Source organism: Trachypithecus francoisi, unplaced genomic scaffold (genome assembly GCF_009764315.1).
Source record: "Trachypithecus francoisi isolate TF-2019V2 unplaced genomic scaffold, Tfra_2.0 Lachesis_group2, whole genome shotgun sequence".
NCBI classification, from domain to species: Eukaryota; Metazoa; Chordata; class Mammalia; order Primates; family Cercopithecidae; genus Trachypithecus; species Trachypithecus francoisi.
The window spans coordinates 31,542,997-31,687,175 of record NW_022681465.1 but is presented as its reverse complement, the minus strand read 5'-3'; the positions used below and the strand labels follow the sequence as shown (position 1 = coordinate 31,687,175).

The window sequence follows — 144,179 nt, the reverse complement described above, 5'->3', positions numbered from 1 at the left end:
GGTCTTGGTGTGGATGTCCTTTCTGTTTGTTAGTTTTCCTTGTAACAGTCAGGACCCTCAGCTGCAAGTCTGTTGGAGTTTGCTCAAGGTCCACTCCAGACCCTGTTTGCCTGGGTATCAGCAGTGGAGACTGTAGAAGAATGAATATTGCTGAACAGCAAATGTTGCTGCCTGATAATTCCTCTGGAAAATTAGTCTCAGAGGGGTACCCAGCCGTCTGAGGTGTCTGTCCGCCCCTACTTGGGGGTGCCTCCCAGTTAGGCTACTCGGGGGTCAGGGACCCACTTGAGGAGGGAGTCTGTCCGTTCTGAGATCTCAAACTCCATGTTGGGAGAAGCACTACTCTCTTCAAAGCTGTCAGACAGGGACATTTAAATCTGCAGAGGTTTCTGCTGCCTTTTGTTTGGCTATGCACTGTCCCCAGAGGTGGAGACTACAGAGGCAGGCAGGGCTCCTTCAGCTGTAGTGGGCTCCACCCAGTTCCAGCTTCCCTGCTGCTTTGTTTACCTACTTAAGCCTCAGCAATGGTGGGCACCCCTATCCCAGCCTCGCTGCCGCCTTGCAGTTAGATCTCAGACTGCTGTGCTAGCAATTAGGGAGGCCCCATGGGCGTGCAACCCTCTGAGCCAGGCATGGGATATAATCTCCTCATGTGCCGTTTGCTAAGACCCTTGGAAAAGCACAGTATTAGGGTGGTAGTGACCCGATTTTCCAGGTGCTGTGTGCCATGGTTTCCCTTGGCTAGGAAAGGGAATTGCCTTACCACTTGTGCTTCCCAGGTAAGGTGATGCTTCGCCCTGCTTTGGCTCTCACTCACTGTTCTGCACCCACTGTCCGATGTACCCCAGTGAGATGAACCCAGTTCTTCAGTTGAAAATGCATAAATCACCCATCTTCTGTGTCACTCATGCTGGGAGCTGTAGCCTGGAGCTGTTCCTGTTTGCCCATCTTGGAACCCTTATTTTCTATTAAAACCTCGGTGTATGAGATTTCCAATTTCTGTTCATTTTGCCAACACTTGCCTTTATCTGTATTTTTAGTTATATCCATCCTAGTGGGTATAAAGTGATATCTCATCCTGATTTTAATTTCTATTTATCAGATGGCTAATGATATTGAGCATTTTATATCACTTTTTTTTCTTTTGCTGCTTATGTTTTGGTATCATATCTAGGAATCATTTCTCAAACCCAAGGTCATGAAGGTCTTCCCCTAAGAGTTTATCCTCTTAAGAGTTTTATAGTTGTAAGTCCCACATTTAGGTCTTTGATCCACTTTGAGTAAATTTTTGTTTGTGGATATCTGCTTGTCTTAGTAGAATTCACTAGGGGCATTTATACTGTCCTCAATTAATTATCTGATATCTTTGTCAAACATAAATTGGTTATAAATATGAACATTTATTTCTATTCAATTGATCTACACACCTGTTCTTGAGGTTGTACCAAATATTTAGTTATTGGAGATTTATAATAAGTCTTGAAATTGGGAAGTGTAAGTCCTTTAGTTTTGCTGTTTTTCAAGATTATTTTGGATATTTTTGTGTCCTTAAATTTTCATATAAATGTAAGGATCAGTTTGTTAATTTCTCAAAAAAAAATGAGCTAGAATTTTGGTAGAAATTACATTAAATCTGAAGATCAACTTGGTAATATTGGCATTTTAGCAAATAAAGTCTTCTGTAAAGATGAATTGTTTTTCTATATATTTACATTTTAAATTTCTTTCAACAATATTTTATAAAATTTAAGTAGAAGATTTGTACTTCTTTTGTTAAAATATTATTCATATTTTATTTTATGCTATTAAAAAGGAAATTGCCTTCTAATCTTCATTTTTCAGATTGCTCTTTACAAGTTTAGAGAAATGCAATTGATTTTTGTGTATTGATCTTGAATCATGCAACCTTGATGAACTCACTTACTAGTTCTAATAGTTTTTCAGTGAAACTCTTAAGATTTTCTGTATACAAAATCCTGTCATCTACAAATAGACCTCTTTTCTACTCTGAATGCATATTATGTCATTTTATGCTTAATTGTCCAGTTTAGAATCTCCAATACAATGCTATATAGAAGTCATGAGAGCACACATCTTGTTTCTGACTTTAAAGGAAAAGCACTCAGTCTTTCACCATTAGTATGATGTTAGTTGTAGGTTTTTCATGAATACCCTTGATTAGGTTATAGGTGTTGTGGGATTCAGGTTAAAAGTATTTTTTGTGTGTGTGAAATTGTTTGCTTCTATATTCATAATAGATAATGTTTTGCTGATTTATTTGTATGACTTTGTCTTTTCTGGTATTAATTTAACATTGGCTTAACTAAATGATATCAGAGGTGTTATTTTCTCTTCCATTTTTGGAATAGTATATGACAAATTGTTTTAAATCCACTTAAAAAGTTTGAAAATTCACCAGGTAAGTCATATATGCTTGGGCTTTTTATTGTGGAAATTTTATTTTATTAAAAATTCAATCATTTCACATCTTAAAGGTGTATTCAGATGATCTATTTTTTTCTTGAGTCCATTTCAGTAGTTTTGTCTTTCTAGGAATCTGTATATTCATGTTAGTTATCTTATATTTTGGTCTACATTTATTCAAGATATTTCTTTTACCTCTATTAGGTCAGTAGAAATGACCCCTATTTTATTTTTTTTTTTTATTTTATTTTTTTTTATTATACTTTAAGTTCTAGGGTACATGTGCATGACGTTTATATCATGTATAACTCCCCAATGCAATCCCTCCCTCCTCCCCCCTCCCCATGATAGGCCCCAGTGTGTGATGTTCCCCTTCCCGAGTCCAAGTGATCTCATTGTTCAGTTCCCACCTAGGAGTGAGAACATGCGGTGTTTGGTTTTCTCTTCTTGTGATAGTTTGCTAAGAATGATGGTTTCCAGCTGCATCCATGTCCCTACAAAGGACGCAAACTCATCCTTTTTGATGGCTGCATAGTATTCCATGGTGTATATGTGCCACATTTTCTTAATCCAGTCTGTCACAGATGGACATTTGGGTTGATTCCAAGTCTTTGCTATTGTGAATAGTGCCGCAATAAACAAACGTGTGCATGTGTCTTTGTAGTAGAGTAATTTATAATCCTTTGGGTATATACCCAGTAGTGGGATGGCTGGGAAATGACCCCTATTTTAATCCCTCTTTATACTTTGATTCTCTTCTTTATTTTGTTTCCTTAGTGCAGCTAAAGATGTGTCAATTTCATTGATCCCCATTTTAATTTCACTATTGATATATTTAATTCTGTCGTTTTACTTTTATATTGATTGCTCTTGGATTTACAATATACATCTTTACTTCTGAGAAATTATTTCAAATTTATATTCAGTTCCAGTGCAATAAAGAAAGTATCTCTATTCCAATTTCCCTTTACACACACATTACATTGGCAATAATAAATTGACATAACTATTGCTTTCTATAATTTTATGTCTATTAAAGAAGATGAAAGAAAAAAGGAGAGTAAGTGTATTTTTATAAAGTTTGCTATATAATTGTCCTTTGGTATCATTGGGGAATTATAAAAATGAAATTCTTTTCCAAGTTTAGAGGTTGAGGCATTTTTCAATGTAGTAAGATAATTATATTTAAAGCTAAAAAGGACTTTGCAACTAGATGAGATAAAAAAGAAACAAGTACATTAACCTTATAGCAAATAGCAGTGTTGCCAAATACCAATGGATTACATAAACTCAATTAAAATGAATTATTATTAATAGTTTTTCATGTTAAGAAAAATATGGATACATTTAAATATGATTAAAATAATTATGTTTCTGGAAGCTATTCTAAAATCTCATTTATCTAATCAATGCCTTCTATGTCTGTAGTGGAGTAAAGATGCACTTTACTTTCCAATTAATAAAGAAGATAAAAGAGATAAACTTTAGAGATAGGGCAGATGTAAGTAATAAAAAAAAAAAAATCAAGCAAATCATAGCCACATGTGGATTAGCTTATGTACCTGAAAAGAAAAACGTGTGCTATGATGAGATTCAATAATAGCTCAATTGCAATAGATCTTATGGAGGGCCAGTTAAGGGCTTGAAACAAATATATCAAGTTCAAAAATAGTTTCTGAGAGTCAATTGAAGGCACTGACAAGCAATTATATATCTACATAGAAATCCAAAATCAAATAAAGTTGGCTTAGTTATCCATATAGCAGCTAATTGACCAGATGTATTCCAAAATAAGACAATCTCATATTTGCATCACAGAAGTAGATGAAATTGTTAAACCGATTTCTTCTAAATAAAGAGAGAGAATAAAATGAAATTTGCAAACATTAAGATAAAATTCAATAGCTGACATGAAGCATTTGTGAAAATGTGAAGAGCCCATAGAAAACTAAGGAAAATACATTGCCTTAAATGTCCTTCAGAAAAATCTTTAAAAAGTGTCTAATATTGACTAAGAGTAACATGATAGTAAACAATAATAAAGATTTATAGCCATCTACTATGAAAGTACTAAATGCCTTTTAATTATCACCTTTCTCTAGTGTATTTTTCTGATTGTTTATTCTGATGATGTTAAAGTTGAACAGAAAGTAAAATTCTTATTTATGTTGTATAGTGTTTAAAGATGCAATTTTCAAAAACTAATGGGGGCCAGGCACAGTCACTCACTCCTGTAATCTCAGCCCTTTGGGAGGCTAAGGTGGGAGGATAGCTTGGGCCCAGGAGTTTGAGATAAGCCTGGACCACATAATAAGACCCTATCTCTATAAAAATAAATGAAATGAGCTGCGCATGGTGGCATGTGCCTGTAGTCCCAACTACTTAGGAAGTTGAGTCAGGAGGATTGTTTAAGCCCAAAAATTTGAGGCTGTGATGAAAAATGATGGGGCCACTGCACTGCAGCTTGGGCAACAGAGAGAGATCCTGTCTCCAAAATATCAACAACAAAAACTAATGGGTATGCCATGTATCCCTGTTTTATTGGTTATATGATCCAAAGAAAAACTCTCACTATATTAAATTTTATTGCTTTCTTGTCCTTTGCCACAAAAAAAGATAAAAATTAAAAACACTTTGTAACAATAGTCTTTCTATAAGCAAACATCCACAACAAAAAGTGAAGTCTCCATGGTCTGGGTATTTAGGAGAGAGCTGTCAGAGTGGCACGTACAATACGAAGGAGGAAACAAGTTTCATTGCTTTCTAATCCAAAAGGCAAACTGTCAGCTAGATGTCTGGTTGTTTTAAAGTAAAATATTCTAAAGTTGTTTGTGAAATATGCTTTGAGATTTTTCAAGACAGTGCATTTCTTATCAATAACATTTTGGGGAGTGGGCAGATGGCAGGTGAAAATGAAAATGAAGGCTATACAAGAAATATGAAACAACACAAGGAAAATAGTAGGTATAAAAAGGTTCAAAGTATCTGTTGATAAATGATTTTATGATAGCTTCCCCATGAGTGAACAAGAATAAGAGGCACTAGTCACTTAAATTTAGCCTAAAATCAGATCTGTTTAAAAGAAAGATGGATAGACCATACTTACACAGGTAAAAGTATAGAGGAGTAAATTATTTGACAGCTAAAACCATTCCAGCACACTTGTACAAAATATCCCAGATTTCTCAAGTCTTCACCACCTCATGGGTAGATGAGAATTGTGCATCATTCTCCAGTACTGTGACAGGATTGACATAGTTGGACCTGGATTCCAGCTCTAAGTCAGGAAGGTCAAATTCAATTTCAAGAATTCAGAATAAAACTAATGTTCACCCTGTGATTAATAAATTAAGTTTATTGCTTTTCTTTATGCATTTTAGTATTATTCTGGCAATTAAGAAGCTACTTTCAGGCAATTTCCCTTTCCTCTAAGATCTGGAACAAGACAAAGATGTGCACTTTTAGCACTTTCATTTAACATAGCACTGGAAGTCTAAGCCAGAGCAATTAGGCAAGAGAAAGAAATAAAGTGCATTCAAATTGGAAAGGAAGAAGTCAAATTACCCTTGCTCACAGATGACCAGATCCTATATTTAGGAAAACCCAATGACTCCACCAAAAAGTTGTTAATACTGATAAACAAATGTGTATAATTACTGCACAGCAATAAAAAAAACTATGCAAATATATAATTAAAAGAATATGTGTTGTGACCTTGCTTTTTCTTAAAAAAGGAAATATGCTTTCATCAATTGTGTGTTGGTGTGTGTATTATGATCTCAACATAATGATAAACTGTTGAGTAATTGAAATAAAATTATACATAAATATTAGTTGATATGGAAACAATTCCATACATTATTGAATACAACTAGTTTTAAAATAACTGTTCATGGAAATATAATATTTTCACTAACCTTTTCACCTATGTTACTTCCCTATCCAACAAACAGAATTTAAAAGTTTTAATGTGTTATTTTATTTTATTGTTCTCATATAGAATAGAGAGAGTTGCTCTTGTTACAAACATGCTGTTAACGTACATAATTCTTATTGTTCCTTCACCCCACTGATTGAATAAGCAATGTGTTCCTTTTAATATAAATCTGTTTCTCTATATAAATATGAACTTTACTTTTCCCTAAATATTGGTTAGTTACTCTATTTAATAAATTTATCTTGAAACAAATATTCTGTTCTTGTGCGTGAATCCCCAGCCAATCCTCAATGAGCATGTGGCATGATTAAACCTCAGTTGCATAAACTTCTGGCTTTGATTATTTTTTGCCTCAAATTGTAATGTAATCAATAGACTAATATATGTAATTTGAAATCAAGGTACACTAACATCATAAAATGAGCTGAGTAGCTTACACCTTTTTTATTTTCTCAAAGAATGTTGCAATACATAAATCATGACTTAAATATTTGGTCTGTTCTGGCTGTCCATATATTACAACTTGTTTTATTTATTATTTTTATTTTTTTTGAAGTGCACTGGCACAATTATAGCTCACTGCAGCTTCGACATCTTGGGCTTAAGTGATCCTCCCTTCTAAGCCACCAACAAAGTGCTGGGATTACAGGTGTGAGCCACTGTGACTACTCTTGTTTTATTTTTTATTAAATTTATTTGATACTTACTAATCAATTAAGTTCATTCTGTCTTTTCCTCTGATTTGGGGCCCTATTTTTCCATGTTGAATATATTTATTTTATTAAACAACAAAATTTATCATACAATAAATTATAAAAGGAATCTGATTCTTTTCATCCTCATTTTTGCACTAGTCAGAACAGATAGACTTACATAGTCACTCGCTCCATAATTTTGAAGTGAAATCATTTTTATCTTTCAATATCTTATCAAAGTAGAAAACATCCTCTGTATGGTAGTTGAAGAAAACTAATACCATAAAATTTTGAGGAAAAGCAAGACAACAATAAAATGTTTATAGAGTACTTGTATTACATCAAGCAATATTCTGAGTGTTCCGTGTTTAAGACCACGGATTCTGGAATGTGATTTTTGTGAGATTTTTTGAACCCTAATTATTTTACTTCCCATTTGTATTATTTGGAGTAAATTATTGATTCTCTATGGGCTTCTGGTGCATAATTTATGAGATTAAAATAATAACAATATGTATCTCACTAGACCACATAAAGACAAAATACGTTATTTCGGTGGCTTTGTCTTTTTCCCACCAAACTCTTTTATAAATACAAACAGAGAACCTTTATATGTGAGAGACAAAAACAGAGAGGCAAAAGCAAAACTATTCTTTTTGAAATGGGTAAGAGGGCTCCTTGCCTTATTCTCCCTTGTATGTGTTCTACCCCTTCCCTCAAAGCAGGTAGCTGAAGAAAGTACCTCTACAAAAATGTAGGAAATAAAGGAACAGAAATAAAAAAGATAGAGATGTCTAGTATTTTTTTTTTATCAGAAATGAATCATCAAGCTACATGGTTAATTCTGCCTTAAATAGAATTTTGCTGTCTTCTGAGTGGCATAGATAAGTAGGAAGGAATGATATATATTTTCTTTCTTTACATCATCACCACAAACATTCAACTTACTATAAGCAAGTCACTATGCCAGGTTTTGGGTATGCAAGTAATAAATAATTGGGCATAGGCAGCATGAGGCTGATGTCTCTCTGTTTTAGAGGTAGGGAAGACACACTTATCCTTAATGATAGTCAAATCTTGGCATGAGATGTTGGCCTCACCACTTACTAGCTGAAAACTGTATGAAAGTTAGATAACCTCTCTGAGACTGAGTTTGTTTTAAATTTTATAATATGGCACAACTTGAAAGATTATTTTAAAGAATTCTAATGATATAACTTCACAAGTTGATTGATTCTGATATGCCTCTTAGGGCTTTCCATATAGTGTTAGTAATTTACTATTTCTCTAAAGGATGTTTAAACAATTACCTCTGTCTGGAACTACACAGGGTGCTTACAGCAGTCTCTGACTTTATCAGTGTGAATCAATAAATCCAATCTAATATTTTATTCTGGAAAGACCCAGCTTTGACTCCAACTTGTTTTGACCACTACCAATATGTAGACTTTCTTTTGCCCATTACTGACCCTAATCCTTATCTACATGAATATATCTTAGCCTAATCCACTAAGAATAATTGTTCATGTATGATACATGGATCAAACAATTTGGCACTCTTAACTTTTAAAGGAAACAGAACAGTCCTTGAAAGCTCAAGTTTTTAAATTATTAAAATTATATTACCATACTCTAAGATTATAAGTGCTGAGGTAACCTTCCTAGATGGCGATTGCTTCATCTTAAATCATGTACATAGATAAATCAAGAAAAAACTCATTATGAAAATGTACTTGATTTACATGTGCTAAATGCTTACAACATTCTGCTATAGAAAAATATACACTTTTTGAGGGAATTAGGGGAGAAAATGATGGATAGGAGACAGAATTAACTTGAAGCTCCTACTTGGACAGACAGAGCAGCATGTGGTGGAGACTCCCATGGTGACCTTTCGGTCCATGAACTACTGCAGGAACATTGCAGGAAAACTGAGAGAATCCATGGACACTTCGAAGGAAGTGAATTGCTGCTGCAGACTCAAGGAGACAGCCAAAAAACGGTGAGTGCCCAAAGTGTGAAGGTGTGAAAGGGTGATCATCCGCTGCCCCCAAACACACATCCTCACTGGGGAAGCTAAAGGTTCAGATCACAGCAGACGGATTTGACCTCACCTGGAGCTGAGATGAATTTATAGAGTCCAGCAAAACACAGATGTAGAGGAAGCAGCAGCAAGAGCCCTGTGGGCACTCTCAGTGCCCAGGGAAATCATTTGTGACTTTGTCTCATAGACATCCTTGGGGAGGGTTACCAGGGGAATTAGGGACAGAACATAGAGAGAAGGAAACTTCCAGGAGACCTTAGTAACAACTTCAACCAAGGAGAAGTTTCCTGGACAAAACCCGGAGAAGGGGGCAAACCAGGAGAGCAGAAAGGAGCACAGAAGTCATGGCAGGCAGGGAGGTGCAAAACCTGAAAGTCCTGCTTGCTTTCTCAGCAGGAAGATTTATAGCCTGGGACGAGTTCTCAACCCTGCTCACCCACTACCTGATAATAAACTCGGTGTTGTGGGGGTCACAGTGGGAGTGAGACCAGCCTTGTAGGCTGTGTGGGAGCTGGGTGAGACCTGTAACTGCCAGTTGTCCCCCACTTCCTTGGCTACCTGTATGATGCAGCATAGGCAGCCATAATCCCCCTAGGAATATAGTTCCATTGGCCTGAGAACCACACCCCCATCTTCAATAGCAGCCACAGCAAGCACTGCCAGAGGAGAGTCTGAGCTTAGACATAATCCAACACTTCTCCCACCTGATGGTCTTTCTTTACCCACCCTGGTAGTCAAAGACAAATGACATAATCTCTTGGGAGCTCTATGGCCCCACCCACTGCCTGAGAAACCAAGCACTTATCCAGCTGACTCTAGGGCAAGCTCACATCATCCCTATACCATCATAGGTGATGCTTTCTTGAAAGTGCCACTTCCTGGCTGGAAGCCAACCAACACAAAACTAGAGCAATAAACAAAAATATCAAGGAACCTCATAGAGTTCACTCCACTCCCCTGATATCTCCACTGGAGCAGGGGCTGGTATGTATGGCTAAGAGACCTGAAGATGGATCAGGACATCACGAGTCTTTGTAGATACTCCCCAGTACCAGACCAACACCTCTAGTAGCTCTGTTGGATGACTAGATCCAGAATAGAAATAACAATCACTGCAGTTTGGCTCTCAGGAAGCTACAACTCTAGGGGGAAGGAGGGAGAGCACCACAGTAAGGGAGCATCCTGTGGGACAAAATAATCTGAACAGCAGCACTTGAGTCCCAAATCTTCCCTCTACATAGTCTACCCAAATGAGAAGGAACCAAAAAACATTTCTGGTAATATGACAAAACATGGTTATTTAACATCACCAAAAGATCACATCAGTTCACCAGCAATGGACCCAAACCAAGTAGAAATCTCTGGATTGTCAGAAAAAGAATTCAGAAGGTTAATTATTAAGATACTCAAGGAGGCACCAGAGAAAGATGAATACCATCTTAAATAAATTTTTAAAATGTTACAGTATATGGAAGAAAAAATCTCCAGGGAAATATTGCCATAAATAAGAAACAATCTCAACTTCTGGTAATGAAGAACACACATAGAGAAATGCAAATACACTGGAAAGTCTTAGCATTAGAACTGAACAAATAGATGAAAAAAACTTCAGAGCTTGGAGAAAAGGCTTTTGAATTAATCCAGTACAACAAAGACAAAGAAAAAATTTTAAAAAATGAATAAAACCTTCAAGAAATTTGGAATTATGTTAAATGACCAAACCTAAGAATAGGAAGAAGATAAATCCAAACATTTGGAAAACATATTTGAAGGAATAATCGAGGAATAATCAAAAACTTTCCCAGCTTTGCTAGAGATCTAGATATCCAAAAACAAGAAGCTCAAAGGACACCTGGGAAACTAATTGCAAAAAGATCATTGCCTAGGCGCATAGTCATCAGGTTATCTAAAGTTAAGAAAAAGGGAAGAATCTTAAGAGTTTCAAAGAAAAAGCCTTAGGTAATCTATACAAGAGAATCTATTAGATTAACAGCAGATTTCTCAGCAGATCCCTACAAGCTAAAAGGGAATGGGGTCCTATCTTTAACCTCCTAAACAAAATAATTATCAGTCAAGAATTTTGGATCCAGCAAAACTAAGTTTCATAAATGAAGGAAAGACACAGTCTTTTTTAAACAAACAAATTCTGAGAGAATTTGCCACTATCAAGCCAGCATTACAAGAACTGCTAAAAGGACCACTAGATCTTGAAATAAATCCTTGAAGTACACCAAAAAAGAAGCTCCTTTTTTGGTGTACTTAATGCATAAATCTCCCAGGACCAAAAAACAACCACACAATTAAAAAAAAAAAAAAGGTATTCGTGCAACAAATAGCATAATTAATAGAATGGTACCTCGTATCTCAATATTAATGTTAAATGTACATGGCCTAAATGCTCCACTTAAAAGATACAGAATGACAGAATGGATAACAATTCACCAATCAAATATATGCTGTATTCAAGAGACTCACCTGACACATAAGGACTCACAGAAACTTAAGGTAAATGTATGGAAAAAGACATTCCATACAAATATACACAAAAACTAAGCAGGAGTAGTTATCAGACAAAATAAAGTTTAAAGCAATAGCAGTAAAAAAAAGGCAAAGAGAGCTATTATGTGATGAAAAGACTTGTCCAACAGGAAACTATCATAATCCTAAATATACATGCACCTAACACTGGAATTCTCAAATGTATAAAACATTTACTGCTAGATCTAAGAAATGACATAGACAGCAGCACAATAATAGTGGGGGGCTTCAGTACTCCATGGAGATTACTAGACAGGTAATCAAGACAGAAAGTCAACAAAGAAACAAGGAACTTAAACTATATCCTCAAACAAATGGGGTTAACAGATATGTATGGAACATTCTACCCTATAACTGCAGAGTATTCATTCTATTCATCAGCACATGGAACACTCTCCAAAACAGACCATATTATAAGCCACAAAACAAATCTCAATCAATATAAGAAAATCAAAATTATATCAAGTACTCTCTCAGACCACAAGAATAAAATTGAAAATTGATATCTTTTGACCGTGTCCTCACCCAAATCTCATCTTGAATTCCTACATGTGAGAGGCACCCATTGTGAGGTAATTGAATAATAGAGGCCTGTCTTTCCCATGCTGTTCTCATGATAGCAACTAAGTCTCATGAGATCTGATGGTATTATAAGGGGAAGTTTCCCTATACAAGATGCTCTCCTCTTTGCCTGCTGCCATCCATGTAAAATGTGACTTGCTCTCCCTTGCCTTCCACCACGATTGTGAAGTTTCCCCAGCTACATGAAACTATAGGTCCAATTAAACCTCTTTCTTTTGTAAATTGCCCAGTCTCAGTATGAAAATAAACTAATACAGTGAATTGGTACCAGTACAGTGGGGTGCTGCTGAAAAAAATACCCAAAAATTTGGAAGTGGCTATGGAACTGATTAATAGGCAGAGGTTAGAACAGTTTGGAGGGATCAGAAGAAGACAGGAAAATGTGGGAAAGTTTAGAATTCCCGAGAGATTTGTTCAATGGCTTTGACCAAAATGTTGATAATGATATGGACAATGAAATTGAGACTGAGGTGGTCTCAGATGGAGATGAGGAACTTCTTGGGAACTGGAGCAAAGGCGACTCTTGTTATGTATGAGTGAAGAGACTGGTGGTATTTTGCCTCTGCCCTAGAGATTTGTGGAACTTTGAAATTGAGAAAGATAATTTAGGGTATCTGGTGGAAGAAATTTCTAAGCAGCAAAGCATTCAAGAGGTGACTTGGGTGCTGTTAAAAGCATTCAGTTTTGGGCTGCACATGGTGGCTCATGCCTGTAATGTCAGCACTTTGGGAGGCCGAGACAGGTGGATAACCTGAGGTCAGGAGTCTGAGACTAGCCTGGCCAACATGAAGAAACCTCACCTGTACTAAAAATACAAAAATTAGCTGGGCATGGTGATGGGTGCCTGTAATCCCAACTACTCAGGAGACTGAGGCAGAAGAATTGCCTGAAAGAGGGAGGCAGAGGTTGCAGTGAGCAGAGATCATGTCATTGCACTCCAGCCTGTGCAACAATAGTAAAATTCTATCTTTAAAAAAATAATAATAATAAAATAAAGCATTTAGTTTTAAAAGGGGAACAGAACAAAAAGTTTGGATAATTTGCAGACTGACAATGTGATAGAAAAGAAAATCCCATTTTGTGAGGAGAAAAACCATGCCTGCTGCAGAAATTTGCATACATAATGAGAAGTCAAATGTTAATCACCAAGACAATTGGGAAAATGTCTCCAGGGCATGTCAGAGGTCTTCATGGCAGCCCATCCCATCACAAGCCTGGAAGGCTATGAGAAAATGGATTTGTGGGCCAGGATCAGGGTCCCCATGCTGTGTGTAGTCTAGGGACTAGGTACTCTGCCTCTCAGCTACTCCTGCCATGACTAAAAGGAGCCGAGGTACAACTCATGCTATTGCTTCAGAAGGTGGAAGCTCCAAGCCTTGGCAGCTTCCACAAGGTGTTGATCCTGTTGGTGCACAGAAGCCAAGAACTGAGGTTTGGGAACTTCCACCTGGATTTCAGAAGGTGTATAGAAATGCCTGGATGTGGGGGGGTGGAGCAAGATGGCGGAATATGAAAAGCTCCAGTCTCCAACTCCCAGTGCGAGCAACACAGAAGACCGGTGATTTCTGCATTTTCAACTGAGGTACTGGGGTCATCTCACGGGGGAGTGCCAGACAATCGGTGCTGGTCAGCTGCTGCAGCCCGACCAGCGAGAGCTGAAGCAGGGCGAGGCATTGCCTGACCTGGGAAGCGCAAGGGGGAAGGGAATCCCTTTTCCTAGCCAGGGGAACTGAGACACATAACACCTGGAAAATTGGGTAATTCCCACCCCAATACTGCACTTTAAGCAAACAGGCACACCAGGAGATTATATCCCACACCTGGCCAGGAGGGTCCCACGGCCACGGAGCCTCCCTCATTGCTAGCACAGCAGTCTGCGATCTAACTGAAAGGGCAGCAGCGAGGCTGGGGGAGGGGCGCCCGCCATTACTGAGGCTTAAGAAGGTAAACAAAGCCGCTGGGAAGCTCGAACTGAGTGGAGATCACAGCAGCTCAAGGAAACTTGCCTGTCTCTGTAGACTCCACCTCTGGGGACAGGGCACAGCTAAACAACAAAAGGGGAAGGAGCAGAGGCCTGTGCAGACATGAATGACTCTGTCTGACAGCTTTGAAGAGAGCAGTGGATCTCCCAACATGGAGGCTGAGATCTGAGAACAGACAGACTGCCTGCTCAAGTGGGTCCCTGACCCCTGAGTAGCCTAACTGGGAGACATCCCCCACTAGGGGCAGTCTGACACCGCACACCTCACAGGATGGAGTACACCCCTGAGAGGAAGCTTCCAAAGTAAGAATCAGACAGGTACACTCGCTGTTCAGCAATATTCTATCTTCTGCAACCTCTGCTGCAGATACCCAGGCAAACAGGGACTGGAGTGGACCTCAAGCAATCTCCAACAGACCTACAGCTGAGGGTCCTGACTATTAGAAGGAAAACTATCAAACAGGAAGAACACCTATACCAAAACCCCATCAGTACGTCATCATCATCAAAGACCAGAGGCAGATAAAACCAAAAAGATGGGGAAAAAGCAGGGCAGAAAAGCTGGAAATTCAAGAAATAAGAGCGCATCTCCCTGTGCAAAGGAGGGCAGCTCATCTTCAGCAACGGATCAAAGCTGGTCAGAGAATGAATTTGATGAGATGAGAGAAGAAGTCTTCAGTCCATCAAACTTCTCAGAGCTAAAGGAGGAATTACGTACCCAGCGCAAAGAAACTAAAAATCTTGAAAAAAGAGTGGAAGAATTGAGAGCTAGAATAATTAATGCAGAGAAGATCATAAATGAAATGACAGATATGAAAACCATGACACGAGAAATACGTGACAAATGCACAAGCTTCAGTAACCGACTCGATCAACTGGAAGAAAGAGTATCAGCGATTGAGGATCAAATGAATGAAATGAAGCAAGAAGAGAAACCAAAAGAAAAAAGAAGAAAAAGAAATGAACAAAGCCTACAAGAAGTATGGGATTATGTAAAAAGACCAAATCTACATCTGATTGGGGTGCCTGAAAGTGAGGGGGAAAATGGAACCAAGTTGGAAAACACTCTTCAGGTTATCATCCAGGAGAACTTCCCCAACCTAGTAGGGTGGGCCAACATTCAAATTCAGGAAATACAAAGAACACCACAAAGATACTCCTTGAGAAGAGCAACTCCAAGACACATAATTGCCAGATTCACCAAAGTTGAAATGAAGGAAAAAATCTTAAGGGCAACCAGAGAGAAAGGTCGGGTTACCCACAAAGGGAAGCCCATCAGACTAACAGCAGACCTCTCGGCAGAAACTCTACAAGCCAGAAGAGAGTAGGGGCCAATATTCAACGTTCTTAAACAAAAGAATTTTAAAACCAGAATTTCATATCCAGCCAAACTAAGCTTCATCAGTGAAGGAGAAATAAAATCCTTTACAGATAAGCAAATGCTTAGAGATTTTGTCACCACCAGGCCTGCCTTACAAGAGACCCTGAAGGAAGCCCTAAACATGGAAAGGAACAACCGGTACCAGCCTTTGAAAAAACATGCCAAAATGTAAAGATCATCGAGGCTAGGAAGAAACTGCATCAACTAATGAGCAAAATAACCAGTTAATATCATAATGGCAGGATCAAGTTCACACATAACAATATTAACCCTAAATGTTAATGGACTAAATGCTCCAATTAAAAGACACAGACTGGCAAACTGGATAAAGAGTCAAGACCCGTCAGTCTGCTGTATTCAGGAGACCCATCTCACATGCAGAGACATACATAGGCTCAAAATAAAGGGATGGAGGAAGATCTACCAAGCAAATGGAGGACAAAAAAAAAGCATGGGTTGCAATACTAGTCTCTGATAAAACAGACTTTAAACCATCAAAGATCAAAAGAGACAAAAAAGGCCATTACATAATGGTAAGGGGATCAATTCAACAGGAAGAGCTAACTCTCCTAAATATATATGCACCCAATACAGGAGCACCCAGATTCATCAAGCAAGTCCTTAGAGACTTACAAAGAGACTTAGACTCCCATACAATAATAATGGGAGACTTCAACACTCCACTGTCAACATTAGACAGATCAACGAGACAGAAAGTTAACAAGCATATCCAGGAATTGAACTCATCTCTGCATCAAGCGGACCTAATAGACATCTATAGAACTCTCCACCCCAAATCAACAGAATATACATTCTTCTCAGCACCACATCGCACTTATTCCAAAATTGACCACATAATTAGAAGTAAAGCACTCCTCAGCAAATGTAAAAGAACAGAAATTATAACAAACTGTCTCTCAGACCACAGTGCAATCAAACTAGAACTCAGGACTAAGAAACTCAATCCAAACCGCTCAACTACATGGAAACTGAACAACCTGCTCCTGAATGACTACTGGGTACACAACGAAATGAAGGCAGAAATAAAGATGTTCTTTGAAACCAATGAGAACAAAGATACAACATACCAGAATCTCTGGGACACATTTAAAGCAGTGTGTAGAGGGAAATATATACCACTAAATGCCCACAAGAGAAAGCTGGAAAGATCTAAAATTGACACTCTACCATCACAATTAAAAGAACTAGAGAGGCAAGAGCAAACACATTCAAAAGCTAGCAGAAGGCAAGAAAAAGCTAAGATCAGAGCAGAACTGAAGGAGATAGAGACACAAAAAACCCTCCAAAAAATCAATGAATCCAGGAGTTGGTTTTTAGAAAAGATCAACAAAATTGACAGACCGCTAGCAAGACTAATAAAGAAGAAAAGAGAGAAGAATCAAATAGATGCAATAAAAAATGATAAAGGGGATATCACCACCGACCCCACAGAAATACAAACTACCATCAGAGAATAATATAAACACCTCTACACAAATCAACTAGAAAATCTAGAAGAAATGGATAATTTCCTGGACACTTACACTCTTCCAAGACCTAGCCAGGAAGAAGTTGAATCCCTGAATAGAAAAATAGCAGGCTCTGAAATTGAGGCAATAATTAATAGCCTACCAACCAAAACAAGTCCAGGACCAGATGGATTCACAGCTGAATTCTACCAGAGGTACAAGGAGGAGCTGGTACCATTCCTTCTGAAACTATTCCAATCAACAGAAAAAGAGGGAATCCTCCCTAACTCATTTGATGAGGCCAACATCATCCTGATACCAAAGCCTGACAGAGACACAACAAAAAAAGAAAATTTTAGACCAATATCCCTGATGAACATCGATGCAAAAATCCTCAATAAAATACTGGCAAACCGGATTCAGCAGCACATCAAGAAGTTTATCCACCATGATCAAGTGGGCTTCATCCCTGGGATGCAAGACTGGTTCAACATTCGCAAATCAATAAACGTAATCCAGCATATAAACAGAACCAAAGACAAGAACCACATGATTATCTCAATAGATGCAGAAAAGGCTTTTGACAAAATTCAACAGCCCTTCAGGCTAAAAACGCTCAATAAATTCAGTATTGATGGAATGTACCTCAAAATAATAAGAGCTATTTAGGACAAACCCACAGCCAATATCATACTGAATGGGCAAAAACTGGAAAAATTCCCTTTGAAAACTGGCACAAGACAGGGATGCCCTCTCTCACCACTCCTATTCCACATAGTGTTGGAAGTTCTGGCTAGGGCAATCAGGCAAGAGAAAGAAATCAAGGGTATCCAGTTAGGAAAAGAAGAAGTCAAATTGTCCCTGTTTGCAGATGACATGATTGTATATTTAGAAAACCCCATGTCTCAGCCCAAAATCTCCTTAAGCTGATAAGCAACTTCAGTAAAGTCTCAGGATACAAAATTAATGTGCAAAAATCACAAGCATTCTTATACACCAGTAACAGACAAACAGAGAGCCAAATCAGGAATGAACTTCCATTCACAATTGCTTCAAAGAGAGTAAAATACCTAGGAATCCAACTTACAAGGGATGTCAAGGACCTCTTCAAGGAGAACTACAAACCACTGCTCAGTGAAATCAAAGAGGACACAAACAAATGGAAGAACATACCATGCTCATGGATAGGAAGAATCAATATTGTGAAAATGGCCATACTGACCAAGGTTATTTATAGATTCAATGCCATCCCCATCAAGCTACCAATGACTTTCTTCACAGAATTGGAAAAAACTGCTTTAAAGTTCATATGGAACTAAAAAAGAGCCCGCATTGCCAAGGCAATCCTATGTCATAAGAACAAAGCTGGAGGCATCATGCTACCTGACTTCAAACTATACTACAAGGCTACAGTAACCAAAACAGCATGGTACTGGTACCAAAACAGAGATATAGACCAATGGAACAGAACAGAGTCCTCAGAAATAATACCACACATCTACAGCCATTTGATCTTTGACAAACCTGAGAGAAACAAGAAATGGAGAAAGGATTCCCTATTTAATAAATGGTGCTGGGAAAATTGGCTAGCCATAAGTAGAAAGCTGAAACTGGATCCTTTCCTTACTCCTTATACGAAAATTAATTCAAGATGGATTGGAGACTTAAATGTTAGACCTAATACCATAAAAACCCTAGAAGAAAACCTAGGTAATACCATTCAGGACATAGGCATGGGCAAGGACTTCATGTCTAAAACACCAAAAGCAATGGCAGCAAAAGCCAAAATTGACAAATGGGATCTAATTAAACTAAAGAGCTTCTGCACAGCAAAAGAAACTACCATCAGAGTGAACAGGCAACCTACAGAATGGGAGAAAATTTTTGCAATCTACTCATCTGACAAAGGGCTAATATCCAGAATCTACAAAGAACTCAAACAAATATACAAGAAAAAAACAAACAACCCCATCAAAACGTGGGCAAAGGATATGAACAGACATTTCTCAAAAGAAGACATTCATACAGCCATAAGACACATGAAAAAATGCTCATCATCACTGGCCATCAGAGAAATGCAAATCAAAACCACAATGAGATACCATCTCACACCAGTTAGAATGGCAATCATTAAAAAATCAGGAAACAACAGGTGTTGGAGAGGATGTGGAGAAATAGGAACACTTTTACACTGTTGGTGGGATTGTAAACTAGTTCAACCATTATGGAAAACAGTATGGCGATTCCTCAAGGATCTAGAACTAGATGTACCATATGACCCAGCCATCCCACTACTGGGTATATACCCAAAGGACTATAAGTCATGCTGCTCTAAAGACACATGCACACGTATGTTTATTGCGGCACTATTCACAATAGCAAAGACTTGGAATCAACCCAAATGTCCATCTGTGACAAACTGGATGAAGAAAATGTGGCACATATACACCATGGAGTATTATGCAGCCATAAAAAAGGATGAGTTTGAGTCCTTTGTAGGTACGTGGATGCAGCTGGAAACCATCATTCTTAGCAAACTATCACAAGAACAGAAAATCAAACACCGCATGTTCTCACTCATAGGTGGGAACTGAACAATGACATCGCTTGGACTCGGGAAGGGGAACATCACACATCAGGGCCTATCATGGGGAGGAGGGAGGGGGGAAGGATTGCATTGGGAGTTATACCTGATATAAATGACGAATTGATGGGTGCTGACGAGTTGATTGGTGCAGCACACCAACGTGGCACAAGTATACATATGTAACAAACCTGCACGTTATGCACATGTACCCTAGAACTTAAAGTATAAAAAAAAAAAAAAAAAAAAAAAAAATGCCTGGATGCCCAGGCAGAAGTTTACTGCAGGAGGAGGGCCCTCATGAAGAACCTCTGCTAAGGAAGTGAGGAAGAAAAATGTAGAGTCAGAGCCCCCATGCAGAGTCCCTACTGGGGCAATGCCTGTTAGAGCTGTGAGAAGAAAGCCACCACCCTCCAGACCTTAGAATTGTAGATCCACTGACAGTTTGCACCATGCACCTGGAAAAGCCCCAGACACTCAATGCCAGGCCATGAAGGTAGCCAGGAGGGGGCTATATCCTACAAAGCCACAGGGGTGGAGCTTCCCAAGACCATGGGAACCCACCTCTTGCATCATTGTGACCTTGATGTGAGACATAAAGTCCAAGGAGATAATTTTGGGGCTTAAGGTTTGACTGTCCTGCTGGATTTTGGACTTGCACAGGGCTTGTAGCCCTTTGTTTAGGTCAATTTCCCCTATTTGGAATGACTGTATTTACCCCATGTCTGTACCCCCATTGTATCTAGGAAGTAAATAATTTGCTTTTAATTGTACAGACTCATAGGCAGAAGGGACTTGCCTTGTCTCAGATGAGACATTGGACTGTGGACTTTCGAGTTAATGCTGACATTTTTTAAGATTTTGGGGGACTGTTGTGAAGCCATGATTGGTTTTGAAATGCGAGGACATGAGATTTAGGAGGGGCCAGGAGTAGAATGATATAATTTGGCTGTGTCCCCAACCAAATCTCATCTTGAATTCCCACGTGTTGTGGGACGGACCTGGTGGGAGATAACTGAATAATGGAGGCAGGTCTTTCCCATGCTGTTCTCATGATAGCAAATAAGTCTCATGAGATCTGATGGCATTATAAGGATGAGTTTCCTTACAAGGGCTCCTGTCTCTTTGCCTGCCATCATCATTGTAAGATGTGACTCGCTATTCCTTGCCTTCCATCATAAGTGCGAGGCTTCCCCAGCTATGTGGAACTGTAAGTCCAATTAAACCTCTTTCTTTTGTAAATTGTCCTGTCTCAGTTATGTCTTTATCAGCAGCATGAAAATGGACTAATTCAGAAATCAACTCCAAAAGGAACTCTCAAAACTATGCAAGTACATGAAAATTAAATAACCTGCTCCTAATTGATCATTGGGTCAACAATGAAATCAAGATGGAAATTTTAAAAGTCTTTTAACTGATAATAATGACAAAACCTATCAAAACCTCTGGGAAACAGCAAGGGTGATGCAAAGAGGGACGTTCATAGCATTAAATGCCTATATCAGAAAGTCTGAGAGAGCACAAATAGACGATCTAAGGTCACACGTCAGGAACTAGAGAAACAAGAACAAATCAAATCCAAATGAAACTGAAGAAAAAAAATAACAAACATCAGAGCAGAACTAAATGAAATTGAAAAAAAAAGATAAATGCAACAAAAAACTGGTTATTTGAAAAGATAAATAAAATTGATAGACCATTAGCAAGATTAACCAAGAATAGAGAAGATCCAGCTGAGCTCAATTAAAAACAAAATGGTAGATGTTACAACTGATAGAACAGAAATACAGAAGTTCATTCAAGACTACTATGAGCACATTTACATACATAAGCTAGAAAACCTGGAGGAGATGGATAAATTCTTGGAAATATAAAACCCTCCTAGACTAAACCAGGAAGAAATAGAAACATTGAACAAACCAATAGCAAGCAGTGAGATTGAAATGGTACTAAAATAAAATTGTCAACAAAAATGTCCAGGACCAGACAGATTCACAGCTGAGTTTTATTAGACATTCGAAGAAGAATTGGTACCAATTCTATTGATACTATTCCATAAGCTAGAGAAAGAAGGAATCCTCCCTAAATCGTTGTATAAAGCCAGTATCTCCCTAATACCCAAACCAGGAAAGGATATAACAAAAAAAGAAAACTACACACCAATATCCCTAATGAATATAGATGCAAAAATCCTCAACAAAATACTAGCTAACAGTCTCCAAAAACATATCCAAAAGATAATCCACCATGATCAAATGTATTTAATACCTGAAAGGTAGCGATGTTTTAACATATGTACATCAATAAATGTGATACACCACATAAACAGAATTAAAAACAAAAATCACACGATCATCTCAACAGATGCAGAAAAAGCATTTGACAAAATCCAGTGTCCCTTTATGATTAAAACCCTCAGCAAAATCGGCACAAAAGGGAAATTCTTTAATGTAATAAAAGCCATGTATGACAAACACACAACCAACATTGTACTGAACAGGGAAATGTTGAAAGAATTCCCCCTGAGAACTGAAACAGGACAAGGATGCCCACTTTCACCACTTTCAGGAGTTTTCAGCATAGTACTGGAACTCCTAGCCAGAGCAATCAGACAAGAAAAATAAATAAAGGGCATCCAAATCAGTAAAGAGGAGACAAACTGTCATTGTTTCTTGATAATATAACTGAATTCCTAGAAAACCCTAAAGGCTCATCTAAAAATCTCTTAGAACAGATAAAAGAACTCAGCAAAGTTTCAGGATGCAAAATTCATGTACATGTATCAGTAGCTCTGCTATACACAAACAGTGACCAACTTGAAAATCAAATCAAGGACTGAACCCCTTTTATAATAGCTAAGTAATATAAAATACTAAGGAATATACTTAACCAAGGAGGTGAAAGACTGCTACAAGTAAAACTACAAAAGACTTATGAAAGAAATCATAAATGACACAAACAAATGGAAACCCATCTCATGCTCATGTGTGGGTAGAATCAATATTGTGAAAATGAGCATACTGCCAAAAGCAATCTACAAATCCAATGCAATTCCCATCAAAATACCAACATCATTCTTCACAGAACTATAAAGAGCAATCCTAAAATTCATATGAAACCAAAAACAAACCCACATAGCCAGAGCAAGACTAAGCAAAAAGAAAAAGTCTGTAGGTATCACACTATATGACTTCAAACAAAAACATAAAGGGGAGAGAGGACACACTATTCAACAAATGGCGCTGGGGAAATTGGCAAGCCACATGTAGAAGAATGAAATTGGATCCTCACCTCTCACCTCATAAAAAAATCAACTCAAAATGGATCAACGACTTAAATCTAAGACCTGCAGCATAAAAATTCTAGAAGATAACACTGGGAAAATGTTTCTAGATATTGGCTTAGGCAAAGACTTCATGACCAAGAGCCCAAAAGCAAATGCAACAAAAACAAAGATAAATAGATGGGACTTAGTTAAACCAAAAAGTTTCTGCACAGCAAAAGAAGCAATCAGCACAGTAACACAGAGAACCCACAGAGTGGAAGAAAATCTTCACAATTTATACATCTGACAAATGACTAATAACCAGAATCTACATGGAACTCAAACAAATCAGGAAGAAAAAAGACAAACAGTTCCATCAAAAAGTGGGCTAAGGACATGAACAGAATTCTCAAAAGAAGATATATAAATGGGCAACAAACATGAAAAATGCTCAACATCACTAATAATCATGGAAATGCAAATCAAAACCACAATACAATACCACCTTACTCCTACAAGAATGGCCATAATTAAAAAATAAAAAATAATAGATGTTGGCATGGATGTGGTGAAGAAGGAGCACTTTTAGACTGCCGGTGAGAATGTAAACTAGTACAACCACTATGAAAAACAGTGTGGGCCGGGCGCGGTGGCTCAAGCCTGTAATCCCAGCACTTTGGGAGGCCGAGACGGGCGGATCACGAGGTCAGGAGTTTGAGACCATCCTGGCTAACACGGTGAAACCCCGTCTCTACTTAAAAAATACAAAAAGCTAGCCGGGCGAGGTGGCTGGTGCCTGTAGTCCCAGCTACTCGGGAGGCTGAGGCAGGAGAATGGCGTAAACCCAGGAGGCGGAGCTTGCAGTGAGCTGAGATCTGGCCACTGCACTCCAGCCTGGGTGACAGAGCGAGACTCCTCTCAAAAAAAAAAAAAAAAAAAAACAGTGTGGAGATTCCTTAAAAAACTAAAAGTAGATCTGCCATTTGATCCAGCAATCTGACTACTGGCTATCTACCCAGAGGAAAAGAAGTCATCATGAGAAAAAAATACTTGCACTCACATGTTTATAGTAGCACAATTTGCAATTGCAAAAATGTGGAACTGGCCGAAATGCCCATCAATCAATGAGTAGATAAAGGAAGTGTGATGTATAAAAGAAAATTTTGTGAGTGTGTGTGTGTGTGTGTGTGTGTATGTGTGATATGCACTTGCAATTTTAGGAAAATTCTACATTTTTAATTCACATATGTCTTTTATGTGTGTCTAAGAATCTCACTATAAATGACATATATATATGTATGTACATATATACACACACATGCACACACCCACACACACACCATGGAACACTACTCAGCCCTAAAAAGAAATTAAATAATGGCATTCACAGCAAGCTGGATAGAAATGGAGACCATTATTCTAAGTGAAGTAACTCAAGAATGGAAAACCAAACATCGTATGTTCTCACTCAGAAATGGGAGCTAAGCTTTCAGGATGCAAAGACATAAGAATGATAAAATGGACTGAGGGGACTTTGGGGAAAGGGTAAGAAGGGGTGAAGCATAAAAGGGTATACATTGAGTAGAGTATACACCGCTTGGGTGATGGGAGCACCAAAATCTCAGAAGTCACCACTAAGTAAATTATTCATGTAACCAAACATCGCCTGTTCCCCAAAAACCTATTGAAATAAAAACAGTTTTTTAAATAAAAAAAAAGATGCTGTTGTCATTGTATAAGGAATTCACTAATGTGGTTAGCATTCTTGATATGATAAAATCCTATCAGCTATGCTTATCTAAAAAAAGAAAAATATATATACTTTTTGTGATAAATATGATTAACAAATATGTAATATTTTAGTCACATTTCTACATCTAGTTTCCCAAGGTTTATAAGTATAAATAAAATACATTAGGAATAACTAAAGAAGTATATACATATTTATATTAGATTTTAATTGTATATATATTTTATATACATGTAGAGAGCATATATGCATATGTTTGTATGTGTGATATGCACTTGCAATTTTAGGAAAATTCTTCTACATTTTTCATTCACACATGTCTTTTACATGTGTCTAAGAATCTTGTTACAAATGAATTCAGAATAAAAGTAAATTGATTTCTACCTTTGAATAAGGTGGTACTTTTAGTTTTTGACAACCCAGTAAGATCCTGTTTGATATTATTGTTATCTCTTCTGTGAAGTCTAACCATGTGTATGTTAAAGACAAAATGAAATAAAACAAATGACTCTGATAGAGTCACAACTAAGAGAATCCTCGAATAAAATTGTGTGCTGAGTAACTAGACCTTCTTTGTCATCTAGAAGGTCGGCTTCTACAGAGTGGCATTAGGAATCAGATGTCTATCTCACTGTTCAGCATGAATACTTTTGTTTCAGGAATATTTCAAAGTAAAGCTAACTGAAAGAAGTTTTTGAATCTGAGAAGAGTGCTCCTTGGGACCTTACCTTATAAATTAAGAGAGTTTTTTCTTATTCTTATTGTAGTAACTGGGAGGAAGGAAACATGATAACTATGATAGATTAATGCTATCATCAAAATTTTATTTTCTCCCTCTTTTTACATGAATAGCAGGATTGCGTTTTCTTGCCACCTTTAAATGTGATTATGTGACTGGCTCTAGTCAGGGAAATGTGAGAAGTGAAGCATGCCAGTTTGGAGCAAGAAGTTTTAAGTGCCAGCACACTGACAATGTGCACTGTTCTTTACTTTTGCAATGGTGATTTCTGTGTTCTAGACAGTGGCCGTTGTGTCATCATCAGGGGGTCCAGAGAAAGAACATGATGACACAGAGCAGAGTTCTGCAGCTTACCCGAAATGGACATGTACAATGTCTGAAAAATAAATCATTTTTAACCCTTTGAGCTTTTTGCATGTATTTATTATGGTAACATAACTTAGCATGTCCTGACTGAAGCAATAAAGTATTAAACTAGTGGTTTTAGAAATATACTATATTATAGCATAATCATGACAAGACTGTTAACATTGTGCATAGCAGGTCTTTTCATTTTGAAATTCTTATATTTTCCCACATATATTAAATTATTAAATCTATCACTTTACTGAATCCTTACAATGACTTTAAGAAATAAATTAATACTTCTCTCCTACTCTTACATTAAACAGGGGTTTATAGAAATTAAGAAAATTCCCTAATGTCACACAGCAAGTAAGTAGAGGCAGATCTCAAATAGATTTATTTTAAATGGCAAATCTCATACCCTTAAACATTATGTTACATTATCACTCTTATACAATGCCAAAAATCAACAAATAAAATGCACTAACCAAACATCGAATAGTCAGCAACTAAGTTACTGTTTTATCCATGTGTATCTAGGAACTATATAAGTGGGAGGTGAGGAAGTGGTAGCTGAAGGACCATACCAAAATGAATACGATAATAAGTCTCATAATGAGCAAGCTGGAGACCGGGACAATGTGGAGAGGAAATTGAATTGAGAGTCAGGGGTATGCACCAGCAGGAAACAGGAAGGAACAAAATACTGGAGCATGACGTGTTGAACCTGAAGTGGCCCATCTCAGAGAAGACTGGTCACGCTGAAGTGATGAAAACCGTAGTTACATAGTGGGAGAACTTAGGGACATCAAGGGTTCCAGAATAAAAATGGCCAACAAATGAAAGTATGAGTGCACAAATAGGATAAACTTTATAATCATTGCTGTCAAGAATCCAATATTAGGACAGTGTGTATATCTAATGATCTCTGGAATGGATTTGCACTATGGAAACTGTGATAAACTGGTGAAGGTAATTTGTATTTCTTTTGCACATCTAAACTTCTGCAATGAGATTTAAGAATTCATTTTAGTTATTTACTATCTGTTTTATTTTCTATTTATTTATTTTTTTGAGATGGACTCTTGCTCCATCACCCAGGCTGGAGTGTAGTGGCGCGACCTCGGCTCACTACAACCTCTGCCTCCCGGGTTCAAGGAATTCTCCTACCTCAGCCTCCCAAGTAACTCGGATTACAGACGTCCGCCAGCATGCCCAGCTAATTTTTTTTTTTAATTATTTTTAGTGGAGATGGGATTTCACCATGTTGGTCAGGCTGGTTTCGAACTCCTGACTTCAGGTGATCCACCTGCCTCAGTCTCCCAAAGTGCTAACGTTCAGCTGTTATCTGTTTTATGTATATTATTTACATAGATTATGAAGAAAGTTTGTGGTTATTTTTAGTATAATAAGATGAGTAAATATCTTACATTTAAACTTAGTAGAAAATTTCTAAAAATAAATGGGATATTTTAGATAAATGACACTGAACATGTAGATATTTTACATAATGATTTGGAAGCAAAGTATATTTCTTAAGACATACTTCCAAACATCAAAATCTTAAAAACTGGGAGAATCAAAACCCTATATATGTTTGGGTTCTCTGAGACCCACAAATAAAGATATAATTGGATATGCAATTTCGTCCATAATATTTCAGAATTACATATTAACCAGTTCTAAGGTGCAGTGAAGTTTTCTTTTTTAATACATTGAATTTTAAGAAGTATCACTTTGAAATGATCTATAGGTCACCTAGTATAGTTAGAGAGCAAATAGACAATTTTAGAATTCTTTTTCAAAGCACAGAATTGTAATAAACAATGAATCAAATTATCAAATATTTTTCCAAACATTTTTGCTCAATATATTTAGCAATTAGAGATTTATCATGTGTAAGTTTTATTCCAAATAAAACAAGGATTAGGGAAATACACAATTAAATAGTCAAATGTTTATTTAAAGATGATTTTCTCGAATCTCCTTTAAATAGGGAACAATTATACTTAAATTGTTATTCTTCTTTTCTTTTCATAAACCTTCTCATTTTGTATTTGAATCCATAATGATGTGGGGTACTATTATATTAAGGGAAACATTGTGGAACGTTGCACAAAGCTTTAGAGTTAAAAAACAAAGCTGAACAACTTTTCCTTTTTGGCTAAAGATTTTGTTGTCATGATTTATAGTAACATTCACACAGTCTCATCAGTCTTAGGTGATTGAAGATTTATTGCTTCGTAGTTTTAATTTTTGTTATTTTTTTTCATATTATAGGTGGATGTGAAGACCATGACATCATCGAGAAAGACCACCAGCTGCCCAAGCCAAACTTCTGAACAGTCTACATTTAAGCTTATGTTGCTTTTTCCATGAACCCCAAAGTACATCTTCAAACTCATCATAGGTGGCTGGATTCTAGCATCTATTACAAGGATCTAATACAAGGATCACTAGTCCAGTCAATAGTGACTGGGGAGGTTAGGGTGAAGACACAAAGCATGAAGCTACAGGTGCAAGTTTATGTTCATGACTACTCTGGCAAACTGACTCTTGGAACAATATCATTTAGACATTCATGAACTAGGTACACAAAAGCAATACAAAGCAACAATTGTTATCTCATGGTATTAAAAAAAGTTGTTTTTTCTACTGAACTTCTCATGAATTTTTATCTAAAATAAAATGTTGTCACGGATTCCTTGCTTACTTTATCCCTAATACTATTTCTGGCTCATTTGGAATTTCCCAAATCTGCCCTTAAATCACAATTTATACTCCACAGCTCAACTCCTTGAGCTATCTGGATCTACCCATATAAACTACAAACCTAATTCTAAGTTTTTTGAAGATGACACAATTCTAACATATGATATCATATCATAAGTCCTACTAAGACAGCCTAAATTATTTTATAGTTGCTGAGAAATGAAGGTACTAAGTTTAAATTCTGTAGGTCTATGAACAGCTAATTTTCTGAACCAGTACCTAATTTTGTCAAACATAAAAAAAGTTGCCTGGTTTCTTTCAAGACGATTTAGATTTTCTAATTTCTGTAAGATCTACATCCAAAACTTCCAAATGGATTCTTTGAATTCGGCTGTCCATTAAAGTGCTGTCCAATGCCTGCTTTTGCTCTCAATTTGTTATACTTAAACACTGTGTGAAGAATTAAATTAGAATAAGCATAACTCACTTTGATCTCAGTTATGACATTCCTTCCTTTCTGTGTAATACACAACCTGTCTTATGAGTTGCAAACTATATTAACCTTGAATATATCAACATTTTAGCCTAATGTGCCCTTCCAATATTTTCTGATCTGATATGTGCCACCAATCAATACATTTCAGACACTTGTTCATACTCCAAAAGCTGTTAACATGCTAATCTATTCAGTCTATTCTTGTCCTTCACATCTCCTGACATTTTTAACTACTTAAAATAGAGGCGTTTTCATCTTAAAGTCTTTATACAGGATTTTATTTCCAATACATCTCTTATACCTTGCCAACATTCTTAAGTATTCACAAATGAGTTTTTTCTTTCTCATTTATGAGCATGCCAGAGCATACCTGGTGATGGGGCAGGTGGGGCGGGGATATACTCTAAAACTATGTAGGTCTTCACGTTCTGTAATATTTATTCCTTCTTTAAAAATTTTCTCTACAGGCTTCTCCATGAAATTTCACAGAGTATGAAAATATTTATTTTTACATTCAGTTGGGAAGGGGTCCCCAAGTCATATTATATGAATTTGTCAATATTGTAATCAAAATCTATTCATTACTTTAGACTCTGTACAGTGATTTCAAATAAATCATTCATTTCACTAGGCATCTGTACCATTCCTCATTTTAAGGGGTGGTGACAAGGAGTGTAATGCCTTGCCTCAAATTAGGTAGCTAGAAAGCGTGAAAAGATTCCAACTCAGGAACTCTACTTTCAAATAGCCTGAACTTCCTGTCAGACTATTTGATCCTAACTTCTCACTTCTGGCCTTAACAATATGTCCTAATTTAAAAGATAGTAAGAATTATACCATGATGTAATGATGCTCTAAATTACTTAAAGATTTTGCATTGATACATGAAAAGGGACAGAGGGAGAATGAAAGCCGTGACCTCACTTTCAGAATGATATAGTGAAAATTATATTTATATTATCTGTTTAATTATGCAGTAGTTGACGAGAGCCAAGTTACCTAAATACTGAAGCTGGAACAAGTTATATTCATTCTAATTATTTCTTGTTTATCCCATCCCAAACAGGAAAACACAAATACAACCATTTAACCCTTCCCATGCCTCCAGCTTTCACCTGATTATTTTGATCTCATGTACATGCCTGTTAACTCATTTTTTTCTTTTCTATTACAATATGAACTCAGCTGTGATATAATATAGGGCAGATAGAAGTAGCTCAATAGACTGGGCGCCGTGGCTCACGCCTGTAATCCCAGCACTTTGGGAGGCCCAGGCGGGCAGATCACCTAAGATCAGGAGTTTGGGATCAGACTGGCCAACATGGTGAAACCCCACCTCTACTAAAAATACATATGGCAATCATTAAAAAAATCAGGAAACAACAGTAGTTGGAGAGGATGTGGAGAAATAGGAACACTTTTACACTGTTGGTGGGATTGTAAACTAGTTCAACCATTATGGAAAACAGTATGGCAATTCCTCAAGGATCTAGAACTAGATGTACCATAGGACCCAGCCATCCCAATACTGGGTATATACCCAAAGGATTATAAATTATTCTACTACAAAGACACATGCACACGTATGTTTATTGCAGCACTATTCACAATAGCAAAGACTTGGAATCAACCCAAATGTCCATCTGTGACAGACTGGATTAAGAAAATGTGGCACATATACACCATGGAATACTATGCAGCCATAAAAAAGGATGAGTTTGCGTCCTTTGTAGGGACATGGATGCAGCTGGAAACCATCATTCTTAACAAACTATCACAAGAACAGAAAACCAAACACCGCATGTTCTCACTCATAGGTGGGAACTGAACAATGAGATCACTTGGACTCGGGAAGGGGAACATCACACACTGGGGCCTATCATGGTGAGGGGGGAGAGGGGAGGGACTGCATTGGGGAGTTATACATGATATAAATGATGAATTGATGGGTGCTGACGAGTTGATGGGTGCAGCACACCAACATGGCACAAATATACATATGTAACAAACCTGCACGTTATGCACATGTACCCTAGAACTTAAAGTATAATAAAAAAATAAAAAATAAAATAAATAAATAAATACAAAAATTAGCTGAGCATGGTAGTGGGCACCTGTAATCCCAGCTACTCAGGAGGCTGAGGCAGGAGAATTGCTTGAACCCTGGAGGCGGAGATTGCAGTGAGCTGAAATCGTGCCACTGAACTCCAGCTTGGGAGACAGAGTGAGACTCCATCTCGAAAATAAAAGATGTTTGTGCTTGACAAACATTGCTAGAGGAATAAATTGTTTGTGCTTGAAAAACAATTGTTAAAACAATAAATTGTTATTTAAATTGTTAAATAACAATAAATTGTTATTTAAATTGTTATTTAAATTGTTAAATAACAATAAATTGTTATTTAAATTGTTAAATAACAATAAATTGTTATTTAAATTGTTAAATAACAATTAATTGTTATTTAAATTGTTAAATAACAATTAATTGTTATTTAAATTGTTAAATAACAATTAATTGTTATTTAAATTGTTAAATAACAATTAATTGTTATTTAAATTGTTTGTGCTTGAAAAACAATTTAAGTATGTCTTATTCCTCTAGCAATGTTTGTACTTGACAGCTATTAGTTAAAACTTGAGATTCAGATAAACAAACTGGAAAAAATAAAAGGGAGCATATTTAGACAAATTTAAAAACAAAGATTTTAAATAACTTCATAGGTTTCCATTGATATGCAGGAAACTACTGATGCTAATTACAAATATTTATATAATTAATACTTAATGATTTATAGCTATTTACAGAGTAAGTAAAAGTGAACAATTATAATTTACATGAAAGCAATAGTATGATTCTATTTTCTATTTTTATGGAATCAGGTTTCCGAAAGTTAAATAAAATGTGTATGTATTTTTCTGATATTGAAACTATTAATGGTAAAAAGCAATTCTAAATTTGAAATATTAAAATATGTGGATAACACATAATATCACATCAAGTCAAATTTAACATCTTAACAGAGCTAATTAGGATGTAAATATGCTGGATTTAAATATGGGCTCTTTATTCTTCTACCTTTAGTATATTCTAATTAGAAAAGAAATAGTCTAAGACTTACCTTGGAATCCCAGCTCACTTTGAAGGACCTTCTTTATTTGCACTGACAGAATATTTATAGCATCAGTGAAAATTTGCCTCTTTTTGCCTAAAGTCCTAACTGCAAGGCAACTTTGAATGACTCCTAAGTGAGTGCTCTGTCATAGCGATCAACTGTCAAGGAGCTTCCACTACTCTAGTTGGCTTTACAAGATCCTCAACAAACAAAATCCAAACAGGAATTAGTCAAATCTTCTGGTTGAAAATTAACATACCAGGCTTATCTGCAAAGCCGCCTAAATTTATATGAGAAAAAGTAGTTGAGGCCAGTTGTAACGAACAGTTTTGGGGTTAGGATGGGTGAATATTATTATCTAGATTTGAATAATTTTTCTTACATTCATGGATGGAATTTTCAGCCCTTAATTTTTATGACTCCTGGAGGCATTGGCCTTCGTGTAGATTCTACTCTATCACTATTCTTTGCGATTTCCTCTCTCTTATGTATCTTCCCTCTTCATGCTTCACTTTGTAAAAATCTTAATAGATAAAAAGATGATTATGATGCCACATGCCTTACAGAAGTTGAGGACAAAATGAAGGTACTTTCAATTAATATTTTTATCCACAGTACAATGTCATCTTTTATTCTGTGATCCCTTGTGTTCTCATTTTTTCTTTCTGTAGTTCAGCCAGGGGTACCACTCCATTAGATAGCCAGTACTGCAGTCCAAGAGCTCTGTCTGCATGAAGACTGAAAGTTCAGTCATCTTCCATGTGTTTCACACATCTCCAGGGAGTATTTTCCTTTTTTTATTCTATCCTCGTCTGACTTTGCACCTTTACTCTAAGCTACACTAACTTCAAATAACATGCTATCCCTGTAGCTAAACTACTCATCCCCATTGTAAACAGAGCTCCTTGTTTGTTTTTCTAAATACCAAAGTATGGTATTAAATAAAACTTGACCTAAAGAGGTGGGAAGAAAATAAAAGGTAAAATGATAGCCTATCATTGCTTTATAGTGAGGAATGCTGGCTTTCCACAAAAGTGTCCTTATTAGTTATTTTTCTCCTTACCTGATTTCTTACACAGAAGTTGTCCCCACATGTGGAAACACCATCAGAGAAGAAAAAGAAGAAAATTCATTTAGCATTATAATTTTTGCCTAGGAAGTTGAAAAACTTTTACATATTATGCAGACTCATTCCTCTAATTTGGCCCAAACTCTCCTTTTCAGAAAGGAAAGTAAGATTGTACCTTTGTATAACCACAGTGTCTAATAAAGCATGTTCCCTAAACAAGAGAATTCTCAAGAGAATACTGCTTTTGTTGAAACACTGTTTTGCTCCTTTACACTAGAATCTGTTAGTAAAGATTCATTCAAATTTTTAAAAGATTAAATAACAATATTACCAGAAACTGAACGTTAAAAGGCCTGTGTAATTAAAACAAATAAAAATATTATCATAAATTCTCATCAGAGTATCTACCTTAAATAAAGGTAATTAGAAGTATATAGTTGACTTCTCATTTTCCTTCAGAAAAATGTTTACCAAATGGACATATTGACCTAAAATGCATTTTCTGCGTCTGCTTCAAGTTCGTTTCTGCAGCCAGTTCTTTCTCAACATGAAGTAAAACTATGTTCAAGCCCAATCCAAAAAAAAAAAAAAAAACTTCAGAGCCAAAAATAGTTGTGGACTTTTTCATGAGTTAAATTTAAATCAAATAAATATATAAGTAGAGCAGTGTTACTATGAGGAAATAGGCCTATTTTCCAAAATTGTTTTCAAGAGAAATGTGATGGATAGGAAGAAAAGTAATCGTGTGTCTTGCTTTGGTCTTTCTAAGGTAAACCCTTCTTCTAACTCTATTTTTTGTCAACTATGCTAAGTGGATTTATTCTATGGAGTTGAACACAGAGAGACTACTGAAATAAAAGGTTTTACAAAACAGCTACTGCTATCTACCTTCTGGTTCTGAGCAGAAAGACTATTGAATATATATACAGAAGTATTAGTTTTCAGTCTACTTGAGGTAGAGTAATCTAATGATTCATTTTCAAATTATGTGGTTATTAAAGAGAAATGGACAGGGTTCTTAACTGTTCACAGATGAAAGCAATTACCACACCAGTGAAAGCACAAGAATTTTAGTGCATGGAAATTATAAGAAAGAACAGCAAGGACTGAAGATACTTTTTACTTTTAATTCAATGTATAAAATATTTAGAGTAATGGAATCAGATTCATTAAACACTTTTCAATTTGTATTAAATTGTAAAAAAATTATTGCAAAATCAATCTTCTATCTAATTAAAAAATCTTAATTCTAGTCTCTATATAGTGCTACTAATTGAACACACCTGAATAATTCATTTACTATAATTCACCTTGGTCATCATATAACAAAACTGGCCCTGACTAGAAACACCTAATTGTCCTCTCAGCAAATAATTTCTGGAAATCTGCTTTTGGCTATGCACAATGCTAGGTATAGGCACCTCAGCTTAATGAAACCTTAATATATAAATAAGAATAACGTGTACTTTAAGTTACTTATATACTATTGTATTAATCCATTATCACGTTGCTATAAATAACTACCTGAGACTGGGTCATTTATAAATAAAAGAGGTTTAATTGACTCACTGTTTCCCAGGCTGTACAGGTAACATGGCTGGGGAGGCCTGAGGAAACTTACAATCATGGCAGAAGGCAAAAAAGAGGCTGACACTTCTTACATGGCTGGAATATGAGGAAGAAAGTGAAAACAGAGGTACTACACAGTTTTCAACAACCAGATATCATGAGAACTCATTCACTATCACAAGAACAACAAGGGGGAAATCCACCCCCATGATCCTATCACCCCCCCGAAAACCCTCTCCTCCAATGCTGGGGATTACAATTCAACAAAAGATTTGGACGGGGAAACAAATCCAAACCATATCAAGTGTATACCTTGTGAAGTACATAGGGCAGGGTGGTGAAGCTAAATGCACAAAAATGGCTTTATTCAAGAATACTGCAATATGGGAGAGAGGCTAGAAGTCCATTGCAGCTCAACCACTCTGAAAACAAGAGCTGGAGAGTTATGAGCTGGGGTGTCGTGAGTTATATAAGCCACCTGTGTTTGCTACTTGGCATTACCCAAATAAAACTGGCAAGAAAGCTTTAAAATGATTTACATTTCAAAGGGAAAATAAATACAAGTTTTCTAAAGTAAAATCTCTAAGAAAAGGAAAGTCAAGCCAGGCTTGGTGGCTTATGCCTGTAATCCCAGTACTCTGGGAGGCCAAGGCAGGTGGATCTCCTGAGGTCAGGAGTTCAAGACCAGACTGGTCAACATGGTGAAACCCCATCTCTACTAAAAATACAAAAAGTTAGCTGGGCATGGTGGCAGGTGTCTGAAGTCCCAGCTACCAGGGAGGCTGAGACATAAGAATCACTTGAACCTGAGAGGTGGAGGTTGCAGTGAGCTGAGATTGTGCCATTGAACTCCAGTCTGGGTAACAGAGTGAGACTCCATCTCAAAAAAAAAAAAAAAAAAAAGAAAAGTAAAGAAAAGAAAAGAAAAGAAAAGAAAAGAAAAAAGGGAAGGCAGGAATAGAGTGAGAAAGTAAACGATCTAAAATATAATCAAACTGAGGGGAACATTAAGGCCATCTTGGTCAGTGAAGAGAAAATAAAAATTGACTCTAAGCAATTTAAATGAGTGATGCAAATTACATGGATAAACTTAACTGAAGCATATATGGTACAATCATGTTTTTGTTCATTTTTATTTCCTTTTGAGTATCTATTCATGTCTGCAAGCAGTGGAAATCAAAAAATGGCAGTTTCACTTGTCACAAGAGTGGATATCAAAATGAACGATATTTACACTGCATGGATTACAGTAAAAATTTAAAGGTGCTATGAAATTTATTTGGGCATATTATAGTGCTTCAGTTTACTATAGCTTTTCTAGACTGGGACTACACAGAAGACATTGAAAACTCTTTCTCATTATCTTCTACTTTTTAAAATCTACCCTTGAGGTTTTTGATGAAAGAAAGGTAGAAATGCATTTACTGTGGCCCTGTTGATGTTTAGCGTCACTGTAGACAACATTCTATATAAGAATCTTCTTTATATTTTGTAGGTATAGAAAACCTTAGAGAACACTAACACAGATTTTTTCTATACACATGCAGTTTTTTGGAGGAAGAAAAGGTATCTCACATTATAAGACATATTGCAAAAATAAAGTACAAAATGGCCAGATATTGTAGGAAAAAAAATAAGTATTTAAGACGATCTTAGTAAAAGTGCATTGTGAGAAGGCTCTATGATCAGTGAAATAGTCTGAAGAATGAAAATGATGTTGTTTTTCATAACTGTCCTAATATCAGACTGACTCTCATTGTTTCTCAGAATAAAATAATTGAAGCAATTTGTCCTCAAGACAGGTACTATATAACTCTATCTATTATTGCTGTTGTGAGTGTAGTCAAAAGTGTTAAAGTACAGTTTGAATGAAATTTTCCAGATGTATAAAGATTGTTGCTTCTTTTAGTAGTTGTGGAAACCTTGCTTGCCAAATTACAATGACAAATGGCAAACTATGTACTAGTCTGAGAGCTTCTTGTGAATTGCTGATGTCGTATTTCACATTGTGCACATATTAGGTCCCATTAAACATTTAAACACTTCTTAAACACATAAATAAGGGAATGTTCTTTGTATTTGGATCTTGGCAGAGTTTCTGTTCAGAAAAGGGAAATTAATCAATAGAGGTTTAATTCCCAGGAAAAGAGGAAATTTATAAACTAAAGCTATTTGAAAGTGTTTTGTTTTTCTCATAATTGTAGAGTTACCATGTAATTTATTGTTCATATTAGAAAACGTTTGTCCAGGACAAATATTAAACTGGACAGGACTCCCAATCATATGTTGAAGTTTCTATTACTCTACCCATTCTACAGATGATGAAACTGAAATTTATTTAGGGATCAGACTTGACTCTATATAAAGTATCTGATTATCAGATAAGAAATAGGCAAAAATCATTAGAGAAAATGTGTTTCCTGTTTCCATTTTGAAAAGCTTTGTGGAATGCGAAATTTTCAATTTCTCTTGCTCCCCCCAGCAAGTCCATTTGGGGACCACACAGGATGTTGCAGTCCTGATGGGAACTTCATTTGTCATCACTGGAAGCTTCTTTCATTTAGGGCTTTGTAAAGTTACAAGTGAATTAATTGAAAATAACCTGGTATATTTAAAATAGTTATAATTATATGAAATTTATAAGCCAGTATGTTTAAGCAAAAATATGTATTTTAGGGATTATAAATATGGTGTTATAGGGTCCAACTGTTAAATTTTCATTGTTCCCCTTGTAACCTTTCTATTCCCCAGGAATAGGGAAAATTGTAGCTAGGTGATTATTTTTAAGAAAATTGTTACGTTTCTTGTTCCGTCAAAATTTCTCCTCTTGTCTAGGTTTAGCCTACCATTTTCTGTGTAGCATGATGTTTGAGTTTTGCTGTTGTTTATCAGGAGTAGACATTTTGTTTTGAAGAGAATCATTTCACATGGGAAAATGTTCATGCTCCAAGTAAGAAAATATTATTTATATTATCTAGTTCTATTTTTAATTTCCCAGAAATTATACAGATCCTCTCTCTCAAATATAGTTAACAATATCTGCTACAGAATTGTGCTGTGTTTTATAGCACCAGGAAGGTATTATTTTGTCCCCCTGTTCACCTTCCTTTCCTTGTAATGATGATGAAAATCATGGGGAAAGTACATTTTAAAAGAAGTCTGAGCCAAAAATGAATCATCCATCAGGAAAAAACTATAGCTGTCTTCTTACTTAGTGTGTTGTACCGGTAAACACACTTCTTGGCTACAGAACACCAGAGTTTTAATATTGAAACATTTTATGTCATAAATTATACAGTTACACATTCAAAACTCCCTAGTTGGAAAATATTTGTGTTTTTTCCCCAAAGATGACAGATTAGCAGCTTTTAGGATGCCTAAGACATTTAGAAATAGCAAGATAGTGCATAAAGATCAACTCTGTGAGCTTTAATTCAAGAAGGGAAATGGGACTCCACCAGATTCATGAAGGACATCCCAAATCCTGGGGAAGAGAATGTGGGCAAACAGCCCCTGTGAAGGCATCTGCTTGATAAAAGTGAGTGAAGTCTTATTATGTGAGAGGGTTAGAGAGCCTCCCTCATGATTCACCTTTCCACTGGGGGTCTGAGCAACCCAGGACAAAGGAGAACACTGTGTTCCTCCTAAGCCATGGAGCTAACTTGGGAGGAGGCTTGGAGACCCTGAGACAGAAAGACACCAGGAAGAGCTGCAGGCATTTTCCCTAACCCAGGACCAAGAGTTTTCCCTAACCCAGGACCAAGAGCAGGATGGCATTTTTAATCCAGGCACATATGTAGCCAGGTGGAAATCCAAGCACAAAGCCATTCTTTGGTGAGCCAGCAGTGTGCCCAAATCAGCATTGTAATCTCAAGCCACAGATGGAGCACTTGCTCTGGAGTTGGGTAGGAGCCTCTACAACCAGAATTGTGGAAAGTGTCTGAGCACTAGGAACTAGAACTGTGCTGTCCTCGATAGCAGGCCTGGGGTGGAAGGAGAGCTACTACAGCTCCGGTTTCTCCTAGATTATAAGACATGCAGCCAGGGCCAGCTTGATAACCAGTAACCAGTCTGGGTGTGCCCTTGCTGGGTACCCCATTTGCTCCCCAGATATCCTTGTGCAGCAGAGCCCTCTCCACTCATCTCCCAAGCAGAATTTCAGGCATTTGGAGTACCACCTTGCCTAGATCAGCAGCCTGAGACACCCACTATTTCTGTGCATAGATTATGGTGCATTGCAGCCCTCTCTGCTCCACACCCAGGCAGATTTCTAGGCCTTCAGAGCACCTGCTTGCCTGGACCTGCAGCCTGAGCTCCTATCCTTCCTGGGCATAGGCCATGCTGAAGTAGAGCCCTCCCTGTTCCACATCCACACAGAACTACAGACATTCAAAGTGCTCCCTTGCCTGAATTAGCAGCCTGAGACACCCACCATTTCTGTGCACAGATCATGGTGCAGAGGGGCCCTCTCTGTTCCACATCCAGGCACATCTCCAGGCATTTGGAGCATTCACTCACATGAACTAGCAGCCTGAGTCACCCTACCCCTCCTGTGCAGAGATCCTGGTACAGAGGGTCCCTCTCAACTTTAAAGCCAGGCAAATCTCCAGGCACTTGGAGCACCTGCTCAACTGGCTCTGCAGCCTAAACCACCTCACCCTCCCCATGTGGAGACTGTGGTGCACTGACGTTTTATCCACTTCACACTTAGGCAGATCTCCAGCCAGGCAGAGCACCCACTCACTCAGATCAGCAGCCTGAATCACCCAAATTTTCCTATACAGAGACCATGATGAAGTGGGGCCCTTTCTACTCCATGCCCAAGCAGACCTCCAGACATTAGAAGTTTAGGCTGCACCCACTCCTCCTCACTGCCCCCGTGCAGAGAACTTGAGGTAGGGTTGGGGGAGACAGAGAGGAAAAGAGAGAGAGAAAAAAAAACAGAGAAGAGAGAGAGAGAAAGAGAGAGAGAGAGAGAGAGAGACTATACTACAGAACGTTGAGCATAAATAGCGTTTATATGAATGTGGTTACCTTCTTCTTCCTTCCCGTTTATTGAAGAATGTGGCTTTAGCCTTAACTTGTGTTTCTGAGTATAGACCAATGTGTACTTTAAACCTGAGGTGTCTGAAACTAATTACACCGTCCAGGATCTTCAATGTGCTGCTTGAGTTGAAACACACCTGCTAGGAGAAAGAAAAACTCTGGTATTATCTTTTCTGGGCAAGTTATAGAGCAGTACGTTGCTAAGTGCCACCTGAGTAAAAGGATTTATTGGCATGGAAACTACAATGATTCATTCACATTTTATTATAAGTTCAGCATATTTTTATAGTTTCCTTATACTTTCAGATAAAAAAATCTCTTTTTGAAGTTACTGTAAAACACATGGAAGAACATTGAGTTTGACAGGTGATCTGTAATAACAACAAAAAAGGAAAAAAACAAACAATAACACCACTTTTAGAATATGTAAAAGATAAAATGCAAAAGTATTTCATAAAATTTTGTGGAGAAAGACATTCACTAAAAGACACATACATTTGGCTCTAAAAATTCACAACATGAGACAAAGGACAAAGCCAGGGAGTCTATTTAATGTTTCCTGTCTCTATAGAAACTGCATGATTGATACACACCCCTTTTCTATTTCTGTGGTTACAGAACACAGAAGACCCTTAGAAAGCAAAAGGATAAAGAGATACACCTCTTAAGTGTCCATGGTGGTGAGTGGAGTCTGATGATGATAAGAAAAACGGATGCTCACTACTTCTTGACATTTCTTAGAGTTATGGAAAAAATGTTTAAGTCAGGGCTTGAGCTCAGAAGACAAAGGTGCTTTGTTCACAGGTGAGGACACCATTAAGCTAAACTGAATTCATAAAATCAATTTACTCAGACTCCACATTGAGTCATTTTACATGCATACCTTATTAGGTTTTGACAATTGAAGTAGAATAAAAAGTTTTAAAAGTTTAATAAAAAATAACTAATGTGTTCTTTTTTATATTTATACACTGGTGTCTCATTTTCTTCATTACATTTGTACATAGAAGAAAATAACATAATGTTTGGTACTTGGAGGAAATAAGATGGAATCAAACACATACATAGAGACTACTTTAGATGTTCAGGTGTTCTTTGCTTCTAGCTTCTCCAGGTAAATTTATTCTTGATGTTTTTTTCTCCAAAACACCAAAAGTTTAGAAGGTAAAAAGAGAAGAGAAGAAAAGGAGTCAGACAATTTCAATACTTTAGTAGTGAGAGAACAAAATTATTCACAGTCGTATAGGTTCTTAGCTTTTCTTCCCCATTGACATACACCAAACATAATACTGACAAAGAAATGAAGGACAAAGACATTTTGTGCCATCTCCTGAACTATTTCCTATAATTTCTTTAAAGTTAAAATTACTTAACATTACAGGGGAAAATGAATCAGGAAGTCACATGATGAATTAAATAGTATAGAGTACACTTACTGACGTACTCTGCTACTGAAAGTATCAGCTCAATTGGAAGTGAGCAGTCACCTAAGGTCTATGTGCTCTATTCTGTGTAGCTGATAGAAATCTCATGAAAATAATACAATTGGATTATTCTCCTTTAAACAGAAGTGCTTTGTCCTGTATGTGTGTATGTGTGTGTGTGTGTGTGTGTGTGTGTGTGTGTGTGATTTTTTCATGTGAACCTTCTTTGTGAAGGATTATTGATTTATGACTTTATTTATAACACCTTTGCCTTAACATTTCCTCCATGAATTAACTCCTAGTTTTGAAGGAATAAAAGCAACTCTTGTGGAAGATTTGTCATCCTACCTTCTTTTCCACTTATGCATATTTCAGTGGAACAGTTTTCCTGGGAGGAAACAGTGAGATTTCACACTCTCAGATCTGAGGAAATGAGGTAGCTGTGGCAATGATAGGAACAGGTGTAGAAGGTAAATAAAGTGCTTTTTCAAGTTGGTGTTATGGGGAATGACAAAGCCCTCTTGAAATGCGAAAATGGTGTCTAACCGGTGTCTGCAGAAAGTTTAACTCAATAAAACATTTTTAGAGTCAGGATATGATCATTTGTATCAGTCATTGATGGAAAACGTAATATTAAAAATAAGTCCAGTTAAGAAAGCAAGAACAAATATACCAGCCTTTTTCTTCCTTGTATGAGACACTAATACAAGAAAATTAATCAAATCATATTAATATCTCCTTACTCAATGCAAATTCTTTCTTATTCTTATTTTTTGCAGTTTTAGAGTTGAGTGAGATAAGATTGTATCTGTGCAATAATATTTGCTTCATTATTTGAGGACAAAACCAGTCAATTTTTACAGAAAAAAAATTATCGGTAAAACTAGCCATTTGATATAAGTCTTCAATTCAGACAAAAAGTATGTTAGTAGTTTCTCCAAAAATAGTTTCATATATGTCTATGCCTGCATTTAAATTTTTGTGATAGCTTTAAAGCTCTTTAGATATTTTAAATTATAATTAAAATTGTGCATTCATTGTATGTAGATCATTAATGAGGAAATTTTAAATTGGTTAATTCATACAATCAATGTTGCTAACATAATCATCCACATGTTTTGTATTACACCAAAATTACAAATTTATTTATAATCTTAAAATCTGAAAAATGAGGAAGAAGAATGATACCTGAATTTTTACATGTGAATTCCAGGACTTCTTCAAAAAGGTATTCCAATAAAAACATTTGGTTTTGCCTTCCTCTTCCAATATTTTTATCTAGATTTTATTTAGAAATTCATCATGAGTCAATATGACTGTTGATATGATATTTGTGGTGTGCATGTCATTGCTTATTCAACAAATAACTTATCATTCTAGCCATTTAGCCCATTATTTGTCTTTATGGTTGGCTTTCTATAAGGCAATAAAAAAAATTCGTGTGTTGTGAAATAAAAAATTCAGTGTTCAAGTAATGGTTTTACTCTTCATTAGATTATAAAAATCTTTCTTTCCTCTAAACCACTTATCAATTTGTTAATTTTCAAAATTGTTAAACACGCTGCCAAACTAAGGATAGTATGGGATGATGAAATGGAAAAGAGTGGACTTGAGTGGGGCAGTCCTGCTTTTGAATATGGCTTTTCCGATTCCTTACTGAGAGATTTTGGACTCATTAGTTATGTTGCCAATTTTTGATTTGCTCATCAAACTAGAATAAACATCTGTTTAGATTTTGTGGTAATGAGAAACAACATCTACAAAAACATAACCAATAATCCAGAGTATGATACATGTTCAATAACTGTTAGTACAAATATCATATACTTTTAATTTAATTAGATAAAGTTTTCCATGAATTCCCTCTCCATATTGTAAAGGAGAAGAAAGGAAAGAAACCTAATATATATTGACCATTTACTGCACTCCAGCCACTGTGCTAAAGTTAGAACTTTGATTTCTAATTCGGGGCACTTGGGATAATTTGGACACTCAGGTTAAATAAAACACTACAGTGTTTCTGCTGAACCTCCTCCCCAGTATAACTAATTTCATGGTGTTAACAAATAGGCCATATATCCCATGTCTTTCTCTAGACATAAAATTTCCAGAACTTCAGTTGCTACCACAACAAAAATGAACACAACTGTATTTTTCTGGATGTGTCAATCCCTTCCTGTTAACTGGACCAAGGCTATCATTTCATGGCCATTCGAAGATTGGGGAGAGTGGAGAGTAGGACACAACTGTGTATATGTCCCCAGCCTCCACAAAATTTATTCTCTAAGATTCTCTGTGTTCAAATCATTCTCTTTTTAATAATAATCTCTCTCTCTATACTATAATACAGATTATTGCATAATCGATATATAACAATTAAATATGTATATGTGTATCTCCAATATATAGAATTATAAAGTATCTATTATACATATTATATATTATTATATAATTATATGTTAAATAACATATAATTAATATGTTATATAATTATGTTATATATTATATATTTTATATATTTTACATATAACACATATCAAGTTTATACTATATATTATTATATAATATATAACATATTGATATATTATTATACATAAATTACCTATTATATTATATATATAATATATAGTATATTATAATAATTATAAATTAATACATGTATTTTATATAATTACATAATTACAATTATACATTATGTATTACAATGTATAATATATAATATGTACTATATATAATTACATATATGTATACATATATCATATATATATACATATCCCCCAACCCTAGGTATTTTTATGTGTGTTATCACCTTTAATAATTTTTAATACCTCAGACTGCCTCCTAAATTGCTCTTTTAAGAAAGAAAAGAAAATATTATTATTAACCACAAGGCCAGTTCTGTACAATTAATCTGCCAGATCTTACAAGACTGGAATAACTGAAGCGTTTGAATTAAGGATAATCTTCTAAAATGAGAAAATAGGATGTAACTGTTTCTGGTGGCTATTACATGTCATTGAGATCGAGTTTTGTTTACCAGTGCTAATAAATAGGAAGTAATAAGTATGGAATGAATAATCTTAGGCTATAACCCACAAAAAGCTAATAACTAAGAGTTATTCTTTGGATTTAAAACACTCAATTTTTGTGGGTATGTTAATGTACCTCACTTTCATCCAATATTCTGTAAGGCCACATTGCTATTTTATTACTTCTCTGATATATTATCTTCTACCTGACATTAAAACCTGTTCTTTTCTGGGTTCATACAGATTACTAATTAAGAAAAGGTACTGACTGGATGTATAGAAATTTCTTCTCTATTTTAATCAATGTTGAAGATAATTTGTCAGAGAAGTAATAAAATAGCAATGTGGTCTTATGAAAGTCATGAATTCAGATTATGACCACTTTTTGATCTTAGTAGATAAATATTTTTGTTGTATTATTTAAAAATACATAGCTTTTCCTGAACTCACCATTGCTGCATCTCTCAGAATTTTCCTTAAGGACTTTGTATGCCTTGTGTCACTTAATGCTTACACATTGCCAGATTTAGCAAATAAAAGTAGTGGATGCCTAGTAACATTTGATTTTCAGATGAACAGCTTTTTAATTAATTTACTTATTTATTTTTGACACTGGGTCTCACTCTCTCATCTAGGCTGGAGTACAGTGGCACAATCATGGCTTACTGCAGCCTCGACCTCCTAAGCTCAAGTGATTCGTCAGCCTCAGCCTCATGCATAGCTGGGATTACAGGGGTGGCTAATTTTTGTATTTTTCATAGAGACAAGATTTCCCCATGTTGCCCCAGGGTCGTCTTGGACTTCTGGGTTCAAGCAATCCACCTACCTTGGCCTCCCAAAGTTCTGGGATTACTGGAGTGAGCTACCATGTGCAGCAACATTTTTTTTTTTTTTAATTACAGATATGTCCCCTGCCATTTTGGACATGTATACATCAAAAAATACTACTTGTTTTTCTGAAATTCAAATGTAACTTGGTATCCTATATTTTATTTTGCAACCCTAAAACTACTTCAATGGTCAGCTACTGTTACTGATGATCCCCATTTTAAATAAAAGAAATTGAAGTACACAGAGATTGTCACTTGCTCAATGTTACATGGATATTTAGTATGTATTAAAATCCTACTAGTTTTATAGTCTGATTTCCTGGTTTCACCACTTCACCACTTTCTCTCTCAGTATTTCACCACTTTCTCTCTCAGTATCTACTCCTATGAGTTCAAAGACTGCCTGATATTATTACTGTGGTTCCTCTCAAATCCAACCCTCCATGACCTAATTCTATTTATTAAGGTAAAAAGGGGCTTATCCTTTAAAAGCTTATTCTACCTCATTGCTCCAAAATGAATGCCATTATTTTGGCAGCATCAGTAAAATATCACCAATATAAATAAGACCTACATTTCTCTTGAGAAACTTTCAGAGGTCAATGTGCCATAACTAGACACTGTTATGTGTCTAGTTGTATCATTGTATCAGAAGAATTGATTTCTGTAATGTATTCAGTGAACCTTGTAGCATCTCTCCAAAGTTTACCTGCTAATTACTACCTATTTACTTATGAAAATGCTAATCAAATATATGTGGATTTAAAAACACAGGGAAATTCCTCTTCAATTACCACAGTGGTTCATTCTTTTCACTGTAGAAAGGATGCAGTCTATGACAGTCAGAGTAGTCTGTGGAATTGAAAATTAAAAGGAAAAAGGAACTCCCTTCTATGTAAAAAGTAGTTTTATTGAGTGGAGTGCTGGGTAAGGGTGATAACATGTGTTCCACGTTGTCTGGGTACAGTAAAAGATTTTTATTTATCTTGTCTAGGATCACTTTAGACAGCTCCAAGTGACATCTTTCACATTATTAATTCATTGATATGGGTCCAAGATCCACTTTTTATCCGTAATGGAGGCAGGATAGAGGGTGATGCATACTCTTCACCTGGAGTGGTCAATTGGGGAACTGACCAAGGTCTGAGGTCCAGAAATATTAGCTGCTGATAGTGGAGACAATTGTCCCATGCTAAAGACAAAACAAGAAAAAATTATAAATATTCTGGTCACAGGCTATATAAGATGTTCAAGAGAAATCCGTAGATGCAGACTGGACAGTCTGTGGGTCTAAGTGACTGCCAGTTATCTCTGAGATACTAGTGTTATATGGTACTTTCTGTGCCAGTGGCAAGAGCCAAGGACTTGACAGCTCTGTTCACTGCCCTGGAAAACTGTCTACTCTTGCTGCCTTGGATGAGAAAGAAGACCTCACAATAGGGTACAACGAAGCTTAGAGGACAAGAAACCATATTTAGTAATGAAATCATTGTTCTCATCTGATGTGCCATTTTACACCTTCACTATTCTACTGGGGTGGTTTTTATATTTTTCTCTTTCCTACAGTAATATTTCAATCATATACATATGAGACACATTGTCTAGGATCCCAAATAATAAATGTTGTTTTGATAAAATACACTGCTGGTCATGCACAACACCTTCATAACTATAATCTCTTTTTCTCCTACATTAGAAAGTATGTCTGAGTGCCTGAGTGAGAAACACTTGTGGTAATTGAAGAGGAATTTCCCTGTGTTTTTAAATCCACATATATTTGTCTGAGTGCCTGAGTGAGAAACACTTAAAGTAATAGTCTTATAGAATTACAATGCTTGGCCGGGCGCGGTGGCTCAAGCCTGTAATCCCAGCACTTTGGGAAGCCGAGACGGGCGGATCACAAGGTCAGGAGATGGAGACCACCCTGGCTAAGACGGTGAAACCCCATCTCTACTAAAAAATACAAAAAACTAGCCGGGCAAGATGGCGGGCGCCTGTAGTCCCAGCTACTCGGGAGGCTGAGGCTGGAGAATGGCGTAAACCCGGGAGGCGGAGCTTGTAGTGAGCTGAGATCCGGCCACTGCACTCCAGCCTGGGCGACAGAGCGAGACTCCGTCTCAAAAAAAAGAATTACAATGCTTGCATTGTTTGTTGATTAATCTTTGATATTGCATAATGAAATCTGCTGTGATGGGATTAAAATGTAGTTCTCATTATATCTCCAACATGATGTATGTGATTTAGAAGTTGTTTAATGAATGTTTGTTAAAATAGCAACTAAATGGCAAACAATTATATACTAATCTCAGACTATCACCAATAAATACCACTTATAAGCAAGTGGTATTTATTATTTCACCATTAATACTTATTATTTCACCGTTAATAGGGGCTAAAAATTATTTTGAGGGTCAACAAATTAGTTAATGATGTGATTGGGGTGAAATATGGAAATAGTATAGTTTAAAGAGAAAAGCATGGTCTCTGAACTAGACAATTAGATTTTCATATGAATTTCTCCACTTTTGTTTGTGAAGTCAATGAGTAATTATTTAATATCTTTGAGGTTCATTCTTGTTGTCTTAAGGAGGAGGAGGAGAAATAGTGGTGAACTCAGTTGCTGGTACATAGTAGGTGATCATTAAATATGAATCCGCTTTCCCTTTCCTGAGTTCTTGTGAGCTAAATGCGTAAACAGAATGACCCATGATGATGGAACATACCAGGTTAAAGCTGTCTAGAATAGGGAAGTAAAAGGAAAATACAGAATATGTAGAAATTAAGTTATTTGATTATGAGGATAATAAGATAAAATATGCCAAAATATATTTAAACCATTTTAAATGCTTACTTTTGTATTCTAATGTTGCCTTTTCCTAAATCCAATTTTATAATATTCTAGTTTCAGGTGCAAAATAGAAATACTAAAATTCTCTTGGCATATTGGCAATGTTTCTTCTATTATCACACCCAGTATAATTCTTTATCTCAGTGATTCCACGTAGAAGCCAGCCTCTTTCTAGTTTCTTCTTTTGGAAACTATGTCAGCCTCTCTGAATCTCTCTGACTATCACATTCATCTTGAGCTTTCTGGTATGTTATGTAAAACAATACTAGCACCTTCTGTTTGATGTAGATAAAAATGACAGTATGAAAAGCTGACTATGAGACAAACTCCTGGCTCATTTGCAAAATAATAAAACACTTTCAGCTGCCTCATAGATAAACATTTTGAAACAAAGCATAGTTTGGGTCCATTATATATATATTTTTTTCTTTAGTATTTAGAGGTCTGAAAAGAACTCATGATAAAAGTGACATTTTTGGTAGTAATCCACTACCTACTTCATTAACTTCTACTTGATTGGAAAAGAATATCTAGACCGGAAAACTTTCTTTTCATTAAGAGACTAGGAATTTGGGTTAAATATTAAGAAATAATTTATGATTCTGGCTGGTCATGGTGGCTTACATCTGTAATCCCAGCAGTTTTGGAGGCTGAGGTGGGCAGATCACTTGAGGTCAGGAGTTCAAGACCAGACTGGCCAGCCCAATCTCTCCTAAAAATACAAAACTTAGCCAGGTATGGTGGAGGGTGCCTGTAATACCAGCTACTCGGGAGGCTGAGGCAGGATAATAGCTTAAACCTGGGAGGCAGTGAGCCTCCCAGGTTGCAGTGAGCCGAGATTGCACTATTGCACTCCAGTCTGGGCAACAGAGCAAGACTGTGTAAAAAAATAGAAAGAAATAATTTATGATTCTGAAGGATTAAAAGATAAAACGATCTCAGGTTTAACCAAATAAGTGTATCTTAACTTATGGGAATTAGGAAACCCAGTAGCTGTTCTCTTGAGGATAACCAGAAAGGCTGTTCCACATTTACCTCTACTTACCGTACAAGGCTAAAACCTTGAATTTTCTAGAAGTTCCTAGAATATGGTTCTCTATAAACAAAGAATGTCAATAACATTATAATATCAAATATCTTTGGAAGTTTATTTTTAGCATGCTGTGCATTTATATTCCAGGAGAGGACTCTAAGGAGCATCTGTAGAGGAATATCATAAAACTTACTGTGCGGCCTAACATTTATTGAAACTTCAGTTACGGAACGAGAAGGCATACACATATTTTCCCCTAATTGTAACTGCTATGTACAACTAAAAACGCTGGAAATAGGGCAGAGGGAAACAAAGGAACTCCAAAGGGTGATAGGCAGAATGCAAACTGATTTGGGATCCAAGCATTACAGAAAATGATCACCTGGGTCTGAGGTTTTCCAACACTCAAACTAGGAGCAGAAGGCATTCCAGGTAGGCCCATTTCTCTCTCTCAGACAAAATGGGAACTGTACATAAAACACCATGTTAGCCCTGGTAGATTTAGCAAGGGAAATTGATTGGGAGCTCCACTAACAATAAGTAGTCAGAGTGAATACTCTCTTTCCTTGCTAGTCCTGTGAATTCCCTACTGGGAATAGAGATGCTAGAGAAGCTGATGAGATCACAGAGGAGGAGAGAGAAACCTGCAGGAAGATGTAATGAATTATTATAGTTTTACGTTGCCTCAGGATCCATTTTGAGTATAGGTTTAATTTTCTTATACCAAAAGCAGGGTTTAGTCACCCTTGACAGTTTCCAGGTCTCTGCTTTCTCCCAGTTCCTCAATATTGACAATCCAGATATCTACCTTATACAACCACATCCTGGTGATCAGTTTCCTATGAGACAGCTAGATCAAACCACTTGTCTCACTCACCTACATATCATGTGTGGAATGTGCAGATGTGCCTCAGGGATCACCTCTCAGTCACAGTGTGTCTCCAAGGATCTCATACCTACTTGCTCAAAACCCAATTAAAATTCCCTGAGGAAAACCTGCTTGAGTAACACTTGGAACCCCATTCAAGGCTTCGTTCCACAGACCCCTCTCTCTTTAACTTGCTCCCCACCTGCTTGTTGAGAGTGAATGTCCCAGAAATCAGCCCCTCTTCCTGTTGGACCTGCAAGGTATACCACCCAACTTCTCTCTGGGAACTGTCAGTAATAAACCTGCTTCTGTTGTTTAATGTGTCGTGTTGTGTTGCTTCCTCTGTATTTTATCTGACAAACACACCTGAACCTAAATTCTTTCCAAGTTAGGGCTCAGTAAGAGAGTGATTATATGGGTAGATATAAACTGGACACAGGTCAGGCAAAAGCCATGAAAGGGTCTTCTAGAATAAACAAGTTTTATTTGAGAGGGACACCTAGTCACAGGTTGACACTTACGTATTAGACTGCTCTCCAGGATAAAGAGACTGTTCTCCAGGATAAAGAGACTGCTCTCCAGGATAAAGAGGTATCCCTTGAAGGGCACACTCTAAACATACACAACAGCCTCCCCTGAAGCCCTGTCAGGGTTATACTTTATACCCACTCTCAGGAGAGAAACCTCAAAATCAAATTAGAAATAAAAAATACAGCAGAGGCCGGTTGCGGTTGCTCACGCCTGTAATCCCGGCACTTTGGGAGGCCGAGGCAGGCGGATCATGAGGTCAAGAGATCGAGACCATCCTGGCTAACATGGTGAAAAACCATCTCTACTAAAATTACAAAAAATTAGCCAGGCATGATGGTATGCGCCTGTAGTCCCAGCTACTTGGGAGGCTGAGGCAGAAGAATCGCTTGAACCTGGAAGTGGAGGTTGCAGGGAGTCAAAATTGCGCCACTGCATTCCAGCTTGGGTGACAGAGTGAGATTCTGCCTCAAAAAAAGAAAAAGAAAATACAGCAGAAGATCACATCACAACAAGCAATTGGGGAGCCACTATCCATCCCCAACAGACAGACATTGAATTGTCACAGCAAGCATCTAACAGGGAAGATGTGTTATACCACAGTCTGAGGACTCGACTCCTCTCCTTCAGAATACACCAGGTGGCCACACTGGGGTCACCTTTCTGCCTCTCTAGACAGCATTAGCAAAGACCAGGGGGAGCACCAGTGGTACCACAAGTACCAGACAAATCGAAACAATATAGTGAAGTCTTTGAAAATTAAACTGTTATTGGAATCATAGCCCACATAAGTAGGCCATAACTTGTTTAGTAATTCTGAGCATCTTATCCTTAATTCTGGTGTTCAACTCAGTCCATCGTGCATTATATTTAGCCAATTCCTAGATTTAGAAAAGCTTACAGATATTATACATCAAAGAAATGGTTTGGAAATCAACAGAAAGCAGGTCAATGAAAAGGCTCATTTTGAATCTATGGAGAAAATGAAGAGAATGCCAAATGGGTAAGGTACTGAGTGTACAAAGAGTCTATTTGCCTGGAAATTGAAGCAAATAGCACTTCAGAGTTTGGGTCAGTGATATAGGCAGTTTTGTATGGCAAAGAAACAGGTTTTTGGTCTCAATTGTGTAACCGCTTTATAGGATCTTAGAGTTTTATACTTTTATGTGCTTTTAGGACAGGAAGTATCATCCTTTTATTTCCATGTTTAGAACTCCTTCAAGCATTTCTTGTAGAACCAGGCCAGTGGAGATGAATTCCCTCAGCATGTGCCTGTCTGAGAAATACTTTATTTCTACATTTATAAAGCTTGGTTTGGCAAGCTACAAAAGTATTGATGGGCAGATTTTTCTCTTTTTTTTTTTCTTCTTAGAGGACAAAATAGGATCCTGGCTTGTAAGCTTTCTGCTATGAAGTGCACTGTTAATTTGATAAGATTTCATTTGTAAGTTATTAGATGCTTCTCTTTCACTGCTTTTAGAGCTTTTTCCTTCATATTGACTTTAGATAGTCTGATGACTATATTCCTGGATGAGGTTCATCTTGCAAAGTATCTCCCAGGTGTTCCTTGAGCTTCTTGTATCTGAATATGTAACTCTGTAGCAAAACCAGGGAAGTACTTCAGAATCAGTCCCTCAAATAGGTTTTCTAAGCTTGTTACTGTTTAATTTTTCCTTTGCCCTCAGGAATACCTATAACTAGTAGGTTTCGTTGCTTTACATGATTCCATATTTTTTAGAAGCTTTGTTCATTCCTTAGAATTCTTTTTTAGCTATTTCCGACTGGGTTAGTTCAAAAGGCCTGTCTAAGCTCTGACACTCTTCTGTTTAGTCTGGTCTGCCTATTGTTAAAACTTTTGACTATATTTTGTAATTCCTTCAATAAATTTTTCATTACTAGTTCTTTTTTTTTTAATTCTATCTGTCTCTTTAGTAAATTTTTCATTCATATCCTGATTTTTTTTTTCTTTGTGTTGGTTTTCAACTTTCTCTTGGATCTCAATGAGCTTCCTTACAATTCATATTTTACATTCTTTATCTGTCATTTCACAATTTCCATTTTGCTTAGAATCTATTGCTAGAGAGCTAGTGTGACCTTTTTGATATGTCTGCCACTGTGCCCCACTTCCTGCCTCACCCTTCATGCAAGTCCTGGCTGGTGGGCACACTGCCAGTGGGGGTGCAGCCACCCCCCTGCATAACCTTGGACACGTTTTCCTAGGTGCATCCATCCCAGCCCCCATTGGGAACAACTATGGCCATATCTGCAGCAGTGGGTGGGGGTAGGTAGAAGTTCTTCTATCCATATCTACTCCTGGGCACTGGTGCCACCTTTCTGTTGGTGTAGAATCATACTCTTTTCCTGTAGAGCCCAGAACTGTACCCTTGTCTCTGCTGGGAGGGATGCATTTACCTTCTTCTCACAAGTGGGGAGATCTCTGGCAGAAGAGATGCACAATCTGGTTTCCTTTGTCCCAGAGGGTGCTTTGGTTTGCTGTATCCTTCCCCTAGAGGCAGCCTACCATGAGGGCTGAACTCTAGGAACCTGCCGCACCCCAGGGGCCCACCAGACCTTGGCAGTTGTCACAGTCTGAAGTAATTCTGGGAAATATTTGTGGATGATCTAGGGATGCAGAGACATAAGGGCTGAGAATTCCTGGGCAGGATAGAGGCACACAATGGATGCACAACCAGTGTGGTGCCCTCTACCTCAGCTCAGGTGTTGGGGGCAGCTCAGTGAGTGAACTTATGCCAGCTGGCCACCCAGCATTCTGCCTTCAAGAAGTTCCCAAATTGCTGCCCACAACAATACTTGGGCTAACAAAGAAAGAGGTGCTCTCAGATAATTTGGCAGTCAGCAGCCGGCTGCAGGAGTTAGGAGAGCAAAATACACCCCCACCTGCCCTTTCTAAGGGCTCTGAGTTCAAAGGGGTCAATCTCTGCTAAACTCTTGCTTCCTTCTTTTTCTGCACCCCAGATTCTTCCCATGTATTCTTGGATGGGTTCTGGCACTGTTCCTTCAGTATTTCACTCAGACCATGATTATTCACCTGTAACTTTGGTTCTTCTTTCTGTAGACAACTGGCATCCAATGTCTCTAGTTAGACATCTTGGATTAAAACAACAATGACAACAACAAAAATAACAGAAACAGCTTTTGATAAAAGATGGGCTTTCCCACATCAGGTCATATCAAAGGATCCAATAGTGGTTCTACTGATAAATTCAATAAAGTTGGAATAATTGCCTTATAGTAATTGTAATGTTTGTTTACATCACCCTTGAGAAGCTGATTGTCTTTGAATATCCCTATGGGCTCCACATAAACCTGAGAAGACAAAAGAATAATCAGAGAGCATCAAACTCAATTGTCACATTGAATCCTCAGAATGTGTTCAGCATCAGAGGTGACAGTGAAGCAGTTCTCCCCTTCTCAAGTTCTGTCAGCCTGTAAGCACCACGTCATATACCAAAGTGTTTTCTGTCAAATTGAGGTGATCGTCCAGCAAGATTTCAGTGAACATAAATAAAGAACACTGTTGGAGAACAACAGTTTTTTTATTATTTTTCCTTGTCCTCCTTAATAAGAAAGGTAGCTGAAAGAATCTGTACTTCAAGGAGATTTTTATAATCTTGCTGAAAAGACAAGGGAATCAGATTAAATATATGTCTATATAAGACAGATGTTCAACAAAAATTAGGTGAGTGACTAAAGGCTCTTTTCTCTGAGTATTTATTCAGAGAACTGATGTGTCAGTTCTCACCAGTCGAACAGGGTTTAAAGCATAGAAGTCCCTTTCAGCTGTGTTTCTTCCTTCTAGTCCCTCCCTTTCTTCCCAGTTTTCCAGTCTCTGAATTACTCTGATCAGAGGCCTACTAGCAGCTTTTAGGGATTCCTTGTAGAGATAGACTGTACTAGTCTATTATACTATATAGGCATATGTTCATATTTATCACATTTTGTTATTTTCATACAAATGGTCTTATAGCAAATTTTATGTTCTTTTCTTATTTTCACTTAACAAAATAGCTTAAAGTTTGTCCAATATCAGTTTGTAGTGAGTGGTCCCTTTTTTCCCCAGTGGGAAGAAGATAGTATTCTCTTTTATGAATTACTACAATTTATTCAACCTACATTCTCCTAATGACATTTGGGATTTTCTCAAATTGTGCTCTAATAAAAATCCCGGGATGAATTTTTTTTGTTTGCTGGTTTGTTTGTTTGTATGTTTTGTGACAGGGTTTCTCTCTGTTGCCAGACTGACTGGAGTGCTGTGGTGTGATCATGTTTCACTGCAACCTCCACCTCCTGGGTTCAAGTGATTCTCCTGCTTCAGCCTCCTGAGTAACTGGGACTATGGCATGTGCCACCATGCCCAACTAATTTTTGTATTTTCAGTAGAGATGGGTTTTCACCATGTTGGCCAGGATGATCTTGATCTCTCATGATCCTCCTGCCTCAGCCTCCCAAAGTGCCGGGATTACGGTTGTGAGCCACCACACCCAGCTGCAATGCATGTTTTTAAGCTTATTTCTTCATGAATTTGTGTGGTTTCACCTACAGTGTATGTTCTAAGAAGTATATTTTCTGAGTCAAGGAATCTGTCCATTGAAATGATGATAGGTTGTTGCGGGAAGTCAGGGACCCTGAACAGAGGGACCAGTTGAAGCTATGGCAGATTAGCATAAATTGTGAAGATTTCATGGACATTTATTAGTTCCCCAAATTAATACTTTTATAATTTCTTGTGCCTGTCTTTATTGCAATCTCTGAATATAAATTGTGAAGATTTCATGGACACTTATCACTTCCCCAGTCAATACCCTTGTGAATTCTTATGCCTGTCTTTGCTTTAATCTCTTAATCCCATCATCTCCATAAACTGAGGAGGATGTATGTCACCTCAGGACCTTGTGATGATTGCATTAACTGCACAAATTGTTTGTAGAGCACGTATGTTTGAACAATATGAAATCTGGGCACCTTGAAAAAAGAACAAGATAATGGCAATGTTCAGGGAACAAGAGAGATAACCTTAAACTCTGACTGCCAGTGAGCCAGGTAGACCAGAGCCGTATTTCTCTTCCTTCAAAAGCAAATGGGAGAAATATCGCTGAATTCTTTTTCTCAGCAAGGAACATCCCTGAGAAAGAGAATGCGACCCTGAGGGTAGGCCACTAAAGGGCCCCTTTCTGGGAGGCTGTCTTCTATGACCAAAGGAATGAAATAAGCCCTGGTCTCCTGTAGCATTCCTGGGCTTATTAGGATGAGGAATTGCCGCCTAATAAATTTTGGTCAGACAAGTTGCTCTCAAACCCTGTCTCCTGATAAGATGTTATCAATGACAATGTGTGCCTGAACTTCATTAGCAGTTTTAATTTCACCCCATCCTGTGGTCCTGTGATCTCGCCCTGCCTCCATTTGCTTTGTGATATTCTATTATCTTGTGAAGCATGTGATCTCTGTGACCCACACCCTATTTGTGCACTCTCCCCTTTTGAAAATTGCTAATAAAAACTTGCTGGTTTTATGGCTCAGGGAGCATCACAGAACCTGCTGACATGTGATGTCTCTCCTGGACACACAACCTTAAAATTTCTCTCTTTTGTACTTTTTCCCTTTATTTCTCAGATCAGCTGACGCTTAGGGAAATAGAAAAGAACCCACGTTAACAATCGGGGGTGGGTTCCCCCAATAATAGGTGAATGTGAGAGTGCTTTACAAGGAAGTAGAGCTAGTTACACTCCTGCAAACATGTATGAGAGTTTCACTTGTCTCATTGTTTTGAAATATTCAAAACTCTCATCTCTAATCTTATCCTTCCTGCTAAATCCTCTGTTGGATACAATAAAGCTATTGAATTTAAAAAATGGAATGAGTCAGGAAACAGCTTCATATAAATCTCCATTAACAATATTTTCGGGAGAAAGATGGTCAAAGAGGAACAGCTCCAGTCTCCAACTCCCAGCGCGAGCAACACAGAAGACCGGTGATTTCTTCATTTTCAACTGAGGTACTGGGGTCATCTCACTAGGGAGTGCCGGACAATTGGTGCTGGTCAGCTGCTGCAGCCAGACCAGCGAGAGTTGAAGAAGGGCGAGGCATCGCCTCACCTGGGAAGTGCAAGGGGGAAGGGAATCCTTTTTCCTAGCCAGGGGAACTGAGACACACAACACCTGGAAAACCGGGTAACCCCCACCCCAATACTGCACTTTAAGCAAACGGGCACATGAGGAGAATATATCCCACACCTGGCCGGGAGGGTCCCACGGGCACGGAGCCTTCCTCATTGCTAGCACAGCAGTCTGTGATCTAACCCCAAGGCAGCAGCGAGGCTGGGGGAGGGTCGCCCACCATTGCTGAGGCTTAAGTAGGTAAACAAAGCCCCTGGGAAGCTCGAACTGGGTGGAGCTCGAAGCAGCTCAAGGAAACTTGCCTGTCTCTGAAGACTCCACCCTGGGGACAGGGCACAGCTAAACAACAACAACAAAAAAAGCAGCAGGAACCTCTGCAGACGCAAACGACTCTGTCTGACAGCTTTGAAGAGAGCGGTGGATCTCCCAACACAGAGGTTGAGATCTGAGAAGGGACAGACTGTCTGCTCAAGTGGGTCCCTGACCCCTGAGTAGCCTAACTGGGAGACATCTCCCACTAGGGGCAGTCTGACACCCCACACCGCACAGGGTGGAGTACACCCTGAGAGGAACTTCCCCTGAGAGGAAGTTTCCCAAGTAAGAATCAGACAGGTACACTCGCTGTTCAGCAATATTCTATCTTCTGCAACTTCTGCTGCTGATACCCAGGCAAACAGGGTCTGGAGTAGACCTCAAGCAATCTCCAACAGACCTACAGCTGAGGGTCCTGACTGTCAGAAGGAAAACTATCAAACAGGAAGGACACCTATACCAAAACCCCATCAGTACGTCACCATCATCAAAGACCAGAGGCAGATAAAACCAAAAAGATGGGGAAAAAGCAGGGCAGAAAAGCTGGAAATTCAAAAAATAAGAGCGCATCTCCCCCTGCAAAGGAGCGCAACCCATCGCCAGCAATGGATCAAAGCTGGTCAGAGAATGACTTTGACGAGATGAGAGAAGAAGGCTTCAGTGCATCAAACTTCTCAGAGCCAAAGGAGGAATTATGTACCCAGCGCAAAGAAACTAAAAGTCTTGAAAAAAGAGTGGAAGAATTGACAGCTAGACTAATTAACGCAGAGAAGGTCATAAACGCACTGACAGAGATGAAAACCATGACACGAGAAATACGTGACAAATCCACAAGCTTCAGTAACCGACTCGATCAACTGGAAGAAAGAGTATCAGCGATTGAGGATCAAATGAATGAAATGAAGCGAGAAGAGAAACCAAAAGAAAAAAGAAGAAAAAGAAACGAACAAAGCCTGCAAGAAGTATGGGATTATGTAAAAAGACCAAATCTACGTCTGATTGGGGTGCCTGAAAGTGAGTGGGAAAATGGAACCAAGTTGGAAAACACTCTTCAGTATATCATCCAGGAGAACTTCCCCAACCTAGTAGGGCAGGCCAACATTCAAATTCAGGAAATACAGAGAATGCCACAAAGATATTCCTTGAGAAGAGCAACTCCAAGACACATAATTGCCAGATTCACCAAAGTTGAAATGAAGGAAAAAATCTTAAGGGCAGCCAGAGAGAAAGGTTGAGTTACCCACAAAGGGAAGCCCATCAACTAACAGCAGACCTTTTGGCAGAAACTCTACAAGCCAGAAGAGAGTGGGGGCCAATATTCAACATTCTTAAAGAAAAGAATTTTAAACCCAGAATTTCATATCCAGCCAAACTAAGTTTCATCAGTGAAGGAGAAATAAAATCCTTTACAGATAAGCAAATGCTTAGAGATTTTGTCACCACCAGGCCTGCCTTACAAGAGACCCTAAAGGAAGCCCTAAACATGGAAAGGAACAACCGGTACCAGCCTTTGAAAAAACATGCCAAAATGTAAAGAACATCGAGGCTAGGAAGAAACTGCATCAACTAACGAGCAAAATAACCAGTTAATATTATAATGGCAGGATCAAGTTCACACATAACAATATTAACCTTAAATGTTAATGGACTAAATGGTCCCATTAAAAGACACAGACTGGCAAACTGAATAAAGAGTCAAGACACATCAGTCTGCTGTATTCAGGAGACCCATCTCACATGCAGAGACATACATAGGCTCAAAATAAAGGGATGGAGGAAGATCTACCAAGTAAATGGAGAACAAAAAAAGCAAGGGTTGCAATCCTAGTCTCTGATAAAACAGACTTTAAACCATCAAAGATCAGAAGGGACAAAGAAGGCCATTACATAATGGTAAAGGGATCAATTCAACAGGAAGAGCTAACTATCCTAAATATATATGCACCCAATACAGGAGCACCAAGATTCATAAAGCAAGTCATTAGAGACTTACAAAGAGACTTAGACTCCCATACAATAATAATGGGAGATTTCAACACTCCACTGTCAACATTAGACAGATCAACGAGACAGAAAGTTAACAAGGATATCCAGGAATTGAACTCAGCTCTGTACCAAGTGGACCTAATAGACATCTATAGAACTCTCCACCCCAAATCAACAGAATATACATTCTTCTCAGCACCACATCGCACTTACTCCAAAACTGACCACATAATTAGAAGTAAAGCACTCCTCAGCAAATGTAAAAGAACAGAAATTATAACAAACTGTCTCTCAGACCACAGTGCAATCAAACTAGAACTCAGGACTAAGAAACTCAGTCAAAACCGCTCAACTACATGGAACTGAACAACCTGCTCCTGAATGACTACTGGGTACACAACGAAATGAAGGCAGAAATAAAGATGTTCTTTGAAACCAATGAGAACAAAGATACAACATACCAGAATCTCTGGGATACATTTAAAGCAGTGTGTAGAGGGAAATATATAGCACTAAATGCCCACAAGAGAAAGCTGGAAAGATCTAAAATTGACACTCTACCATCACAATTAAAAGAACTAGAGAGGCAAGAGCAAACACATTCAAAAGCTAGCAGAAGGCAAGAAAAAGCTAAGATCAGAGCAGAACTGAAGGAGATAGAGACACAAAAAACCCTCCAAAAAATCAATGAATCCAGAAATTGGTTTTTAGAAAAGATCAACAAAATTGACAGACCGCTAGCAAGACTAATAAAGAAGAAAAGAGAGAGGAATCAAATAGATGCAATAAAAAATGATAAAGAGGATATCACCACTGACCCCACAGAAATACAAATTATCATCAGAGAATACTATAAACACCTCTATGCAAATCAACTAGAAAATCTAGAAGAAATGGATAATTTCCTGGACACTTACACTCTTCCAAGACTAAACCAGGAAGAAGTTGAATGCCTGAATAGACCAATAGCAGGCTCTGAAATTGAGGCAATAATTAATAGCCTACCAACCAAAACAAGTCCAGGACCAGATGGATTCACAGCTGAATTCTACCAGAGGTACAAGGAGGAGCTGGTACCATTCCTTCTGAAACTATTCCAATCAATAGAAAAAGAGGGAATCCTCCCTAACTCATTTGATGAGGCCAACATCATCCTGATACCAAAGCCTGGCAGAGACACAACAAAAAAAGAGAATTTTAGACCAATATCCCTGATGAACATCGATGCAAAAATCCTCAATAAAATACTGGCAAACCGGATTCAGCAGCACATCAAAAAGCTTATCCACCATGATCAAGTGGGCTTCATCCCTGGGATGCAAGGCTGGTTCAACATTCGCAAATCAATAAACGTAATCCAGCATATAAACAGAACCAAAGACAAGAACCACATGATTATCTCAATAGATGCAGAAAAGGCTTTTGACAAAATTCAACAGCCCTTGATGTTAAAAATGCTCAAAAAATTCGGTATTGATGGAACGTATCTCAAAATAATAAGAGCTATTTAGGACAAACCCACAGCCAATATCATACTGAATGGGCAAAAACTGGAAAAATTCCCCTGAAAACTGGCACAAGACAGGGATGCCCTCTCTCATCACTTCTATTCAACATAGTGTTGGAAGTTCTGGCTAGGGCAATCAGGCAAGAGAAAGAAATCAAGGGTATTCAGTTAGGAAAAGAAGAAGTCAAATTGTCCCTGTTTGCAGATGATGTGACTGCATGTTTAGAAAACCCCATTGTCTCAGCCCAAAATCTCCTTAAGCTGATAAGAAACTTCAGCAAAGTCTCAGGATACAAAATTAATGTGCAAAAATCACAAGCATTCTTATACACCAGTAACAGACAAACAGAGAGCCAAATCAGGAATGAACTTCCATTCACAATTGCTTCAAAGAGAATAAAATACCTAGGAATCCAACTTACAAGGGATGTCAAGGACCTCTTCAAGGAGAACTACAAACCACTGCTCAGTGAAATCAAAGAGGACACAAACACATGGAAGAACATACCATGCTCATGGATAGGAAGAATCAATATCGTGAAAATGGCCATACTGCCCAAGGTTGTTTATAGATTCAATGCCATCCCCATCAAGTTACCAATGAGTTTCTTCACAGAATTGGAAAAAACTGCTTTAAAGTTCATATGGAACCAAAACAGAGCCCGCATTGCCAAGACAATCCCAAGTCAAAAGGACAAAGCTGGAGGCGTCACGCTACCTGACTTCAAACTATACTACAAGGCTACAGTAACCAAAACAGCATGGTACTGGTACCAAAACAGAGCTATAGACCAATGGAACAGAACAGAGCCCTCAGAAATAATACCACACATCTACAGCCATCTGATCTTTGACAAACCTGAGAGAAACAAGAAATGGGGAAAGGATTCCCTATTTAATAAATGGTGCTGGGAAAATTGGCTAGCCATAAGTAGAAAGCTGAAACTGGATCCTTTCCTTACTCCTTATACGAAGATTAATTCAAGATGGATTAGAGCAAAAGAAACTACCATCAGAGTGAACAGGCAACCTACAGAATGGGAGAAAATTTTTGCAATCTACTCATCTGACAAAGGGCTAATATCCAGAATCTACAAAGAACTCAAACAAATATACAAGAAAAAAACAAACAACCCCATCAAAAAGTGGGCAAAGGATATGAACAGACATTTCTCAAAAGAAGACATTCATACAGCCAACAGACACATGAAAAAATGCTCATCATCACTGGCCATCAGAGAAATGCAAATCAAAACCACAATGAGATACCATCTCACACCTGTTAGAATGGCAATCATTAAAATGTCAGGAAACAACAGGTGTTGGAGAGGATGTGGAGAAATAGGAACACTTTTACACTGCTGGTGGGAATGTAAACTAGTTCAACCATTATTGAAAACGGTATAGCGATTCTTCAACGGTCTAGAACTAGATGTACCATATGACCCAGCCATCCCAATACTGGGTATATACCCAAAGGATTATAAATCATGCTGCTATAAAGACACATGCACACGTATGTTTATTGCGGCACTATTCACAACAGCAAAGACTTGGAATCAACCCAAATGTCCATCTGTGACAGACTGGATTAAGAAAATGTGGCACATATACACCATAGAATACTATGCAGCCATAAAAAAGGATGAGTTTGCGTCCTTTGTAGGGACATGGATGCAGCTGGAAACCATCATTCTTAGCAAACTATCACAAGAAGAGAAAACCAAACACCGCATGTTCTCACTCATAGGTGGGAACTGAACAATGACATCACTTGGACTCGGGAAGGGGAACATCACACACCTGGGCCTATCATGGGGAGGGGGGAGGGGGGAGGGATTGCATTGGGAGTTATACCTGATATAAATGATGAATTGATGGGTGCTGACGAGTTGAATCGTGCAGCATGCCAACATGGCACAAGTATACATATGTAACAAACCTGCACGTTATGCACATGTACCCTAGAACTGAAAGTATAATAAAGAAAAAAAAAACAATATTTTCAATATGTGTTTTTGATATGAATTGTAACAGTAGCATTTTCATTGGTGTCAGTTTCCTGCTCAAATCTAAGTGCTTGGACATTATGGCCATACCAGCTGAGTTATACTATCCAAAAAATAAATGGATTGATTTTTTTCTCAGTGGCCTGCTCCTGACTCCAATGTTCAATACTTTTCTTGCCAAAATACATGAGAAGTTAGGTGTGTTTTCTCATTCATGGCCAGACACGGCCCCACAAAATAACAGAAAACAGAAAATGTTATTCATCATTACCAAAGTATGCTTTTATAGAGAAATAACTAAAAATGTGTACTGATTTATAAGCATCCTATAAAGTCTACAGTTATTGCTATATCCTTCTTGATAAAGATTTGTATCTGAGGAAGTTAAAAGTATATACAGTACAGTTTTAAAATAATCTCTTATAGCACCCAAATCAGTATTTTCCACACCACACCCAAGAAATCAAGCTAGTATTAGCGCCAAAACACATTGTTAAGGAGCATTGTCCACTCCTTTAATAACTTGAAAATTGATGTCTGGAGAAATGTTGAAAATAAATTGCTTTAAAGGACTATCTGGAAAACCCAAAAGGCAAACTTAGAAGTTGGTTTTGTATCCTTGTATATTGAACAATGTGTTTTTTAGTTTCATTTTTAAATGTCCAGATCCTATCAAATGAACAAACTCATGCAAAATGTCAGATCTAGTCATTTAAAAATTGAACAGACCGAATCTATGAGGAGTAATCATGAAACTCACTATCCTTTTAAATATCATGAAGCTCAACTTCTGGTTAAATTTACTAATTAAAACTGTTTTTCCCCATTTTGTGAATTGTAATTGTGCAGTTTCAAACTTTTCTGATCATTCCAGAGTAAAACAAAGTGTAAATCCAAAAATTAAAATTTCTAAACATGAGTGACAGTTAAATCTTCAAACATATTTGAAATTGAGGACACACCTTTTTCCCATATGCAAGAAGACTGAAGGTTGAGAAATGGAGTATAATTGGCTTCTTCTCTCATCTTGGTCTGTTGTTAGGAAGATTCTATACCAGCTTTCTTTCTCAGTGTGTTGTCAGGAAACATATTAATTATTTGGCCAAACCGTGGGGAAAGGCTGATTGAAATGCTCTGTTAAAGTAGCTAGGCTGCCTATGACATGCCCATTAAAATTTCCAAGAAGTTTGGTTCTCATATGCAGTTGCATTCTCAAAATGCAGGGGCCATAAAACTTGAAGAAAAAAAAAACCAAACTGATTATTTGAATGAGGAATTAACTTTAGAGCTCACTGATTAATTAAACAACTTAACAGAAATATGCACTCCATTTTCAGTTACAGAGTTTAGAGTCATTTTCTTTTAAGTCATCATTGAATTATTAAACACCCTCTTCCTTTCTTATCTACCATGGTAAATATTAAGTGGATGCATGTATTTCTCCCATTCCCATCTTTAGGAATTAACTTAAAATGTGTGTTGAAAAGGGATAAGTTCTTTTAATATTCTCATAATGCTACTTGGAAAGATAATTTCCTGGTGTCCAAAACTGTCTCAGATGTTAATAAAAAAGAGGAACCATTTTGATTGCCAATTAAATTATAGTTTATCTTTATTAAGTAGAAAACAAACTAGATGTGCTATAATAATAAATTGAGGTTTTTGTGTCAACTGAAGGCTTAAAATTATCCTAAAGAATAAATTTTCCCAAATCCTATACAAATGAGTATAATGTTGGTTAAAAAACCTGACTATAACTTTACCAAAAAAATCATAGGGCACTTTTATCTTTGGTATAGGAAAATTTATAATGTAAAATTAATACATAGCTTATTAAAATGATAGCCTTCATAATTAGATAAGTTTTTTTAGGAACTTAAAAATGTTTTAATATCAGTATCAATATTAATATAATCTAAAATATTAGTATTTATAAAAATACATGATTGCTATAGAAACTAAAAATTCAGCAAAATTTTGGATAAAAAATAAAAAAATGAGTATATATATAATCTTTTACTTTTTAAAATGGATTATTCTCAGGCCCAAACCCATCATCGTGTTTTATGGGAAAATATTAAAGACATTTCTATTAATGTAAAAAATGAACGACAAATGCCTACTCTCATTGCTGTTATTAAATATAGTATTTAATACTAGTCAACTCAATTAAAAGAAAAAAACTTTGTAGAAAAAAAGGAAGCTGATTTACATGTGAATATGACACAACTGTATGCCTGGAAGTCCCAAGAGAATCAGTTAAAACATTAATCCAAAAATAAAATGATGTTATAAGTCTTTTTTATGTAAAATTACTGTATGTAAATTAATAATTTCCACATACAATATACTGCAAGGAATTTCCAACTTTTATTAAAATATTAATAACATATTTAGGAATGTGTACAACATGAAGAAGTCTCACTAAAACAAAAGAAGTCTTGAAAAAAAGCAAGACATAACATATTCTCGAATAGAAAGACATATTAAAATAGATCTTTTTTTTGGGTAATTCATAAATTTAATATGATACCCATGAAAATACCAAACACTAGCTGGCTGTTTATTTATTTTACTAAACAAACTAATTCTAAATTTTAGGTGAAAAAACAGCTAAGAAAATTAGAGACATTTTTGAAAAATAATGTATACATCCTAATCGTTTCATGCAATAAAACATTATAAATTTCTAATAATTAGATAAGTATGGTGTTGAGACATAAGCTTTCAGGGAGGACAATAGAAGAAAATAAAAATCATAAATAGACCCAATCACATATGAGGATGTAGTAAGTTATTCACATGGCATCTCAGCTCAGTAGGAAAATATAAGTTATTTATCATATCATACTCTGATGAATGAGCAGACATCGGAGCAAAAAAATAGGATTAATATAAATCTGACATTGTACAATGAGGTAAATTAAAAATGAGTCAAAGATTTAATCTAACCAGGTAATCCTTTCTAATGATTTTTGTAAGTCCAGCAGCATATATATATTTGTGCTTGTGTGTATATATATACAGAGAGAGAAACAGTACATTTTTAAAAAGTTTGCATTAAGAAAAATGTATAGACAGATTCAAAGCATAATGATAAACTGAGGACAAGAAAATACTCCCAATTTCTGTCAAATACAAAGTGCTATTCTCTCTAATACGTAAGAATTGCAAACGTATAACTAGATGGTTAGTAACAATGAAAAATAAGTTTTAATTTTGACTCGGAAGTTCACAGTGAAAGAGAGAAAAATGGTTCTTAAACATACGACAAGCTAGTTAACCTCAATTCTAATAGAAATAGGCCTATTAAAACAGTGCCTAAATATCCTTTTTTAGAAACAACATGATTTGAAAATCCTAATATGTGTCAATTATGTACCTGTGGAGAAACAGGATACTCTCATATATTATCACTACAACCTCTATAGATTATGTTTAACCCAGATATCCTACTTCTAGAACTTTTTCTAGATATAGCCATGCAAGTATCTAATGATGAACTGTACAATGGTCTTTATGGTCAATCATATGCATTAGCAAAAAATTGGAGGTAACGTAAATGCTCAGTACATGCATGCTAGCAAAAGTTACATACGTATCTGTATAAAACAACAAGGAAGCTCTCTATGTATTAGTAGGGGACAATCTATCAGACATTGCCAAAAAAAGCTAAAGTTACAGTTATTATGTAGTTCAAAAGTTATAGTTTAGTGAAAAAAGTAAGAGTGCAGAACATTTTAATCACTAGCCACTATTTGTGTATGAGTGGTAAAACAAAATATATATTTATATTTGCTTTTATAGAAAGGTACTCTAGGAAAATACCTAAGACATTAGCAACAATAGTATCTGTGGTTGAGCATGGAAGGGAATCTAGGTAACTAAGCAAATTGTTTAGGGTAGAAGACAGATTTTTATTGTTTTTTTGTTTTGTTTTGTTTTGGTTTTTGCTTTTTTGAGACAGAGTCTCACTCTGTTGCCCAGGCTGGAGTCCAGTGGCACCATCTCAGCTCACCACAACCTCCAACTCCCAGGTTCAAACAATTCTCCTGCCTCAGCCTCCCAAATAGCTGCAATAACAGGTGCCCACCACCACACCCAGCTAATTTTTGTATTTTTAGTAGAGACAGGGTTTCACCACATTTGCCAGGCTGATCTCAAACTGCTGACCTTGTGATCTGCCTGCTTTGGCCTCCCAAAGTGCTGGGATTACAGGCATGAACCACCACACGAGGCCTATTGTTAAGTGTTTTTGTATTTATTCCATGGGAACATCTTACCTATTAAAATAATCTATATGGTATATATATATATATATATATATATATATATATATATAGTGAATGGTTACTTCAAATGAGAGTCATGAATTGGCATATCTTTATATTTCCTTAAAGAATCTGGTATAACAAAAATTCTACAGGTCACTCTTTGGAAAATGCTAGCATAGGAACAAGAAGGCTCTAGTTTTAGAAGTATTGTGCCAATTAATTCAAAAAGTCATTTTACCTTCAGGACGTCAGTTTTCTTCTCTATACCTAAAAGGGTAATAGAAGAGGAGTTTCCAAAAATTTATCCAGGTTTTAAATCCTGTAAGTACAGCAGAGTATGAATAATTGAATCTCTACTCTTTCTAAGCATCAGCTTTCACAACATGGAATCTCCTTAGTAACAAAAATGCAAGAGATAGAGAGTGACCTCTAATTCCAGGGCATCCCACCAAATTTTTTGTATAAAATTCCATGATATCAATCGATATTGATGTAATTTTTCACTTAAAAAACTGTCAAAAATATTTAATATTAAAATATTTTTTTTTTTACTCTTTTAATCAAAGTGTATCACTCTGCTGAGAATATGTAAAGTAGTGATGAGAGAAAAATGAATTTACTTGTCAGGACCCTGTGTATTGATAAAATTCGGTATTTTTTATTTATGTGTGATTTTTAATAATTTATGTTGATCTCTTTATTCTATCAGCTACTTTTGTTTTTTTCTCTATTTTGTTTCTTTGGCCTAATGAAATAGGTAATATTGTGAGCTGATGATAACTCATTGATTGCTCATCTACCCTTGGGTGTGTTCAACATGCAGTAACATTCATTATACCCCATAATGAGTTTTAAAAGGGAGTGATTCTGGAATAATTTCATTTACATCCTGTAAATACAACCAAGAGTATGCAACGATAAGAGTTCTAATAAGATGAAAAGTTTAGTGTGCTGTTCACATTTGCCCCCCTTTGCTACTTAAATCCAGAATTCTTCAGACCAGTGAATCAGAACAAGGAAACAAACTGAGAAGTAAACAGATGCCTGTCAGAACTGTCATGTTGTTTTCATGAGTTTGACCTTGTTAGAAAGTTTGAATGAAATACACGCAAAAAAAATGATAAATCTGACAAATCGGTCAATTCACAAATTCAAGAATGTATGTGTTGATTTTATAGCCACTTTTGCAGTTTTAATATATCTCAAGATTTTAGAAATCATGTTTTTTAAACAGAAAAAAAATCCCCAATGGTTACTTATAAACAGGCTTTTAGTAACATATATTTAAGCACTGCTATTCCTTTGGGCCAATGCAGGGCTATAGTAAAAATCTGAGATTTGAATGTTGCTGATACTTGTTTTTATTTTTTATATCAATCTACCATTTAGTAACCAAATATTTGATATTGGGGATTTTAACATTTTTTCTGGTTCTTAATTTTAATTTTTGGTACAAAATAGATAATAGTACTATATACCAAATAATAATATACAAATTATTAAATAATATAATACAATTTAAATAATATATCATGTTCTTGGCACATTATATACTGCATAAAAGGTAGTTACTACTATTTTTTATATTTTATTAAGTTGTAACTGAATCAGCCTCCATCCTGAAAAAATTATACATAAAGGGCCTAAAGTACTTATACATAATATGTAGCCAATGTTATTTCTTCTCTCTTTAAGAATGAGAAAAGGTACCAACTGCTATTTCCGGCCCACCTATATTTTTTTCTTCACATTATAAAAATGTATTGATAAACTGGGCCGGGCGCGGTGGCTCAAGCCTGTAATCCCAGCACTTTGGGAGGCCGAGACGGGCGGATCACGAGGTCAGGAGATCGAGACCATCCTGGCTAACACGGTGAAACCCCGTCTCTACTAAAAATACAAAAAAAAAAAACTAGCCGGCGAGATGGCGGGCGCCTGTAGTCCCAGCTACTGGGGAGGCTGAGGCAGGAGAATGGCGTAAAACCGGGAGGCGGAGCTTGCAGTGAGCTGAGATCCGGCCACTGCACTCCAGCCTGGGCGACAGAGTGAGACTCCGCCTCAAAAAAAAAAAAAATAAAATAAAATAAATAAAAAAGATAAACTGTGTGATTAAATTTTTTATTCTACAAAAGTTGAAATAAGACAGTCTACTCTAGTTAGAAAACTACTGCAGGGCCATCGTTGTGGTGGATTGCATTTGCTGCTGTGTCAATCATAGGTGGCAGGCACCACATGATTCCTTAGTCATCTGACAGAATGAATGAATCCATTCAATTGCTTCACTTACTACCCAGTGGTGTTGTAAACTCCATGGAAATAATTCAATTGAGTGGTACCCCTCAGAGTTTCGATAACATGTCTTAAAGTCAGGGTTTTCAAAGTGTGATTCATGAGTCACCTGAGTCGGAATAACCAATTGGTTTTTAGAATTTGTTTTAGAAATCACATTCACAATTTAATTTTATCTTTAAAATAAATCCTCATTATGGAAACTTAGTAATCATGAAAGTGTTAATATTCTTTCTAATAAAATATGAGTGGATAGTTTCTGTATAATTACTATGCTCCAGGAATTGTACCAAACCATTTACACAATTATTTATTCCTCAAAAAGAGAAAAAAAACTATAAAGTAGACATCTATTCTATCTATTGGTTAAACAAACTTAGACCTGAGAGAAACATGATTTCCTCTAGGTTACATAGATAATTGATTAACTGAGCAAGACTAGAAAATTTCATTGCTTACAACGTCACATTTACTGAACTGCTTTTGTGTGCCAAGGCTTGTATTTGGCTCCAGGAAAAGGAAACAAAATAAGATAAAGCCTTCAATCCACAAGTTATTGTTCTCCTATCTTCTTTGACAGAACAGGGCAGGGTCAGGCCAAAGGAGCAATGAAATCCACAACAACATGGATACAGTACAATTTTTGGAAGGTATGTGGGTTGCTCTGACTACATTTGTGGTATTGAGTAATTTGTACATTAAATATATAATCAATTTATATTTGTAACAGCAATAATAATCAGTTGTAACCCCACAACTAGAACTGCATCTGACTAATGATAGATGGTTGATAAAGAGTTGCTGAATGATAGAATGAATGAGTAGTCTGCTCTACATTGAGCCCATGCTAAGATTTCTGAAACCTTATGAGTCAAACTCTTTTAAGTTTTGCCTTAGGTTGCAGAGTAACCTAATGCCATTTCTTCAATGATACAATCACTTTACTAGATCCTTGGCCTTGCCTCTTGCACGTGTGTCTTCCTGATGACTGTTCTAAATGGTTTCCTCTGCAAACTTGAAGAGTTTTCCCAGAAAGTTTTTTTTGTTTTTTTTTTAGTCTATTCCTCTGCTTTGCATGAAATGTATACTATCATTTCTATAATGATTGAACCTCTACTTTGTTTAAGGCTCATGGTGGGTTCTGGTAAGCAAAATAGTCATGGACTCAAAACTTGACTGGTCTCATATTCTAATGAGAAAATTAGGTGTGTGTTGGGAAAGGAAATATGCAGGCTTGTCATATGGTAAAATATAATAAACCAAATGACAATGATCAGAAAATCTAGAAAGTGTCCTTTAAGTGATAATAAAACAAATTATTCCACAAACATTAATCCAATTATATTGTTATTCATTATTCTATATTTGAGTTGTTTTTCAAAATACAACAGATTTTACTGTGCTAATGAAAGTTATGTATAGTAAGTTAATCAGGGGAAAGGTACACCTACTTCTGACTACTTCTGCTGCCAAATGCTAAAAGATCCTTATTCTTAAAGAAAGTTGAAAAACTCTGGCATTTATATCTATAAACTTCCATTCATAAATAATTCCAAGGACAAAATGAAGCTGAAAAATGATGATAATAACAATATGCTGGTTATTTGTTAAATATTCACTCAGGATATACCTATGGAAAATGTACTGTGTGCCAGCTATGGAACTCTAAAGCTGACTTTCTTTCAGTCCTCATAGATTTAACAGTCTACAGAGCACAGAGCTATTGACAAATAATAATTAATCTGGAGATTGAGCGAGGGCATCTCTGAGGAAGAAGTAGCATTAAACAGAATGCAAGATGAGGAGTCCAGCTAAAAAATATGTCCTGCAGAGAAAAGAATGTGTGTGAATTGTCTAGCTGGAAGAAAATAGGTGAGGCTGCACAATAGGAAAAGGGGCTAGGGATATCCCTAAGTCCTAATAGCAGTAATATTGCCACAAGTAATTTAGATTAAGCCTTTATTCATTTCTGTTTCACATGGTAGTATTGATATCCAATTCTCTAAAGACTTTGAAGGCTTATTTAGTTGTTCTGCAAATTTTTCTTAAAGTAATGATTCTCATGTAGTGTTACTCTGACTATTGATGCTTCACAAGATTACACTGAAATTCATTTGTGAAAAGTTTTTTTTTAATATCTCAATTTAATGAGTCTGAAAGCTGAGGTTCTATAACTTATTTCAGTGTCATTACAACTTGAAGAAAATACTGATACTCTTACAGATACGAACTTTGAACTTCAAAATAGATATTATTTAAATGTCTAATAAAAAGATATAATTTCTTACAGTACTCTATATTAATTTAAGTAATGTCTATGTTCTCAGAATGCTTTTCTACAAAATCAGTGTTTCTGTAGTTCTACACTCAGATTGTATATGACAACTTTATTAGACTATCAAGCCTTCAACCAGAACAGCATTGAAAAAAATCTGCAGAACACAAAATGGAGAAAAAACAGTTTTTTGTGACAGCTAAATCATAGAGTTTTCACAAGAACATTTTTGGTATTGATTCTTGAAAGCAAAAATTATTTCCAAAATGAGGAGCTCCTATTGGCTGTAGCTTTTAACATCTTCCTTTTCTTCTCATTGCCAGAGTTTATCAGAATAGTTTAATATGAGGAGAAAAGCCCTCAAAAAAAAAAAGAAAGAAAGCTGAAATTGCTTGATCTAGTTAAATATGATTTTTTTCTAAATGATGTTCAATATTGCTAGAGGTTTCTTTTTTTTCTTCTCATTTAATCTCAAATTACTACATAAGACAGCACTTGACATTTGCACACCAGCCTTCCCTCAAAGAGATATTTTAAGTTCTTAAAGAAAAAGGCAAGTGCATATGAGTATGCTAAGAACAGAGGCTTTTTAACATCACCGACACTGTTATAAAACTATAGTACAAAAACACGCAGTGGTAGTTAGGAGTGGAGCTGACTTCAGGGAAAGATCTTTGGCAGACTGAGTGAGACGATTTTAAGGAGATACTGAACTGGAGGAGAGATGATTCTGGGTAGAAAAAAAAAAGATATGATTAAGGAAGAAAGAAGATGATGATACCAAAGAATTCAAGACTTCTTTCTACATCAAAATCTGAGAAAAATTTTTCATATTACTATTGGATTTTGAAAAGTAACTAAAAACATTTAAAAGTTGGCAGCAATGTAGGCCTATAGAATTCTGTGGGACCAAGAGAGAAACTGAGGGCAGCGTGAGCATTGATAAGCCAGTCTACCTGGTGAAAAGTGGGCTCTCTATCTCCACATAACAAAAGCAAAATGGCAACAGTAAGGAGTTGGGGACATGATACCATGATATGAGGGAAAACAGAATTACCTACAATACTTTCCAATTTCAAAGGTGATCATAAAACCTCTCAATTTACTCATATCCAATACCAACCAGTTGATGGGGTGAAAAACTATATATTTCCTTCCTTTTATATTCCACTTCATTACCACTGCCTCATTTAGAATCTCATCTCTTTATCCTTAGACTACAGCAAGTTGTAATCTCCAGGCTTCCCAGTTATCTCTGGAAACAATTTTGTAATTATATCCATCATGAGTATATGCAAAATCAATCTCATTTCATTCTCAGTTCATTAAGCTACAATGACTTCCTCAATGAGTTAAGCCACTCTGTTCAGCTTGCAAGGCCTTAAGTGTGTTTTGTACATTTTCATCCATTGTTACTTCTAATTGTTACTTTGCATGAATCTCAGTCAACTCTTTCTTTGTTATCCATATTTTTTCTTTTTTATGTATCCTATAATTTCACATTTTCAAAATTTTTACGGCTCAATTCAAGTTCTAGTTCTTTCATGACACCAAATTAAAGTACATTAGGTCTAGCTTTTCTCCAACTTTGATCTCATGATACATTTATATCCAGAAACATACATATTAATTCCCCATTTGAAAAAGATTGGTTTTATTTGTCCCCACGAATAGATGTTAAGTTCCCACAGGCAGGGACTTTTTATATTACTTTTGTAACCACTGGGGGGCCCAACAGTGTTCTCGGTATTTGATCAATAAATACTTAGAGACTGGTTTCAGATAGCTTTCTTAATATCAAAACTGGACTGCCCTTGAAAGATTATTCAGCAGAAGATACTGATTAAAACAGTCATTTACAACAAGAGGTTTCCAGTTGATAGATTTTATTGCCTGTTTTTTTTAGATAATGCAAACACTGTAACAGGAAGCATCTTGTAAACAAAATTTGCCTTGACTGTTGGGCATAGCCAGCTTTAACTGCTACTTTAATCTCCACTAAAGGCTCAGAGAAGAACTGAAATGTGAAGTGTTTAGCAGGGAGTCTGTCCAAAAATCAAGTTAGTGCAGAAAATAACCTGAGTGAAAAAATAGAAAAACACAGAAACTATGCCAGCTATAGGAGTTCAGCCTGCACTGTGTCCCTTCACATTTTCCATTCATTCATAATTCTGGGCCACAAATGTTATATCCTCACTCTTTTCAATACTCACAACTTTAAGTGTAGTTTATCACAATTCCTATCTTGAAAGAGGTGTTTACATTTTAGTCTTCCATTGACTTCTCTATTCTTAGCTCTTATCGTTTGAATAGTCTGAGCCTGTTCAACTGTTTCCTTTGTCCAACCAACAAATTTAATCACAAGTTTTGGGGTTGAGATTAAGAAAAAAAATAAGCATAGTTTTATATTAAGTTACTCAACATTATAAGAAAAAAGCAACAAGAAATGGGCAGGTGTAGCATAGCTAGATGACTTGGAGATGTTTTCTTTAACACCTGTGAAAATAAAGGTATATGAGGAATCTACCTTGTGGAACATCTTGAATTTTAGAATAATAGAATTTCAGATTTAGAGTGGACTGTAGACATAATCTTGCTGAAATTTTTGAACAACATTGTGTATATTACTGAAATTAAGACTTAGTTTCTACATCTATAAAACATGGGTAACAAAATAAAGTTAAACATAGAATTTATTTTGCTGTGCAGAAGCTCTTTGGTTTAATTACATCCCATTTGTCAATTTTGGCTTTTGCTGCCATTGCTTTTGGTGTTTTAGACATGAAGTCCTTGCCCATGCCTATGTCCTGAATGGTATTACCTAGGTTTTCTTCTAGGGTTGTTATGGTATTAGGTCTAACATTTAAGTCTCTAATCCATCTTGAATTAATCTTCGTATAAGGAGTAAGGAAAGGATCCAGTTTCAGCTTTCTACTTATGGCTAGCCAATTTTCCCAGCACCATTTATTAATAGGGATTCCTTTCCCCATTTCTTGTTTCTCTCAGGTTTGTCAAAGATCAGATGGCTGTAGATGTGTGGTATTATTTCTGAGGACTCTGTTCTGTTCCATTGGTCTATAGCTCTGTTTTGGTACCAGTACCATGCTGTTTTGGTTACTGTAGCCTTGTAGTATAGTTTGAAGTCAGGTAGCGTGACGCCTCCAGCTTTGTCCTTTTAACTTAGGATTGTCTTGGCAATGCGGGATCCTTTTTGGTTCCATTTGAACTTTAAAGCAGTTTTTTCCAATTCTGTGAAAAAACTCATTGGTAGCTTGATGGGGATGGCATTGAATCTATAAATCACCTTGGGCAGTATGGCCATTTTCACGATATTGATTCTTCCTATCCATGAGCATGGTATGTTCTTCCATGTGTTTGTGTCCTCTTTGATTTCACTGAGCAGTGGTTTGTAGTTCTCCTTGAAGAGGTCCTTGACATCCCTTGTAAGTTGGATTCCTAGGTATTTTATTCTCTTTGAAGCAATTGTGAATGGAAGCTCAGTCCTGATTTGGCTCTCTGTTTGTCTGTTACTGGTGTATAAGAATGCTTGTGATTTTTGCACATTAATTTTGTGTCCTGAGACTTTGCTGAAGTTGACCATCAGAGTGAACAGGCAACCTACAGAATGGGAGAAAATTTTTGCAATCTACTCATCTGACAAAGGGCTAATATCCAGAATCTACAAAGAACTCAAACAAATATACAAGAAAAAAACAAACAACCCCATCAAAAAGTGGGCAAAGGATATGAACAGACATTTCTCAAAAGAAGACATTCATACATCCAACAGACACATGAAAAAATGCTCATCATCACTTGCCATCGGAGAAATGCAAATCAAAACCACAATGAGATACCATCTCACACCTGTTAGAATGGCAATCATTAAAATGTCAGGAAACAACAGGTGTTGGAGAGGATGTGGAGAAATAGGAACACTTTTACACTGTTGGTGGGATTGTAAACTAGTTCAACCATTATGGAAAACAGTATGGCAATTCCTCAAGGATCTAGAACTAGATGTACCATATGACCCAGCCATCCCACTACTGGGTATATACCCAAAGGATTATAAATCATGCTGCTATAAAGACACATGCACACGCATGTTTATTGCGGCACTATTCACAATAGCAAAGACTTGGAATCAACCCTAATGTCCATCTGTGATAGACTGGATTAAGAAAATGTGGCACATATACATCATGGAATACTATGCAGCCATAAAAAAGGATGAGTTTGCGTCCTTTGTAGGGACATGGATGCAGCTGGAAACCATCATTCTTAGCAAACTATCACAAGAACAGAAAACCAAACACCACATGTTCTCACTCATAGGTGGGAACTGAACAATGAGATCACTTGGACTCGGGAAGGGGAACATCACACACTGGGGCCTATCATGGGGAGGGGGGAGGGGGGAGGGATTGCATTGGGAGTTATACCTGATATAAATGATGAATTGATGGGTGCTGACGAGTTAATGGGTGCAGCACACCAACATGACACAAGTATACATATGTAACAAACCTGCACGTTATGCACATGTACCCTAGAACTTAAAGTATAATAAAAAAGAAAGAAAGAAAGAAGAAAGAAAGAAAGAAAGAAAGAAAGAAAGAAAGAAAGAAAGAAAGAAACATAGAATTTCAATATGACCTACCAATTTCAATTCTAGGTATGTAGGACTCAAAATAATTGAAAATAGGTATCCAAGCAATTATTTGCCCACAAATGTTCATGGCAGCACTATCCACAATAGCCAAACGCTGGAAGTAATCCAAATATCCACTGATAGATGAATGGATAAACAAAATGTGGTATAGTCACAAAATAGAATATAATTCAGCTATAAAAAAGAATGAGTTACTAATATATATATTACATTGTGGATGTGAATGAACCATCAAAGCATTGTGCTATGTGAAAGAAGACAGATACAAAACATTAAATATAGCATAATATTTTTATGATATATCCAAAATAGGTAAATCTATAGAAACAGAAAGTAGATTAGTAGTTGCAAGGCACTGATGACAGAGAAGTAGGATATTGTGCTTTAAAGTATATGGAGTCTCCTTTGTGGGTGATAAAATTGTTTGGAAGCTGGAAAGAAGCGATGGGTGCACAACATTTTATATGAATTAAATGCCATTGAATGTATACTTTAAAGGGGTCAGCTTTACATTACGTGAATTTCATCTCAATTAAAAAAAGGAAAGAAATACTAGAGGTTGAAATATTTCTGTCTGTTACACGTCATGTTGCAACTGATAGCATTATCCAATTTAAATGCTCTAACACCATTTACTCTTTATGGTCCATATAAATTTGACTAACATAATTGTTAATTCATACATATCTATCTGACATGAATATCTACTTTTACTTTAAAGTATTGCCATGTTAATTAGTTTAAATAAGAAGTGGTATACATACATTTAGAACAGATTATAACTCTCCTGTGGTTTTCATTTGGATGCAGTTCATGGTGAATTTGCACATCCTTTGAGGAAAAACCTTCATGCTTTAGTTTGTGTTCAGCTATACAATATCCACTATTTTAAATTGTTGGCAGGAAATAGCTATTTAGCATTAGTCATCTTGTAGAATTTATAACATAATGATTGTAATCCAACCCCAACAACAGAATAGTAGTATATTGCCAAGAATGGAATCGGGCTCACATTTATCTTTAATGGAGAAATATGTTCTCTTTTGAAGAGCCAAGAAAAAAATAAACAGTCATGGAGGGTTAAAGTTGGCAGAATCTAGCCTAGGTATTACTTTTCAACTTTTCAAGCAGCTAGTGAATCACCTATGACAAGTCTAATTAAAATGATTTCAACTCTGTAACTGGGATACTAAGCAGATGGTAGAAATAAAGATGTGCTGAACAGGCCATAAATAATTGAGGCATAAAAAATACAAAGAGAAGTGCAAGCTAGTCCTTACAGTTTATGTGAGTATGCATAGTTTTCTCTGATATCTTAGCATATGCTTTTAGCATTGTACCTTTATAAATATACATTGTAAGACACATGACATTATTCTTGGAAGTTGGGCCTTGTAGATGTTATAAACATAATCCACAAAATGTAGCTAAGGATTATGACATAATAATCTGTTGGGGAATGATATAAAAGGAAAGGCATATAAACCAAATAGACAATTGGAAGGTGACATAAGAGTTTATAGTCCCCATGAGCTGTGAACTGATAGTAGTAATTGGATTATACCATTTCTCATCATAAAGCCAATACTCATTGTCACAGTGAAATCTGTTTTTCTTCCTGGGCTGAGCCTTCCAATTCAATGGAATTTCACTGTAAAGGGGATTTAAAATATTAAAGAAACAAAATGAGCCTTTACAATTTTTCTGTCTAAACTGTACAATAGTCAGGAACTCTGCACAACGCAAGAACATGATACTGTGTTCACAGAACACAGATTCCCAGAGCAAGTTCCTTGGCTGACACTATTAGCAATGACACTCAATCAAGTATAGCCCTTCAAGGATTCCTTGGGGAGAAATGTGTGAAATTGATTTTGGATCTCCTGTAGGGGGCAGCGGGCAAGTTATCAGACGGCTAGGAAATCAATAAACAATGCAGACAACCTAATTATCAGTGAAGCAGGCATAACATGGAGGTATTATACATAACTTGGAGATATTTATTTCAGTGTTTTGGTTAATATTATAGTAAATTGAGTCATACAAAATGTTTCATTTCTCAGTGCATACAAAAGGTATGATTATACTATATTATAGACTATTAAACATACAGTAGCATTATGTCTAAAATACCAATGTATATACCTTAAGTTAAAGTATTTTATTGCTAAAAGGCATTAACAATCATCAGAACCTTCAATGAGCTGTGATCTTTCTGCTATTTGAAGGTCTTGCCTTGATGTTGATGACTGCTGAATGAGTAGGGAGGTTGTTGTTGAAGGCTGGGTGACTGTGGCATTTTTTTTTTTTTTTTTTTTTTTGTCGCCCAAGCTGGAGTGCGGCGGCGGGATCTCAGCTCACTGCAAGTTCCACCTCCCTGGTTCACGCCATTCTCCTGGAGTGTGGCATTTTTAAAAAATGAAACAACAATGAAGTTTGCTGCATGGATTGGCTCTTCTTTCACATGAGATTTCTCTGAAGCATGCAATACAACAGTTTTTGTTTGTTTGTTTGTTTGTTTGTTTTGGGACGGAGTCTTGCTCTGTCACCCAGGCTGGAGTGCAGCGACGCGATCTCGTCTCACTGCAAGATCTGCCTCCCGGGTTGACGCTTTTCTCCTGCCTCAGCTTCCCGAGTAGTTGGGACTACAGGCGCCCACCACTGTGCCCGGCTAATTTTTTGTATTTTTAGTAGAGACGGGGTTTCACCGTGTTAGCCAGGATGGTCTCGATCTCCTGACCTCGTTATCCGCCCGCCTTGGCCTCCCAAAGTACTGTATTTGATACTATTTTACCCACCGTAGAACTTCTTTTAAAATTGCAGTCTATCATCTCAAACACTGCCACTTCCTTCTCAACTAAGTGTATATAATGTTCTAAATCCTGTGTGGTCGTTTCAACATTGTTCATAATGTCTTCACCTAGAGTAGATTTCTTCTCAAGAAACTACTCTCGTTGCTCATCCATAAGATGCAACTCCTCGTTTGTTCAAGTTTAGTCCCAAGATTGTAGCAACAGAGTCATATCTTCAGGCTCCACTTCTAGTGTTTGTACTCTTTCTTTTCTTTTCTTTTCTTTTTTTTTTTTTTGAGAAAGAGTTTCACGCTGTCTCCCAGGCTGGAGTGCAGGGGCACGATCTCAGCTTACTGCAATCGCCTTCTGGGTTCAGGAGATTGTCCTGCCTCAGCTTCCAGAATAATTGGGACTGCAGGCAAGCGCCACCATGTCCAGCTGATTTTTGTATTTTTAGTGGAGACGGAGTTTCACCATGTTGGCCAGGATGGTCTCCCTCTCTTGACCTCATGATCCCCCCTCCTCAGCCTCTGAAAGTGCTGGGTTTATAGGTGTGAGCCACCGCACCCAGCTGTACTCTTAGTATTTCTATCACATCACACTTACTTCCTCCACTATAGTCTTGGAACCTTCAAAGTCATTCCTGAGGGATAGACTCAACATCTTTCAAACTCCTGTTATTGTTGGTATTTTGACCTCCTTTCATGAATCACGAATGTTCTTAATGGCATTTAGAATAGTGAATCTTTTCCAGAGGGTTTAAATGTATTTTGCCCAGATCCACCAGGGTAATCCGTATTCATGGCGACCATAGCCTTACAAAACATATTTCTTCAATACTACTAGAAAGGCAAAATTGCTCCTCTAACTGTGGGCTACAGAATGGGTGTTAACAGGCATGAAAACAAGATTAATCTCCTTGTATATCCCCATCGGAGCAATTGGATGACCAGGTGCATTGTCAATGAGCAGTAATATTTTGAAAAAGGAACTTGTTTTTTGTTTTTTGTTTTTCTGAGCAGTAGATGTCAATAGTGGGCTTAAAATATTCAGGAAACCATGCTGTAAATGGATGTGCTGTCATCCAGGCTTTCTTATTCTATTTATGGAGCACAGACAGAATTGATCTAGCATAATTCTTAAGGGTCCCAAGATTTGTGGAATAGTCAATGAGCTTTGGTTTGAACTTGAAGTCACCAACCGCGTTAGCCCCAACACGTTCGATATGTCTTTTGAAGCTTTGAAGCAAGCCATTGACTTCTCTATAGATATGAAAGTCTGAGATGGCATCTTTTTCCAATACTTCAAATATAAGGCTGTTTCATCTTCACTGAAAATCTATTTAGTGTGGCCACTTTCATCAATTGTCTCAGATTTTCTGGATGACTTGCTGAGCTTCTACATCAGCACTTGCTGCTTCACCTTGGAGTTATAAGCCCTCATAAGCCAGTCTCTGTTAGCTTCAAACTTTTCTTCTGTAGCTTTCTCACCAGGATTTGCTTTGGATTAGGCTACAGTTTAAGGGAATTTTGTGGCTGGTTTGATCTTCTCTCCAGACCACTCAACCTTTCTCCCTATCAGCAATAAGGCTATTTATTTTTCTTATCACTTATGGGTTCACTGGGGTAGCATTTTAAATTTTCTTCAATAACTTTCCCTTTGCATTCACAACTTGGCTAAATGGTGCAAGAGGCCGTGCTTTCAAACTGTCTTGGCTTTCAACATGTCCTTCTCACTAAGCTTAATCATTACTGGATTTTTATTTAAGATGAGATATATGTGACTCTTTCACTTGAAAACTTAAAGGACATTATAGGTTATTAATTGGGCTAATTTCAATATTGTTCTCTCAGGAAATAGGGAAGCCTAAGAAGAGAAAGAGAGATCAGTGAACATCCTGTAGCGGGAGTAGTCAGAATATAAATAATTATTGACTAAATTTGCTGTCTTGTGTGGATGTGGTTTGTGGTGCCTCAAAACAAATACTGTAATAATATCAAAAACCACTGATCACAAATCATAACAAATATAATAATAATATAAAAACTTGAAATGATGCAGAAATTAACAAAATGTCATACACAGACACAAAGCAAGCACATGCTATTGGAAAAATGGCACTGATAGACTTGCTGTTCACAGGGTTGCCACAAAGCTTCAATTTGTAAAAGCAAACAAACAAACAAACTGTATCTGTGAGGTGAACTAAAGCAAAGCACAGCAAAACTAAATATGACTGTTTTCTTCTGTTTTTTCAACATACATCAGAAATAGCAGTGAAGTTTGAATATCTAGCTGAATAAGATATTTAATCTGTGCATGGACCTCTCTGCAATGGCTGAGCTAAAGCTAGTGCTGGCTTGGGTGATAGGCTGTGAAAACAACAATGAGAAGTCATGGAATTGCAGAGGAATATTATTCAGTGATTTCTTTTTCTCTCTCAAAGTGCTTCTGGGATGAAAAGATACACTAGAAAAGGCAGATGTAATTAAAGGTAATGAGAGATCAAACTTTAATTGAACTATAAAAAAGCACCACCTCTTCTACTTGATAATTGCACTACCACCACCAGGATCAGCTCCACCACGTTTATTTCCCTTGAACCTTTATTATCACATTATTGGCATATATATCTTATAATTAAAACATCTTGAATTTATAAAAACTTTAGTTATCAAAGAAATGAAGAAGAAATAACATGCAGTGATGTGCCATGGTATAACATCAGCCCATGAACTTGTTGCCCCAAATGGTAATGCTCTAAAATAATGTGAGGTTCTTTAATATATGCTAATTAATGAAGGGAATTCAGTTTAAAAAATCATATACATACACTCTCCACTCTTCTCTACTGTGAAATATTTTTCTGCTCTCATTAGTGCATTGAAATTGCACTAGTTCGTTTCCACTTAAAGAATATTTGATAGTTTATATACATATTAATTTGATTACTTGCAGGTTCATTAGTGAGCACTTTTGGGGAAGGTATGTTGATTCCAATTTTGATTAAAAATAAACAGATAACATCTGAAGTTTGATTTGGGCAAATGAACCAATGTCTGATGTAGTAAGTGGAGGAATGGTTCTTAGCTAAAGACACTTAAGAGTTATCACAGAAGACTGGGAATAAAAGGTACGTAAAAGTTTGAAGTACCATATAATACTTCATGAAATCATCACTCTTCAGGAAATAAACAACGATGACAAAATAAAACAATGATTTTAGAATAATTAAAGAAAAATTTCAATTCATTTTAAAATTCTTACTGCTGAATAACTCTTATTACCTACTAACAACTTTTTAGAAACTGATTTCTGGCTTTTTTTCTCAATTTTTTGAGTCCTCTTGGGATTTTGATGCTATTTTTGAGGGAAAATGATCTCAATTTTACTCAGCTGGGTGTGCTTCTAGCATGTGTTTCACTGATTGCAGAATTATTTATTAGCCTTCTTAAGATAATATAAGTTTAAAAATGCTGTAAGTCTCCATTTTTTTCCTCTAATGAACTCAGGTCTATGAAAACTGTCTGGTTAGTTTAAGAGAACCTTAAATTTGGTAGAGGGATGAACAGTGGAATGATTGGAAGTAATAAAGAGTTTCTAAAAGTGGAAACAGGAAACAAATCAATGATGAAATATAATTTTGCTTTCATGAAGACCTAAAGAATAATGGGCTTTAAAAGGAATGATAAAATTAAATTTTAGAAGCCAGGAATGCAGAGGTCTATAGAGGAAGACTTATTCTTTCTGTTAAGACTAAAAATGATAGCTCTACTTAAATCTCTTTTGGCACTAGAAAAATCTTGTGAAATTGAGTTTCATATTCCATTGACATGTCAAGATATCTTATTCACCCGAGAAACAGTTTCACTTAAATATATGACTTGTTCTGCACCATCACAGGACTTAATTTAAGCATAGCACTTCTACTATCACTTCTGATATCATGCTTGTATCAGCTCCATCAGGGTTACAAGGCAAGTGGAGAATTGAGGTCATCAATTTTAAGGCCATAGAGTTGAAAAGTCTAGTCTTTAGTAAGTGACTTAAAACATCTTGTATGGGCTGTATTTATTGGTTTGGTGCCACAGCATAATGAAATTTATGAAACAATTATTTGAAGTCTGAATTCATGACTAAATTGCTAAACTTAACTTGTCATCCATTTGCAGAAAGAACTCACATGAGAGTTCAGTTTTAGAAAAGACATAGGTCATTTAAAAATGCAACTAAAGGTCACTGTTTCTAAGATCTCTTCTATAATAGGGGTGAGGACAGTCCATGTTTAAAGTAGCAACAGTAGTAAACTGAATATATAGATGAATTTTTAAAATACAGAGAAGGAAAAAGGATGTCTCATGGACAATAATATTTTACTTTCAAAACTAAGCTGGCTTCTTTTTATTAAAATATCATATGAAATTTTAAAAAAAATTTAAAAATCCAAATCACCAATATTGAACCACAGTTATCCTCAGAAAAGGTAGCACAAATATACTCTCAGAAGACATTTTTATTATAAGTGGATTAACTTAGGTGGCTTCGTCTCTATCTCAAATACGTAGTTGAAAAAACACAGGTAATTATACTTTGACAATTACAGTAGCCACAAAATGTGAGTGCTTTCCTCAATTTATGGTACTGAAGAGTATCTAGAAGATAATATGGCTAATCAGTAAGATGGAAAAACCCCTAATAGATCTTCTGTTGTAAGAAACATTATATGGGGCTAATACCTTTGTAATTAAAATGTGAAGCAATTCATTTTCCTGTCAGTCAACCTTGATTGCCAGGTTGGCCTATAAATCTATACTGCTTGGAGTGCTGTCCTTTTCATTACTTAATAGTTTGCATTCAGTGGAGGAGGATATCCACCCTGAAAAATAAGTAATATTCTTTCTTTAAGGACAATAATTTTCTGTATTCAAAAGGTATTTGTCAGCTATTTATTTTGTCAACAAATACACTAGGCTCTTGCAGTAAGCACGGTTTTACAAATGCCTTTCCCTATGGTAAAATGTTATTTGTACAGCTTACCTTCTATTAGATATATGGGTATTTTTATTTTTCTTCTAGAACTTTTCTAGTGAGCAACACTGGAACTTTACCCTAGCTAATTTGCACTCTGGATTAAGTCAGTGGTTGTGAATTTACTTGTTTTCATTCTAGGATATCTTATAACGACCAACTAACCATGTTGAAACAGAAAAAGCAATAAACAAATAGGCACTATTTTTTCCCTTAAATCTGGTTAAAGTTTAAATCAGCATTTTTTGAGACATTGAGCTACGTATTACTCAGCATATTCCACTCATGCTTTTCAACATAGGATAACATGTTCAACAAAAAGAAATCTGAAAATCCTGTCAGTAGTCTTCTGTAACCACCACATTAGGGTAACTTTCATTGTCAATGCCTCAGACTAGCCATTTGCTTGAGGGTGATAAGATGTAACTGTGATAGTTCTGATAAGGTTTGTGCACTCAAATATTTTAAACACTACTAGAGTAAATGTAGACTCTTTGTCCAAACCATTAATTGCTAGCTAGCCATGTGTTGCACATAACTGCAACAGAACTGTTAAGCGTTGTAGTGTGAGCTAGAGTTAGATACATTTTCCATTACTTTGAGGCAAAATCTATTATAATCAATATATACTTTCTCTGAATTGGTGCAACTCTATCAAGATGGAATCTTGACCAATAGTTTTTGGACAATTTTCATGACAAATCAGGATATTTTGTTTGCCTGTGTTGAAAATAGATATTTTTTAAGTATTTAAATTTGAGTATAAGCTAAATTCTTTTTAATTTTTTCATCACATTATATGCCAACTGAGACCTTATTTCACAGCAGATTTACTCTGGGATCCATTAATAAAGCAGTTTCCATTTGGAGTGTTGTCAATCACTATATCACAGGATGGGGATATTTTAAACCAAGATTTGGCATTTAAAAATAATATTCTACTTGGCACTGACACACACAAAACCAAGTCTCATGGCCATGATAGATTATAGCAGAGTGGAAACGTGAGCTTTTCACAGACAGGAGTGCCACAAAAAAGACACCAAAATAATATGATGTGTAATATTTGTATCCACTTTGGTGGAACATTTCAGAAAATAATATTATGATGTCAGGTAATACATTATAGCCAATCTTTTATCTTCTAGGCTTGAGACAACATCAGTGGTGATAAAGAGTAGCTTATATTTATTTTAAAATAGTAATACAGGTATAGAATTTTTAAAAAGCTTGATTATTTATCCATCATCTTGGAAAACACATTAAATACAGTTAACAACTATGTCATAGAATATTATAGTAATGATTATTTTTATAAAGGTGGAAAACATAGTCTGTATAAATGTAATAGCAACAGAAAGGTCTGAAAATCTCATGTTGTCATTGAAATGACTAAATTATAGACCAGGTACCTTATCTTCAGTGAGTTACATTCCAGAAACATTGATGTGATGGCTAAACTTGTGACACAAGATAATACATTTTCACATTTTTAAACTCAGAAACTCACATATCCTATGTAGGTCTGTCTGAAGTCATTCTGATGGTCACTCATCTGTATATTACATGATCATGACTCTCTGAAATTTGTGCTACACTTTAAAGCCCTAGTGTTGAGGAGCAGGAGGAGGAGGAAGAGCAGGAGGAGGAGGAGGAGGAGGAGAGGAGGAGGAGGAGGAGGAGGAGGAGGAGGAGAAGGAAGAATATATATCAAAGAATTCCAAACTGAAGTATATTCTATGGAGGGAACTTTAATAAGTGGTGGTAGTAATTCATTACTAGCCTAATTCTGTGCTTCCAGTGACAAAATATTAAAAATGACACTCTCTGAGCAAGCATAGGGCTTTGTTAAGTGGATGGCATCTTTGTGCATCCTTCCTTCCAGGTAGGTGTAGCCTTGCACCATATCATACAGCTTGAACCAATCTCAGTTTCCTTCACCTCCTCAGCTAGACAACCTCAAACAATGCAAAAACTATTCAAGCAAATGTGAGAGCCCTGGTTATTGAGTATTTATGGTAGCTTAATTAAAGATACTTCTTTATACACTTAGCAAAACCAAGTTTCACAAAGATTTTGCTCCAGAAGTAAGTGTTGGGTATGAGTATTGCTCAAGTGTTCATTTCACGTTGTATTTCCACTCTCCACGATTATCTTGCCTCTAGCTGAGCCTCTGACTGAATTTCCTTCACTTCTAATCCCACTCAAAAGTTACACATCAGTAATACTTGTTGTACTTATCCTTCCTAATCATAACTCTGCTTCACATGTCCATGCATTTGCACTTTGACAGCTTCCCATTTCATATTCCACCTGCTATAGCTTCTGAAAACCCAGCACAAATGTTTATTTTTCTATGGAAGTCATGAAAATACAATACAGAGACTTTCTGCTGTGGAAAAAATAGTTGATTCATAGCCCTGTTTCTGTTCTCTGAATCTACCAGTGTTTATGCCAAGGTCACGCTTCTCTTGAGATGATCCAAGCATTGATACAATGGCAGATCTATTCCTGCAAAATATGTCTTCTCTGCTGACTTTGGTTCAAGGACATTCTATTGATATGAGCTAGTCTTTCTTAGAGATGTGCTACAGTCTAAGACTGTTCCTAATCTTATCTCTTTGCTGCTGTTTTTCCAGAAGTCAGACCTGTCTTATTCCTTCTCTGGCTCTGCACTTCCCATTTTCTTTTATATGTGTTTCCTCGATAAATCTCTTGCATAAACTCTTCCGAGCATCTTTTCAGTAGATCTGAACTAACATGATTGATACTGAAACAGGTCCAAAAATAGGTAGCAAGGTGGGAATTGGAGACAAGTTCAATCACCAGCCCACATGTAAAACGAATGCCATCCTAAGTGGTAGGTGAGGCATAGAGAGTCTCTGGCACAAGATGGTAGCCTAATTGCTATTGATTTCACCACTTGAAACATGAAAATACGTTCCAATGGAATAAAATACCCTTTCAAATGCAATAATTCAGGCATTTGAATGATAAGAGTTTAGGAGGCAGCATCAAAAAGACAAGGACTTCTATATTATGTTGGTGCCTTGCAGAGAAATAATGACAAACTGATGGATGTAAACAAGCATTTAACAGCAAAATGTGAGCACCAGAGGGTCCTTTTGGTAGTTTAAATAGATATCCAGATCTCCTGGAGAAGAGCAGACACAGCAGCAAATTGAAAATTTGATAATTATATTTGCATAGCTTCAGAGATATCTGAAAGTCCTTCAAGACAGATTTTTTGTGTGCTAAAGTCAAGGCCCTGGTTAAAAAAAATCTGGGACTCTGAAGCTTGGGATGGGAATATCTAGACAAGTGTTCATGTAGATGATGACTCACAGACACCTTTGAACTGGGAGAGCTTGGAGAAATGGTGCACCTTTGTGCAGTCAACTTTAGTTCTTTCACTCTTCTGTTATACTATAAGACTCAGCCTGGGTAGAGTGGCTCGCAACTGTAATCCCAGCATTTGGGGAGGTTTATATGGGTGAATCACTTAAGCCCAGGAGTTGGAGACTAACCTGGGCAACATGATGAAACCCCATCACTACTAAAAACTATAAAACTTTGCTGGGCGTGGTGATGTACACTGTAGTACCAGCTACTCAGGAGACTGAGGTGGAAGGATCACTTGAACCTGGGAGGCAGAGGTTGCAGTAATCTGTGATAGCATCATTGACCACTGCACTCCATCCTGGGTTACATATCAAGACTCTGTCTAAAGAAAAAAAAAAAAAGAAAGAAAGAAAAAGACTATAAAACTTTAAAATACTAAACAGTCCCATTTCTCCTTGCTGCTAGGTTGAAAACTGGAGTTAAATCTTACCATGATCTACGTTAAGTGTGTTCTGGGCCTGATAAGAAAAGAAAGAAACAACATACCTAAGCAACTGCAGTAATAAGGTAGCATTTATTGACAGGACAATGCATGTACAACTGTGATTGCATTTTGAGAGTATTAGATCAAAGTGATAGAATGTAAGATCAGAAAAGCAAGAATTCATTGACATGGGGTTCACTCACCAACTTTGGTCTTCATACCTTGGCAAAGAACCTAGGAAATGAGGAAAACTCTCTGTAAGTGTTATTCTTAGAAACCTGGAGAAAGTGATGCCTAATACTAAGCAAAATGGAAATTCCTGAATTGCTCTGGAAGAAAATAGTGAAAGGAATGAAGAGGCTGAAGCACATGGGAATGTGGAATGGATTTATTATGTGAGGCCAGAAGATCTACCATATGGTTATGTTCCACAGGAAGAACTAGAGATCAAGGTCATCAGGATGTGCCAATAAGACAGGGACAGGATCACTAAAAAGTTTGGGGATGGCTCTCTTCTGTAGGTCAGGGTTGATGGTAGACAAGGTTTTCTCATATTTGAGCTTTGTAATACCCATGAGATGATGACACCCCAAAGTATTAGAGGCCAGTTGTAAGATTTGAACACCAGAAAGCAGGGAGAGCAATTACTCTAATGTCCAGCAAGGACACATAGGCAGCCAAGGGAGCTTGACTTACAGGGAGCTGGGATGATTAAAAGAGCGGGAAGCCCCTAAAAGCAAAATAGATGGGCAGACAACAAGGAGGCTGCTTGACATCTACAACTCCCCTTCCAAAAACAAAAACAAAAACAAAAACAAAACAGAAGAAAACAAGAATCAAGACACAGAGGTTTGGTACAGTCAACCTCGATAAAAAGCCATTACTCAACTTAAGCATTCAGTGATTGATGACTGGAAAAACAACGGGGTATATATACACCATGGAATATTATGCAACTATAAAAAAGAATGAAATCATGTCTTTTGAGTAATATGCAGTAGAACTGGATGCCATTATTCTAAGTGAAATAACTTAAAAACAGAAAATCAAAAATCGTATGTTCTTATTTACAAGTGAGAGCTAAACAATGGGGACACATGGACACAAATATGGAAATGATAGACTTTGGGGACTCCAAAACTGGGGAGGGTAGGAGGGAGATGAGAGTTGAAAAATTAGTTATTTGGTACAATGGTCACTATTTGGGTGACACGAGAAGCCCAAACCATTATGCAATATATCTGGGTAACAGATATGAATAGACACATTCTGAATCTATAATTTTTCAAAAGAAGTCATGATTACTTGCTGAGTTCTCAGACCTGTGCCAAGTTTTAGATTTGGAAGCCATTGACTGAAGAGGTGGTCAGGTTCATAGGAGTAAGCACCATGCAACACTACAGAACATTAACAGCTGTGATTATTTCCCTAGTCATAACGCTGTCCACTAAAGAATGGGAAACACTCATATATTTGAAGACAGTTGGACAGAGTCTGAGTGTAACTTGACATTGACAACTGAAGTCCTAATGTGTCATCATTGACCCTATGTAAGATTGGAGGCTTAAGTATAATAGGAAATAAATGGAGCACTGACTAAAATCTAACCCACAATGACCCACTCTGTCCATGGATCCACCCAGTAGTTGTTTTCCAGGTACCAAAATACAAATTGAAATTTACTATGCAGTTGGAGTAATACTCACATTGAGTCTTTGGCTTGCAGAATGAGAGATATGACTATGAAGAAGGACAACTTGCCACCTCTTGAAATGCCATCCTCCCTCCAGCTAAGATTGAGTCAAAACCAATATCACATCCCCAGAAGGATGCTGCAGGTTATTACTACCACTAAAGATCTAAAGGTTACAGGGGAGGTCATCTTTATTATATCTCCATTAATTTACTAGTCTTCCCCTACAAAAAAACTGCATAGATCTAGAGAATGATTATAGACTACTGCAGACTTAACCATGTGGCTGCTATACTTATGGATGTTTTGCTGACAGAGGCACCATTACTACAATAATTTAATTAGGTTTCAGGTACATGGCATATACAATGGTATATAGTTATTGACATGGAGATTGGATTCTTTTATCTTCTGATAATAAGACAAGATTTTTAAAAGTTTATGTTCATATGAGAAGGTAAAGAATGTTTATCTGAAGTTTTGTTTCAGAGGTACATTAATTCTTTTTACCCTCTTCTATAACTTCTGTTATAGTCTGAACAGAACAGCCTGGGGATTCCATCAAATATTCAATGAATTCTTCATATTGGATATTTAGTTAGTTCACTGGTAGCCTTAGTAAGATATAAGTGTTACATAATATAGGAAATAAACCATCAAAGATTCAGGAACATTCACTTTAGTGATGTTTTCAGAGTCCAGTGTTCAGGATGTGTCAAAAATCCCACAAGAGAAAAGGCAAATTGACTCATCTTTCATCCTTTATTACAAAGAAGGAAGCACCTTATATGGTAATGCTCTTAGGGGTTTGAAGGTAACATATTCTGTACTTCTGAATGCTGTCTCACCCATCTGTTATATGGCCCAGAGGAGGAAACTGTTCCTATTACTGAAATTGATCTCAGGTTATGATGCTTGCCATTAGCTATCACATAGCAGAGGGCTGTAGCTTATTCCACTTACCATCTGATTTTCCCCTCAGTAAGTGAGGACTGGAAGAACCAAGGAGGATGTGCTCCCCAAAGCTGAATTTGGAAGTGATTTTATGGTACATATTAGTACATTTTCATACTGCTATGAAGAAATACACAAGACTGGGTAATTTATAAAGAAAAAGAGGTTTAATGGACTCACAGTTCTATATGGCTGGGGAGGCCTCACAGTCATGGCAGAAGGCAAAAGAGGAGCAAAGGCACATCTCATGTGGTGGCAGGCAAGCAAACATTTGCAGGGGATCTGTCCTTTATAAAACCATCAGATCTCATGAGACTTATTCATTGTCATGAGAACAGCATGGGAAAACCTGCCCCCATGATTCAATTACCTCCCACCCGGTTCCTCCCACAAAACAAGGGATTTATGGGAATTACAATTCAAGATGAAATTTGGGTGGGGACACAACCAAACCATATGATGGCACAAGGGGTGGACTGTGGCAGATACTTAAGATTCTACTCAGCTCTCCTGCTGTGGGAAATATAAGTGAAGGACTTCTGTACTCTTCATTTTTCACTACATTCATGCTGAGACTATGGCTTTTACTGGCTGCTCCCAGCCAATGGCTGAGCAAAGGGTGGTAGCAAGGAAGGCCAATTTCTGCAGAACTCCTCTAACAGGAGTAGCTGCTCAAGGATTCCTTGAACAGCAATTTTGGCTCAAGGACTCCCATCAACCTTATCAAAACTTTCTTAAAGCTATGCTACAAACTGAGACTCTTCCTACTTTTTCTTTCTCTTTCACAGGTGTCAGGATTTCATCATGCTCTGACAGATCTCCCTCCCACTCAAGTTTATTTCCCCTTTTCTTTCATGAGCATTTCCTCTTAAATTGCAACTAAGTCTCTTGCACTTCTAAACCTGTTTTGGCATCTGCTTCTTCGAGGAGCTGAACTAAGTTCTTACCACAAGCATGACATTTTGATACTCTCAAAACCCGCTCTTTAGCTAGTTATCGTCTTCCTGGACTAGCGTTTTAATAAACACATCCAAAAATTCTATAAAGTAATTTTATTCATTAGGTATTCACATGGTAAAAGTAGATGGACACAATTGTCCATTTCCCAAGAAGCCAGTTTCAGAGTTCCTCTCAGATGGCAAATAAGTCTTTTCCCATACCCATACCTATAACCATGACTGTGATTGTCCATCTGTCCCTTTCAATATACACATACACATACACAATCTATACCTTTTATATGGCTTAAATATCGCTTAGTATCATCAGTTGGAGAGAAGAAAATTTGTTGAGAATGAAAATCTGAGAATGCATAGATAATTCAAAGGTCCCTACCAACCATTAACTTCTGTGAATAAAGCCACTTTAACGGTATAATATCTTAAACATCTATGAGTTATTGACTTCAGAGTCTGTCCTCTCAAGAGTTGCTGCTCTTCCAGTATTGCAAATGTGACACTATATTCTGCATGGTGCAAACACTGGGCAGTAATTGGAGAGGTGGGAAAAATATTCTTGTTAAAGGTGTTTTCTCTTTGTTATCATTTGTTTATCTTTATTAGTAGGCTACAAAAAGAACCTGTGTAGGAAGCTATTCCATTGGGTAAAGTTGGGTTAGGCTCAAGCTAACATCATCTGTGTATATTAATGTTACTGTCATATTTTTTCACAAAAGAAAGTGTATGACATTTCTTCAACTGCCTGAAAATTATTTTCTCAGAAGATTTGTTTCCAATATTATAAATTATTTTTAGATTATATATTAGTTTAGATAATTTACTCTCAAACTAGATATCCTCATTTTCTGAATCTAAATCTACACTGATCTTTCATTCTAAAATGCATTTATTAGGTTCATGAACTGTGCCAGATAGAATGCCTTCCCAAACATGTCTATACATTAATCTTGCACATATATATGTGTGTGTATGTGTGTGTGTGTATAGTCTTATAAATATGTTACCTTACCTGGCAAAATGTGATTATGATTATGAACTTTGAAATAGAGATATTATTCTTGGTTATCTGCATGGGCCCAAACTAATCACATGAACCTTGTAAAGCAGAGGGTTCAGTGTAAGGATCAGAGAGATACCTCCAGGAGAAATGGACCTCAGTCCTATAACCTCAAAGAACTGAATTCTGCCAACCATCTGAATGAATGTAGAAGTAAATTCTTCCAAGAGGCTCCTAATAAGAGCCCCATCTGCCACCATCTTAATTTCCTCATTAAATCAAGAGCCAAGAAATCTACCAGGCCAACCTAAATTCTCACCTATATAAATCTGTATTGTTTTAAAACACTAAATTTGTGATAATTTGTTATGGTAGCAATAGAAATTTAATACAAACTATTCATAATCACCTTTTTTGCCAACCTGAGTGAAATTTAATCATCTGTTACTCTGCAACCTGTGTATTATCTTCATGCACTTACTATTTTACTAGATTTTGTAACTTTTTAAAATGCCTGTCTTTCTTCCTAACTAGTCTGCAAGATCCTCAAGAGTCTCATTTATCTTTGAATAATATAGTAGTTGATCTTTTGAAATGAAGAGCAGAGTATTTAGTACTGCCCAAATGGATTAATAATTCACTCATATATAAGAGGTATTAAACACACTGAAAGTAATCAAAGCTTAAGTAACTTTCCTTACTTACTTATTGCAAAATATTCTGTCTCAACTAAGTGAGTTAGTAAAATATTTTTAATCTAAATGATATTGGTTTTCCCATATAAACTCAAAAACACTCAGAAAGCCTTTTGTAGAAATCTTTTTCATATTTCTTAGAAAAAAATGCCTTGGACATTGATTCTTAAAAGGTTCTTATGTTTATTTCTCTGTGTAATGGTGGAAATATATTTGTCTATAGAATAGTTACATTTTGTATTCAAACACAACTTTCAGAAATATCAGTTGTGTGGCTATTTAATCAGAAAAGAATATTTCACAATGGTTTTCTAGCTAATAACATAATAATGTCATATAGAGTGCATGTCATCATTAATCATTGCTAAAATCCCCAAACAGAACTTCTATTACACTCCCATACCATATCTTCCATAAGCTCCTTGACCTAGATTTCCTGTATTTGATATTATGCCTTGAGCTTGCTGTCACATGAAATACACATAGACCAGGTCATGTGACCCTTATGTCAGTTTTTCATAAATACTTTATAGCACATGCTTGGTGAAATTAAACATTCAATAAATACTAGTAAATATTGTGGTTTCTATAATTTATCATCAATAATTAATTAATCCTGCTTTTGGATTTGCTCATAACCATTGTATAGATACTATGTACTCTGGATATTTGACTCTGAAAAGCGGGACTTCTACTACTATGTTTGAAATGTATTCTATCGGTTTATAGCTATATAACAAATTGCTTCAAAAGATAATGACTTAAAATACAACCTGCTTCATATAGTCCCCTTATTTGTGGGATAGGAATTCTGGCAGCGCTTGGCTGGGTAATTCTTCTGCTCCACGTGGTGTACACAGAAGTTATGCAGTGGTATTCAGCCGGTAGGTAGGTTAGTCTGGAAAGTTCAAGATGGCTTCACTCACATGTTTGGTGCTTTGGCAGGGATGGCTGGCAGACTGGTCTGAGCTGATGTTATTAACTTCAGTGCCCATAGTAGCCTTCTTCAGCATGGCTATCAGAAGAAATTAACCTTCTTAGATGATGGCTCAGGAAGGTAAGAGCAAGTATTCAAGGAAACAAAACAGAGATTGCATGGCCTTTTGAAAGGAAACTTGAAAATGTTCATGGCATGCTTCCATTGTAATTTATTGACTGACACAGCCACAAGCTCACCCAGATCAAAGGTGTGGGAATATTCCATGGGAAAAGCATCAAAAAATTTGTAACTATTGTTTAAAGCCCACGTGATTGCATTCTGGGCAACACTCCTGTATGTAATATCTATGATATATAGTGAAAAAAAGTGAAATTTTCTTCAACCACTTCAAATATTTAATTTGGATTTGTCTAAAAGCACAATTGCAAGACAACATCAGGTATTCACATGTCATCCTATAACATTTTATATTAATTTTTTTAATATGCTATTTAATTATGCATGGGGTCATCAAAAAGCTCATGAAAATGCATATTATGAAAAAAAACTATGCATGGATTTTCAAATTTTCTTGCACCAGATTAAGCTCATACTAAATTGTTATAACAAGTCTGAACAAGATCTAGTCAAGGCACTAAGATGATGCTTAGTCATCAATTTAAAAAGTACTCCTATCAAAGCAACATTGATTCTGCTGGAATTGAAGCAAGGATAACATAAAAATTTATGGTGAAGTTGGGATGAAAGAATGGTAAAATCACTGATGCATTGCGAAAAGTGTATAGGGATATTGCCCTAAATAAACTGGTAATTTATATATGGAAAACTTGTTTTAAGAAAAGGCGTTGTTGAAGATGAAGCCCAATATAGTTTGTCTGTATCTCCACCCAAATCTCAACTTGAATTGTATCTCCCAGAATTCCCACATATTGTGGGAGGGACCTAAGGGGGGGTACATCATGGAGGCCAGTCTTTCCTGTATTATTCTCACAATAATGAGTAAGTCTTACGAGATGTGATGGATATAACAGGGGTTTCTGCTTTTGCTTCTTCCTCATTTTCTCTTGTTGCTGCCATGTAAGAAGTGCCTTTCACTTCTCACCATGATTCTGAGGCCCCCCCAGCTATGTGAAACTGTAAGTACAATTAAAGATCTTTTTCTTCCCAGTCTCAGGTATGTCTCTATCAGCAGCATGGAAACAGACTAATACAATAAATTAGTACCAGTAGAGTGGGATGTTGCTAAAAAGATACCCAAAAATGTGGAAGCAGCTTTGGAACTGGGTAACAGGCAGAGATTGGAACAGTTTGAAGAGCTCAGAAGAAGACAGGAAAATGTGGGAAAGTTTAGAAATTCCTGGAGACTTGTTAAATGCCTTTGCCCAAAATGCTACTAGTGATATGGACAACAAAATCCAGGCTGTGATAGTCTCAGATGGAGATGAGGAATTTTTTGGGAACTGGAGTAAAAGTGGCTCTTATGCTTTAGCAAAGAGACTGGCAGCATTTTGCCCCTGCCATAGAGATTTGTGGAACTTCGAACTTGAGAAAGATGATTTAGGGTGTCTGTCAGGAGAAATTTCTAAGCAGCAAAGCATTCAAGAGGTGACTTGGGTACTGTTGAGAGCATTCGGTTTTATAAGCGAAGCAGAGTATAAAAGTTTGGAAAATTTGCAACCTATGTGATAGAAAAGAAAATCCCATTTTTTTTCTGGGGAGAAATTCAAGACAGCTGCAGAAATTTGCATAAGTAGCTAAGAGTCCAATGTTAATCCCCAAGACCATGGGCAAAATGTTTCCAGGCCATGTCAGAGACCTTCATAGCAGTCCTTCCCATCACAGGCCCAGATGTCCAGGAGGAAAAACTGATTTCATGGGCCAGGCCCAGGGTCCCTGTGCTGTGTGCAGCTTAGAAACTTGTTGCCCTGTGTCCCGGCCCTCCAGTCATGGTTGAAAGGAGCCAACGTGCAGCTTGGGCTGTGGCTTCAGAAGGTGGAAGCCCCAAACCTTGGCAGCTTCCACGTGATGTTGAGCCTACAGGTACACAGAAGTCAAGAATTGAGGTTTGGGAACCTCCACTTGTTTTTCAAAAAATGTAAGGAAATGACTGGATGCTCAAGAAAAATTTGCTCAGGGACAGAGCCCTCATGGAGAACTTCTGCTGGGGCAATGCAGAAGGGAAATGTAGAGTTGGAGCCCCCATACGGAGTCCCTACTGGGGTACTGCCTAGGGGAGCTGTGAGAAGAGGGTCGCCACTATCCTCCAGCCCCCAGAATGGCAGATCCACCGGTTTGCACAGTGCACCTGGAAGAGCCACAGACACTCAAGGGCCAGACTGTGAAAACAGCTGGGAGGAAGGCTGCACCTTGCAAAGCCACAGGGGTGAAGTTGCCCAAGACCATGGGAACTCACCTTTTGCATCAGTGTGACTTGGATGTGAGACCTGGAGTCAAAGGAGATCATTTTGGAGCTTTAAAATGTACCTGCCCAGCTAGATTTTGGACTTGCATGGACCCTGTAACCCCTTTGTTTTGGCCAATTTCTCCCATTTAAAATTGCAGTATTTACCCAATACCTGCACCTCCATTGTATCTAGGAAATAACTAGCTTGCTTTTGATTTTTATAGGCTCATAGGTGGAATGGACTTGCCTTTTCTAGTTTGAGACTTTGGACTGTGGACTTCTGGGTTAATGCTGAAATGAGTTAAGACTTTGAGGGACTGTTGGAAAGGTATGATTGGTTTTGAAATGTGAGGACATGATATTTGGAGGGGCCAGGGGCAGAATGATATGGTTTGGCTCTATGTCCGCACCCAAATCTCATCTTGAATTGTAATTCCCACATGTTGTAGGAGGGACCAGATGGGAAGTAATTGATTCATGGTGGCAGGTCTTTCCTATGCTGTTCTCCTGATAGTGAATAAGTCTTATGAGATCTGATGGTTTTATAAAGAGGAGTTCCCCTGCACAAGTTCTCTCTCTTTGCTCCCGCTATCCATGTAAGACGTGACTTGCTCCTCCTTGCCTTCTGCCATGATTGTGAGGCCTCCCCAGCCATGTGGAACTGTAAGTCCATTAAACCACTTTTTCTTCACAGTCTCAGGTATGTCTTTATCAGCAGTGTGAAAACAGACTACTACAACAGGCCTCTGATAGTACAGACATAGTCCATTTCTCCTATAAAACCATTTCTGGTTAACTCCATACTAACACACAGCAGAAAACAACGAAAAAACTTACATGCACATACACACATATGTATATGTACACACATATGTATATGTACACATATATGTTTATGTAGGTAGTCACTACAGCTATAAATTAACATTGAATAATTTTGAGTTCAAAGTTTTAAGCACTGTCATGAAAAATTCAGGTGGATACCCAAACTGTCTTAAATGTTTATTCCCTAAAATTTTTTCTAAAACAGCAAATTTTTCTTGTTTAACATTATACAAACTAAGTACATTAGAGGCATATACAAAAAATAAATATACATGGGTATGTGTGTGGACATGCCTATTTGTACAAAAACAACTTTCTGTATATATGGACATATGGACATATATATAGAAACATATATATACACACATACATATATTCACACATATACATATATACAAACTAAGTACAACATTAGAGGCAGATACAAAAAAGAAATATACATGAGTATACATTTGGACATGCCATCTGCACAAAAACCAATTTCTGTAAATATGGACATATGTATATATGCATGTTCCCACATACACATCTGTGCATATATATGTATGTTTCTCTGTCCATATGTCCATCAACAGTTTATGTTACTGTCACCAAAGAAATAGAGAGATTAAAAGAAAGTGTACCAGAATATACTAACTCTGGACAATGGACATATATAGAAATATATATATATAGACATATGGACAGATACATAGAAACATATATATGTAGGACATATGGACATACATATGGAAACATATATATTATATATGTATATTATGATAGGTCATTCAACTGTATATTCATTATTAATAATATATAATAACCTGTAATATGTAATTATAGGTTATTCAACTACAGGCAACCATATGCTATAGGTCAAAAATATTAAGGGCAACTTCCTATAAATCATACCCAATATATAACGGTTAATTGGTTAGCATTGTATCTCAGAACTAGAAGAAACTTTCAAGATCATTTAATTCAGTCCCTCATTTTCTTCAAAGCAGAGGTGATCTTTTAAAGTATTTCACAAATATGAAGTGCTATTGACTCCACAAGCCTGTACTATCATTAGCTGTAATAATATTTATATAATATCACATAATTATTTTTTCATAAATTTGAAAGCAGACCCAAAGTTGGAAATACTAAATCAAAACCAAATTAATCAAAACAAGAACAAAACAACATTTCTGATCTGGAGCAAGAGTTAACAAACTACCAAATAAATATTCAAACTTATTTTCCTAGAAAAAAAGACATTTAAATTTATTTAACTGACATTTTTTGTGTGCATAATTTACTAGTTTTTTACCACAAACATGCAGCATGTAGCAAAATGTTAGCAAAATACTGAAACATATAAATTAAAACAGGCTGGGCGCGGTGACTCACGCCTGTAATCCCAGCTCTCAGGGAGGCAGAGGTGGGAGGATAGCTTGAGCCCAGGAGTTCGAAACCTGCCTGGGTAATACAGTGGGACCCAATTCTCCACAAAAAGAAAAAAAAAAAAAAGACATAAATTAAAACAAAGTTACCTTTTACATATAAAGATAAAATCAGTATCTTCCGTATTTGTGTATTTATAATATACATTTTGTTTTTCCTTAGTTTTAAAAATTGGCAGAGGGGGTGGAGCAAGATGGCCAAATAGGAACAGCTCCAGTCTCCAACTCCCAGCACGAGCAACACAGAAGACCGGTGATTTCTGCATTTTCAACGAAGGTACTGGGGTCATCTCACTAGGGAGTGCCGGACAATCGGTGCTGGTCAGCTGCTGCAGCCCGACCAGCGAGAGCTGAAGCAAGGTGAGGCATCGCCTCACCTGGGAAGCACAAGGTGGAAGGGAATCCCTTTTCCTAGCCAGGGGAACTGAGACACACAACACCTGGAAAATCGGGTAACTCCCACCCCAATACTGCGCTTTAAGCAAACAGGCACACCAGGAGAATATATCCCACACCTGGCCGAAAGGGTCCCACGCCCACAGAGCCTCCCTCATTGCTAACACAGCAGTCTGCGATCTAACCGAAATGGCAGCAGCAAGGCTGGGGGAGGGGCGCCCACCATTGCTGAGGCTTAAGTAGGTAAACAAAGCCGCTGGGAAGCTCGAACTGGGTCGAGCTCACAGCAGCTCAAGGAAACCTGCCTGTCTCTGTAGACTCCACCTCTGGGGACAGGGCACAGATAAAAAACAACAACAAAAAAGCAGCAGAACCTCTGCAGACGCAAACGACTCTGTCTGACAGCTTTGAAGAGAGCAGTGGATCTCCCAACACGGAGGTTGAGATCTGAGAAGGGACAGACTGCCTGCTCCAGTGGGTCCCTGACCTCTGAGCAGCCTAACTGGGAGACATCCCCCACCAGGGGCAGTCTGACACCCCACATCTCACAGGGTGGAGTACACCCCTGAGAGGAAGCTTCCAAAGTAAGAATCAGACAGGTACACTCGCTGTTCAGCAATATTCTATCTTCTGCAACCTCTGCTGCTGATACCCAGGCAAACAGGGTCTGGAGTGGACCTCAAGCAATCTCCAACAGACCTACAGCTGAGGGTCCTGACTGTCAGAAGGAAAACTATCAAACAGGAAGGACACCTATACCAAAACCCCATCAGTACATCACGATTATCAAAGACCAGAGGCAGATAAAACCACAAAGATGGGGAAAAAGCAGGGCAGAAAAGCTGGAAATTCAAGAAATAAGAGCGCATCTCCCCCTGCAAAGGAGCGCAGCCCATCGCCAGCAACGGATCAAAGCTGGTCAGAGAATGACTTTGATGAGATGAGAGAAGAAGGCTTCAGTCCATCAAACTTCTCAGAGCTAAAGGAGGAATTACGTACCCAGCGCAAAGAAACTAAAAATCTTGAAAAAAGAGTAGAAGAATTGACAGCTAGACTAACTAATGCAGAGAAGCTCATAAACGCACTGACAGAGATGAAAACCATGACACGAGAAATACGTGACAAATCCACAAGCTTCAGTAACCGACTCGATCAACTGGAAGAAAAAGTATCAGCAATTGAGGATCAAAGGAATGAAATGAAGTGAGAAGAGAAACTACAAGAAAAAAGAAGAAAAAGAAATGAACAAAGCCTACAAGAAGTATGGGATTATGTAAAAAGACCAAATCTACGTCTGATTGGGGTGCCTGAAAGTGAGGGGGAAAATGGAACCAAGTTGGAAAACACTCTTCAGGATATCATCCAGGAGAACTTCCCCAACCTAGTAGGGCAGGCCAACATTCAAATTCAGGAAATACAGAGAACGCCACAAAGATACTCCTTGAGAAGAGCAACTCCAAGATACATAATTTCCAGATTCACCAAAGTTGAAATGAAGGAAAAAATCTTAAGGGCAGCCAGAGAGAAAGGTTGAGTTACCCACAAAGGGAAGCCCATCAGAATAACAGCAGATCTCTCGGCAGAAACTCTACAAGCCAGAAGAGAGTGGGGGCCAATATTCAATGTTCTTAAAGAAAATAATTTTAAACCCAGAATTTCATATCCAGCCAAACTAAGTTTCATAAGTGAAGGAGAAATAAAATCCTTTACAGATAAGCAAATGATTAGAGATTTTTGTCACCACCAGGCCTGCCTTACAAGAGACCCTGAAGGAAGCCCTAAACATGGAAAGGAACAACCGGTACTTGCAAAAACATGCCAAAATGTAAAGACCATCGAGGCTAGGAAGAAACTACATCAACTAACGAGCAAAATAACCAGTTGATATTATAATGGCAGGATCAAGTTCACACATAACAATATTAACCTTAAATGTTAATGGACTAAATGCTCCAATTAAAAGACACAGACTCGCAAACTGGATAAAGAGTCAAGACACATCAGTCTGCTGTATTCAGGAGACCCATCTCACATGCAGAGACATACATAGGCTCAAAATAAAGGGATGGAAGAAGATCTACCAAGCAAATGGAGGACAAAAAAAAGCAGGGGTTGCAATCCTAGTCTCTGATAAAATAGACTTTAAACCATCAAAGATCAAAAGAGACAAAGAAGGCCATTACATAATGGTAAAGGGATCAATTCAACAGGAAGAGCTAACTATCCTAAATATATATGCACCCAATACAGGAGCACCCAGATTCATAAGCAAGTCCTTAGAGACTTACAAAGAGACTTAGACTCCCATAAAATAATAATGGGAGACTTCAACACTCCACTGTCAACATTAGACAGATCAACGAGACAGAAAGTTAACAAGGATATCCAGAATTGAACTCATCTCTGCACCAAGCGGACCTAATAGACATCTATAGAACTCTCCAGCCCAAATCAACAGAATATACATTCTTCTCAGCACCACATTGCACTTGTTTCAAAATTGACCACATAATTAGAAGTAAAGCACTCCTCAGCAAATGTACAAGAACAGAAATTATAACAAACTGTCTCTCAGACCACAGTGCAATCAAATTAGAACTCAGGACTAAGAAACTCAGTCAAAACCGCTCAACTACATGGAAACTGAACAACCTGCTCCTGAGTGACTACTGGGTACATAAAGAAATGAAGGCAGAAATAAAGATGTTCTTTGAAACCAATGAGAACAAAGATACAACATACCAGAATCTCTGGGACACATTTAAAGCAGTGTGTAGAGGGAAATTTATAGCACTAAATGCCTACAAGAGAAAGCAGAAAAGATCTAAAATTGACACTCTAACATCACAATTAAAAGAACTAGAGAGGCAAGAGCAAACACATTCAAAAGCTAGCAGAAGGCAAGAAATAACTAAGATCAGAGCAGAACTGAAGGAGATAGAGACACAAAAACCCTCCAAAAAATCAATGAATCCAGGAGTTGGTTTCTTGAAAAGATCAACAAAATTGACAGACCGCTAGCAAGACTAATAACAAGAAAAGAGAGAGGAATCAAATAGACGCAATAAAAAATGATAAAGGGGATATCACCACCGACCCCACAGAAATACAAACTACCATCAGAGAATACTATAAACACCTCTACGCAAATCACCTAGAAAATCTAGAAGAAATGGATAATTTCCTGGACACTTACACTCTCCAAAGACTAAACCAGGAAGAAGTTGAATCCCTGAGTAGAACAATAGCAGGCTCTTAAATTGAGGCAGTAATTAATAGCCTACCAACCAAAAAAAGTCCAGGACCAGATGGATTCACAGCTGAATTCTACCAGCAGTACAAGGAGGAGCTGGTACCATTCCTTCTGAAACTATTCCAATCAATAGAAAAAGAAGGAATCCTCCCTAACTCTTTTTATGAGGCCAACATCATCCTGATACCAAAGCCTGGCAGAGACACAACAAAAAGAGAGAATTTTAGACCAATATCCCTGATGAACATCGATGCAAAAATCCTCAATAAAATACTGGCAAGCCGGATTCAGCAGCACATCAAAAAGCTTATCCACCATGATCAAGTGGGCTTCATCTCTGGGATGCAAGCTGGTTCAACATTCATAAATCAATAAACGTAATCCAGCATATAAACAGAACCAAAGACAAGAACCACATGATTATCTCAATAGATGCAGAAAAGGCTTTTGACAAAATTCAACAGCCCTTGATGCTAAAAATGCTCAATAAATTCGGTATTGATGGAACGTACCTCAAAATAATAAGAGCTATTTATGACAAACCCACAGCCAATATCATACTGAATGGGCAAAAACTGGAAAACTTCCCTTTGAAAACTGGCACAAGACAGGGATGCCCCCTCTCACCACTCCTATTCAACATAGTGTTGGAAGTTCTGGCTAGGGCAATCAGGCAAGAGAAAGAAAACAAGGGTATTCAGTTAGGAAAAGAAGAAGTCAAATTGTCCCTGTTTGCAGATGACATGATTGTATATTTAGAAAAACCCATTGTCTCAGCCCAAAATCTCCTTAAGCTGATAAGCAACTTCAGCAAATCTCAGGATACACAATTAATGTGCAAAAATCACAAGCATTCTTATACACCAGTAACAGACAAACAGAGAGCCAAATCAGGAATGAACTTCCATTCACAATTGCTTCAAAGAGAATAAAATACCTAGGAATCCAACTTACAAGGGATGTCAAGGACCTCTTCAAGGAGAACTACAAACCACTGCTCAGTGAAATCAAAGAGGACACAAACAAATGGAAGAATATACCATGCTCATGGATAGGAAGAATCAATATCGTGAAAATGGCCATACTGCCCAAGGTTATTTATAGATTCAATGCCATCCCCATCAAACTACCAATGAGCTTCTTCACAGAATTGGAAAAAACTGCTTTAAAGTTCATATGGAACCAAAAAAGAGCCTGCATTGCCAAGACAATCCTAAGTCAAAAGAACAAAGCTGGAGGCGTCACGCTACCTGACTTCAAACTATACTACAAGGCTACAGTAACCAAAACAGCATGGTACTGGTACCAAAACAGAGCTATAGACCAATGGAACAGAACAGAGTCCTCAGAAATAATACCACACATCTACAGCCATCTGATCTTTGACAAACCTGAGAGAAACAAGAAATGGAGAAAGGATTCCCTATTTAATAAATGGTGCTGGGAAAATTGGCTAGCCATAAGTAGAAAGCTGAAACTGGATCCTTTCCTTATTCCTTATACGAAGATTAATTCAAGATGGATTGGAGACTTAAATGTTAGACCTAATACCATAAAAGCCCTAGAAGAAAACCTAGGTAATACCATTCATGTGATCCTATAATAATTTCAGTATATATAAACCAGAATGTTAAGTATTGGTCCAAAATGTGGAAAAATTTTTTTTAAAAAGCTGAGGAATGTATTATTTTTCTCCTATTTCGATGAGCAGAAACTAGAATGGAGAGCAATTGAGACAATGCTGGCACAGTCATCTCAAGACTCTGAGTCAATTCTTAGCTATCACAACTCTGGAGTCCTAGGAAATATTTTGATAGACATACCTAAACTTACCATGACAGCAACTTCATAGTGCCAGAGAGGAAACCCTGTACTCAAGAGAAGGGTGAGAAAAAGTAGGAAATGTCTGTAAATGGGAAGAACTTAAGTTTAAAAAAAAAATTATCTGAATGTTGGAAATGAGCAGAAGGAATTCCTGGGTGTTCTTTTATTGTGATTCTGAGTTTGAAACTTTGATTTATTTTATATTGACTGGACTATTCCACAACTCTGTAGGAGTAGAGTTTAACTTGCAGATTTTTGTCTGGAAAAGATGCAAGTAATTAATTTTGATGGGAGAGATAACCCCAAGGGTAGGACATTAAACAGGTTTGTATCTAACCCAACAATTTTATGCTAGATTGCTCATAGATGCCAAGTTCCTTAAATATTCTTTGAACTTATGTACATGTGTGTTTTAAATATATTTTACTAGTTTTCTTTTTGTTTAATTACTTGAATAAAACCTTAGACACACATTCATTTTATATTTGCATGAGAGTAACAGTGTTACTATTTTGAAAATTATACTTTATGTTTCTCTTGGCAGAAGATGAAAAATATCTAGCCAGACATATGCTAGAAAACTAAAACTATTTATTATGTGAGTATTCAAGGAGAAGGAGGAAAAAGAGTTCTAATTTGTTAATCAACTCTTGTGCTCTTCATTATTGTGAGGGGTCTGGGACATTGTCAAGTAGGAGGATTGGAAGAAGCAAGAAGAACTAAATTGATGCACATTAAAAAGAGCTGAGCCAGAGAACTGACAGGTGAAATAATGGAGAGCCTTATAAGCTGTAGTCCAGTGGGAGAGTCATTATTTCTTTATTTAAATTGTTGAGAAGATTTTGGAGTACTTGTGATACAAGAGAAATATAAAGATTGACAGTAATGGCCACAAGAGACTATTAAAGGACTGTGTTGTACTTAATGAGAATACATTTTTGTGTATTTTTGTGAAGAAACTAACCACATAAAGACATATGTGATTTTTCTTTAAATATGATAAAGCAACTTCTCAAGACAGAATGTTTGTGAGCATGTTGTCCAAAGTTTCATTTAAATTTGCCACTAGGGAAATATACTTCTATAAAAGACATTTCAAATTTTTATATTTGACAGAGAATTTTGGGGCGGGGGGAAGGTACTAGATTAAATTAACATAGTTACAAGAAGGGAAGAATTTGCTAATACTATTAGCATAGTAATTAGACTGGTTAAAGGATCTTGTGACTTTAAATATCTGATTTGAGGATTTGGGGGTGAGAACAAGCCCAGTAGCTGTCCCGATTGTAATCTAACCTCCCAGAACTTTCGGTTCATCGCTTCTAACAATCAAGCTGGCTCCAGATCATCTTCCAGAAAATCATTCAAATTATTTTATTCAGAATGATCGGTAACATGACATTGGCTTTTTTTCAGGGTTAGCAAAATCTGTGTTTTATTGTGACAGCTTACTGGACCGTGTATGTGTTAAATGTAGGTTAAGTGCTTAATACATTGCCTGACAGTAAACATTTAAAAAATAACAAAAAACTTAGTTATTTCCTATGAATGAAACAAACATTAGTACTAAGTATGAATTGGATAATAATTATAAAATTATAAACAAATGAGAAAAAATTGAGGCACACACACACTCATTTTACAATTTACCTATTCATCATTAACTCTAAAATCAAACAGTTATTTGATAAAAATTATTTTAATTACTCTCCCAACTATTTCAAGGTCACCCTGGGCAACAGGCCATATTTATTTCTTGGCACCATATCTTCCAAGAGGCTTTCATAAGCTGATTCCTACTCTGTTAGATATCGAATGTCGTCCACTCCTTCTCCAGCTCACTATTTCTCAGTTCTCACATTCTGTACAGTTTTCAACACCTATTTCACATACTAGCATTTCAGATAAGTGCTCTCTATCACCCAGCCTTGAGCAATTTCTTGCTTCTGTGATGTTCCCTGGCACCCTTTCTTACATTGTTGTTGAAAGGCATTGCTTGCTACCATGTATTAAACATATTTACATCCTTCCTTCCCTATTGGGCCATAACCTCCTTTTATACAACATTTCATTATCTGAATGATTGCATCTTAATTTTGCTTTGTTTCCTGAATCAATACTTTGCATCCATATTCTGTAGTTAAGATTTTGCTGAACAGGAAAAGCAATCAGACTTCCTCTGCACTCTGCTAAAAATGATGTGTGATGTGGTCATCCACCTCCACCACAAAAGTGGCAGTTACAGCTGTGTCTGTTCTTCTTTCTCGTTTACAGAAGAATACAGCCCTGGTCAGCTAACGGTGACAATTTGGAAGGATGGTAGAAGTTGGATGTACCTGTAGTCTTAAAAATTCTCGATAGGATCTCCTTCTCCACAGGTCAGAGGGCTGGAAGTTAAATATCTTTTACAATCACATGCCCCTAAAGCAACCACAACTTTTCAAGCAAGGAGCAGTATTTTTTCTTGCTTACAGACATGCTCTACACAGAGTTTCAAACACAGGGACCAGAAGCACTATCTATGCTTCATTACCATTTAAATAGGCTGATCAATGAGAATTAGCATATAATTTGAATTACAACACCCACCTCCTGCTTCTTAGGAGTGTTGGTCCTCCAACCTTTTGGAAGTAGTTTCTACATTTTCCAGAGAGGATTCCCTCTTCAAATCTAAAAGCAGGCATATGCCTGTGTTTGGTGTAACAATTTAAATGGAGTCATTGATCCCTGATTCTGCCCAAACTTCATCTACATACAACATAATCTATTGTCCTGTTAAAACACAAAATGTGTAATAGCCCCCTCAACCAACTCATTACAATGAATATTTTGATTCAATGTCACCCTTAGTTTTAAGTATATACTTTCACTGCATCCATTTAACCAGGAGACCTACAGCTATGTTGTCATGTCTCCACGTATGTGAATATACTGACCTAATTAACACTTACGGTAGAGCTATTTTATAATTTCACACACTTAGTCAGATTTATTTATATAGATGACCACTTCAGATATTTTTTAACTGCGAATTTTCCGTGTATATAGTGAAGATAGCAAAGAAGTACTATCTAGGATGCAGTTGTGATTGCAGTCAGCAGTGTGTACTCTGGAACTGTAAGGAATCTCCAGCTGAGAGCTTGGAGATTATTATTTAATGTTCAGATGATATAAAATTCTCTCCTTTCAACTAGTAATTCTTTTGATCCTCAAGTAACTTTCCAACCCTAGGTATACATAATTTTGATGTAGTTGAAAAGGGAATGATAGTGTTAGGCAGGCATATCCACTTCTGGGGTTCATAAAATATTTTTATATCTGTGTTCCAATATTGCATGTTTTGTTCCATCATATTATCTTCATTTAAAAGTGCTATTTATTCTTATTGAATGTTCTCTCTTCCTCAAATATCCAGTGTTTCCTGGGGACATAGTAGACTTTATCTTTTTTATATTACTGTGTCTTCATATGATAGTGTACTATCATAGTCCCTGTATCACAGTTAGCATTCACTATAAATGAGTTGAATGAGTGGACAAGGGTATTTGCAAGTGCTAACCTGAATAGGTTTTTGTTCCCTATTAAACTCCATCAATTCCCTAGGCTACTCCAAATAAACATATTTTACATAAAAAATTCAAGATTGGTTTGGATATGCAACCTCAGTGAAATTTCCATAGCCTATTTTTCCATCCAGATTGCTACTGGTAGACTTCTGCTATGTAGCAATAAATAAATAAATAAATAAATAAATAAATAAATAAAAATTGTACAGCCAGCAGACAAATTAAAGTGGATTCTAATGATGCCATAAAATGGTATTGTCAGGCCTCTGAGCCCAAGCCAAGCCATCGCATCCCCTGTGACTTGCACCTATACGCCCAGATGGCCTGAAGTAACTGAAGAATCACAAAAGAAGTGCAAATGCCCTGCCTCTCTTTAACTGATGACATTCCACTACAAAAGAAGTGAACATGGCTGGTCCTTGCCTTAAGCGATGACATTATCTTGTGAAATTCCTTTTCCTGGCTCATCCTGGCTCAAAAATCTCCCCCACTGAGCACCTTGTGACCCCCACTCCTCCCCGCCAGAGAACCCCCCTTTGCCTGTAATTTTCCTTTACCTACCCAAATCCTATAAAACGGCCCCACCCTTATCTCCCTTGGCTGACTCTCTTTTCGGACTCAGGATTCAGCCCGCCTGCACCCAGGTGATTAAAAAGCTTTATTGCTCACACAAAGCCTGTTTGGTGGTCTCTTCACACGGACGCGCATGACAGGATAGTGCTCTCTAGAGCCACTTTTAAGGTGATGAGGATTTGGAATCCATAGATCTCTTAGGTAGAAATGTGTAGGTTGAGGACCCAGTCCTCAAATAGATATTTATTGGGAATTTTTATAACTTTAAATTTTAAATAATTATAGGCTGTATTTCCTGTGCATCTATAGTTATTTAAACATTTAAATAATTAGATAGATAGAAATGATATAAATCCATTTTGGTTATCAAAATGTTTTCATGTTTTTCTTCTCATACAGAAATGGTGCACAATTTAGTTTCTGTAATCATCTTGTGTTTACAAGGATTTGGGATGATAGTATGTATAGAATTACTCAAGGTGGCAAGAAAGCAGTTAACATCAAAAACAACAAGAAAGTAGAAAGATTTATTTGGATTTTTTTGCTGAAACATACTTTGTAATGGTTATATAGCTGATGTACTTAATTAGAGTATGAGCTATTTCCTAATTTTATTGACCCATTATTTTGTATAAACATGCACACACAAATTGAATTATATTTCCTATATACGCATTAAAGTCCCAGTCATGTTTCCATATTCAGACTACAATCACTCTCAAGAAATTCTTTCTTCAATAACCTTAGAAAACTAATTTAAGGATCATATGCTCAATGTATGTTTCTCTAATCTCATCAGCTAAACAAATTTTCTTACTCCTCTGAATCCCCCCTTTTAAAAAATATATACCTTCCTTGGAGCTGAAATAATTGTCTATCTCATGTAAAACTTTATTATAGGCACCATTATGTTCCCCTTTGAACCATTTTCTCCCAGAGGGCAGGATGCATCAGTTAATTCCCTTTATATTTTGGAGCCTCTAGTTGACAAGTATTTCTGAAAGAGTCAGTGAGAATTTACACTTACATCCCAAAATATCTATCTTGGTTTCCCAACATTCACACTAATCATTCAAAACTTGTGAAATGGAGAGACAGAAGAAAAAAGAGAAAGGAGGAGAATGGAGGGGAGGGAGGGAGTGTGTGTGTGGGGCGGGGGAGAAAGAGAGAGACAGAAAGAGAGACAGAGAGAGAGAGAGAATCTTATAATATACCTCTGACTTTGCCCAATTTAAATGTTTCATACTGTACTGTGCTGGAAATAAAGTTTATGCCAGCAGGTTCAAAGTTTTAAATTATTAGAAATAATTGTTATCCTAAGGAACTGCTATATATATGGTCAGAATGGTAAAATGATTTTTGTTAGAAATCACATTTAAATTAAAGTCATTTATTATGGATGTAGTCTGTACTCTGGAAGTGCTGAATATAGTACTTAGTCAGCTGGAGTTCTAACCCAATTTATTTCTTTGCTAGCAATCAGTCTGGAAGTAGTAGAATATCTGGGGACTCGTTGTCTGAACCAAAAATAAAATTTGTTGCTTTTTTTTTAAACCCAATGCTAAAACACAGTCACTATTTTGTATAGTTCTTATTATTCCTATATATTTCTATAGCTCATATAAAATTTTACAGTAAATTATTGACTAATAATAAGAAATAAATTATTAATTTTAAAGATTGTGAAAAATTACCGCTAATAATGAACAGAGGAAAATCCATGGAGGACAAATTGATATAGCCAGAGTTATTTTTTTCCTCTTCTAAAATGAATACCATTTTTATATATCTGTAGCTAAACATAAAAAAAAAAATTCAACTTAATTGTGTTAAAAGTATGATAATCCTTTCTGTACATTGGGAAAATTTAATCTAAATAAAGGTCAGCTGTTCTACTGCTGGGATATGATATTTGCTATTCTAGAGCTATTTCCTCAATTTATCAGTAAGAATTTATGTAAATGTATGTAAACTGCAGTGGAGTTTAGAGAGAAGCTGTGATTTATTTATTTAGGGCTTTTATAAAGTTTAAAATTGTTGGAGAGGGCAGAAGAATATGAAGAAAATGAGTTAAACCAAAACAAATAAACTAACAAAAATAATTATATTATTTATAAATTTTACCATATCAAAATGAAAATATGCCTCCATTAACCTATAGATTATTTTTTTGCCATAAGTATGTTAAAGTCTTTAAGTATTACTGAATCAGCAATGTAACAGATTGAATCACACAACAGGATGTAGTCAGCCTTCTATGATTGATAATACAAGGACTTACCTTAATTTTTTCATCAGCATGTTAGGAAAATGACAGCAAACAAGTAACAGCATAATAACAAACAAGACAACCATACACATATACTCACATACATTTTTTTCTCTCTACACTAACAAAAATCTGCTCAAAGCCCATAGACTACATCACTTCTGTGAATTAACTTTCTGAAGCAGATAAAAAATGCCTTAGTATGACAGATGCCTATGAAATATGCATAAAAGAGACAGAATTTTTCTCTCTTGCTCATTATTTAATTAAAATTCAGTGTATCTCCATTTTTCAGAAGATAGGGGGATCCATGAGGATATGTACACTCTTATTTGTTTCCTTTCACTATTGCCTAGCTCAAGTTGTCATATATGCAAAGCAGTCTGTAATTAAGTTTAAATATATAGCTTTCCTTGTAAACAAATCTGTTATTAAAATAAATTTTGCTATTTTATTTTTACTCAGATAATCTGTATTTGCTACAGATATAAGGAAATTAAGATAAAATATAACTTATTATTGTCCTAACAAGTGATGACTTCTGTTAAAGTTTTGGTATTAATATGTGCACCTTTTTCCATAACATTTAGAAAAATGGGACTGTACACTTTTGTAATTTCCATTTCTCACTTGTTTATATCTGCAGTTTCTCACTTCTCATTTCAAAACATAAATATGCATTATCACTTTAAATTCTACAGTGTGTTTAATCTACATTTTATAATTTTTAATACTGTGATTAACAATATTTTGCTTATATAGGACTATACTTCATTATTTCCTCATGATGAATTCACTAAAGTGAACTTATGATCCAACATGTAAGAAACTTGGAAGTCATCAAACTTGTTCTAGATGCAAAAACAAATAAAAAAAGGAGAACAAACTGAAAATAAGCAACTCTGCTTAGATTCATCAGAGAATTGAGGTCACAGAGCAAACTGTTGTCCATCCCCACCAAAAGTGGGGGGACATATAGGTAGATATAGAGAATCACATTTCATTAGAGCAAACGTCCAGAAAGAGGAACCACAGTCAGAGCCAGACCAGGATAGGATAAAAGAAAGAAAAAAGAAACAGAAAAGACTGTAATTAATGAATTGCTGAAGGTTCCATATACGCTGTAAACCAAAAATAAATTCTCAAGTGCTCCTCTCAGCCAAGGGCATTCCAAAGTTAACCTGAAAAATGAGTTCAGGCCATGATGGGAAGCGGTAGCTGGACATGCCTGATTATAACCTCCTCCCTTTTGGAATTACTGATATAACAGGCTCTTTAAGTCTGATAAGAAACATTTACTGTCTATTCTCTGTGAAGCCTGCTAACTGGAGACTTCATCTGCATGATAAAACCTTGCTTGATCTCTATAATCCCTTATTGTAATCCAGACATTTCTTTCTATTGATAATAATGCTTTCAAGCAATTGCTAATCATAAAATATTTAAATCTACCTGTGACATGAAAGCCCCTGCTTCCAGTTGGCCCGCCTTTCTGGACCAAACCAGAAATATGTACCATACATGCAAGGTACATCTTACATGTTTCCATTGATGTTGCATATCTCCCTAAAATGTGTAAAACCAAGCTGCACCCCAACCACCTTGGGCACGTGTTGTTAGGACATACTGAGGCTGTGTCACTTGACAAAAATAAACTTTCTAAATTGATTCAGACCTGTCTCAGATGCTTTTGTGTTTACAACACAAAATGAGTCTTAAAATTTTGGTGGGGCCTCATTTTAAGAAGATCACCACATTTGTGTCTGCTTTGCCTCCAAGAGCTCTACCAGGTTGACTCAGTGAAGAGCAGATAAAAAGCCTCAATACCAGCCAGGCTTGTTGGCTCACGCCTATAATGTCAGCAGTTTGGGAGGCCAAGGCAGGCAGATCACGAGGTCAGGATATGGGGACCATCTTGGCTAACATGGTGAAACCCCATCTCTACTAAAAATACCAAAAAAAAAAAAAAAAATTAGCTGGATGTGATGGCAGAAATCCATCCATCTCTAGTCTTCCCATCCCACCTATGGAAAAAACAAAACAAAATACAACCAAATAGCTGGGCACTCGTGAATACACAGTCTTACTGAAAGACTGAGATCTCATCACAGAACTGTAGTATACTTCCCCTCACCCCACACCTTACAACCATATCAATAGGCTTCTATATAATAATAGAAGATTACAAATAAAAAAATTGGAAGTCTCAAGTTACTTAAGAAATTTCTTTGGAAACTCAAAGAAAAAAAGGGAAACAAAAACAAGGACATCAGAGGAAATTTTAGCCTCTGATACCTGTAGCTATGGCAAATGGCAAACAGACTAACTCCTAGCCAGCAAAACATAAAACCTCACACTAATGGCCTTTATACCTCAGTTCCTTTTACCTAGTACATCATATCCTACTTTCAATAAAAACAACAACAAAAATCAAAAAGCATACTAAAATGCAAAAACCACAGTTTTAAGAGAAAGGACAAATGTCAGAGTCAGATTCAAAAATGGCAGAGATCTTAGAGTAGTCAGCATATCTATTTAAAACAATTATGATTAATATCCTAAGGGCTCTAATGAAAAAAAAAAATGAACCACATGCCAGAACAGATGGGTAATGTAAGCAAAGAGATGGAAACCCTAAGAGACAAAAGGAAATGCTCAAAATAAAGAATACTGTAGGAGAAATTAACAATGCATTTAATTAGCTCATCTGTAAATTGGACATGGCCAAGGAAATATCAATTAGCTTGAAGATATGTCAACAGATACTTTCAAAACTGAAATTCAAATAGAAAACATTTAGAAAGATGAAACAAAATATTCAAGGACTGTGGGAACAATTACAAAAAGTGTAACATATGCACGTAGGAATATTAGGAAAAGAGAGACAAAATGAATATTTGAAGTAATAATGGCCTAGAATTTTTATTAAAATTAATGACATCAAACCAAAGATCCAGGGGGTCCAGAGAACATGAAACAGGACAAATATCAAAATATTCGTAATGTAGAAAATGAAAGACAAAGAGAAAGTCTTGAAGGAAATCAGAGATAAAAACACTTTATCTATACAGGATGAAAAAAATACCTTATCTATATAGGATGAAGTGTAAGAATTACAGTGAATTCATCATTAGAATCCAAAACAAAAAGAGAGTGTACCGTATCAATGTCTCAATTTTCACTTCATGTATCCCCCCCTTGTTTTTTCTGAGACAGACTCTCATTCTGTCACTCAGGCTGGAGTGCTGTGGTGCAATCTTGGCTCAATGCAACCTCTGCCTCCCAGAGTAGCAGTTATTACAAGCATGTGCCACCACGCCTGGCTAATTTTTGTATTCTTAGTAGAGATGGGATTTCATCATTTTGGCCAGGCTGGTCTCGAACTCCTAGCCTCAAGCAATCCACACACCTAGGCTTCTCAAAGTGCCGGGATTACAGGTGTCAGTCACTGCACCTGGCCCATTTATCTCATTTTTAAATCGCTGTTTAAAGATTTCTGCCTAGGATGAGTTACTTGACTCTTCCTTAAGTTTTTGCTTTGTGTGTTTCTCTTGTGAATCATCTTAATTTTCTTAGCTATTACTGCTTTAAGGCCCTTTCATCTGAAAGAGTAAGAAAAAAACATATATATATATATACACACACACACACATATATATATGTATGTGTGTGTGTATATATATGTATGTATGTATGTATATATATATACACACACACACATGCACACTCACAGAACTACATATATATATGTATATATATATATGTGAAACTTGGTCCCACTATCCACCATCCATTTACTTAATTTTTCTTATCTAGTATACCCATATAGAAGTATGAGAATTATTATCATGGTCCCCTAAGGGTAATAATTTTATCATCTGAAGTATAGTTCTTAAGTACAATTTATTTTATCTTTATTTTTATAGAGTCTATTTATTTCCAAAGTTATATAGGTAAGTACCATTTTCCCAACCCTCTTCAGTAAGGTAATTTTATGCATTTATTGTATATTTTTATTTTGTCAAATTTTCCATTCCAATCTGGGATTCTCCAACTTACTAAGTGATTAAATTTTCCTGATTTGGGTACATTAAGATTAACTCTATATACTATATAGTTCTATGGGTTTTGGCAATAGGAATGGTGTCATTTACTCCCTAATACAGTGTCACACAGGATAATTTTACCACCTTGAAATACCCCTGCTTCATCTACTTAATAGTCTTTCTCTCTCTCGATTCCTTGGCAACTAGTGATCATTTAACTGTCTTCTTAGTTTTCATTTTTCAGAATATCATGTAATTGGTATGATACAGAATATAGCCTTTTAAATGACTCTTTCACTATGTAATATGCCTTTAAGATTCTTTCATGTCTTTTTATGGCATTTTCTTCAAAATTGTTGAATAATATTCTGCTATATGAATATATCACAGTTTGTTCATTCATTTACCCATTGAAAGGCATCTTGGTTGTTTCTAGTTTTAAGTGACTATATGCAAAACAGCTACAACATCTGTTTGCTGGTTTTTGTATTAGTCATATAAATCCTGTTGCCACCAAACAGAATATTGACAATTTATTTGTATTCCTAATTATTAAAAGTATTTTAGTTAGGGTATGTAAAATCAGTATCTGAATATTATATAATTGTACTAAATCCTTCAAGATGATTATTTTATAGAAAGCAACATAAAGTTAATTGATGAAAAACAATTACTACTTTGGAAACCTTTGAATATAAATTTTACAAAGTATGTTTGCTTCGGAATTTTTTACATGCCACCTTAACAATACTTGTTCTTCAAAACATCCTTCCTGAAAGCCAGATTTATATATGATTGAATTTATCATGGTGGATGCAAGGAAAATGATTGGGTCAGGCTTGTCTTAGGGCTGCCAGCATCAAACGTACGAAGTTATTATAACCAAGGTCTACAAAAAGTCATAAAGAAGCAGACTTGAGAAAAATGAAGGGAGCCTGTGAAAGTTACTGTACTATTTGTTCACTACGAAGAGGTTGGGGAATGATCACTGACCTCTAAGTAACAGAGAATGGAACTCATCTTTCACTTCTGAATGAGCTCCTGGCTGTAATTGATGGCATCTCCTGAAATGGCTGCGATCATTAGGGCTCCAGTGACTGAATTAAAAGAAAATGAAGGATGCAGATGGCTGTAATAAAGCAGGAAAATGCATTTCTTCCTGGTGACAGATACAACTGATCATTTTACAAGGAAGTGCTTTACTAAAAGTGTTTCAGCTATGTAGTTCTCAGGGAAAATGAAGAGTAATGTAAAAATTGGACAAGATGAAACTGGCTGTTTCATTCCAGATATTGACTGCACAAGTCACTTTCAATAAATCAGCTGCTTATTGTACCTAAGACAGCAGTTTGTTAATATTATGAGGTGCTACAAAATGTTCTCTTTGGTTAGGCAATCTTTGAGCATCACATGATAAACTTAAAAGTTTTATTTATTTTTTTATTTACTGTATGTTTTTCAAATTATCAACACTTGAACTGCTAGACATATTTATTTGGAAACAGCTTTGATTATCTAAAATATTCAAGGGTCAGCAATCTGTTCCTGTAAATGTCCAGATAATACATATTTTAGACTTTTGCGGGCAATGTAGTCTCTGAAACAACTGCTTAACTCTGTAGTTGTAGGGGGAAAGCATATGAAGGCAATGGTAAAAGAATGGGCACAACTGTGTTTCAATAAAACTTTACAAAAACAATGTACAACTGGATTTGGCCTTCATACTGTAATTTGTGAATCTGCAATCTAAATACTCTATTCAGCATACCAAATGATGTTGTGAATAACAACAATTACAAATCTTAAAAACTTTCTACAATGAAATAAATAAAATGTTAAAGCTAAATATTTTAGTCTTCTACTAGAAATGAGGGTATGAGCCTTTATAACATTTAAATAAATATGGAACACTGTTTTAAAAGAACCACAGGTTAATGACAACTTGCATTTTTCAACCATGAAAAGAAAACACAACACTTTTATAATAAATGGAGTTTAAATAAATATAGTTTTGTTTGTTTGTTTTTTAGCTTGAAGAGATTCTGTGTGTCATACTCTGAAACGATTACTCTGAGAGTCAGAATTGTTCATTCTGTTATTTCCTAGACATTGACTTACCACCTTCACACTTCCCCTTTCAATACTGAAATTAAGAGAAATGCTCCTCTCTGTTGTCAAGTTCAAAGACGTTTGTGAACTGTCTCATTTTTTGGGATTCAGTTTCTTAGAAGTCCTTTAGTTCTTCCCCAAGGCTGAGCAGATAACAGCTGTCTTTTTCTTTGATTATGTAGTTCCTTATCTGTCAGGAATCTCTTTAGTTTAATTTAAAAAAAAACTGAGTTCTCCCCTGGTAGCCACCTTGCCTATCACTACCCTAACAGTAAGTGAGAAAAGATGGTGAGGTGTTTTCAGTCTAGAAACCTTTGTTGGGTCAAAAGTTTAAAACATTTTCTCAAGAAGCTTGCTGGAAACCTATAAAATGCTATTTTGAAGTATTTATGAAATACTAGTTTGTCAAAAAAGTAATCATAAATACTGCTTTGGAAAAAGTATAGAATAAAAGCCTGTTTTTCATCTGGTTTTAAGGTTAGAAGGTTCCATCAAACATTGATCTTTACTTTCCAAGAAAGGTATTTAACAACCCACACGGGTTCCAGGTATGCAGACCATAATTTAATCTTTTAAAACATTATTGAAAATGAACTTAAAAATACCCTTTCAGTACAATAGCCATCGATTTTTGAATAAATCATTTTGTAAAAAATTTTTAGAGCAAAAAAATGATTTTAGATTATGGGCTACCTAGACTGTCAAGGACTTTTAGCACATATTCTCTCTAACAGTCCAAAATTCACAATGTGTAAATTCCAGTCACCTAACTTCTGGCTTTGCAGAACACAGAATACTACTGTTAAAATTCCAAGAACTGGATTTCAAATATTACATCAAAAAAATACCATTTTTCTCTTTATAAATCTTTATGTGTTAGTTACGGAAAACATACAAATTAAGAACATCATAAATTTTAGAGATTATTATTACTGATACACAGTATAATACATTTAATTGTAAGAGATGATAGAACCAAGTCCCTTTGGAACAACAACAGAAAAATCATTGGGGATGTATTCTATCTACATTATAATGGTTTCTTTTGTCTAAATCTAGTTACATGAAATTAAGTGAGGTAATGACTGTGGAAATAAGTGGGAGAATTTATAAGTTCAAATGGTAGTTAATAGAAACAAGAAAAATCTGACTATAATTGGGTATATATATATGTATGTATGTATATTTGTATGTGTACACACATATATATGTATATAAAGAGAAAGAGAGAGTCCTTAAAAGAGTGAGAAAAAAAAATAAGGATTTAGCTATTAATGGGGCCAAAAGTGACTTCTGTAAAAGAACTCTAGAGCAGCATTCAGTAAAACTACAGAGGTAAGGAATATATATAGGCCCACAAACTAAGTTTGGGCTACTGTCTGTTTTTATATAACTAATGTACTACAATTTTTTTACCTCTTTAAATTGTTTTAAAAGATACAAAAAATATTTTGTGGCACATGAAGACTTATGTAAAATTTAAATTTTAGTGTTCAGAAATGAAATTTGAATTTCATCAATTAAAAATTTTGTGGAAACTTGTTTGTCATTTAAGCATTTACTTATACCCTTGATTTTACCTCTTGGCTTTTCAAGCCTGAAATATTTACTACCTGACGTTTATGAAAAAAAAAAAAAGTTTTCTGATTCCTACTAAAGCAATCTTCTAAGATCAAGGTGTTTTCACAACTCCAATTCTTTACCGTAAGTTTGTGTCACTCTCTTGCTTCTTACAAAATTGAGGATATTTATTCTTTCATATCTATCTTTTCTAGGGAAACTTAAAATTATGTTAAAAGTCACAGACAAACTTGTTTTTCAAAATTCTGTGCTTGGAAAACCATAATACATATTGAAGATTTTTCTTTAAAATACATTTCAAGTTTGAGTTATATATTAATATAATAAGAAACAGAAGCCAAAATATTTGAACCATTATGGAAAGATTGTATTAGAAAAATTGAATAAATTACTTATACATAATAGAGGTCTCAATCCCTGGGTAGTCCCAAGTGTTGCAATTTCCGGGGAGTCATCCAGACATGTAAAACTAAAGTAAAAAATGGATTAAACACCTGTGGTAAGAAAATTTGAAGATGTACTAAAAATGTCCCACCCCTGGTGTTCATGCCCTGTATAATTCCTTTTCTTTTAAACTGGACAAGACCAGTGAATATAATGAGATTTCACTCTGATGATTAGATTATGTTACATGGCACAGTCGGTTTCAAGAAAAGAAGATTATCTAGGTGAGCTGACTTAATCACATGAGGCTTTTAAATCTGAGTCTAGAAGTCAGAGAGAAAATCAGTGATTCAAAGCGACAAGAGCCAGGCTTTAGGAGTTGAGAATGGTCTAGAGTCAATAGCCATACAAGAAAATAGTAACATTAGTCCTATAACCTCAAGGAACTGAATTCTGCCATGACCTGAATGAGCTTTAAAGATAATGAAGTCTCAGATGAGATAGCAGCCTGGCTGACACTTTGATTTCAAACTTGTGAAACCATAATCAGAGCAACCATGCTATGCCAGATTACTGACACAGAAATCATGAAATATTAATACATCTGTGTTGTTTTAAGCTTCTAAATTTGTAGTGAGTTGCAACACAGCAATGGACAAGTGACACACACCCAATTTGTCGTCAAAGGTAAACTGAAACCTTCCTCCTCTTTCTAGAGAAGCTTGGGGAACTTCTGCTTAATCATCGCTGGTTCAGTTGTCACTTTTTAACCGAATGTCAATTTCCCTATATGTTTATTGCCTCCTACCTTTGGACTGCCTTTCTTACTCTTAGCTACTACATTTATGACACTTCTGTTTTTTGGAATTATTTGAGTTAATTGGGGTAGTGCAAAAAAGCAGGCAACATGAAAAGAGGAGTAGATATCTCTCTAAAAAGTATCTTTTGACCCTTTGATCCTGAGGGAATTTGGTCTGTTTTTTATTTGGATTCCTGTTCTCCCATGTTTCTAGACTCCCTCCTTTGTCAGTTTGCCGGTTATTTTCAAATTCCTGGTGAAGAACAGTTCATCCAGTCTCAGTTCTTTCAAGTTTTCTCCCAGAGGCCTCCTTTTCATAATCAAATATGCATATGTCTCTTAATCTCCAAAGAAGGATGTTATTCCTTGAAAGAAGCCATTTTATTGACTCAGATTTACCATTTTGGGGGATGAAGGTAGAGGCAATATATTGTAAGACTGCAATGTGTAAATGTCATCTTTAATATAAGGTAGTTAAATGCATAACACGTTTGTGATGACAATAGAATAAATTAAAAATGACATGACCTCTGCTGAGAAGCTTTAAAATTGCTACACTCTCTCTAGTGATTGTTTTATTGCTTGGAAGAGAAAAATATTCAAAACCTAAACATATTAAAACTTAAAGTTGGCTTGCTTTTCTACTACTTTGGTGTGAATATCAAGTGGCTAGATACATTTTCTGAGATGTTAGTTGTAGTGAATCATGTTCCAAATGTTAGGCTACAACATTTTGGGAGATAACTTCACAGAAGCTTGTGATGTTTTAATTTCATCTCAATTAGAGCTTTTATTTCTATGTTTTTCCCCTCTAATTACTCTTATTTTCATCTTTTTATACTTTGTATTCTATAATTCAGCAACAATAATCGCATTTGCTTCATCCATTTTCTGGGTGTTCCATCCAAATCAACCAATTTAGAATTTTTTTCTGTAATAAATATGGCTCTCCATTGTTCTTTCCAAGGCTAAACAATGTGCTCCTTTTTCTAATTTTCCTCAAAATTTCTCACAAAATTACACCAAAAGGTGATTTTCTTAACCAAATATCTCTAGCACGGGCCATTCTGTCTGTGTCTAAATATGTTGATTGTAGATCAAAAGATTTAGAGCAAAAGAAAATCCAAAGATGATATGACTCAAGGTATTTATTTATAGGTATAGATACAGCAGGTCTTCGAATAACTTTGTTTCATTGTCTTTAGGTTATGCATTGATGAGAAAAGTCAATTACTGGCTGAGACTACTGTCTGTATGGAGTTTGCATGTTTTCCTCATGTCTGCATGAGTTTACTCTGGGTACCCTGGTTTCCTCAAACATCCCAAGACCGTGTCCATTAGATTGTGTATAAGCTGTACTCATGTCTAACAGGTCCCACTTAAAACAAGTGTGAAGTTTCTCATTGATTCCCAAAATATTGGGTAAATAATTATCTTACTTGTTTTTATTAATCTTTCTTAAACATATGTATAGTTCACATTTACTTCAGTGTTTTACATTAAAATGTTTTGAGTCTTTATTTAGAATATTGGTGATGTTTCTGTGACCAGAATTGTGCTGTAGAAACTTAACTCTTGTTTATATCACTTAGACTGTGGTGAAACTGGTTTCCCTGTACTTTATTTTGCTTAAAGTTGCTGTTTCTAAGAACCTATCAATGATTTTTAGTGAGGACTTACAACAGTAAGGTTTTAGCTAAGTTTAACTCACTTGCCATATAATAATGTATTCTACATTGTTATTCTGCTATACGATTATAGCAGAAGCAGTATGAGGCTTCAGTTTTAGTTATTTTTTATATACTACTATTAATACATTTTTAAAACTTTTTCTGGTTCTCTCTTCCTATGCTTGTTAATCACTACTAGATTGCTTTATAATGTTATTTTGCGCACTTTTCTGACTGACAAGTATATATTCGCATAAAAACTGCTAAGTTTAGTGTTTGACCAGTTGACGGACTTAATGATAGTCTATGTATACTCTCTTAGAAATAATGTAGTATGGTAGGTATCACTAACATCTGAAGTTTTATTTTTTCTCATTCCTCTCAGACTCATTTAATTACTCTCCCTTTTATACTACCGAAGTATCTTACCTAATTTATATTTATCTTGAATTTAAAAGTTTTACTTACTAAAATAAAGTAAAATATAATGTTTAACCAACTCCATTGCCTAATACTGTCACAATGTAAGTGCTTAATTCCAGATAAGCTTTTCTTGTGAGTGGACAAATGAGGCACTTTCCTGAAAGACTGTGTACTTTTGATTGAGCTCCTATATTCTAGTTATGCATGCACTTAGGGTTCATGCCCTCACTTTCACATCACATGGAAAACATGCCCATAAATTCCGCAGGATTGGAAACCAGTCATTTTTATGGCTACCATTAGTGCTATATTTTTTCTCTTAGTTCTCTATTATAGTCATTTGATCAAATTAATGTTGAGTAGATGATGTGCAACTTATGAGTTTATACACTTTCCTACATGAAGGTTTCACTAGAGTGGGCAAGCTAACATTCATGAAATCATGACGCACATAGAATATGATCTTTCTAAAAATTTTCTATGTTTTTTACACAATGATTTATTTGCATAGCTAATTATATTCATATAATTTTTCTATGTATTTACTAAAACACATTTTTAGGAGCATTTTTTATTTGCTGAATATATTTTCATAATAATTTCAAATAACCTTTTTAAAATGCAGTATAACACAAAGGACTGAATTAGTAGACAGTCTTGTTTTAATTACATAGACATGAAGGTTTGATTCTTTACAAAATTGTAGTGTAAACTTTTAGAGGCTACTTCATGCTGTAGTTGAGCTATCTTTTCTGGCTATTAAATTATACATTTTGTTTTCTGTTGCCGTGTTGATTTATCATCTGTATTTAAAAAGCAAAATAACTGAGTGCAGAATAATGGAATTGTGTCCTCTGTGCTATTTAAAAGAAATCATCCAGATTTTTAACTTGTATCTTTTGGTACACACAGTGCTATTTTTTCATTACTTCAGCATGAGGTTTTTTTAAAGTCCATTAAACTTTCATATGGACAATGCCATGTCTACTTTTCTAAGAATAATGGCTTAGTCAAATATTCTTGTTAAATGTTTTGTCAGTCCCTCAATATATCTAAAGTGTCTATCATATGCCATTTAGAAAGATGCACTATTAGTAGTCAGCACTGACAGATAGGATAAATGGTAGGAATAAGAGTGATGGAGATATTATTCTGAAATTTTCTATTCTTTATTGTTTGTATTTTAACATATACTAGATGTATTAGTATCTTAACAGTTTCCACTCCAGTGGAATATTTCAAGACAGTATTTCTTTTGCAATACAAAAATGTCCTCATTTTCCTAAGCACCCTAAATAAAGAGAAGAGTGTGAACAGATCTCTGAAGATAGGAGAAAATGAATAATCATTTGTCAAAAATAGCAACTTAAAGGAGGTAGGAGAAACAGATTTTCAGAGAATTAATAAATATCAAAGGAATAAAAATGGCCTTTGGAGTTCCTCAATGTTTCGTTAAAAATAGAGAGATGAATGAAATCATACTGACTGTTTTCTCATGCTCACAGTTGTCAGCCTAAATTCATTTTAAATGGTGGTGGAGGCAGCATTGTTGGTACATAAGCTATTGATGAGAAATCAGAAATTTTAGCCTTTAACTTTACTGATGTTGAGAGAGCTTGTGTTTTTTATTGGAACACTCCTGCAAATTACATTGAAAGATGTTATTTTCCTTATGACCTCAATTAAACAATTAAAATGAGGAGTGCCTCCCGGGACATTGAAAAAGAAATATGAAACTTTGCATTTTGGCAAGATGATTACTTATCTGTACTCAATAAAAACATGTCAATCTTGTTAAAGTGAATTGTTGCTTCCACGTTTATTTTTGAAATAATTATTATTCTTTTAAGAGTTTACTTTTAAAAAAGTCAATATTCTAATATGCTTTGTGGAGGAGGATGAATCTATTAAACAATTTCTATCTCTCTTTTCAGAAATTTATAGTTTTACTGTACTTAACATAGTCTAGCAAATAATACTCAGTGACAACATTTTTTAATAAAATATGTGTAATTTACCTAAAGCGAAAGGTACATATGTTAAGAGTAAAGTTCCATGAGTATTCACAATTGCATACACTAATATAATCCAAACATCTGTCTAAGTATAGAACATTTTCATCAGCAAGATCCCTTAGGTCACTTCCCAGTCAATTCATGCTCATCTCCAGGTAACCACCGTTCTGGTTTGATTTACCATCCATAGTCTTGCTTGTTTTAGAACATCATCCTAACTGAAAAATATAATACATCCTCTTTTCTGTCTGGTTTCTTCCAATCAGCATTATGTTTTAGAGATTCATTCATTTTGCATGTATTGGTAGTTTATTCCTTTATATTGCTGAGAATTATTTCGTTGAATTTTTTGGTCATTTGGTGTAGATGAACATTTTGGTTGTTCTTAGTTTCTAACTATTATGAGTAAAGCTGTTACAAATATTATTGTTCAAGTTTTATATATGTACATTTTTTTCCTCTTGGATTAATTCCTAGAATTGGAGTTGTGGATTCTAGGTTAGGTATATGTTTAACTTGTCAGAAAAATTAAAACTTATTTCCAAAGTAATTGTACCTTTTTGCAACCACACCAGCAATGTATGAAAGTTCAAGTTTTTCTTATTCAATCCAGCAGTTTGTATCCTCAGTTTTTAAAATTTTATCTATTTCAGTAAGAATGCAGTTTTACTTAATCTACATTAGTTTGTGATTGAATAATACTGACTGGTTTTTTGGGTTTATTCGCCATTTCCAAATTTTCATTTGTAAAGTACCTATTCAAGTTTGTTTTATAATTGGGTTGTTCGGGTTTTTGCTTGTATTTTTAAATTGTGTTGTTTGCAATTTTATTATTGACACACAAGGAAACACACACACACACACACACACACACACATACACACATGCAAACTTCTGTTCATCTAAAGACACAATGAAAATAGATGCTATATGTGCTATATGTATCAAAGGATATAACTCTGCCATGATGTTGACTGTGGTTCTTGCCTATTGGTTTGTGGACATAGAAGTGCCAAATGTCTAGTTGCTAATTGCCCCATAGGATTCCATATGACCCTTCCTGTATTACCAAGAGGCAGTATGCCCCCTTTAAAAAACAGAACTTTTATCCCTGCTGATTACAGAATTGTGGAAAGAGGACATACAAATTCTCAAAACGGACCACTGGAAGTGATGGTAAGCAGCAATATTCGTATTTCCACTCTTTGGTTCTTGAACCTATGTAATCTTCTGATAGAGGGCACCATTTTGTATAAAAAATGTTAATTCAATGTGCACACTATGTCTTGATGATGCCCAATCCTGGCAAGATAATGCCACTGAGCTGGTGTTTCAGTTCTGCATTTAACTGGCTGTTCCAATGCTCTAATAGAGCCCTATTTACCCAACAAATGGACTCTTTTGGTTTTTGTTGAATAAATAAGGACTCTATTAGAACACTGGTTTTTCCCAACACCCACTCTCAAACATCCTTTACTGTAAAATGTGTCCTCTGGTCTGTTATAAGGTCATAAAGTATCCCTTTTGGCAGATGTAATGCTTTGTGAGCCCTCAGACACTAGTGCTGATTGAGATCTTACAGGCATAAAATACAAACATACCCCTTCACTATATATCTATTCCTGTGGAAATAAACCATTAGACCTTCCCAGCTGAAAGGAATCCAATGTAGTCAACTTGAGAAGTATTCAGTTGGTCTGCTTGAGGAGCAGAACAAATTAATGTCATTTGTTTTTTGTTGCTGCTAAGTTTATTACGTAGAAGTGGAATCAACTGGGTCAGGATTGCTAAAAGGGAGTCCTTGCTATCATGCCCATACATAGCCTCCATCTCTGCTACTGTAGCCTCTTCATTTATGTGACTATCGTTCCACACTGGGGTTGCCAATGACAAAGTCTGGCTAACATCAACTAAGTACACTTATTTGTGTGTGTGTGTGTGTGTGTGTGTGTGTGTGATGTGTGGGACTCTACCATAGTGGACATGTTTTGGTAGAAATTTACCTGTAATACAAAAATCTTCACGCTTCATACCAACTCAAGTATGACCATGCACATCCTCCTACTGTAACCCTCCTTGTCCCAGATTTTCCGAATGCTTCTTTTCCAGTCCTCTCAACAACTGGCCAGGCCATTTACTTCTGTCAATTGGTCTGTATATATTCTAATTTGAGGCTATATTTCTTTTCACACAAAGTGAACAACCAAATACCCTGCCAGAAGCTCTGCCCTCTGGGACAATGTTCCTTCTCTACTGTTTTTCTAAGTTGCTTCTGCTCTACAACCACATACCATAAAATGGGCTGTTTCTCTTCCTTCAGCTAGTTGTACAAAGTTTCCAATGGATGGATGTGTCACAGAGAAAGAGCCACTGGTACAACTTTGGTGGATGACATGAATATCTGGAATACCTGCTCAGCTTGTAAGAAATCAAACATATATCTCAGTCCTGGGCCCAGTACAAACACATTCCTCCATATATCTCAGTCCTGGGCCCAGTACAAACATTCCTCCATTTGTCTCAACAGGATAGGGGATGGAGTGGGTCAGGGTGATTTTGGAAAAGGCAACATTCGAGTGGGAAAACAGGGATGTAAAGTTTTTACTTTGGGCTACAGTCCCAGACTTGAGGATAGGGGCCCTCGCCAGGGACCCTGCCCTTTTCTGCCCAGAACTTCTCTCCCTATTGTCCCTATCAGTTCATGTGGGTCCCAGTACATCTTCATGTATAATACTTGGTTTTCTCATTTTTGTTAAGTAACATTTTTTTGCCAGTCAGACTTGGGATTGTTAACTCACTTTTGTTTGTCTCCTTTTTCTAGATTATTTTTGTCCATACTTTCTGATTTATGCAAAAAAAAAGAAAGAAAGAAAATTAGAGTATTTCACTGAGGACAGCACTGACTACATCCAATTACTCCCAACATAGGTGCTTAAATCCTAAAATACTTTTGTTCAATATATTTAATACAGCACTTCTGTGTGTGAGAATCAAGAATGATGTCGTATATGGGTTTTGCCGGACATCTTGAGCAGAAGTTATAATATAAATGTAATATATCTCTTCTTTGTCAAAGCATCTTGTCCAACTATAATGTTTTGATTATGTACATAATACAATTCTATATTATTAACATATTAAAGATACTCATTGATAACATTACTCAATTTAAAAATATTTTAATCTTTTACTATATACCAGAAATTATCCCAGATATTTATATTCATTAAATAGTTAGCCTGGAAAATTCTATGAATTCTGTTGGGATTCTCAAAGTCTATGAAAGAGATGACATTTAAAGTTATATTATGGATTATAATAATTATGAATGATATAATATGTATCAATTTTATTTCAAAATAATACAGAAGTAGAAGTTAGTGGAGTATAGATTTTAAACGATTCACCACAAGTTGGTTAATTTTGAGCTTGGGTGATGGCTTTATAAGGGTTAATTATACTACTCTCCACTTTTTAAAGGGTTAAATATTTTCACTACAAAAATGTTTAGAAAATAAATATTAGATCTTCAGATGTCCTTAAAAGTGTTATAAGCAATCATGTAATTATGATATCCCCATAATTCCTTCATGACAGTTAAAGATACGCATTGTTTCCAACATTTAAACTCACCATTTATTGCTAAAGTCTTATAGCACATTTGTGCTATTTGAAGCACAATATTTAAAAATTGTTTCTAAATACAAATGTATTGGAAAGCTAACAACCCTAAGCAGAAGGCTCATGACAGAACAGGGCATTTCTATCAATTTCATTTATTGTTAATAACATACTCACAAATGGAGCGATGGTTTTAACTGAAGCTTAATTTGAGGAAAACACAGCAAATTTTGAAAACTTTTTTTCTTTTTTAGTGAGTTTCTTAATGTTAAATTTGAAAATACAAATGCACACATAATATTTTATTGTTGAAAATTAATATTTATCAGAAATATATTCCCCTCTTAAAAAAAAACCTGGAAAGATAATTAGAGAGAAAGAAAAAGGTATGTAAGGATACATGGGTACACTATCTCAAATGAATGTAGCTAGGACTAAATTCAGCTTACACTAATACTGAAAACATAATGTCATTTGATACTTTTGAATGCCTTTTGGCATGCAGTGCAAGGACCACAGCTGGGCTTTTAGCTTGTTGATTGATAAATTTAATGAAGCCATTCTCTTATATTGTTATTTGTCCTTTTTAAAAACAAAAGGAGTTTTCATGAATAGTTTGATTATCTTTTAAATGCTTTTCCCTCTTCTTCAAGCAATTATTTTCCAGGCAGTATCAATCAAGCAGAAAGAGAACATTTTTAAAGCATAGCCACTATTTTTCTAATAGCTTCACTTTGACCTAGAAAGAAAGCCTGGTATTTTATTCTCATTTTCTAAGATTCACTAACTTAATTTGAGGGAAAGCCAAACCACAATTAAAAAATTCCTGCCTTCTTTAAAACAGGCTGTTGCTTCCAGGGATGTTTAATGTGCCTGAAGTTGAATGCACTTTGAATCCATTGTGGAAACAGCTTGAGTTATTGAAGAAGGTTGTCTATCTTAGCTATTGTTCAGGTCTGTTCAGATCTGTTCCTCCAAACACTTAGTACACTCTGAAGGACAGAAAACCTAGCCTCTTTCATTTGATAGAATATATTTCTATCATATAATGTATGTCTATACGCTGGAAGAGAGAGTAACCCTTTATTTGTCTAATTAATCTCTACACCTTCTCCACAAAATGTCCTCCTTCTATGTAGAAGAGGAGGATACAGTCAATTTTATTTTATTTAATAATAACCTTAATCTATTTGCATTTTAGAAAATAATAAACAACAATAAGGCTTTGGATATTAAAATATCTCTTATCTCTAACTAGAGATAACATATGGCGTACTACATTTCTGGAGTCTGAACCACTTAGCCTAAAGGCAGTATATCCTCCCTCCATGCACCTTTTTTTTTTTTTTTTTTTGATAAGGAGCAGTCTGCCCTCTTTGATTTATAGTTCTCAGAAGGAAAGTAATATATTTCATGATTAGTTTTAGTCTCAAGTCATTTGCATATTGAATAAGAGATTCAGAAAAGACTAGGAGAAAATAACTACGTACTTTTATTTACATTTAATAATCAATATGATTTATGCATTCAACACATCTCGTAGCTCTTATTTTAAATGAATCTCATGAAAATATATTGACAAGATAGCCATTATTTTAGATCACATTTTTATGTTCTAAATTTAAAGGCAATTTAGAACCTTGTTTCCGTCTATGCCTCATTTCAAGGCCCTACTGTCTAGAAAAGTTAAGTAGATGAACATAGGTTTTAGTCTGACTTAAATGCAACCTCATCTTGTCTTGTTAGGGACCATTTCATGTACCTCTAATATTTGTGATGCCTAAATAAAACGACTGAGATACATTCGTGAGCCATCCAGAAGTGTAAGGGCTTTAACATCCTTCAGACTACCCTTGACTGATGAGAGCTGGGAGACAGGACAATGAATAAAATGCCTTTCCCTAAAGGAAGGAATACCTGATTTTTTTATCCTATCAAAGCCAGTGACCTACCAAAATACTGGTAGAATTCTAGCCTCAGTACCTCAGCTTGTTCCCTGGACAATATTCCCAAGTAAAGCTTCATCTCAGTCTCTGCCAAAACAGGCTTTTACTCTGGAGCTAGATTGCTTGAGTTCAAATCCTGGCTCTATCTCATAATATAAGTTACCTTGAAGAGATATTAACATCTCTGTGCCACTATTTTCTTATATGTAAAATAGAGGTTGTTAGACCTACCAATAACAGTGTTATAAGAATTAAAATATATAACATATGTAAATTACTTAGGATATTTTTTAGCCTACAGTGAGCACTATATAAGCATGTGATTTTATTTTACCTGTTACATGTTATCTAATCAAAAAATAACTTTATATTTTAGAAATATCTATGGTCACACAAATTGCTTATGGCAAAGGTGATTTTTATGATTTTTTTCACTTAGTATAAATGCTACTCCATGTATTTTTCAGGCTCACTAACTTTCATAAAACAACTTTTTCTTAAAATTTATTTTGATGCTGAAATAATTTACTCAGATCTAAAGCATTTTGTACAAAACACCTTTTTCTTTTTGCAATACCTCAGAAAATGTAAGTAAAAGCTCCTAATTTGGACTAATTACACAAGTTAGTTGTCAACACGGACTAAGTTTACTACATAACCCAAGTTTTAGAGTTTATTCTCTAGCCTTGGAATTATAACTTGTCAAGATTGATTGTGTGTATATATGTATGTGTATGTTTTGTGTAAATATATATTATATATATGAAGAATATATATATATTATTATAGTGTATGAAGAAAATGGCAGGAAACATTAGAAGTTTAGGTGATAGGATACAGGCTGATGACATATTTATTCACTCATTATGTAGACTTCAAAATAATTTCATTTCCTACAACAAGACAGTATATCTCTTCCTGTTGAATTGGTGCTCATCCTTGTAATTTACTATGTCCTATAAAATCAAGCAGGATTGATGCTGTGTAAGATCAAAAGCTAGACCCAAGACTTTTCTACTCTCTCTGGAAACCCTGAGATTATCAAGTGAAACATATTGGTATGAATGAGAAAACATATGTAAACGAGCCATCTCAGGCAAGGTCACATAGACCAGTTAGCTCTGCCTGCCCCCATATATATACACATGCTGACCTTGGACACATAAGGCTACCCAAGATTAACCTAGTGTAGCCAATCTCTAAAGAAAGTTCTAGATAATGATACAGACAGGAGGCTGGGAAATAGTAGGCAGAAAAGGGTAGGATTCTCTGGCGCAACCCCACTCTTAAGCCTGGACCAATGGCCCAAAGTGAGGACATGCGTTCCCGTTTTCCCGCTCCAATGTTGCTTTTTGTCTGCCCTACCTGCCTTCTGTTCGCATAAAAACCCCAGGCTCCATGGGCAGAGTGGCAGAGAAGGAGAGAAGAGAAGCAACTGAATGTTGGAGAGAAGCAACTGGACTTCAGAGGGACAGCTTGAAGGTGGAACTTCAGAGAAGAGGTCAGCTTGGGACAGTCAAACTCCAGGTGGAACACCACCTTCCCACTCCACCCCTTTCCAGCTCCCCTTCCCACTTGGAGTCACTTCCACCACTGAATAAAATCCTCCAGATTCACCACCCTTCAATTTGTTCATGCAACCTGGTTCTCCCTGGATGCCAGACAAGAACTCAGACACCAAGAGGGCAGGCGCAAAAGGCTGTCACCCTGACCCTCCACTGAGCTGTTAAACACTTAAGCTGTCTGTGAACAGCAAAGCTAAAAGAACACACTGTAGCACACACCTTCTGGGGCTCTGGGGGTCACGGGTACTCCCTAGACACTGCCACAGGGCTGCATAAAATGCTATTCCTGCTTGTGCCCAGAAGTACTCGACCCAGACCCTGTACCCACTCATCTACGTGCCACCCCTCCCATGAGAGTTGACTGCTGTGGGCTAAGTAAATGAGCCAACTCCTTCTCCAGTCCCACAAAGGGGTCAATGGAACTCCCATTTCAATAACATGTAGGAATATGACTAATAATTAATGACTATTTTCTTCAAGCAATTTGCTAAATTTTGTAATATTTCAAATTTATTGAAGTATCATGTATGAAGAATAAAACCTACCCATTTTGGGTGTGGAGGACCATGCATTTGACAAGCCTATATAATAACCTAACCACTATCACAACGATTGTATAGACTATTTCCATCATGCTGAAGGATTTCCTTGTGTTCATTTGTAATCAAATCCCCAAACATCATCACTGCTTTAGATTCTGGCAGCTATTGATTTGACTTATGTCTCTATAATTTAGCCTTTCCTAAAATGTTTCATAAATGGAATCATACAGAATGTAGTCTTTTGAGTCTAAGTTCTCTTAGGATATTGCTTTTGCGTTTTATCCATGTCATAGTGTAAATAATAACTCATTCCTTTTTATTCTGAGTAGTATTCTATTATATGGATATACAATTATTTCTTTGTTCATTAAGTAGTTAGTGGACATTTAGAATGTCCCCCAGATTTGGTGGTTATGACTAAACATTAGTATACAGGCTCCTGTGTGAACATAACTTAATTTATTTTGCATGTTATATATTAATATACACATAGCTTTACAAAAAACTACCAAACTGTTTTCTAGATTGGCTATACCATGTCACATTCCCAACAGCTATATATTCAAGTTCCAGTTGCTTTGCCTGCTTATAAGCATTTACTATTGTCATGTTTTTGTTTGTTTGTTGGACATTTGATGAGGTATGTTGTGATGTCTCACTGTGGTTTTAATTTGCATTTTCCTGGTGACTAATGATAGTGAGCATTGTTACTTGGGCTTGTTTTAAATCCATATCTCTTATGTAGTAAATTATTTTTACCCATTTTTAATTTTTCTTATTAGTATTTTTTTATATTTCATTATTATTTTGGTTACCATTATTTTATTAAGTGTGTTTTGCAAATATTTGCCCTGAAGCTATGGTTTGCCTTCTATTTTTAAACATTATTCTTTAAAAAGCAAAGACCTTTTGAGTCTTATCTAAAAAGTGACTGCCTTATCTCAGATCACAGAGATTTTTCTGTTACGTTTTCTTCTAGACAGAAGTTTTCAATTTTAGGTTTTACTTTAAGACTACTGTTTTCCATGCACATGGGATATGTGTTTCAGAACTATTTGTTGGGTAATTATACTTTCTCTGTTGAAACACATTGCCAACTTTATCAGATGTGATTTGTTCATATACAGGTTGGCTTATTTCTGTGTGTTTTATTCTGTTCAACTTACATGTGACACTTGTATTACCAGTGCCATATTATCTTGATGACTGTGGCTTCATAGAACATCTTAAAATCAGGTACTGAGTCTCCTAACTTTGTTTTTCATTTTAAAAATGATTTTGGAGACATTAGACCTTTTGCTTTTTCATATAAAGTTAAAATCAGCTTGTAGGCTTCTTCAAAGGCCATACAGGATTCTTTTAAACTGTGCACAATCTGCGGATCAATTTTAGAAGAATGTATGTCTTGACAATTTTGAGTCTTCTACTCAATGAATATGATATAATTCTCCATTACTTATATCTTCTTTAATAGTTCTCAAAAATGTATGTTTTTATTAAACAAACCATGTCCATGTTATTTAGATTTACTCCTAATTAATTAATGTTTTAGTGCAATTGCAAATAATATTTTTAACATTTCAATATCCAATTGTTTATTGCTAGTATATTTAAAGATAACAATTTTTATAGGTTAACCTTATTTTCTGTAACCTGTAAAACTCATTAATTTTAGTAAATTATTTGGAACTTTCTGTGTAAACAGTCATTGCCTCTAAGTAAAGACAGTTTTATTTCTTTATCACATATGTTTTCTTCCTTGTCTTATAGCACTGGCATGTATGCTGTAGGATGAGTTGTGAAAGTGGACATTTTTCTTTTGACTCTACTCATAAGAAAAAACAAATTAGTGTTTAACAATAGAATATGATGTTACCTGTAGTTCTTAATCAATATCCTTTATAAGATTGAAAACTTTAACTTTCGTTCATAGCTTGAGGAGAGATTTTGTCATAAATGTATATTGAATTTTGTCAAATGTTTTTCAGGCATGTATTAGATGAAAAGACAAAGTACTTTTCTTTTCTTTTTTAAACCATTGGTGTAGCTGGGCATAGTGGCTCACACATGATCCTAGCCACTGGGAAGGCTGAGATAGGAGAATCGCTTGAGGCCAGGAGATTGATACCAGCCTGGGCAATATAGAGAGAACTAGTCTATAAAAAAGTGTTTAAAAATTAGCCTGGTATGATAATGTATGCCTGTAGTCACAGGTGCTCAGGAGGCTGAGGGGAGAGGATTGCTTGAGCCCAGGAATTTGAGGCTGAGGTAAGAGGATTGCTTGAGCCCAGGAATTTGAGGCTGCATTGTACTATGCTTGCACCACTGCAATCTCACCTGAGTGACAGAATGAGACCCTTCCTCTTAAAATATTTAATAAATGAACTAAAACTTTTTGTACAAGTGAATTATATTGATTGATACTTGAAGGTTATATTAATCTTGCATTTCCAAAATAAACCTCACTTACTTATATTACCAATTTAAATATGCTGGATTAATTTGTCAGTCTTTTTAAAGGATTTTTATTTCTATATTTATGAGTGAAATTGGTCTGTAATTTTCTTTTCTTATAATATCACTGTCTAGTTTTGGTATCACTGTAATGCTGGCCAAATTAAAAGAGTTAGAAGGTACTCTGTCTTCTATTTTTCATAAGTTTTTTGTAGGATTGGTATTTTTCCCTTTAATATTGTGTAGAATTAATTGGTAAAGCCATTTGAATCAGTTTTTCTAGTTGAAAGTTTTAACTATTAATGCAATGTCTTCATAGATGTAGGAATATTTGGACTATTCCTTCCCGAGTAAGCATTGGTTATTTGTGTCTTTCAATATTTAGAAAAAATTTCTGTCATTAAGCTTATTGGCATAAACCACTAAGTTACAGAATACCCTTTTCTTTTCTTTTTTCTTTTTTTTTTTTTTTTTTTTTGAGACAGAGTCTCGCACTCTGGCCCAGGCTAGAGTGCAGTGGGGTGATCTCGGCTCACTGCAAGCTCCGCCTCCCGGGTTCACGTCTTTCTCCTGCCTCAGCTTCCAGGGTAGCTGGGACTACAGGCGCCCGCCACCGCGCCTGGCTAATTTTTTTGTATTTTTAGTTGAGACGGGATTTCACCGTGTTAGGCAAGATGGTCTTGATCTCCTGACCTCGTGATCCACCCGCCTTGGCTTCCCAAAGTGCTGGGATTACAGGCATGACAGAATACCCTTTTCTATGAGAACAGCTAACTGATACAGCCATTTGTTTATCTATCAATTTATCAATATATCTTTCAGTTGAAATAAAAAATAGAGGGGTATGCTTGCTATTTAGGAAGGTTAGGAAGGTATCACAGAAATGTGACCAGAGTCAAAAAACATAAATTGAAATTGTGCAGATGTGGAATAAGCATTGAGAGGCTCTCTAAACAATAATGACACATTTTATATTTTTATATGTTTATATATATTTATATATAAATGATTAGATTTATTGAAGTCTAGACATAATATAATAAATACATATGTTTACATAAAATGTCTAGACTTCTTGAACAAATCTAATGATTTTCCCCTGGCTTTTCCTTCTCTAGCTACACTGACCTCTTGGCCATTAATATCTCATGCTTCACATATTTCCACGTTGGAGTTTCCATACCCATTTATCCCTATCTAAAATCTCATTTAAAATAAACCTTAAACGTTAACTCTCCAGAGAAATCTTCCCTAGACATGCTGTCTAAAAGTATGTTTCACTATTTTTTTCCTGTCTTCTAACCCTTTCTAATTCTCTTATAGCATTATATGACATTGTACTATATATATTTATTTTATATTTATAATAAAATATGTATGTAACATATTGAAGAGTAGGTGTAGTAGTAATTAAAGTGAATCATTAATAGTTGGAACATTTGAACATTATCAGGCAGAAGTTAATTTATATAACAATACATGTTTTAAATACATGCTTCTGACACAGGATCCTTTCCGTGCTGTTTCAACAGCTGGAAGTCTCCACAGCTGTTGGAAGCACTGGCTGGGCTTTCCTGGAGCCCCCTGGTCTCACTCTGTCCACTCAGTCCAGCAGGCTGGGCGCAAGTCTTGCCACCAGCCTGGATCCGGCACCCACCGCAGATCTGCATTCAGCCCGGGGCTGATCTGGGTGTACTGCGACCACCTTCCGCCTTGGGTACTAGTGCCAGGATGAGAAGAACATGGTGGCACCTGTAAACCTAGAGAAACCAGCAACCGCGGAGCCTCCAAGAGGGTGTCACAGCTTCTGCTGGGGGAGTCTCGAGGTCTGAATACCACAGTTTTCTCTCTCATTCCTGTCACTTGCAGCTTTGCGAATGGGAGGGGTGTGTTATATAACTCGTTTGTTCCTGCAGCCCACGGCTTGGTGAACAGGGGCATATTAAAGCTCTGGCTCAGGGAGTCCCAAGGTCCGGGCCTCCAAAATGGTCACAGCTCTTCACTCCCTAGTCCAGCGAACAGGAGCATGCCACAGCTCTTTTCATTCATGCTGCCCACAACTCGGCAAGCTGGCCTGGAGAGTGTTAAGGCCCTCCAAGAAGAATGAAGTATGCAGACATCCAAGAGTGAGCAAGGCAGAGAAGAATATTGAGTTATAGAAAAGCTCTTGACAACAAGAAGGGACCCCAAGTGGGTAGTCGTCTGTGTGACAGGGGACTGAAAGCGGGTAGTCGTCTGTGTGGCTGAGTCCAGAGGTTTTTATAGGTTTGGAATGAAGAGGCATGGACTGTGGGTAGCCTTGGAAAACGCAACGTTCAATTAGTTAAAAAGCATCATTCAGAAAGAACCAATTGGGAAAGAGTAGGCAAACAGGAATAAAAGTTCTCATTCTGATCATGGACTCTATCCAGAACTGGCAGCTCTGTTTTCAGGTTTTAAATTATCTTTGGTTTGAAGGTCGGGTTTCACTGGGGACCTGCCCTTGTCTGCCTAGGAATTTGTCTGTCTCCTGCCACTATCACTCATATACTATCTTGCAATCTTCCTTTAGTATATATACTCCACAAAAGGAGGGACTTTATTTTTGTTCACTGCTTTGTTTTGCTTTCAGCTTTATCTCTAGCAGCTAGAACAGAACTTGATACATATAGGCACTCAATACATTTTACTGAACAAATATGTAAAAGATACGGCAATCATCTTAGGAGCTGTAAATTTTTTCTTAGAATTATAAAATCTGGCTTTGATCCTCTTACTACTAATATTGAGCACATTACATAATCTTTTCTGATATTTTATTTTCTAATTCTAAAATTTAAATTTTTATTTTTTTAATGTAAATTAACTTCTGCCTGGTATGTTCAAATGTTCTAACTATCAATGATTCACTTTTATTACTAATAAAACTATTGTTCAATATGTTACATACTTCTACATTTATTACACTAATTTAAATTTTACTTTTTGTACATTTTGTACATTTACTTGGACATAGTGACTGGAGGGGAATTAGTTATATTTTTAATTAGCTACATCAGTTCAGTGGGTCAAATTCTTTCTCCTCACATCATCATTAATGAAGAGATCTCAGACATTTTACTGGGCTCTGATACTTTTTCTGATCCTCTCCCTCTTCCCACCCGTTACCCTCAAGTAGGCCTCAGTGTCTGTTGTTCTCCTCTTTGTGTCCATGTGTTCTCCTCATTTAGCTCGTACTTACCAGTGAGAACATGCAATATTTGGATTTCTGTTTCTGCATTAGTTTGCTAAGGATAATGGCCTCCAGCTCCATCCACGTGAAAACTGGTGAGATTGTCCAGGCATTTAACTTGGTGTGTGTGTGTGTGTGTATTTTTTTCCAACTGTCAAAACTTGACTGTCCATATAACATTTCTTCTCGTATGGCCCATATTTCCCATTTCCACATGTCATCATCCTTTATGCCTGCTCAAGAATCATAAGCTTTCTTTTATCCCATACTGGAGCCCTTCCCTCTAAGCTTCCTCTTTGGACTCAGAAATCTTTAAGCCTCTGACTCTACAATTGCTTTTCTTTAGGTTATAGAGAGGGATAGGAGAACTTTATGCTGAAAAAACTGGACCAGGAATGGACATCCATCATGGTTATAAGGAGGTAGACACAGAGAGGTAACTTACATTGTCTCCTGCCTTGACATCAGGTAAAACTAATAGCATATATATATATATATACACGCATATATATATATATATACACACACATATATATACACATATATATATACACATATATATGTGTGTGTGTGTGTGTGTTTGTGTGTGTGTATATATGTATCTTTTACTTTGATATTAGAAATGTCGATATTCACATACTCTGTTTTTTTAAAAAACTTTTATATTAGGTTCAGGGATAGGTGTGTTGGTTTGTTCTATAGGTACACTCAAGTCACAAGTGTTTGCTATACAGATTGTTTTGTCACCCAGGTACTAAACCTAGTACTCAATAGTTACTTTTTTCTGATCCTCTCCCTCTTCCCACCCGTTACCCTCAGGTAGGCCTCAGTGTCTGTTGTTCTCCTCTTTGTGTCCATGTGTTCTCCTCATTTAGCTCCTACTTATCAGTGAGAACATGCAATATTTGGATTTCTGTTTCTGCATTAGTTGGCTAAGGATAATGGCCTCCAGCTCCATCCATGTTCCTGCAAAGGACATCATCTCATTCTTTTTTATGGCTGCATAGATAATATGCTTTATGTATTTTATATTTGTAACTTTGTCAAGTAATATATTCTGTGTAGAATAAATTCTTGATAAGTTTTGATGATAATGATAAAAATGAAAATAAAATAGTTTACTTCTTAAGCTGATTGCTTGCTTTTTTATTTAGATAGGCTTAATGTTGTTCTTTCTTCTTATAATTCTAATTCCATTTTTTTCTTTTATATTTAACCTTTTACCATCCATTCATAACCTCCCTTCTTCTTATTCTCATCTCCACAGTTAAAGAAGTAGAATTTTAAAATTATATGTTTATGTGCATTTATTTAGATTAATAGCATCTTTAAAAATGCCTATTTCTCTTATCTCCGATTATCTTTCCAGAATTCATCCATGTAATGTGTTCACCATAGAAAGCACTTTGTGCACCTCTCTAGTTAGACCCACCCAGCACCCTTGAGGAGAGCAGAATCGTACTATTCTCATCTGACTGTTGACAAAGCAGGAAAGTTAAGAAATATATGTTCGTACAGACTGGGGTTGCAGAGATAGAATTCAGGCCTTCTGCCCTACTTTTCAGTGGTAACCCTATTACATCAAGGAGTTCTTCTTGAATTATACTGCAAAGTTTCCCAGTATTACATTGTCAGGAGCTGTGTAAAAGAAGTTAGTCACTACAGAGCACATACGTTAGGGTTTTGTATGAAACTTATATAAAATTCTACAAAAAGGCAGAACTATAGTTTGCATACTGGTAGATCACTGGGCGTGCCTAACTGCAGAAGTTGGATCAGGGATTGGCTGGAAGGGGCATAGGGGACTTTTTGAAGTGATAGTTGTGTTCTAAACTTTGACTGTTGTAATAGGTCGACTTTCCTCAAAAACACTGGGCCACACACTTAAAATGAATAAAAACATTTGTATGTTTACTATAGCTCAATAGATAAATATTTTCAGGAGGCTGTTACCTCTGTATCAAGAATATAAATATAGGATATTGTTTAATATTTTCAATTTATTGTCCACTGTGGTTAATCAATTAACATTTTCTTTTCTTTCTCTTTAGATTCCCAGGTAACTGGGTTACGGCTGAGTAGGTGGTTATAAGTGCAGAGCCATGTGTTTTTCTCCCATCTGACCTGATGCACTAATCACTAGGGTACTGTTGTGTTATATGGAACATGCAATGAGGTCACATTTCCCTCTGGTAGAAAGTAAATAGCAAATAGACTTAGAAAAAATAGCTGGCATTTGATGTCTAATCCTTAAGATTAGTTTATTACATAAGAAAAAAAAAAAGGCCAAATATATGTATTTCATCACAAAAGAATTTGACAAAAACTTTTGGTTGACAAATTTCTGTATGTCTAGTTATATTCATTTGAAAATAGGAAAGCCAGGGTACGTGTGACAGTGGGTTGAAACAATGTGAAACAAAAAGGTTGTAAAAGAAGATAAATGAAGCATGCATAAGCTTAAGTTCTTTTTCATTGTTTCTCCTCAATCATATCCTTGTAAATAACTTGTAACAAACATTTTCTCTCATTGAATACTATTTGGTCTTTGAAATTATTGTTGGTACTACTTAAAAAATTCTTACAAAAATGTATTAGTATATAACAGAGAGAAAAATAACACAATGAATCTTTATGAATCCAATATTCAGTTTCAACACAGTGAATATATTTTGCTCTAAGTCTATATCTACTCTTCATCCCATACCCAACCCTAGGTATTTCTTTAGTCCAATGTAGATAACCTATTATTGCATTTATAGATCCTTCAGTATGTATCTCTAAGAAACTTTAAAAATAGTCACTTCAATATTTTTGTTATTCCTAAGGTAGATGGCTATGATTCTTTTAGTGTTATGAGAAACACAGTATTCACAATTCCTCCAATATCTCATAGTATTTTTAAATTAGAGTCAGTTTTTTTGAATCAGGAGAGTATACACATTGCAGTAAATTGGTATAGTTTTATTTTATTTTATTTTTTACAATTTATTCAATAAAGAAACTCATGGCATTGACTCTGTATAATCTGGCATGTTTAAGATTTTGCTTATTGTGACACTTAAGATGGTCTGCAGACCTCTTTATTTCCTGTGAAAAACTAGAGTGTTGATCTAATAATTTATGTCCTCCTTTTTAGTAAGAACACTTCATAGGAGGAGTTGTAAGCTTTCAGCTGTGTCACATCAATGGAAGATCATGTCTGGTTTTTATTCTCATTGTTATTACTGTGACTGATATAATAAGTTAGTAATTTTACTTTTTTAGTATCAATATAAACATAATGAAACCAATACCATTATTATTCCTGAAATTATGATTACTGAAAACATTTGAAGATGTTCTTGTCTAACACTTTTTTGCTTTCCACATTATTTTAAAAATTTTTAATATTTATATGTATTTAATTATGGCAAAATATATACTACATAAAATTTACCATTTTAATCATTTTAAGTGTACAGAAAAATATAAAACATTTCATAATTTGCATGTCCTCCTTGGTCAGGCATCATGCTAATCTCTGTATCATTCCAATTTTTGTATATGTGCTGCTAAAGCAACACCTTGCATTTCTTTTTGTCCTTAGGATGTATCTAAATTGTCTGTATTACAAAATTCCTGCATTGTAAAGTCTTATTTAATGATTCTTGATAGACTTTAAACATTTTTGTTGCAAATGTGTTTCACTATTTTATCATTTGTCATTGTTGATCATAATATTTATTTGTCACAGATATTTTTGACAAGTTACCTAACTAAAATTAACTTTTATTGCTTCTATATTGTGAGTCACAGGTAAGACTATTTTACCTACTTTTAGATCTATAGATGAATCCATACATATTTTCTTCTAATATTTGTACATACAGTAAGAAGATAATTTTGTTTTCTTCATATAACTATGCCATTATCCCAATACCACTTATTATAAAGTACATTTTTCATTCACCGATTTCTGATGCAACCTTTATGATATACTAAATTTATATTTGCAAATGTGTCCATTTCCAGATGTGCTATTCTGGCCCATTCATGGTGTAATATCTTACTGTCTTAATTATAGAGATACATAATACATTTCACATAGGACATGGCTAGCATACCCTTTTCACAATTTTTATAATCACCCTATTTTTTGCTTGTTTGTCTGTTCACATGGACTTTGTAATAAACTTTTCTAGCCCAAAATGGTGTTTATATTACAATTATATTACATTTACAAATTGAAATTTTTTATTAATATTCACATAAAAAATGTTTTATAGTTTCCTCTTTTGTGCGATTTTTATCAGGTTTTATAGTCAATGTTATATTCACCTCATTACAAGAATTTTTGAAGTTTTTTTCCCTTTATGCTTTAAAATTGTTGAAGTTGTACTAGGATTATCTTTAAAGTTCTTTAAAGTAATTCACTTGTGAAATCATTTTAAGCTTAAGTCAAATCATTTTACTGCAATATGTGTTGGTTTTGGATGCCTGGGAAAAGTTTTTCAGAGGCATGGTATTCCTTTTCAATAGGAAGATTTAATTCTTATTTTATTTCAGAAAAGTTTTATTAAATTGCAGTTTTTCATATTTATTCTTTGCTCTCGCTTTTGTTTTCATTTTTTCTTTTAATCCATATATTAGAACTATTTTCCCTATCTTTTTTTTCTTTCAGTTCCTCCCTCATTTATGTGTTTCTTTATTTTTGCTTGATTTTAATTTCAATTTTTCTATTTTCTACTATTTCCTTTACTGTATTATTTAGAATATGAATAAACGCTCATTATATATTTAGTTTTGTCTTAACTTTTGAAATTTATTTCTAAATCATTTCTGAACTCTCTCAGAGTTCAGAAGTTCCTTATTGACATAATTAAAATTTTTTTCTAGTTCTTATTCTTTTTTCATGAATTAATTTCATTGCTTATTTTGAAATATTAAGCTAGTCTTCCTGCCAAAAAATGTTAAGTGGGAAGGTCATGTTATTTTGGTATGTCTTTGCTGTTTGAAAATAGTTTATTTTGCTCATAATTTTATTTTTACCTGGATTGAGTTTGTATGGAATTCATCCACATCCTATTGTATTATAAATATTTACACGAGATGGATTTTTTTAAGTATTTTTCAAATTAAATTACCCAACATGGGAATGTGCCAGGATAACTTTCATAGCTTTATGACTCCAGAGCTTTCTATAGTGAAGTATCAACAAGTTAGTTCAAGTGCTGAGAACCTTCTTGATTTCCCTCTTCTTCACTGAAATCAATATTTTCTGTCTCTCTTTCTATGTTTCTCTCTTGTTAGAATTTTTTTCTTGCTGAATTTGTGTTCTATTCCCAACAGTTTCTCTTTAGCATGGACTTTGCCCTTGAAGAAACCTACTTTGGCTGATTGATTTTAAACTTCCATGACACCCAGACAATCTCAGCACTAACACTCTTGAGTCCCCTCAAACTCCCCTTGAAGTGGAGAGAGCAAAGCCTCCTCTGCTGTTGTTTAGCTATTTTCCTCAGATTGTTACATCTGACTTATACTCCATAGTGTCTTCTCTTGCTTTCTGAATGAATCATTTTTAGCAGTTTCTGGGTATACCAACATCAGAGCTGCCAGAAATTATTTTACCTTCTTTCTAGTTTCTCGCAGACTGTTAATTATATACAAAGGTGTTGTTTATGTTGGTAGTTTGGCACAGATCAATGGAATTTTGAAATTTTATTGCTACTTCTTTACCTACTTTTGTTTAAAATAATTTTGATGTTTTACTTATTAACTTATTTCTATCTTAACATATTATTCCCAGTGTCTGTTTTCTTGGGAAACTCAGGAAGACTTAAATGCACTGCTACTCCAAAAAAGCAGTATTTTTTGGGTTACTATTTATTTTATTAAAAAAGAAAACAAAGAGTCATTACTCTTTTTTCTCTTTTAGTCAGAGCTTTCTGAATCTAGTGGTAAAATATGCTTAATAATTGAAATAACTATATCTAGAATTTATCCAGAGTTTCTGCACTAATTACGGTACTTTTGTGAATATGCTGTGTTTCTAAAATAAATCCTGAAATCTCAGTGATAAAACACAATAAAAGAATGGTTTTTCAAACAACCCCATCAAAAAGTAGGTGAAAGATATGAACAGACACTTCTCAAAAGAAGACATTTATGCGACCAACACACATATGAAAAAAAGCTCATCATCACTGGTCATTAGAAAAATGTAAATAGAAATCACAATGAGATACCATCTCACACCAGTTAGAATGCCGATCATTAAAAATTCAGGAAACAACAGATGCTAGAGAGAATGTGGAGAAATGATGTTTTTACACTGTTGGTGGACTGTAAACTAGTTCAACCATTGTGGAAGACAGTGTGGCGATTCCTCAAGGATCTAGAACCAGTAATACCATTTGACCCAGCAATTCCATTACTGGGTATATACCCAAAGGATTATAAATCATTCTACTATAATGACACATACACACATATGTTTATTGCAGCACTATTGACAATAGCAAAAACTTGGAACCAACCCAAATGCCCATCAATGGTAGACTGGGTAAAGAAGACGTGGCACATATATACCATGGATTACTGTGCAGTCATAAAAAAGGGATGAGTTCATGTCCTTTGCAGGGACACGAATGAAGCTGGAAACCATTATTCTTACCAAACTAACACAGGATCAGAAAACCAAACACCACATGCTCTCACTTATAAGTGAGAGTTGACTAATTGGAATGCATGGACACAGGGAGGGGAACATCACACACTGGGGCTTGTTGGGGGGTGGGGACTTGGGGGAGGCATAGCATTAGGAGAAATACCTAATGTACCTGACAGGTTGATGAGTGCAGCAAACCACCATGGAATGTGTATACCTATATAACAAACCTGCACATTCTGCACATGTATCCCAGAACTTAACAGTATAATAAAAAAATTACAAACCCAAAGAAAAGTAAAAATATATGACAAACCACTCTTTTGTACACCGTCCATCTAGATATACAAGTTGTTAACGTGTTTCTAAAAAAAAAATCACTGAGTTGTATACTCTTAAATGGTGAATTATATCTCAATTTAAAAAAAAGAATGGTTTTTATTCAGATGTTGTCCAATGCTGCTTGGTTGATTACTTCTAACTAGTGACTCAAGAGTTTTCTTGCCATATCAAGAGCTTCAAAGAGAAGAGTTCTTATGAGAATTTTACAGAGACTTTTATTATATTATTTCTGCTCATATCTTTTATTATATTATTTCTGCTCATATCTCTTTGCCAGATTGGCACAAATCCCAAAGCAAGTATATTAGTCTGTTCTCACACTGCTATTAAAAACATACCCAAGATTGGGTAACTTATAAAGGAAAGAGGTTTAATTGACTTAACAGTTCCACGTGGCTGGGGAGGCCTCAAAATCATGGCAGAAGGTGAATGAGGAGCAAATTCACATCTTACCTGGTAACAGGCAAGAGAGCTTGTGCAGAGGCACTCCCATTCATAAAACCAGCAGATCTCGTGAGGCTTAGTCACTACCACAAGAACAGTATGGGGAAAACTGCCCCCATGATTTAATTATCTCCACATGGTCCAGCCTTTGACATGTGAGGATTATTACAATTCAAGGTGAGATTTGGGTGGGG

The 144,179-nt window shown here is 36.1% G+C and overlaps 1 long non-coding RNA gene and 1 other non-coding gene across 2 annotated transcripts; both read right to left on the bottom strand.

Moving 5' to 3' along the window:
* Positions 1 to 45,950: 45,950 nt before the first annotated feature.
* Positions 45,951 to 125,625, bottom strand: LOC117064850. The gene is made up of 4 exons (XR_004429712.1): positions 125,503 to 125,625; positions 115,224 to 115,327; positions 93,478 to 93,719; positions 45,951 to 46,214 (listed from the first exon to the last, which is right to left on the bottom strand). It is a non-coding gene; the product is annotated as an uncharacterized LOC117064850 (long non-coding RNA).
* Positions 125,626 to 140,014: 14,389 nt separating this feature from the next.
* On the bottom strand, positions 140,015 to 140,116 carry LOC117066194. Its single transcript, XR_004430185.1, has one exon. It is a non-coding gene; the product is annotated as a U6 spliceosomal RNA (small nuclear RNA).
* Positions 140,117 to 144,179: the final 4,063 nt, after the last annotated feature.